The sequence below is a fragment of the Prunus mume genome, linkage group LG5, assembly GCF_029339155.1.
Source record: "Prunus mume cultivar Tortuosa linkage group LG5, ASM2933915v1, whole genome shotgun sequence".
NCBI classification, from domain to species: domain Eukaryota; kingdom Viridiplantae; phylum Streptophyta; class Magnoliopsida; order Rosales; family Rosaceae; genus Prunus; species Prunus mume.
Genome location: NC_142702.1, coordinates 20,159,534 through 20,261,324, shown reverse-complemented (window position 1 = coordinate 20,261,324; position 101,791 = coordinate 20,159,534). Strand labels below are relative to the sequence as shown.

Below are 101,791 nucleotides of genomic sequence, written 5' to 3'. Positions count from 1 at the left end.
ATTTGCTGCAGGCTTATGATTATATATCACCAGTTTTGTACTTCTCTGTTTGGTAGAGATGAATATTATGCTCAGCTAGCTTGATAACTCTGAGACCACCTTTTGCCATTTGCCTAGGTTATTTTCTAAAGTGCAAGTTTTTAACCTGAATTCACCAAATCTTGATGATCCCTGTTCTTTTTCTTTGTTTTTAAATTGTTAGTGTAACATGATGTGCTTCAATTTATCTTCTTTTTTTGGCTCTAATTTTTTATTTTTTATTTTTGATTTTTTCACGAGGGATTCAAAGATGGGATGTCTCGAATTTGAAACGTTGAGGCATTCTTCAGGTATTTCTGTATTCTCGAGAGGTTTGAAGCTGGGTTTGCAGACTCGGTGTTCTTGAAAAGTTCGTCTTTGTCTCAATGAAAAATAGGTGTTTTGTTTTTCCTTCGTTACTTTTTTTTCTTGTGGTCTAAAGTAAGAGGACAACATGGTCGCTCTCTCTCCTCTAACCACTTTCCTCAAGTCTTGTATAAAAACTTTCAGGAACATGTCACCTAATCTGGTCACTCTTATGCCCACAAGGTGCTTCCCTTCAATTTATCTTCTTTTTTGGGTCAAATTTTTTATTTTTGAACCAGGGATTCAAAGATGGGATGTCTTGAATTTCACTTCCAATCTACTAGTCCTAAATTCTCTGATTTCTTACTTTCTCCATTACTGATACGTGAACATACCCTAATAGGGCTAATAGGGATTACATATTGAGAAAACCCTATTGGAGGCAAGGGTCCATGCCTGTTTCATGTCATGGTTTCTGCATTGTGTTTATATATTATATATATGAACAATCTCTACTAATTCAGTTTACTTGCGATATACCTAACAAGTTAACATAAGCAAATAGCTAACCACATATGAGCGCTGCTTCTTCGATTTTGTTTTTAACATTTATGCAGCCATGATTAAGACTTTAAGCCAAACAATTATATATAATGCTTGTTGTTGATGATGATGACCATTTTTTCTATAATTTTCCCAAAATTACATGTAATGGTGGTGCATGAATTGAAGTCATTGTAACATGATTCTGGCAATGCAGGGGAAAAACTAAATGACCCTCAGGTGCTAACTGATGTCAGTGATGTTCCTGTTCAAATGGAGTCGGAGATGAGAGACTGATGAATGTCATAAATGAGTCTGTCAAGCTTGTGATGGAACAGGTAGGTTATAATTTCTACAAGTTTCCAATTGAAAAAACTGCTGCAACTATTGATCTTAGGGAAAAAGAAAAAAGCAATTTTAGAAGATTTCTGTGGAAAAACTACTACAATTCTACTCTTCTGTTTCCAAACCTCTCCTTGTTCTGTTGGTAGATTAAGTTGGGGGCACTGTTAAATAATTTGGTACACTTAGGGGAAATTTCTCCTTTTTAATCACTTATTTGCTGCAGGCTTATGGTTATATATCACCAGTTTTGTACTTCTCTGTTTTTGTAGAGATGAATATTATGCTCGGCTAGCTTGATAACTCTGAACTCTGAGACCACCTTTTGCCATTTGCCTAGGTTATTTTCTAAAGTGTTTTTTTTAAAAACCTGAATTCACGAAATTTCGATACAACCCTATTCTTTTTCCTTGTTTCTAAATTGTTAGTGCAACTTGATGTGCTTCAAATGCTTACCCTGGACTGAGTTTGAATGTGCTTCAAATTCTTACCCAGGACTGAGTTTGAGCATCAATTAGTTTAACTACAATATGTTCATTGCGCATGACATGTAGTCGTATCCCCTTTATAACCTTGAAAACTTTACCAATGTGTCACAATTGCTTGCAATTTTTACATACTTTGAAACTGATCTTTTTTAGAAGTGTACTTTGAAGCTGAGCTTGTACAATTCATAATGCTTGGATGTATAGTACCCTGCCTGCAGTATGATGCCATTTTCAGGCCTCAGATTTGAACACTTCCAAAAACTTTTCAGAAAACTTCTTTGTGCATTACTGGACTCCGAACTGAGACTCCGTTGTACTGATTACAAGTTATAACTACACTTTTCAGAAATATAAAATTCTTCTCAACAAGATTCTAAATTTGAAATGTTTCCTGAAATAACCATTAGTTCATTGGAATACTGTTGAGTTTGTGTCATTATTCACTGAGAATTGTCATTTTTGTGAAATGTTAAATTCAGTGCAGATGGCGTTTAGCCAATATCTCATAAAGGATTACTTTTGCAAAAGAGAGAGAAATACTTCATCTGTTAAATTGCCGAAGTTGTTAAACTAAAACCTCATGATTTCCTTTCTTTATTTAAGTTTTCAACTGCTATGAAAGTGGAAACTGGTTAGGAGTTACCACTTTGTTGGAGATCCTACTACCAATTTGTTTTGTGCTTTCCTCCTGTTGCATGGATTTTTGAAACTGGGCAAAACATTCCATCAGAGAAACACGGGCACACTTAATATCATATTGAAATTCGAACTCAGAGTGGTATACTATACTGTGATGCATTACTTTGAAGATGTCAAAGAATAATGAAACGTCGGCTGCCATCAGAGGGCAGCACGAATGTCCTGATGTCTCGAGTTATTTTGAATTTTCCATGACCCTAGCAGATATTTTGTTGAACTTCATTCTGGAAAATGATCCGGGATATGTTCTTGTTTGCACAATTTGTTTCCTGGAAAGCGTCACAGATATATTGATGATAAATGTTGTCCTTGTTTGGTCTAGACCTTTCGTTCCAATGAGTATATGCATACACCGGCTACCTTTAGGAATTTTTATTTTATTTTTTATTTTTAGTTACAAGGCAGGCCAAAGCCAGAAAAGAAAAACAATCTAACAAGGCACAGCCCTACTTTGGGCTCTTCCTGGATCATCATCCAGCAACAAGTTTGAGAGGGAGACAGGAGCAAACTCGTATTATGAAGCCCCAAGGAGAACTCATACCCCAAGTTAGCAAGGTGATCAGCTGCTCTGTTTCTCCCCGTACATATGAGAGACAAAAAGGGTGTTTTGTTTTTCCTTTGTTACTTTTTTTTCTTGTGGTCGAATGGTTAATCTCAAGAAACATACAATTTTACAAAGTGAAAGTTTCCTGGAGGCACAATTTCTTGGGGTCTTTATTTGGGGCTCAACCACCATGGGGCCTGTTATATATGCAGCCCAAGACCGAAAAGGCATCCCGAATGGGGCTCTTATTTGAGACAAATAAAAAACAATTTTTTTAAAACAGAAACGGTAAGCACTCAGCCCAACCCAACTTGTGAACACTACCAAAATAAAAAACACACAAAAAACGAAAAACCCGACTTGTGGAGGAGATCTTTAGCCGAAAGGCTTTGCTCTTGAATCCTGTTTTGGTCAAACCAATTTGAAGGTCTTGTAGTTTGTACGAAGGCTCGGAAGTTGGACACGACTTTGGTTTCACAGTCAGATTTTGAACGCCAAAATGGCCTACAAAACAAACAGGCGCTGCTGAGTTACAGGTGCTATTTCCATAGTCCTCGTGCGGTTTCACACAATCAGATTTTGAACGACAATATTTTTAATTGAAAAATATTTAATGTTTAGTTAAAAACAATTAACTTAAATTTGATTTTTTTTAAATTAAAAAATGGTATATATCTAATAGTAGGAATGGGTATATATCTAAAAAAACTATATTTCATAGTCCTCATGCCTTAGCAAAAAAGAAATAGTCCTTGTGGTCAATCTCTTTATCATTTTACTTTAATTTATTTTCGTATTACTCAATTTACTTAAGTTTACAATGTAAATAAGGAAGTACTCTCAATTTGGATTCAAATAAAAATACTAGAAAATCAAATTCCCACCAAATCAAAATATGAAAAATCAGGTTTTAGTACAAAATACAATTTAGGCTAAAAATGATGGCTCATTAAGTCAATATATACTTCATAATAAAATCTCATAAAATCAAGTTTTCTTATTTGATGTGTAAGGAATAAAAGCCGCTAAAAATTATCTTGAGAAAATGATTATTCCGAAAAACAATTTTTCATACTTAGTCAAAAAATTTACATGAAACAATTTTTCATTTATGATATGAATGCATGAAGGGACTTAATGTCAATTTAGATAAAAAAACCTTAGATATTCAATTCACCAAAAGTTTTTAGCCTTTCAAAATTGCACATTTGTTAAATATTCCTAGACCTGTCAATAGTTACAAGTCTTCACGAGTCACAACAAGCGAGATATGTGTGACAATAGTATAGTCAATATTAAAATATATTTGAGTCGTGTCTTTTAAGGTAGTTAGGTCTTTTAGTTATATAGGACAGGCATATAAAGTATATAAATTTATAAATAAACTCAATCCTAGACATGTATTTATAAAAAAACCCAAGCACTATTTAAACATAGAAACACACCCAAAATCAACCCCAAAGTCAACTTTTTGGGTGTGTTTATAAATGGATTTTGAGTGTGTGTAATGATGGGTTTTGGGTGTGTTTATATGTTTAAATAATGCTTGAGTTTTTTTATAATTTCAACCCCCATTTTGGGTGTTTTAGTGAAACTCCCTTTAAAGTAAGCATAACGCATCTTTGTTTTATTGATTTGATTGTGAATATTTTTTCAAATAAATAAATAAAATTAAAAGTATCTTTCCTGGAAGGGCAATCATGCTTTTACAATCGCCTACAATCGTACACTCTACATACGAAAATCTACACCATTTATCTGTTGGAGTGAGTGGGATCCATAATATCCAACGGTCTTGATCTACAGTGAGGTAAACACCGAACTGAAGAGCTTCACATTTTCCAACGAAGACTTGTCTCACGAGTTTTCGACGTGCTTTCTGTTTCCTTCTCCTTTATAAGGAGCGTATCATCGTCGTCCAAGTCACCCCAAGCCAAACATGGCAATGAATCATTTTCAGAGTAATACTAATAATATTTTTGTGAATCAGCATCATCATCAGATGCAGTTTATCACCTACTTTCCTGCACAACAAACCATGCCCTTAGCAAATACTGCTTCCACATTTATGATCTACCATTGCATTTTTGGCTTCACCATTCCCACAGCCATGACGCTGGTCCAGGTGCGATTTCCAGACCAAAATCTCTTCCACACAAACCCTATACTCATGCTGCTTATGCTGTGTAGCGTTGTTACCTATTCCTTGGCCTTCAGCCTCGAGCTGCTTCTCCTCAGTCTTAGGGTCAATGCCAGAGCCACTGCTCATGTTCGCAATTGGTCCATTGCGTCCGGCTCAGTCTCACTTGCTTCAGTCTTGGGCCTTCTCTTGTCTCCACCCTCTTCCTGGCCCTGGCTGCCTCTGCTTCTCTGCTTCTTGCTGCTCACTCTGCTCGCTTTCGCCCTCAAACTGGTTCCTCTTGTGCATCAACTCCTTTCTCGGTTCAGCCGCGCCACCGCAGCAGCCGCCGCTTGAGGAAACCAGCGACAGAATTGCCACTCTAGGCAGCAATTTTTGTAATTGGAAAAAAAAAAAATCCGGAAATTCCCACTGTGCTAGCTGCATGCATGTTTTTGATATTTTCGATTTCTTTTGATATTTATATATATCTAACATTGTACGTAAGTTAATATAATATTAATTTTTGCAAAAGCATACAAAATAGAAAGATTAAAATTTGAAACCCTTTCTCTGAAACTCCAACCGCAAGGAGTGAGAAGCATTCATTGGTCTTTCTTCCTTATACTGTAAGATTTTATTTATCTCAATTTTGTAGAATTATTTATATTATGTGAACAGAACATTGAACTTTCTGCTGTGAAAAGAACAAGACGATTGATACTTTGGTTTCTCGGGCATAAGGAAAACAAAGAAGAAAAAGGAAGAAGAGGAAGAAGAAAGAAGAATCCAACCCAACCTAACCTTCTTCGCGAAGGAACACCGCGGACAGCACCAACCACCAGGTCCAGCGACTCCAGCTTTCTTCTTTTTCTCTGCTGCTCGACGAAATACTCTTTTGTTTTTAATTAACGGGTGAAATGAAACGGTTCGTGTCGTGTAATTCGCGAATTTTAATTGATGATACTTAGGGTTTGATATTTTCACTCATTAACTAAACGGATCTTATCATGTCAACCCACTTTTTTTAACGCGTTAACAAGAACACGACCCCTTTGCCAGGTTATTATAGTTTATTTTAAGAAAAAATAAAGATGAAAGTAAAGAAGAGAGAAGAAAAGGGATGTTTTGTTTTTGCCTTTTTACCATTTGGAAAAAATTATAGCTGCACAACCAGCATTAGACAATTTTACAAAAGATCTCGAGTACGGGTAAATCGAAATAGACTGTTCCAATTCCAAAATCACAATCCATAACAGCAAATCACTCATTAATTTCTCAATTCCAATTCCAATATGTAATTTGCTCATACTAAAAAGGAACATAATAAAAGAGGCCGGCGACAGAATTGCCACTCTAAGCAGCAATCATGGGTCCCCTATGCCCACAAGGTGCTTCCCCTTCCTCAGGATCCCTTCCTCATTCCCTTATATTACTTCTTAACTTTCATGTTAGTTTAATGGATTGTTTTGTATCCGATACAACAACAACAAAAACAAGTGGACCGACCTCAATTATTCTTCTCTCTTTTTTTCTTTTTTTTTTCAAAATTTTGATTTTGATCTTGATTCTTTTTTCCTTTTTTCACTAGGGATTCAAAGATGGGATGTTGCGAAATTGAATCTAGGATTTGAAACAGTGAGGCATATTTCTTCAGGTATTTCTGTATTCTGGAGGGGTTTGAAGCTGGGTTAACAGACTTGGTGTTCTTGCAATGTTCTGCAATTCAGGGTTCTTTAGTTTTATTTTTATTGTTTGCTAATTGCTGGGGTTCTAGTTTACTTTAGTTAATTTGAATTGTGTTAATTTTATTTGGTGGCTGTCTGGAGACGAGAAGAGTACGGGTTTCATAAAGTAACGAACCTAATGTAAGAATATTGGGATTCAAACTAGTTTCTTTACTTTCTGAGGCATTTCAATTCCAATCTAATAGGGATTACATAATGAGAAAACCCTATTGGAGGCAACGCCTGTAAGTATATCAAGGATCCATGCCTGTTTCATGTCATGGTTTGTGTTTATACCTAACAAGTTAACATAAGCAAATAGCTAACCACATATGAGCGCGGAATCTTCAATTTGTTTTTAACATTTATGCAGCCATGATTAAGACTTTAAGCCAAACAATTATATATAATGCTTGTTGTTGTTGATGATGACCATTTTTTCTATAATTTTCCCAAAATTACATGTAATGGTGGTGCATGAATTGAAGTCATTGTAACATGATTCTGGCAATGCAGGGGGAAAACTAAATGACCCTCGGGTGCTAACTGATGTCAGTGATGTTCCTGTTCAAATGGAGTCGAAGATGAGAGACTGATGAATGTCTATAAATGCAGTCTGTCATTAGCTTGTGATGGAACAGGTAGGTTATAATTTCTAAAACAAAACAATGTTTCCAATTTGAAAATAATAATATGTGACTTATTTTCGCTGCATTTTTCGAAGACAAAAATTTATAAACAATAAAAAAAATGTATAATTTAACAAATAAAAAATTCTAATGTTTTTTTTAAGACAAACTATCTTATCTCATTTCTTTTTTCTCTTTCTCTTTGTTTCTTCCTTTCCCAGGCCCGTGCCCTTCTTTTTCCTTTTTTTCTTTCTCTTTTCCTTTTTTCCTCTTCCATTCCTTCCCAACTTTCTTTTTTCTTTCTTCCTTTTTCTCTGTTTTCTCTTCTCTTCTTCTTCCTCTAATGAAAAAGAAATGGTTTAGAACTGATTTTTGTGCTTTGGTGGTGAAAAACTATGGGTCTGGATCGGGAGATGGGTCTGCTGTTTTTTTTTTTTTTTGGGTCTGGTTTGATAAGTAAATCACATCTCAACCTCAATCCGTTGTAATCGTGTTCATGAATGGATAAAATATTTTTAGAATTCCACCGAACAGTTTTTGCCAAAAAACAGGAAATGGAAAACGGGCCGTGAAAACGATACCGTTACAATAATCTCCTTGGGTACACTGTACACTTACAGCCAAGCCCAGTTGACTGAAAACTGGGGGAGTTTTGTACTTGTTTGTTTGGTAGAGATGAATATTATGCTCAGCTAGCTTGATAACTCTGAGACCACCTTTTGCCATTTGCCTAGGTTATTTTCTAAAGTTGAAGTTTTTAACCTGAATTCACCAAATCTTGATAGAATCCCTGTTCTTTTTCATTGTTTCTAAATTGTTAGTGTACATGATGTGCTTCAAAAGCTTACCCTAGACTGAGTTTGAGCAGCAATTAGTTCAACTACAATATGTTCATTGCGCATGACATGTAGTCATATTCCCCTTTATAACCTTGAAAACTTTATCAGTGTGACACAATTACTTGCAATTTTTACATATTTTGAAACTCATTGTTTTTTAGAAAAGTGTAGTTTGAAGCTGAGCTGGTACAATTCATAATGCTTAGATGTATAGTACCCTGCCTGCAGTATGGTGCCATTTTCAGGCCTCAGATTTGAACACTTCAGGGATCCTTTGCCATATATGAGGATTCCTCATAGTACCTCTTTTATCATCAAATATACATATGTGAGCCTTTATAGCTGCAATCTCAACTTTTTGTGCTTTCTTCCTGGTGCATAGATGTTTGAAACGCAAACTCAGAGTGATATTACTTTAAAGATGTCAAAGAAAAATGAGAACTCCGTTGCCATCAGCGGTGTGCTTAAGTTATGGTCAAATGTAATGGCAGCATTATCTACAGACTACAGTCACTCTACATAAGAAGTCAATAGTGGGTCCCGATACATGTAATTCGGACATCCGTAAATTTTTTAATATAACGAATTTGGGTTCAGGTCACTTTCCTTACATCTAATTATTTATTATAGATTCAATGCATGCATTTGTATAAAACAAAACAATGAAAGTCCAAATAAAAAAGTTGTCTAAAATAGAGGCACCCTATAGTGGAAGATGAAAAATAAGGCTCCTGCCAATTCATCGGTTGGAGAAAGTAATAAAAGTTGGGGAAAAATAGTGGTAGTGCGAGCTAGATTCTAAATATTATAGCTGAAAAAGATATGAAATTACATACTGATTTCTAAATTTTATATAAAATCTTTAAAGGAATTCATGAGAATTGGGGCCACGGCCACCTCTGATCTATATATGACTCCGACCCTGAATAGTGGAATATATGCCTAAACGACCCATGAATATTTAGAGGCCCATTTCTCCTTTTCACATGTCTGGAGTCATTTCGAATTTTCCATCAACCTAGCAGATCTTTGGTTGCACTTTATTATACCACAGCTGAAAATAGTTCAAAAGTTTATTAAAGAAAGGAAATACACTATAACATACAATAGAAATGCCACTATGAAGTTTGCCCTTAAATTCTCTTAAAACTTATTAAATTTTAGATCATCTCTAGTAAAATTCCCCAAAAGTTAAATGGTTGGATATGAGAGTATGGATCGCACTCACTCCCACAGATAAATGGTGTAGATCTTCGTATGTATGTAGAGTGATTGGGGAGGATGAAAAGCAGTGATGATTAATCCCATATATTTTCAAAAAAAATAAATAAAATTTGTAAAAGCATGGTTGCTCTTCCAGGACAGTATACGATTGTAGAAGCAATCATGTTAATCCGACGAAGACCTTCACATTTTAATCCAACGAAGACTTGTCTCACATTTGTTCCCAAATCCAAAACCATGAACATGCTTGTTTCCTTTTTCCTTTATAAAACACCTACTCCTCGTCATCCAAGTCTCCCCAAGCCAAACATGGCAATGAATCATTTTCAGAGTAATACTAATAATATTTTCGTGAATCATCAGCAGAACAAACCATGCCCGCAGCTTTCCACATTTATGATCCACCATTGCATTTTTAGCTTCGCCATTCCCACAGCCATGATGCTGGTCCAGGTGCGATTTCCAGACCAACATCTCTTCCACACCAACCCTATACTCATGCTTCTTATGCTGTCTAGTGTCATTACCTATTCCTTGGCCTTCAGCCTCGAGTTGCTTCTCCTCAGTCTCACTGTCAGGGCCAATCCTCATGCTCGCAATTGGTCCATTGCGTCTGGCTCAGTCTCACTTGCTTCAGTCTTGGGCCTTCTCTTGTCTCCACCCTCCTCCTGGCCCTGGCTACCTCTGCTTCTCTGCCTCTTGCTCCTCACTCTGCTGGCTTTCGCCGTCAAACTGGTTCCTCTTGTGCATCAACTCCTTTCTCGGTTCAGATGCCACCACCGCCGCCACCGTGTGTGGAGGGCAGCGACAGAATTGTCACTCTAGGGAGCAATTTTTGTAATTTTAGAGGAATAAATCTGGAAAAAAGTGAGAGGAAAAAAATTCCTGAAATTCCCACTGCGCTGCATGCATGTTTTTGATATTGTTGATTTCTTTTAATATTTATATATCTAACATTAAGTTAATATAATATAAAGGTTTTTTTTAGGGAGTTTCACTAAAACACCCAAAATAGGAGTTGAAATTATAAAAAAACACTCAAGCACTATTTAAACATATAAACACACCCAAAACCCATCATTACACACACTCAAAACCCACACCCCAAAAAGTTGACTTTAGGGTTTATTTTGGGTGTGTTTCTATGTTTAAACAGTGCTTGGGTTTTTTTATAAATACATGTCTAGGATTAGGTTTATTTATAAATTTGTATTTTTTTTTATCACAAATGGTCCCTTAGTAGGTTATAATTTCTAGAAGCTTCCAATTGAAAAAGTAATTTTAGAAGATTTCAGTGGACAAACTATTACAAATCCGCTGTTACTGTTTCCAAAACTCTCCATGTTCTGTTGGTAGAATAAGTTGGGGGCACTGTTAAATAATTTCGTACACTTATAGTCATGACCAGTTGACAGAAAACTGGAGGAATTTCTCCTTTTTAATCGCTTATTTGCTGCAGGCTTATGATTATATATCACCAGTTTTGTACTTGTCTGTTTCGGTAGAGATGAATATTATGCTCAGCTAGCTTGATAACTCTGAGACCACCTTTTGCTATTTGCCTAGGTTATTTTCTAAAGTTTAAGTTTTTAACCTGAATTCACCAAATCTTGATAGATCCCTGTTCTTTTTCATTGTTTCTAAATTGTTAGTGTAACATGATGTGCTTCAAAAGCTTACCCTGGACCGAGTTTGAGCAGCAATTAGTTCAACTACAATATATTCATTGCGCATGACATGTAGTCGTATCCCCTTTATAACCTTGAAAACTTTACCAGTGTGACACAATTGCTTGCAATTTTTGCTTACTTTGAAACTGATCTTTTTAAGAAGTGTACTTTGAAGCTGAGCTGGTACAATTCATAATGCTTAGATGTATAGTACCCTGCCTGCCTGCAGTATGATGTCATTTTCAGACCTCAGATTTGAACACTTCTGAAAACTTTTCAGAAAACTTCATTGTGCATTACTGGACTCCGAACTAAGACTCCATTATACTGATTAAAAGTTAGAACTACACTTTTCATAAATATAAAATTCTTCTCAACAAGATTCTAAATTTTAAATGTTCCTGAAATAATCATTAGTTCATTGGAATACTGTTGAGTTTGCGTCATTATTCACTGAGAATTGTCATTTTTGTGAAATGTTAAATTCAGTGCAGATGGCGTTTAGCCAATATCTCATAAAGGATTACTTTGCGAAAGAGAGAGAAAAATACTTCATCTGTTAAATTGCCGAAGTTGTCAAACTAAAACCTCATGATTTCCTTTCTTTATTGAAGTTTTCAACTGCTATGAAAGTGGAAACTGGTTAGGAGTTACCACTTTGTTGGAGATCCTACCGCCAATTTGTTTTGTGCTTTCCTCCTGGTACATGGATATTTGAAACTGGGCGAAACATTCCATCAGAGAAACATGGGCACACTTACTATCATATTGAAATTCAAACTCAGAGTGTTATACTATACTGTGATGCATTACTTTGAAGATGTCAAAGAAAAATGAAACGTCATCTGCCATCAGCTGGCAGCACAAATGTCCTGATGTCTCAGAGTTATTTTGAATCTTCCATGACCCTAGCAGATATTTCGTTGAACTTCATTCTGGAAAATGATCCGGGATATGTTCTTGTTTGCACAATTTGTTTCCTGGAAAGCTTCACAGATATATTGATAATAAATGTTGTCCTTATTTGGTCGAGACTTTTCATTCCAATGAGTATATGCATACACCGGCTACCTTTAGGATTATTTGGAAGAACCTTTATAGGCCCTTCCAGGATCCACTGCACCCATTCGTGTTAGGTGGCGACCACTCAATTTCTTATTGTAAGAGCTGTCTCCATGAAGCTTGGGCGACCTGCGGATATTCTTCATCTTGATGCCCATCCTGATATCTATAACGCCTTTGAAGGTAATGAATATTTACATGCTGGTAAATTCTTATCCGTAAATCCACTTTCCCACTTAATTAGGAAATGAGAATTTCTCCAAATTGATGAAATGAGATTATTCACAACCTTGTGTATCTTTTTTAGTTTCACATAACCTGGCTCTACCATTGCTCATTTTCTGTAAAGCATCTCATAGGATTTTGACATCACTTGCGGGAAAATTTGTAAATATTCTCAGCTGATAATATTCGCAGTTTCGTCCCAGCATTCGAAGATTAGAATCTTTGTGCACGAGGCAGAGTGGCTCATGAACACTATTCAAACGTACACAGACAATCCTATGCTTTGTGGATAAGATTTTACAAGCATTTTCGGCTTTGGTATTTCTAATCTTGGCATCAAGTATGGCTTAATCACCTTAATGTGACTTTCCAAACATGAGCTTTGCCGTTAGCAAAAGTAGCATTTTTTTATGTTGGCTTCTGTCTAAAGTATAGATGAAATCTTAGTTGGTACGTGTGTGCTGTCACTTACTATAACAAGTTCCATTCGACATGTATTTGTCATTCTATGACCTTTGCTAATTTTTGGTCCTCTCCTTTATATCTATTCAGCATTTAACCGAATGTGTGTCGTTCTGTTTACATGTATGTCTATATGTACATATGAGAGTACGTACTGAGAGTAACTGTTTAAAACAATTTGTTTGACAGAAATTAGGGGAAGGTGTGAAGGGCGTGTACATCTCGATATAATTCAACCCGGAGCATGACACTGTTGATGGGATGACTGCAAATGGTAGCTGCTAAGCTGGTGAGAGAGTTGACTGCAATGTGCCTTCCTTTGGTACACCTGGAGACTAAATCCTTCCAGCATAACACCGGATTTTTGCAGTTTCATTATCTGAAGTGTTAAACATATATATAGCTGCAGTATTTAGCTGAGAATTCAGTTGCAGCATGATACTTCAGTTGGGGCACCGCGTTGTGCGCAATCTGATACCAAATATGATGTACTTGTTAAGCTTAGTCTTGTCACTCCATGTTTAATCAGAATAATATACAGCTTTGCAGAATTTGATTACATTCAACAAGCAGTTAGAAGTTGATGGTGGATCCCATTCCCATGTGTTATTTGCTAATTTTGGTTTTCAGTATTTTTGGTTTATTTGCTGCTTATTTTCAGTAGTACCAATTGTAAATTAATATAAATTACAGTTTATGTAAAAATATGATGCAAAACATGTAATCTTTAATGAATATCTATTCTAGAAGTTTTAAAAAAAATTATTAGAACTCCTACACATTTAGAAAAGAAGCCTACCATGTGAGCTATGTCTATATTTTCTTTATGCAGTGGACTTTCTAGTTAGATAGTGTTTTTCCCATATAATGTCAACATGCTGGGTTTAGCAGTACAGATGCAAAGTAAAAGAAACCGCCATCCATTGGTAAAGGGAAGGATCTGGAGACCGTCCGCTTGAAGCTAAGTGCACCACCTGCATTTTCCTGGAGACTTGTCTTGTTTATTCAATTCATTCGTTAATTGTGACCAGATTAACATGAGAATTATAATCTGTTTAAGGCACAAATGCCCAAATATACCCAAATCAATTCAGCTAGTTTTTGCCTGAACCATCATCATGACCTCCCAACTAGTTTTATATTCATTAAAGCCCTACAATTCAGTGGCGCATGATATGTAGTCATATTCCTTTCATAACCTTGAAATTTTATGAGTTTGACACAATTTCTTATAATATTCTTGTACTTTGAAACTCGCCGTGACCATTGAATAAGTTTCTTCAGCTTGAATTGGGTTAAAAGTACGGAATGTATTTGCACCATCACCATCTTCAAATAAAGTATTTTCTATAGTAACATCACCCCAACAACACCCATCATATGTTTTTAGAAGTACACTTTGAAGCTGAGCTGGTACAATTCATCTTTAAATGCTTAGATGTCAAGAATCGTGCCACCAGTAGGTTTTTTATGTGTCATTGTGTTAGTAAAACAATACTATCTTCATTACATGTTTTTTTCGCATTTCAGTTTCAGGCCTCAGATCCTATACTTCCTTTTAGAGACTTTACTAGCTTAGTGCGAACTATTATCCAGCCAATTTGCCTTTACCGTCAAGCAATTTAAGATTTATCCTTGATCTTTGGAGTGATTATCAATAAATGGATAATTTTCCCAATTGGAGGCATTTAAACTGGCCCGGGACCTTAATATTTGCCAAGAGCCACGAGCCCAAGCCATATATTGGCCCAATATCTACATTACTTGCGACGGGTTGAAAACAAGCCCAAACAAATGTTGACATCGTTGCGTTGGGGTGCCTTCCACTGATGCTTCGAAGACGAAATCAACAATTGCTATAGATAGTGTAGAAGGAAGTATGAAGAAGCACTAGGGTCGTATTGTGCATACCATACCATGTGAAAAACATTACATAACATAGGTCGCATTCGGGAGAAGTTCCTAAATGATAAAGAGTCATTTGAGAGATAGATAAATAGTCTTTTAATTGTATAAAAGGACTACTTGCCACGAATGACCTAGTCATCACTTATGTCATCAATGGCTGAGAACACTTGATGAGGTGATGATACCTCATGTAGAACAACTTGCATCACGTGTAATTTCGGTCTATACTATTTTCTTTCTTTCTTGCCATAATAAGAAAACGAAACACATGAGAAGAGAAATAGAGAAAAGAAGTATACACCCCGTTACATGTAAGTTTCTCTGCTTATATAGACATTGCATTCTAAAGGATGTAGATATAAATATGTTATGAACTCAAAATTCGGTGAAATTAGATTGCAAATAGATTAGATAATGGTCTCTTTTTATAAAATAAAATGAAAAATTTGGTTGACTGGTTGTGGTTTTCATTCTTAAATGCGATTACGCAATCAAGCTGACGACACAAAAGCTCAAGGAAATTGTATGTGATGTAACCCAAAAAGCTCAAGGAAATTATCCGAAGTTGACATGGTCATCTCATCAAGAGCTTGTCCACCCAACGACTACAACTACACAAGAAACGACAACATTCACAGGTGCCAAACCCACAAAGAAAAGACGTTGCCAAAGACTTATTTTTAACATTTTTTCCAACCTTTTCCTGCCTGCCTGCATTAATATTACTAGTAAAAAGTAGCTTTGTGCTTCAAACCCTTTTCTAAAGAGAGCAAAGGGGAGATGCATGAATCTGATGAACATACCATGCAAAAGAGCTCTGAATGACAAACTTTTTGGAACATTATAATGGGAAATGGGAAAAACCAAGAGGGAAATTGGACCGGGGCACCAAGAGTTTTTGGACTTTATTGACAACAAAAAAAACAAAAAAAACCAAACATCTCAAAGAACACCTACAAAAGGAAGAACAAACGCTACTAATCTTCCTCACATACATGACGTAGAGAGCGTCATCTAGTCACTTCATGGCCCAAATGCGCGAATCAACAAGAGATCTACCGTGACCAAGCAACAACACCTCAAAAAGTAGCCTTACAAAATAAGGCACATCCAAAGTCAGTCTAAATTCGTGACAGGGATAGTAGATCTATGCCGATATGATCTTCTTTTTTTCTTTTTTTAATGGGTGTTATTGTTGCAAAGTACATAATTGCGTAATTTTACGAAACTTGTAAAGTCTCTTGTTTAATTAACATAGTAAAACAACAAAATTTAAATACGGAATCTTATTTGGGTGAGAGGGGTGGTAGTGATGGTGGAAGATTGTTGGAAACAGTCGTATTGGTGGCTATATAGTGATAGTGGTATATTAGATTCTGAGCATACAACTTAAAGTTAATTGGCAATGCGTTGAGAGACTCAAAACTTTTTGAACACTAAGGAAGAATTTTCATCCTTCAATGTGGATACTCTCAACATGACTGTGGTGACAATGGGGCAATAACGATAGTGGTTGTGAGTCGTTACTCGTGACTCTGGTGGTGGCAAGGGGGTGATGCATTGTCAACATGGTTTGTGGTGCCATTCATTCCAATCTTGGAAATTTTTACAATGACCCTAACGTTTAGATAGATTTAGACCCCTTAACAACTAATAATGTTAGTAATAAACACTTCAGAAATCAAAATATAGAAAAGAAAAACATCTTCACATATAGTTCGATCATAGCTGCTGGGTGTAATGATAGTGGGGTGCATTAAATATTATGAAGGAAACTGTTATTGTACTAAAAAAAGGTGACATTGTGTCTCAAACTTAATCATATTCAGTGCCGGTCCTGAATTTTTTAGGGCCCAAGGCAAAAGTAAAAATTAGGCCCCTATATATATTTTGAACTTAGTAATGAAGTAAAAAAGGGTTAATCGTTTTATTAGTCATACAACTTGGACCGGATTTGCATTTGAGTACCTCAATTTCCAAAATGATACCTATGGTCCTTTTAACTTTAGTTTCATTTGGACAACTAGTCCCACCGTTACCTCTGTCAATTTTTTCGTTAAATTTAAGGGTAGATGCGTCTTTTCAAGTTGGTTTTAAGGGACAAAAAAGACTTTTACTCTTTTAGATTTGGGTTAATCGTTTTATTAGTCCCCCAACTTGGACCAAATTTGCATTTGAATACCTCAATTTTCAAAATGGTACATGTGGTCCTTTAACTTTAGTTTCGTTTAGACAACTAGTCCCACCGTTGCTTCTGTTAATTTTTTCGTTAAATTTAAGGGTAGATGAGTCTTTTCAGGTTGGTTTTAAGAGATAAAAAAGACTTTTACTCTTTTAGATTTTCTGAGAAAAGCAGGAAAACCCTTGGGCGAAGACGCCTACTTCATCCGCCATGATGCCTGCACCATCGGAGTGGCGACGGCGTCGGTAGCGGGCCAGGAAAGGCGTCAACGCCGGTGAGTACGCGAAGGGACTCATGAACCACACCAAGAAACACAGCCACGGATATAACCCGATCATTCGCCGTCGTCGTGGATCCAAGAAAGGTGTTGAACGAAGTCTTGGGGTGGTTCTGGTGGAGCCAGAGTACGGCCGTGTCGAAATTTGTGTCACAAAAACGGATAGAGTCGACGCTGAAGATGAGCTTGAGGGCGGTAAGGGGATTGTGGGACCAAGCCAAGGGAAGAAGTTGCTTCAGATATTTAAGGCAGGGTGGATTAGTATACCTCCAAGGTCTATTTCAGAGGGAAGGCAAGTTGCAAAATGAGGATAATAAAACCAACTGAAAAGACCCATCTACCCTTAAATTTAAGGAAAAAATTGACAGAAGCAACAGTGAGACTAGTTGTCCAAATTAAACTAAAGTTAAAGGACCACAGATACCATTTTGAAAATTGAGGTACTCAAATGCAAATTCGGTCCAAGTTGGGGGACTAATAAAATGATTAAGCCAAGGAGGATAATAAAACCAACTGAAAAGACCCATCTACCCTTAAATTTAATGAAAAAATTGACAGAAGTAACGGTGGGACTAGTTGTCCAAACGAAACTAAAGTTAAAGGACCACAAGTACCATTTTGGAAATTGAGGTACTCAAATGCAAATTCGGTCCAAGATGGGGGACTAATAAAACAATTAACCCAATAAAAAATGTATAGATTCGAACTTCAATATATAAAAATTTAGAATAAAAGGCTATAATATATAAACAAGACAAATACTTATAACAATTCAATAAGTTCTTTTTCCTAGCAACAAGCAACCAGCGAAAAAAAAAATTCTCTACATGCTGAATAGCCGGACATCTTTTCCACCGAATTCGCGTATATGGATGCTAGCATAACGGGCTTTATTGGAATTTAACATCATCAAACCAGAGAATTTTAATTTCTCTCTCGTCTGCAAATGGGAATATAATCTATATATATAAAGCAAAAGGCAGAGAATGGTGAAACATTCAAAATACCAGAAAATGCCCTTGGTTAAAGCAAACATTAAGAATTGAAATTCTTAATTAAATAAGGATAATATAGTAAATTCACACTTAAAAAAATTAAAATTAAAAGAAAAATCAGATAATGTATCATATTTTTACGGAACACAACTACCCATTATTTTTTTAATTCTAAAAAAAAATTAAATTCTTTTAAAAAGGTCTCTTACAGGCGTGGAAGCGCATGCAAAGAGGCTAGTATCTTTAATGTGACTACTCAGTCCTTGAAAAGTAGAGTAAAACTGTAAAATAATCTAACTATCTGAATGATATAATATTTTTTAACTCTTTTTTTTTTTGGGTCTTTAGGCTGCAGGTACAGTACGCCCAATAATCTGACTTCTTCCCATATCTCATGTCTCCCAACGCCTTCATTTTTTTATTTTTTTCCATCTTCTTCTTCTTTCCATCTACCCCTCTCTCTTTTATTTCTTTTATTTCTTTTTTCCTCCTTCTTCTCTCCCTCTCTTTCTTTTTTTCCTCCTTCCTCTGTCAGTCTCTGCAATTTTTTTTCTCTTCTCCCTCTTTTGCGTCATCTTCCATATCTCTCTCTTTTTTCTAATGTTTTCCATCGCTCTCTCCTCTTCCTCCTTCTCCTTCTTCCCGCTCTCCCTTGAAGACCAGTTGTTGTCTGGCCTTGTCCTCTTCGTGGGCTGAGAAAAAGAAAAGGCGTTGTGTGCGTTAAACGGTGGGCTAATATTTAATTAGGATACTTTTTTTTTTATATATACACATTTAAGGAGCGGAACAGAATGTTAGTTTTTTTGTTTTTTGTTTTTTGTTTTAAATATTAAATCAATTAATAGTTATAATAATCTAATATAATACATACTAAAAAAATTTGGGCCCCCTAATAACGGACACGTAAGAAAAGAGACAAAAAATATAGAGACATTTTGGAAAAAGCAAAAGGAGAGAGAAAAATTTTAAAAGAAGCAAAAATGGACAAAAATGCTCTTATTTATTTTTAGATTTCCTAAGAAATCCAATACATTTGCATGTCTTTGATTTGGAAGTTGAGTGGTTTTTTTGTCTTTTTGAAAAAACTCTGGCTTTTTCCAAAAGTGAAATTTTTTTTATGTCTAAAACCTAAAAAACCTAAAAATATATGCATCACGTTGCAAATAAGTTTTCTCTTCATGAACTCAAAATTAGGTAAATTAGGATATAAATAGACCGGAGGAGTATCGTCTTCTTCTCTTTTTTGTTTTGGTTGACTGGTTATGGTTTAATTCTTAAATATGATTACGCAATCAAGCTGACGACACAATGCAATTGTAATTTGTAAGCTATGGGCAAAAGCTCAATGAAATTGTATGTGATGTAACCCAAAAGCTCAAGGAAATTATCCAAAGTTGACATGGTCATAGAGAGTTTGTTCACCCAACGACTACAACTACACTTGCTTGGTGTGTAAAAGCACACAAGAAACGACAATGGACATTAACAGGTGCCAACCCCACAAAGAGAAGACGTTGCCACATGCTTACTATTAACTCTATTTTCAACCCTTTCCGGCCTGCCTACATCAATATTACCAGTAAAAAGTAGCTTTGTGCTTCAAACCTTTTTCTAAAGAGAGCAAGGGAGATGAATGATGAACAGCATGCAAGGTCTCTGACTCTGAACGACAAACTATTTGGAACATATGATAAAATGAGAAAAGCTAAGAGGGAAATTGAAAGAAAAAAAACCTCTTCACTTCACCTATAGTTTCGATCATAGCTGAATGTAATAATATCGGGGTGCATGAAATATTTTAAATTATGCAAGGAAGATGCTATTGACACTTCAAAAAAATCATAATACATCTTATGTTTTTCCAAAAGACAAGTAGTATATGATGACTTTTTTGAAGTGCAAATAATAGCTTGAGTCTTGAAAACGTTATTTGAAAGAGGCCCCTTAATGAATTTTTGCACCCCCCCATTTTCTCAACATAGACATTGTAGTTGTCCAACGAGATACTGCACATACCCTCATATTTTGATATGAGGGATTGACTAATTGATGTCCTGAATTGGACTAATTGGCAATTCCTTAAGGGTTAGCGCCACCAATTGTGGATGATTAGTTAGTAACTTCGGCTATTAGCTGGAAATCCTGAGCTTATGAGCTGTACCATTATATTGTAGGGGTTGTGTTGTAAGAATCCCAAACCTCTGCATTTAGAATTTACACATTTTCTTTCATTTTATTTTCTTTCATTTTATTTAATCTTAGTCGTTGTAATAATTTAATAACCTATAACATAACACGTCAACTACCATCAATTTAGGTTAAGTTTTGACACTCTAAAAGTCCAGTTTTACCCTTCCAATAAAATCAAAAAATAATAATAATCACTTTTAAGCAATAGCCTAATTTTCACCTCCACCGTCTCCAGCACAAACCCATTTTCCAGTGTCATGTCTGCCATATCTCCAATGGTCCAACCCCAACCCCTCCTCTCTCCTCCCTCCTCCCTCCTCAGTTGGTTCAGTGCATTATTTGCATCCTATCTCTAGCCCACTCTTTGACCTTCTTTGCCTATCTGGTCCTCAAGCATCCATATTCCCGGACGTTTGATAAATTGTTAAACAACGTAAGGGATAATGATTCTATACGGACGTGACAACCTGATTTGGAATTTTTGATTTCTTATATATATCTTTCATATTGTCATAGGAAAACGTTGGGGCTCCTTCCATTGATGCTTCGACCTTCGAAGACGAAATCAACAATTGCTATAGTTAGAGAGTGTAGAAGAAAGTATGAAGAAGCACTAGGGTCGTATTGTGCATGCCATACCATGTGAAAAACATTACATAGGTCGCATTTCGGGAGTTGTTCCTAAATGATAAAGAGTCATTGGAGAGATAAATAATTGTAGAAAAGGACTACTTGCCACGAATGACCTAGTCATCACTTATGTCATCAATGGCTGAGAACACTTAAATCATTCACAATTCTACACTGTGCCAAGAGTAGGTCTAAGGCAATTCTATCTTGTCACACATTGCATCTTAACTGATTAGGGAAGAATTTAACAACCAATTCCCTTCATGAGGTCATGATACCTTATGTAGGAAAACAACTTGCATGAAATGTAATCTCGGTGTATACTATTCTCTCTCTCTCTCTCTCTCTCTCTCTCTCTCTCTTTGGCATAATAAGAAAACAAGGCGCGTGAGAAGAGAAATAGAGAGAAGAAGTATACACCCCGTTACATGTAAGTTTCTTTACTTACATAAACATTGCATTTTAAGAGATGTAGATATAAGATGTTAAGAACTCAAAATTGCAAAAGTTTTGGTTGACTGGACATAAGGTTTTCATTCTTAAATGCGATTAGGCAATCAAGCTGCAATTGTTATTTGTAAACTATGGCCAAAAGCTCAAGGAAATTGTATGTGATGTAACCCAAAAAGCTCAAGGAAATGATCAAAGTTGACATGGTCATCAAGAATTTGTCCACCCAACGAGTCAACGACTACAAGTATACTTGCTTGGTGTGTAAAAGCACACAAGAAACGACATTGGACATTCACGGGTGCCAAACCCACAAAGAAAAGACGTTGCTACAGACTTATTATTAATTATTAACTCTTTTTCCAACCTTTTCCTGCCTGCCTACATTAATATTACTAGTAAAAAGTAGCTTTGTGCTTCAAATTGGATCCAAGAGGGAAATTGGATCGGGACTCCCTTTCCTTTGACCCTTTTGAAGGGATATTTGTTGAAATGTCACCTAAACTTATACTTTAGTTTTAATTTGTCACCTGAAAAAATAATTTAAGTGAAATGTCACCTGAATTTTTCAAAATCCATGATTTGTCACCTGAGTTTAACATCATCTGATTTTCCATCTATTTTCAAGGGTATTTTAGTCTTTTCATTTTCAAGGATATTTTAAAAATGGAAAAAATTATTATTAAAAAAATAAAGCTTAAATGTAAAAATGGCTGGGGATTAAATGTGAAAAGATATATAATTTTTATAATTTTCAAGGGTCTTTTCATAATTTTTTTATAATGATTTTTCCATTTTTAAAATACTCTTGAAAATAAAAAGACTAAAATACCCTTGAAAATAGTTGGAAAATTGGATGAAGTGAGGTGACAAATCATGGATTTTGAAAAATTCAGGTGACATTTCACTTAAATTATTTTTTCAAGTGACAAATTAAAACTAAGGTATAAGTTCAGGTGACATTTCAATGAATATCCCTTTTTTAAATAGAAAATCCAGTGTGTATTCACATAAAATTACGAAACTTGTAAAGTTTCTTATTTGGTTAACTGAATAAAATAACAAAATTTAAATATAAATTTTATACCTTCTTATTTGGATACATCAATTTATAAAATAGTGATAGCCGAGTTTGCATAACAAAAAAGGTGATTGTGGTAGTGTATGTGAGTGATTGTTGATGGTGGAAGATTGTTGGAAAAACGTATTATGGGCGATTTTGGTGGTGATAGTGCTGATGGTATATTAGATTTTGAGCATCCAACTTAAAGCCAATTGCCAATGCGTGATGAGATTCAAAATCTTTCTAAATATTATAATGCAAAACTTTCATCATTCAATGTGGAATACTCTAAATATGGTGACGATGGGGCAATAATGGTAGTGGTTGTGACTAGGGTTGTGGCAAGGTGGTGATGCATTGGCAACATGGTTGGTGGTGCCATTCCAATAAACTTTTAGATATAATTTAGTTTAGTTCCCTTAACAACTGATAATGTATGTTAGTGAGGAGCACTTCAAAAATCAAAACATAGAAATAAAAAAAAACATCTTCACCTATAGTTTCGATCATAGATGAATGTAATGATAGGGTGCATGAAATATTTTTTTATTATGCAAGGAAGCTTCTCTTGACTAGTTGATATGCTGAGTGGGACAAATTGGCAATTCTTAAGGGTTAGCGCCACCAATTGTGGATGATTAGTTAGCAAGTTAGGCTATTAGCTGGAAATTAACACAGCACATAGGCTGTACCATTGTATTGTAGGCGTTGTGCTGTAATTGATCAGTTTCTCAATAAAGAATTGTTCAACTACCGTATGAGTAAAGGTTGAAGGGGATTCTGTCAAACTTGAAGTTTTCCCTGCATTTACATACTTCTATCTTTTTTTCCTGCATCCAGCCAGACACACCATAAATGAATGGCATGATACTTGCATAAATTTCATTAATGATATACAATAAACTCGGCTAGAAAATGATCCCTTAAATTTGACATTCTTACCATTTAAATTGCATGAATTTGATATTTAAATTTCTCCTAGAGTGTTGAGGTTTAATTTTAGAATGATAAAAGAAATTAAAATCTTCATAAAACTAAGCTATTTAAGAGGCCGATGGTGTCTAGTCCAGTGGAAAATGGCCTTAAGTTGCAAACCAGTGATCTCATATTTGAACCCCAATAACATCTTTGTAGTTTGTGTGAGAAACCCCTCGTCCTTATATTTTTTGGGTCCTTAAGGGATTCGATTAAAAAGAATAAAAAGAATGTTATAACTTTTATATTTTCCGAGCCAATAACCACGTGTCTAAATCAATGTATAGTAAGAATTCGTATATATTTTAATGTCTTTGATAAGAGAAGGCATACTATATTGTTAGAATAATAGTGCAAGTAAACAAATTAATAAAATATGTTTAGAAAAGCTAACACGATTATCATTTCACTTTAAAATACACAATTAGGAGACTGCAGATTAATTTACTCATAGAAGCTTCAATGCCATTAGGTGCCAATTTCCATTCAATGTCCAGAAATGAGGCAAACAATTTATTACTCTTCAAAATCTGGGATTCCAGTTCCAAAGCATGACTTGAGAAAATTCTACAACCACGCCACACGCCAGAATTGAATTTACTCTGCAGTTGCAAGTTTGTAATTTCTCCTCTTCCAGCACATCACCTAATAAATCATACAAGTCACGTTATGGCGGAGAAACAGAGAGTAGACATATATAGCCGTTGCAAATAAGTTTGGGCATGTGGACGGAATCGTCCCTGTAGATATATATATATATATATATATATATCCCCACCACTCTTTGTTTTCTTTCGTCCAAAAAAATGACAAAAAACTCTTTGTTTTCTAATTTTCTGTGATTTACGTGATTTATCTCACTTATTTAATTTTAAATATTTGAAGGTCGAGAAGAGTTAGAGAGTGGATAAGTCATGCAAATAAATACGGATGTATTTTTGTTGCAAGGAAGTTTTCTTGCAAATATCTCACGTAATGATAGGATTTGAGAGCAATAAGTCACGCAAATATGGATATATTTCTAGGGAGTTTCACTAAAACACCCAAAATGGGGGCTAAAATTATAAAAAAAACCCAACACCCAAAACACTTTATAAACACACCCAAAACTTATCATTACATACACTTAAATCAAAACTCATTTATAAACACACCCAAAAAATATATAATTATTGATTTTGGGGTTGATTTTAGGTGTGTTTTTATGTTTAAATAGTATTTGAATTTTTTTATAAATATATGTTTAGAATTAAGTTTATTTATAAATTTGTAATATTTCTATTTGAGAAAGAGAAAAAATTATATCGGTTGCATGGAAGTTTCCCAAACACTAAAATCGTAACAGCCCAGCAAAAGCCCAAGGTCAACTCACCTAGAAGTTGGTAACCTATTAATTGGGCGCGTCTTTGTTTGAGTCCAAATTTGGAATGAAAAGAAAATCAGAAACCACGTCCCTGTTTCACACCCCTTTCCTCACAACCTTCCTCCAGATACCGTTATAAAAGCATGTTCCCCCACCACCCTAATTCTCATCACAATAACATTAACACAAGCAATTCACCAAACACCTAACGTCCACTTTTCATAACCATGGCAACAACGTCCCGGAAGCTAGAAATCAGAGTCATATCCGCCGAGAACTTGCAATTAGATCGAAAACCCATCAAGAAAAACGCCTTTGCGACCGTCCGCGCCGAAAAGGACAGCCAGTTTCGCACCACGGACATGGACACCGAAGGCGGCGCCTACCCCAAATGGAACGAGAAGCTTGTGCTCGACTTGCCATTCCATGCGAGGTCCTTCACGGTGGAGATTCAATGCAAGACTTCTTACGGAGTCAGGAAGATCGGAACGGCAAAGATTCCGGTGTCGGATTTCATGGGCGGGTTTGTGCCTGAGGGCTACCTGCATTTTTTGAGTTACAGACTGAGAGATAACAGGGGAGAGAGAAACGGGATTGTTAATATTTCGGTGAGGATGCAGGTGCCAGAGTTGAAAGCATGTGCTGCGACGTCGTCTCATTCGAGCATGGGATTTCCCGTGGGAGATAGCAGCTTTGGCGGCGGTAGCGTGGCGACTGGAGTTCCCGTTTGGTACGGGGCGTATCAGAAAAATTATTGAAGAAAAAGGGTTTGACTAGTTGGTTTATTTGTCACAAATCACCAAAAAATTTGTGCGTAAATATTGGAGTAAACTTTGTCGAACTACAAACTTCCAATGTTCATGAAAATTTATGCAACAATTTAATTCATTGTTACAACTTACATTCCCTGATTTTTTATGTTATCCATGCGCTTAAACAATCTTTGCATCGTCTTCTGAATGACATCCACACTAATTTTTGCATTGTCAATCAATTGGCGTTCATATTTTCAGATGACGGGTAGGTCAAAAATTTAATTGCTCGATGAGGAATTGTTTACCGCATTTATTATCCACATGTATCATAATAATTTTTTTTTTTCTAACTTACAATCTCCTTTCAATTATGCGAAAGAGATGTTTTGCCTACCTTATGAGAAACACTTGCGTGAAAAAAATAACGTTGTTTCGCTATTCCTGGTCAATCATGTTATACAACGCGTGATAACTTTACACGTGATAGTCTATAATTGACGGAGATAGCCTCGGTTACACACAAGTTTTCCTGCTATCGTATGTAAACCCAGAGCTACATGGAACAATATCATCTTCTCCTGCGGCCTTAAACTAGCCTACAGAGCTTGCTCACCATGGGCACGTCATTAATCAAGCAAGACCATGTTATATGACCTATCAATCATTAGAGTATTATGATAATAATCAAGAATAATATGAGTTATCTCCGTATAGTATATGCGTCAAATTTGAATTATGCATCCCTTCCAAATAAAAAAAGAAAAGAACTATTGCAAATGAATTAGAGTAATAGTCCAACATTATATTGTATTATACACGACGAAACACTCTGGTAAACTAGTCAATAAAATATCTCCTGCCGTCTAATCTTGAAAATTGGCATGGAAATGTCCACCCTTTTTTCTTTCTCTAACGCTTAAAAAACACTTTTTTTGTTGGAAAGGACAACACATTTACAATGTGGCATAACGTCATAGTCAATGTGTGAGCAAATATTTTTGTTGAAAAAGAATATTATCCGTTAAATTAATTAATTGAATTAATTTATTTGGTCAATTAATTAATAGGGATAATATCTTAATTATAAGATATTATCTTTATTTAATAAGATAATATCATTAATTCAAATATTATCCTAATAAGGAAATATAATCAAGTCCGACTCAATCTTCTATGAATTTGGGTAGAGAATAAATTCATCTTAATAAGAGTTTATTCTCTACGAAACCCTAACCCGAGACTCCTATAAATAGATGACTTCATTCATCATTCAAAGTACTTCAAAAAATCTACATCTAAACCTACATCTAAAACCCAAGAAAAATACCCGTGCGATTATTTGCCCAAACTGTCAAGATGAGATTCATCAAAACAAAAAGTACGCAAAAAATACTAGTAAACAATGAGGTTTGAGAGAACCAACATGCATTCCAACTGCGACAGAATATTTTAACCAAGAAAGTTGTGGTCGCACTTCTTCACTTTACCCCTAATGCTATAAAAACCAATTACGTGAAACTTAGGGAAACTGTGGGGTTAACGTCGTTCAAACCGCAGCCACACGGTCGAATATGGCAGACCACATTTGACTTAATTATCCAATGACTTTGAGAACGTCATGCTTTGTGTCACTGTTAACTATAGAAGAGAGGGAGAGCTTTCGTAGAAGCACAAGTGGTTCAGCATCAACACGTGACAATGACATTCACCCATATGTATAGCAGCGACTGCAACTAATACAATTCTTTATCGAGATCTGAAAATATTATCCAACTCAGCTAAATCAATTGATTTTATGCCTACTACCAGATGATACTTGAAATTGGTCGCCAAGAATCTCAATCCTTCACATGATGATACTATATTTTGTTTTTCAGCGTTACAACAATTTTCCAAACACACGACCAAATCCTTACGGTTACCCAATTCTTCTTTATGTTTTCTGTTTCGTGTGGCCAATGTTGCGGCCCATCGTTTAGCTCGATTCACTTTATTCATAACTGAGAGCCTGAGACTACCATTTGGTGTGGGACCCTCCTTTATAAAAGAAAAAATTAAAAAAATTAAAAGAAGAAGAGGGAGACGAGGATAGGGAGTGAAGTCAAATATAAGAAGAATGAGAAGAAAAAAAATAGAAAGAGAGGGACTCATGAAGACAAGACAAACAGAGAGATTGAGAGAGAAGAAAAAGAAAAGATTGAAACTATGTATTATATATCTATATATACATATATTTCTTATAATAATTTTTTAATATCTTCTATTTGGTTTGGTTAAACCGTAGTTTTGAATTGCAAACCGTACACCGAACTATATATTTCAGTTTGGTTTGGGTTTAAACCGATGACAAAAAAAAAACTGAAAAAAAATCAAACCAACCCAACCCATCGATTTGGTTTGAGCGGTTTGGCCAAGTTTCGGGTCCAAATGCCCAAACCTAGTTAAAAGTAACAACTAAACCTCAAATATTCATTCCACATCAACTTTGAAAATTCAGTTGAGTTATGTAAGATGTTATTTTTAACGCTAAATGTCTATTTGGTACTTTTGACATATAGTTGGAAATGCTTTAACGACACAGGTAGGGGTAGGTATGGGGTGGGGATCTGGGCCGAGGATCTAAGGGATGGGAGGCTGGTTTTGTCTGGGTCAAGGAGGTGGGGTGGGGATCTGGGGTCGAGGAGGGGGATCTGAGTTGAAGAGTACATTCACCAGATTTCAAACACAGCGACAGCGACAAAACTCGACCCACGTTTGTTCGAAGAGAGAGAAAGGGAATAGAGACAGAGGAATGGATGGGTTGTGGACATGAGAGTGTTTGTTTCGTTGCTGGGTGGATTGGGTTCTGCAAATTATTCACCTTTTTTCGTTAGTGGTGGTGATCAATTAATAAATGCTTCTGAACATATATTTTGCCATGAGCATTACTGTTTTAATTTTTTCTTGATGTTGTAGTGATCTTGTTGATGAAGTAATAGCTTACCAAATGAGTTGAAAGAGAGGGGGTGGGTGTTCGTGGTTGGTATATGGTGGTGGTGGAGTGGAAGGGGTGGTGGCTGGTTGGGGATGGGGTAGGAGGGGGTTGGTTAGGTTTTTTTTCAATTGCTTTTTAATTGATGTTTTGGTAATTGAGAGAGAGGGGATGATAGAGAAAGAGTTGGAGAGAGTTTTTTTTAATAAATATTTATCATGTTTTATAAATGTATTTATTATTTTTAAATAATTTGTGGGTCTCTTTATTACCATGTCATGAGTTAACAAAGTTCTTGACGGCTGATTGACGGTTGATATGAAAATAGAAGGAAATTGAACTTTATGTACGAAGTTAATAAGAAAAAAGTTTAGGTAGCAAAGTCAAAATTTTAGAAAACTTCCACGTAATAAAGTGAAATTTACTCAAAAACTTAAAAATAAAAGAATCAGGCGCGTCTTTGTTTGAGTCCAAATTTGGAATTTTAAGAAACTCAGAAACCACGTCCCTGTTTCACATCCCTTTCCTCACAACCTTCCTCCAAACCCCCTTATAAAAGCATTGCCCCACCACACTATTTCTCATCACAACAACCATTAACACAAGCAATTCACCAAACACCTAAGGTCCACTTTTCATAACCATGGCAGCAACGTCCCGGAAGCTAGAAATCACGGTCATATCCGCCGAGAACTTGCAATTAGATCGAAAACCCATCAAGAAAAACGCCTCTGCGACCGTCCGCGCCCAAAATGACAGCCAGTTTCGCACCACGGACATGGACACCGAAGGCGGCGCCTACCCCAAGTGGAACGAGAAGCTTGTGCTCGACTTGCCAATGCAGGCGAGGTCCTTGACGGTGGAGGTTCAATGCAAGACTTCTTACGGAGTCAGGACGATCGGAACGGCGAAGATTCCGGTGTCGGATTTCATGGGCGACTATGTGCCTGAGGGCTACCTGCATTTTTTGAGTTACAGACTGAGAGACCGCAGGGGAGAGAGGAACGGGATTGTGAATATTTCGGTGAGGATGAAGGTGCCGGAGTTGAAAGCATGTGCTACGACGTCGTCTCATTCGAGCATGGGATTTCCGGTGGGAGATAGCAGCTTTGGCGGCAGTGGCGTGGCGACTGGAATTCCGGTTCGGTGCGGGGCTTATCCGAGAAATTATTGAAGAAAAAGATTGGTTTACTTGTCACAAATCACAAATTTTTGTTTGTAAATACTGGAGTAAACTTTGTCCAACTACGAACTCACAATGTTCATGAAATTTTATGCAACAATTTTATTCATTTTTACATTACCTGATTGGATTATACTCATGCTTAACCAATCTTTATATTATCGGTCAAATGACATTCATATAATATACTATTCCCTAAGGAAACTGTAGTCATTTGAAATATGACCATCTGACCTCTCCTTCCAATTCCCCCAACTCTTCTTTATATTATTGGTGATGTGATAGCATATTTTAACCATGAAAGTTGTGGGAGAACCTTCACTTTTTCCCTAAGGAAACTGTAGTCATTGAAATATGACCATCTGACCTCTCCTACCAATTCCCCCAACTCTCATAATCCATATGAATAACTCTTTCTCACAAATGTATCTTATATATTTTCTCATTTAAATCTCAAATTTTCTCTTGTTGATTCATAAGTAAAAAAGAAATTATAAATGAACTTGCATGCTAATTAGTAACTATCTTACATCTATAGTTACAATTCTTACATCAACCCTCTCACTAACATAGCATGCTTATTAGTAACTATCTCAACCAACCTAATTGACTAGTTTGTAATCTATACATGCAGTTTCTCTTGCTGCCCTACTTTTGGTTTAACCAGCATACGTAGCTGCTCTTGGTACTCCTTAGCTTTGATGTTGCATTATTTTGCTCTTGATGTCGAAAAAAACATTGAGAATGGCGTGTCTGCAGGGGAATATGTGAAGTGTACTCATTAGTGAGCTGTATGAGAGAGATCAGTAAGTTTCATTGTGTAGTTATGCTCCAGAAATGACTCCAAAGAGCAGTATGAGAGTTATACTGACCAGTTGTTTTCAGATAAGTTTTTGAACCATGTAGGCACATTATATACATATATGAATCTCACTGGTCGAGTTCAACTTGAAGATTGAATCTCTATATCCGACAGTATTTATCAAGTATGATACTACCTTTAGGTATTCATATTGTATATTAGGACAAGCCAAAAAATATCTAAATAAATAGCAAATGAAATTTGTGAAATTCTAACCTCCTGCCCATCATTAACATCTTCCAAGTCATCTTCAATGAGAATAGCTTGCAAAAAATTAACCACATGCATTTGTATTCTAGCCAAAGCTTGTTGTCGCAGTAGGCAATGACAACACATTAATCCTTCCATTTAACTTCTCAAAGAAGTATATATGTATGGCATTACTGGTCTCAATGTGGCATTACAGCCCAGAGCAACTGATTGTTAACTTTCTACTTGTGGAACATGACCAGGTATCCCACATTGAGACCAATAATACCACACGGACATACTTCTTTGAGCAATTCAATGGAAGGACTAATGTCTTAAGAGTTGTCATTGACTACGGTCGGCAGCCGGCTCTGGCTAGAATACAAATTCATGGGGTTAATTTTTTTCAAGTTATTCTCATTTTAAATGACTTGAAAGATGTTAATCATGAACAGGAGGTTAGAATTTCACAAATTTCATTTGCTATTTATTTAGATATTTTTTGGCTTGTCATAATATACAATATGAATACCTATATGTAGTAGTATCATACTTGAGAAATATTCTCGGTTATAGAGGTTCAATCTTCAAGTTGGCCTGGACCAGTGAGATTTTCCCATTGACAAGCTTCCTCGCAGCAGGGGCAGATGGTTATATCCTGAAGGGCATCACCAATCAAAGCCTTCAATCTAAACTGCATGTATAGATTAGAAACTAGTCAATTAGGTTGGTTGAGACAGTTACTAATGAGCATGCTCTGTTAGTGAGAGGTTGATGTAAGAATTGTAACTATTGATAGCAAGGAACTGCAAGTACAGATAAGAAATTGTAACCCATGAAACAAAATTTACAGAAGTTTCCTTGATGCCTGTTACTTTATGTGAGATGGTGAAGGGGTTTGAAAGAAGTATTGGTGGCAATACTTCATATATTATGTCACAATTAATGATAAAACCTGAAGAACTTCATATATTAGGGGGCAATAAAGAGAACATATTTAAAAAAAATTTGCTACACATCTTAAAACTTAAAAGATACTTTGCCCAGGTACAAACCAACACAGATTATGTCACAAATAATGATAATCATGTTCACTATGCAGTCATAACATCCAGAAATCTAACTTTCAGTCCGATAAGCAACGATTGATCATTTCCAATCATTAAGGATTTGTTCTTATCAAAAGCAAAAAAATTTACATTTACTTGAGCAGAAAGCCTACGATAGTTTTGCTTTTCTAACACAGAAGTTACACATCCAAATTATGATGGACCTCGCAAATTTTCATCTGAAGTAAGTTTGTTTGAGCCACCATGTCCATTTTGATCAATTTCCAGCCATGCTCTGTTAACCTTACACTAGCATTATACACAGAGTGTAAATAAGAACAAACTTTCGGAACTTGTATTTTATTTTTTCTGCAAAACAAGCTTGCTCACATGCCCCATTCCATACAACAAAATTTAAAAGAGAGATAGACAGAAAGGAAAGTATTTTCTGGCAAGACAAACAGAACCAACTTTAAAAGGAGCAATTTTTTTTATGGTTTCATAAGAAATGGAGTTAGAATCAATTAATCAGCTTTTTCCTGAGAAAATACTCAGAAAGTGATAGAAAAATAAGAGCGAGAAGATGATTAAGTTACCTGCTGGTGGGATGAGAAGAGGGTTTCGGGTTCCATGGGAAATGGAGGGCTTTGCGAGGCGGAGGCCAGAGTATGCTTTGGCTGTGATGACGGTGGCGGAGAGATTAAGATAAGGAGCGTGATTCGGGTCCATTGTCTCCCTCCTTGTCTGCGATCAATTTTATGTTTATACCTCGTAACATCTGTGCCCAATTGAGATGTCCCCTGTCTTTTGATTGGTGGTCTGTATTTGGATGCTATTTCAATGATCATTTCACCTTTTCGACCAAAAAAAAAAAGATGTCCCCCGTCGGTCCCTCGGCTATTCTCTTGCGATCTGTACTTTTATAAAATTACTTAACTCTTAATATTCAGAGTTGGTAATATTTAAAGCGTATAGCCGGGCGGCTGTACTGTTAAAATATTTTAAAATATTTAAGGCTAAACTATTAAAATATTCGAAAATATTTAAACAGTATAGCCGTGCGGCGATACGCTTTAAATATATTAGAATATTTTAATAGTATAGCCGCGCGGCTATACGATCTAAATACCAGAAATGACCATTTTAGGGCTGTGATTGAGGCAACTGGTTATTGTTGTCGACAGAAGAGCAATCGATTTCAGGCCAGGTTTCGAGGATGGAAATTTTGAATCATCGAAGTTAGGAACGCCCTGCAGCCTCATTTTATATTGCCGATGAGGATTGCCTATATTTTTTTGATTCAGAGGTATGCATTGACTTGTAACTTGTGTTATGTGATTATGATGCTGGGGCTATTTTGCATAGTTTTGTAACTTGCCAGTTTACGTGTGTGGGTCTCTGTATCTACTTAGAATCATGCCATCAGGAAAGCTGATATGGGGAGGCGGGTTTTAGAAACCCTCTATCCAGTGGGCGATACTAATAAGAAGGGTAATCGATTTTGGACTTGGATCATGCTCGGTCTAGGTTTGAGAAGTAATGCTGATACAAGGTCTGAAGAATTTGATTTACAGTCACTAATGTTTCCTTGGCATCTGATCAAATCCATTGACGATCGTCTCTTCATTATAAACCGAAGGTAGAACAAACCCTTCAAGTGCTATTGTTTCCTCACCAATAATCCGTGGTCACTTGTCTTTAACTTTTAAGTTGTAGTCCATTTGAGTGAACTTCTAAGTTATTAGGAATGAACTTTTAGTGCTTATGAGAAGTGCCTTGGAGATGGATTGTTTTGAAATTAATTTACCATGTGAAACCCTAAGGTATGAGTGGTGAATGAAGCCATGCCTTATTTCAACTTTATATAGGCATGGTAAATTCCTGTGGATACAGTTAAATGTAGATGTCCCTGTGGATACTGAGGTTGTAGAACAATTACAAGAAGGTTGTATATGGCGCCAGGCAGGAGGATCCGGTACTGAAGTTTCAGGCATAGAGGATGTACGAGGGTCTTCAGAGAAGGTTCCTACCTGGCAGAGCTTATTTTCTTTGATTCATTTTTTTGCCCAGATTAAGTTCCATTATCCTACAGTAGAAAATATTCTACTCCATGCTTTTAGTAGCTTAGGATTTCAGTTCTTAGGAGTTGGCAGCTTGGTGCTGCTCAACAATGGTATGATGAATTGGATAATCTTGCCTCTTCGATATCACCACCTGAATCAGAGTTTTTTTTAATTTATGAAACCACCTGAATCAGAGTTGAATATTGAAGATGATAGTACAACTTCGGAAGTAGGATTTCAGTATGGGAAAGTTTGCATCAATTGTGCTGTCAATAGGGTGGGCACGGTCGGCCCCATTTTGACTCAATACTAGTCCCGGGACATGTGAGGTTTGAAAGCAACAGAATCTCTGGCCATGGTTCAAATTTGCCCTTACATCTTCATTCTTGGCATTGTGCAGGTTATTGTTTATGCGGCACTATATTTAAAACTTAGAAGAAAGAAAGAATTATGAGGGGTAATCAGGAGATATATGGAGCAAGGATACCAAATATTTTACACTCAAAGATAAGAGATTCATGCATCCACTTCGTATTAAAATCAAACAGAGATTTGAGAGATCTCATCTTTATCAAACCTCTATATATGAGGATAAAATTGGATTGCCTTGACTGAAAAAGCAAAATATATTATCCTAAGAGACTCCAAGGTTGAGGTCAATGTATCGTTTTATAAAAGAGTTGCGAGTATATTTTAAAATATTTAAAGTAACGCGGCTATATTTTTTACATATATTTGAATATATATATTAAAGGATCGGAAATCACGATTTCAGTGTATTTATATGTAAATCCCAATTCCAATCCGAGAGGACAAAATACTAGGAGTCGCAGTTAGTGTTAAAGTCTAAAACTTCTAAGACATCTCAAACAACCCTCATCCGAACCCCTTTATGATGGTGCGGGTTGACTCATAATATATGCCTGTATTGTTATTAAACCCAATATTTACCGACATTTTGCCACCACATGGAGGGATGGCTGTCCCACATTGGCGACTGCCGCTAGTACAATTCTTTGTCAAAATTTATGTCTCCTAAAAATTTACCCGTTCTGCAAAACTATTTGATTTTATGCCTTGTACCAGATGAAACTTGAAATTGTTCACCAAGAATCTCAATCCTTCACATGATGACCATTGTAACCAGCTACTATACTTTTGTTTTTCAGCATTACAAGAAGTTGGTTGACATTAGCATATACATATACATATACATATGTATAAGTTAACGGATATATTAACACTGAATAAAAAGAAAAATATTAAAATAAAGATACACTTGCAGCACCACTGAAGATATTCATTTGCTGATGAACAGCATGCCACGATCAGAGAGAAATTTGATCCCGTCTACACTACACCGGTACCAATTTGGTTACTAGGCTTTAAAATGTTGAACTTGCACAGAGGGCAGGTAGCATTGATGTATAACCATTTGTCTATGCAGCTGCAGTGAAAATGATGATGGCAAGGAAGTCCGCGTAACTCCGCTCCATTGTCGTAGACAGAAAGACAGATACAACATTCCTGCAATTTATAAAATTCATGTGATATGGGCAGTCTGTTAGAAGGCTTCTTTGCAGTAATGTACTGCGAAACCAGTACTTGCACACATACTAGATATACAGACAAAAGATTGTATGGTTTCATCCTAAGACTTTCAAAAAGTATGAATATTGGGAAATCTAAGAACTCCAAACCACCTAATCTTAGATTCATATCAGACCTTGGTTTTCATAAAAGAACTTGGAAAACGAAAGGGGGTTGTAAGGAAAGGAATGCTGACAAAAATCAAAAGATTAAAAGCTATGGTACTTGAGCTGCCAAAAATACATAACATCATACAAGTATAAAGCAGCTAGGAAAGGGATAGGACCATATTGAAAGGCACATGGAAACTTACAGCATCATCCTGGGAAATAACATGCTCAGTTGGTGCATGAGTGTTACATTCGGTCATTAATCCTTCAGAAGCTTGGGCCTCACCATTAAGTTTCTCAAAATTACCTGTCCTGCGAAATTTGAACTTTGGTAATCTATCAATTTCTTCCTCTGTTGCCCCCTCCTGTTTTCATGCAGAAGTGATATGAAGTCAGGTAAGTCATATATTGACATATATGATTGAGTAGAAAGGGATTATTTCATAAGTGCAAGATAACCAAATTAAATCAAGAAGCCAAACAATTCTTTCATTCTTTTCCCCTTTCATAACCTACTACATCATGCAAAGTAAAGAATCCTCTCAATTCATATGGATCCTCTCCATTCATATAGTGAATGGAAAGGATCGATTCTTCAATCGCAACTGTCACATGGAATGGGCCACCCTGAATTACGGTGGCACATATAAATCTAGAACTTTAGCATAATCTTCAAGCCAACATTGTCAGCAACATGTAACTCAGTCATGGTGTTTTCGTGTTTCTTTTCAATCAAAGAAGATTTAACTATATAATAATCTTCTATCCAAAATCCAACAGAAAAATGCACCAGAAAATTCAATATTTTAAAAAACTCTAAAAGGAGTTCTCATATGGTCGCCCATAAAATTCTAAGAAAGAACTCAAATTGCCAACAGCTTAAGAGAGTTCTTCAGCAATATACATTTACTTACAATAAAGATGCACAAATATTGTGAAAGTTAGGCTGTTCCTTCAGAATCAACATGCAAAACAAAAATGCCTATTTGATACAGAATTGAACTCTTTCGATTCGAGGGACTCAAGCTGGTGCCAATTACATAAGGAAAGGGAGGAGAGATGAGAGGGATGAGAAGGTACAAAAGCTTTTTTGAATCCATTATAAATTTCAGCATGCGATAAAATGAGCCAGCAAAAGTTTGCACGTGTATCGCACTTAACAATCTAAGAAATCAGAACATGCAAAACACAACTATGAACAACAAGCTATTAGCCTATTGCCACTTATCACAGTTTCTTATTCATATATTGCCATAATTTGAGCTTCATGTGCACGTATCAAGAGATTATTAACTTGCCTATTATTCCTAAATATGCTATATCAAGTTAACTCTTTCAACAAAATAACACTAAAAATTGCATACATTCCTTATGGTTGTCTACCTGATCTGTTACAGCATATAAGATTGCAATTATGCATGGCAGACAGCAGCAGACTGCAATTCCAACAAGACATGCAACAGCAACACATATAACGACGAAGAGCATATCAAAAGCTAGAAATGTAACACAAAGCCTGCAAAATAGAACCGCACGTGAGTAATTAAAACACACACACACACACACACATATTCAAGTCAATCACTCAGAAGAAACCACTTAAGAATAAACTCTATTCAATCCTAACCAGTATAGATGAGGTGAATCACATAGCAAAGTCTGGCCACCATCAGTCACCCAGTAGAATCCAATGACCCACCAAATAAATGAAAACATGGTATTGGCTGACTCCAGATGCTTTGTGACACTGTTGCAGTAAAAAAAAAAAAGTTATATGTACTTTCATGGCATACAGCCACACAAAGATTAGCCACATGTAAAGATAATCACATTCAAAACAAATGGCAACCATAACTAACATTAACCAACTTATTGCATTTTACATTTTGCATTACAAATATGATGTGAAAAAAGGGTAACATCCCATGTGGGGATTCAATCAATGAGGCCCCATTTCCATTACACATCACCATCTAGATTCATCCCACTTCAATTAACCACAAACGGACGGAACTTAAATAATAGGTCTGTCCTGCTCATTTTTACATATCTGAAAAAGGAAAAGAATTGCACTGAGAAATAAAAATTTCAAAGCTTGACAAATGTGCAACAATGGATGAACAGCATACCGATTCCAGAATACAAAAAACGCTTACTTACTCTGAGCTTTAGAAACCATGTTTTTTATGTCACATTTACTAGAACCACAGACAAAAATATTCATATCCATTCTATATAACATATACGCAAACTAAACATAAATACATACTTACAAACCAATTGAATATATACGCAAGATTTCCTTTTTCCATAAATGCAACATTTAAATCAATATCCACCCATTTATACTATTAACATATATGAATTTATATTCCTAAGTCCTAAAAACAATCGAGAATAATATGCACAATTGCACAAGGAGCCTAAAAACAAAAGCAAAAAACTCTACCTTGTCTCATCATCAGCCATACCCTGCTCACTCCCATAATCTTCAACATCACTTCCAGACCCCAAACTGCCACTCCCACCACTTCCCCAACCTACCTCACCAAAACCCACCTCACGTCTCCTCCTATACTCCACAACCACACACCCAACATGGACAACACACTGCAAAATATACCCAACAACCCAAATCCTCAAAGGCACCACAGGCTTCTCCTCCATGCTCAACCCCATCACAGTGAACCCAACACACACAAAAGCCAAGTTCCACAGCAGGTCCAGAACTATGACGGGCTTCGAGTACGCCCAGTAGCTCTGGCGCTCTTCCAGCTCCTCCGCCGCGTTCTCTCGGACCCGAAACGAGGGCTCACGAAGCCTCATTCGGCGCCCGCTGGCGCGTCGAAGGAGCCGCGCAGCGCCGCGCAATGGTGGCGGGGCGTGGCGCACGAGCCGCCGGCTTCGGAGGAGGTCATCGGCCATTGAATAGCCGAGGAGTGGTGAAGTGTCCATGGCCTACTAGAAAATTCTTTTGAATTGGGTTTGATTTTCTGGGAATCGGGTTGTATTTGGATTTTGGGTTTGTGATTTTCGAATGATCAGAGTGGAATTTATGTGGGTTGCTGTGATTCACTTGAAACAGAGATTTGAAGGTTGAAGATGAAGATGAAGCATTTTGGAGCTAAAATTGGGTTTTTAGAAATCAAATTGGGGGATGAATAGAAAATTTTGAAGGTTTAAATTGAAGCATTTGGGATGAGAGAGAATATTTGAAAGGTGAGTGAGCTGGTGTAGAGTGGGAGCTTTCTGAATTTTGGGTTTGGGATTTTTCAGTGATTTGATGGGGAGTTTGGTTTGGGACTAAACTGCTTTTGTTTTTTTCTTGGTATTTTGAATTTGAAGTCTGTGAACTTCATTTTCACCAGAAGAAAGAGTTTGTGTACTTTGTGGTTTGATTCAAATTTCTCACTTTTCACATGGGAAATTGCAATTGTGCTTCTAATTGTTTGGCTTTGTGTGTTTGAAATTGAATTCAAATTCCCAAAGCAATATTTTTTTCTGGTAAATAAGATTTTATACAATGTTATTTTACCATTGTATTCATTACAAACAATAAGGTAAGGTTTACAATATTAACTCATGGTGCCTTTGGTGTTGTCATTGTTCAAAAAATTAAAAATTAAAAACTAACAGGGAGCGAATTTTAGACTTCTTATAATATTAAAACGAGAAGTATCGTTAGACTAAAAATTAGTTAATAACAATTCAAGCTTAGTATATTCGAATTTTCAACTACCTCCATGTTTCATTATCACTGAGTTTATCTTATATCTAAAGTGTTTAGGGCTTATTCAAATGATAAATGCATATGAAAAAAATATGTCATAATTATGTTACATCTAAAGTTCGATTCTGATTAGTTTCTGTTTTTGCTTGATAAACTCATAGAAACAAGGGGATGTTGGGAACATAGTTTATGTTGGAAAGTGGAAACACTAGTGATTGTGGAGGATGAGTGAAATGAGAGTGGATGATGATGTATTTGTCGGAAGAAATTTTACGAATGCTTTTGAAAGCTGAAAGCTTCGGTTGGGATGTTTTGACCCCAAAAAAAAAGAAAAAAGCTTCAGTTGGGATGGATGTACTACACCCACCCCGCGCCCACTGGCTCCTTCTGCTGGACTCCCGCCACGTATCCGATGCAAAGTTGCCGCCGAATGTTTTCATTTCGCTGGCGTTATATTATCAGTGCTCATCTGTTCTGCACAATGTTTTTATAAAATAAAACGGAAAAAATATCTATATATAATATTTTAAAAAGTCAATTTTCATTTTCTTATAAATTTACTTTGCTGAGTTAAAACATTGTAAAACATTATTTATTTATATATTTATTTTATTATTTAAATAAAATAAAAACTGTTTCCTTATTTTAAGAGCATTTCCATCCATTTGCTATGAAAAGGCAAGGGGTGAAATGATTGTTACTTATTCATATAAATAGTGTCTGCTAGCAATTTTTTTTTTTTAGTTTTCTACTCATTGTCTTGACAATCCAAGAGCAACCACTATTCACATGAGATATGAAGAGATAAATTTATATATAGTTTTGGTGTGAGAAGTGAAGAATATGACTAGGTATTTATAAAAAATAAATATAAAATCTGCAAATTTTGGTCTTTTTTCCCCTTCTTTTTTTTTTTGTTATTTAAATTGGATCTTGACGTCACAATGACGTTAACTTGTCCAGGCAATAGTCCAAACAAGTCTTTTCTTTGGGCATTGTCAGGTTGATGGAGCCCAACTCTTGCCTAGCAAGACTTGGGCGCTGGAAACACATTTGGAGGCCTTGGGGGCCTCTTGCCCGAGTTGGGGCCCTGTTTCTCTTAGAAGAAAAACAAAACCTTTAGCTTTTTTTTTTTTTTCAGAAATACATTTAGCATGAGAATATCATAAAATTGGAAATTTTGTATGGACTATATAGAATCAAATGGGCCCATATTAAGTTTTCTTGGGCCAAATCAGATCAATATTCTTCCATTGTTTTAAATAGGCCTCTTATATAATAAGATAATGAGATGCTTATAGAATCCAAATAACGCTTCTTTCTGCAATTTGTCACTTGGGATGGTCTTGTTTTTTTGTCTGAACACTTGGGATGGTCTTGAGCTCAGCTGTATTTGTGAAATTTGGAAGCTTCATGATCTCTGTAATAGACAAGCACAAGCATTGAGAAGTTAAAACTGGCTATGAACAAATTAAATTCAAGAGTTTTGAATTTTTCCCACAAGGCTAATCAATTCAAGCACAAAGAGTTAGCCCATCTCATCCACAGCATTGTGGATTCAACCCAGTCTAAGTTCCAGGCGAATTTACTCCTGAATGATTTGTCCAAGTCTGGTCGACTCGATGAAGCCCGCCAGCTGTTCGATAAAATGCCGAGTAGGGATGAGTTTTCTTGGAACACCATGATAGCTGCTTATGCCAACTCAGGAAGGCTAAATGAAGCTAAACAACTATTTGATGCGACCCCAAGTAAAACCTCCATCACTTGGTCTTCACTCATATCTGGGTATTGTCGAAATGAGTGTGAAAGTGAAGCTTTTGTTTTGTTTTGGCAAATGCAGCTTGAGGGACACGGGCCGAGCCAGTACACGTTGGGCAGTGTCCTAAGGTTGTGCTCAACTTTGGTTTTGCTCCAAAGTGGTGAACTTGTTCATGGGTATGTGATAAAGACCCAGTTTGACACTAATGCCTTTGTTGTCACGGGTCTGGTTGACATGTATGCAAAGTGCAAGCGCATTTCGGAAGCTGAATATCTCTTTGAGACTCTGCCAGACAGAAAAAATCACGTGCTGTGGACTGTTATGCTTACAGGGTACTCTCAAAATGGTGATGGTTTTAAGGCAATGAAGTGTTTTCGGGACATGCGAGCTGAAGGGGTTGAATCCAATCAGTTTACATTCCCTAGCATATTGACAGCTTCTGCCTCAATTTTGGCAAATAGTTTCGGGGCTCAGGTGCATGGATGCATTGTTCAGAGTGGTTTTGGGGCAAATGTGTTTGTCCAAAGTGCATTGGTTGATATGTATGTGAAATGTGGAGATCATAATAGTGCAAAGAAGGCACTTAAAAGCATGGAGGTTGACGATGTCGTTTCTTGGAACTCCATGATTGTTGGGTGTGTAAGGCAAGGGTTTACAGAAGAAGCTTTGTCCTTGTTTAAAGAAATGCGTTCGAGAGAACTGAAGATTGATCACTTTACTTATCCATCTGTTCTAAACTCCCTTGCTGCACTGAAGGACATGAAAAATGCAATGGCGATTCATTGCCTGATTGTGAAGACTGGATTTGAGGTTTATCAACTTGTGGGCAACGCTCTTGTTGATATGTATGCTAAACAGGGAAATATAGATTGCGCACTTGAGGTGTTTAAGCATATGTCAGACAAGGATGTTATCTCATGGACCTCCCTGGTAACCGGCTATGCACGTAATGGCTCTCATGAAAAAGCACTTAGATTGTTCTGTGAGATGAGAACAGCAGGGATCGATCCAGACCAATTCGTAATTGCCAGCGTTTTGATTGCCTGTGCAGAGCTGACAGTTTTGGAGTTTGGGCAGCAAATTCATGCAAACTTTATTAAGTCCGGCCTTCAAGCATCCATATCAGTTGATAATTCATTTGTGACTATGTATGCAAAATGTGGGTGCATAGAAGACGCCAATAGAGTTTTTGACTCTATGCAAATTCAAAATGTGATTACTTGGACAGCTTTAATAGTTGGTTATGCCCAGAACGGTAGAGGAAAGGAGTCCCTAAAATTTTACGATCAAATGATTGCAACTGGCACACAACCGGACTTCATTACTTTTATTGGCTTATTATTTGCTTGTAGCCATGCTGGTCTTCTGGAAAAAGGTCAATACTACTTCGAATCGATGAATAGGGTTTATGGAATACAACCAGGTCCTGAGCACTATGCATGTATGATTGACCTCTTGGGGCGCTCAGGGAAGCTTAAGGAGGCTGAGGCATTAGTTAATCAAATGGTTGTGGAACCAGATGGGACTGTATGGAAGGCGCTACTTGCTGCATGCAGAGTACATGGGAACATAGAACTGGGAGAGAGGGCAGCAACAAACCTATTTAAAATGGAGCCTTTAAATGCTGTGCCTTATGTTCAGTTATCTAACATGTATTCTGCAGCTGCTAGATGGGAAGATGCTGCAAGAATCAGAAGATTGATGAAATCAAAGGGAATTCTTAAGGAGCCTGGATGCAGCTGGATTGAGATGAACAGCCAAGTGCATACATTTATGTCTGAAGATAGAAGCCATTCAAGGACAGCTGAAATTTATTCCAAAATCGATGAGATCATGATGTTGATCAAGGAAGCTGGATACGTCGCAGATATGAATTTCGCACTTCATGACATGGAAAAAGAGGGTAAGGAGCTTGGCCTAGCGTATCACAGTGAGAAGTTGGCTGTTGCTTTTGGGCTCCTCACCACACCACCAGGAGCACCAATCCGAATTTTTAAGAATATCCGGGTTTGTGGAGATTGCCATAATGCAATGAAATATATATCAAAGGTTTTTCTCCGGCATATTGTACTAAGGGATTCAAACTGTTTTCATCATTTCAAAGAAGGAAACTGTTCTTGTGACGACTATTGGTAGAAGGTTCATTAGTTAACATCAAATGGCTGGTTTGTCGTGCTCTTCATGAAGACCGTCAAGTTGCACTTCAAAGGTTGAGACCATCAACTCCGTCTCTCTTTTTCTTTCCCTTCTTTGATATCTTTGGATTATGTAGATCTAGATGAGAAACCTAAAACTTAGATGTTTGATGCAGATGAAACTTGAAGCTGCTGAAAGCTGGATAAGCAATGGGCCCCAAACCTATGACAGTCAAGTGAACACTGACGTAAATGGTAATATATGAACTTTCCCATCTCATGCTCTTATGTGATGTGTTTTCTGTAAGCGCCTAACTTATGCATCTACAAGTGTGGCTTGCAGACTGTAGGGAATTATGTTCGTCAGTCATGTATGAGAATTCGAACTCTCATGTACTGCATAAAGAGATCTCCTCCTCATCCAATTGTCTTAGATAATGCAAACCATTTTCTACCTCCATCAAATCAGCTCATCAGGATTCTGAATCACTACACCTTGAGTACAGGATTTCTTGAAAATACAGGATCAGAGATTCTAATAAGACTATGAACATGCGGAAATATATTGTTTGTTGTATGTAATATTCCATCCAGAAAGCGGAGCTCTTAACAATTTCGAATTCAAAAACCATTTTGTAGTTCTATGTCTATCTGAGATTTAAGCCTCTTCATAAACCTCTTACATCATAAGCCTCTTCAGAAATTCGCATACCTTGAAAGTGACTGGCAGCTGCTAATATCAAAGCTTAAAGAACCTCAATGTGACCTTCCTAGCAAGATCAGGCTATTTTGGAAGAGCAAGCTGTGAAGGTAAATGCCCAGAAAAATCAGTTGCCCAGCTGCAGAGCTGCAAATAGCCTTTGTTGATCTCTATTTTTGTGGTGCACTCAGGTAGGGAACGAAAAATATTTATTTGTTTCTCTAAATTCAATGACCTATAATATATAGAGGTAATCTGGCACTAAAATATCTGTATTATTTCAGTCCAGTTTTGACCATGAACGCATTCTTGATTGTCATGGTAGATTCGATTCAACCACGGTAATGTTTAACTTTGGTCGAAATTCATCCCAAATTAGACAAAATTATTGCCTGGATGCAATCAGTGGTACGGAAAACTGAACACATCATTCAAATGTACAGGATTGCCTGTTATTTCACTTAAGGCCACTAAAAGGGCAAAAGCAAAAGATAAAAGAAGAAATTGGGGAATCAACTCGAATATTTGAATTTCTCTGTAAATAGTGGGGAACAGTATACAATGAGAACCTAATTTTATCTAAATGATCCCATTTAAGTTAGTCTCCACAATATTCTTAGAACACTATATATGACAACATGATTAACATATACGTAAGAACTCATCTTTCAGTCGAGGCATACAACATTACATTGTAAAAAATTTAATCTTGGAATCTCTGTGCCAAGCAGTCCCACTCCACCCCCACCTGAAAATTCCACCCGCAAGATCCATTTGTACGAACAGCCTGCCAGAAACTTATCTCCGATGCATAGTTCTGCCATGACTGATCTGAAAGGAACAAGAGACAGCAGACCCTTTGGGTGCAAGGCAGCATGGCTCATGTGAGCATCCAAGCAATCAAAACTGCATTTACATCGTGTACATTTATGACCCCCTCAGTTTCAATAATTAATTCCTAGCATGCTCAGGGATTAGACGATGTCGGAGTTCAGTGGAAGCGCCCGCCAACTCTGCACGCGTTAGACATCAAGATTAACACAACAACTAACAAAGAAAAAAGTAAATAAAAACAAGGCCATAGAATAGTGCAAAATCTTACCTTGAGCCGTGAAATCGAACAAAGGAGGTAATGCTCGTCCATTGGGCAAGCTTACATTTGGGTCTCTCAAATCATCAAAGAAGGGGTGAGCACATGCCTCCAACTACAAACCAGGAAAGAATTTAGTATTATACTTTAACCATTCACAAGTTCCAACAAAAAATTTATCAAGAGCAATTTTATTTTCTTACAGCTGTGCAACGTAGATTTGGTGAGTACTGGAGCAGCCTTGACACAAGATCCACTGCTTCAGGGGGCATTCGCTTGTGAAATATCTGAAGATTACAAGCACATTAAGATTTTCTGCTGACACAAATATAGATCCGATAATCCAATTCATGAAGAGCTGATAATAAATACTCAAAAATTAAAATACTGAACAGACCTTGTGCCATGGGTGAGCTTTGATCTGAGGGAACTTAAACTCAGTGTAATTCGGATTCATGCACTTTATTTCTTCTCTGGTTGGTGTCCCAAGAATCTAGTATGATACCCAAAAGAGAAAATCAGAATGCAAAATAGCAAAATTATCACCATAACAAGCAAAAAGTGGATACATCTACCATACCTTTATAATCTCCACCAGCTGATCAACACCACTCTCCCCGGGAAACAGTGGCTGCAATGATACCAAAAATAGCCATGAGTTACTAGAAAATATAAATAAGGAAAGAAATCTGACATGCTATACACATACCTGTCCAAGAAGAAGCTCAGCAAATACGCAACCAACAGACCACATATCAATTGCAGTGGTATATTCTGTAGCCCCAAATATAAGTTCTGGAGCCCTATAATATCGTGAACAAATGTATGATATGTTGGATTCACCTGGCACCTAAAAATGAGAAAATAAAAGAATTCATAAGTTCCAAGACCTTCATGAATTCCAAGATATCATCAAAGCACTGTGACCTCCAGATTCACAAACTACAAAACATACCAACATCTTTGCACTCCCAAAATCACATATCTTTAGCTGATGCGTGTGGGGATTCACCTGCAATATACATCACAACCTCAACCTCAGTATGATGACAGAAGATACAATCTCATATCAATTTGAAATCAAAACATAGTAAACATATCAAAGGGCTGACATGCAGGCTTTAGTCTTTATTTAAATAATTGAAACTATCAAAACTTAGTGCTCATATCTTATGCAAAGTCAACCACCACCCTTATAGTGTGGTGGTATCCATCCCTTCTGTTAAATAAAAGGTCTTGGTTTGGTCGCCAAATGGAGTGGGTAATTAAACCCCAATATAATTGTTGTCAATTTTATCTATATAAGTAAAGTCAGACTGCTGTGATTGAGAAAACTTATTCTGGTTCATTACATGATCAACACTAAAATCAAACTGATAAAAGTTAAAAGAAAATCTTACCAGCAAATTTTGTGGCTTAATGTCACGATGACACACACCAATAACATGGTGTAAATAATTTAATGCGCGACAAATCTACAAAGATAAAACAACAGAATTTATTATCCAGAATAGGCATCGTAAATAACAAACCACTAAAGAAAAGGCAGGAAATAAAAATCAGCAGCAGGATTCCAAAATCACCTGGTATGTATACAACTGCACATAAATAATGGGAATATGTTGGTTCATCCTGATATAATGCTTTGAAACTCGGTAAACAGTTTCAGATATATACTCGAGGACAAGGTTAAGGTACAGCTCATCTTTGTCAGTAGTTGAAAAGAAGCAATGCTTCAACTGGACAACGTTAGGATGGTCAAGTAAACGCATAATTTGAAGTTCTCTATTTTTATATCTTTTATCCTGCAGCACCTTTTTTATTGCAACTGCGTCACTTGTTTCCAGACATTTAGCCTGCAGCATACAGTACAGTGAGCAAGGGGAAAAAATTGACGTCGAAATCTGTATCAGTGGAAAAGGAACCAACAAAACCTAAATAGTGAGCAAATCCAAATAATCTCATGTACCTGAAAGACAACTCCAAATGAACCAGTGCCAACTACACGCTCTGCCATATATGAAATTGTCTGTAACCAAATAAGAAAACTGATTAAAATATTATGAACAATTTATCTCAAATATAATACATCATGTACGTATAGAGTGTAAATCAACCAAAGGCTCCAGCAGAAAAAGAGATCATACACAGAGAAGTTAAAAATCATTGAACATAAAGACTTTCTAGTTTGGTATTACTAAGTATTCAAGACAATGAAATTAAGAGACAACTTGAGAAATGCAGAAGCACAAAGCAGATAAATGAAATCACCTGTTTAGGTTGTCCATTCCGGCCTCCTACTGTTGTTGCAATTATATGACCAGTTTCTGTTCCATTACCATTTATAACAGTTTCTTCCATATCCTGCGCAGGGAAAATTTGCAACCATTTACTCGGTAACTGGTATTTGCTTGTTAAGACTTTGCTTTTTTACATTTAAAAAATAGCAGAGTGATAATATATACACATATCTGAAGGAAAAAATTACACGAAAAGAATTAACAACAAAAGTTACCTTTTCATCATGGTTGTTGGCCTTCTCATCTCTAATTTTCATTTCATTCATTTCTTTGGGAAGCTGATCATAACTTGACTTTTCTTCTTTGGCCTCTGTCTTAGCTATTGAAGATACATCAGATGTGCTTGCAACAGTTTCCAGTGATGTTGGAACAGTATGCTGCTCGAGACTGGTGGCACTTTTCTCAACAGTATTTGACTGTTTATTAGCCTTCTTCTCAGTTTCTTGGTCAACCTTTGCTCTCTTTGTAATAGAATCCACGCCCTGGAAATAAAAAATGAAATTAGCTATAAATGATCAACAAATAAAAAGGCTGTGCAAAATATCTTAAACAATGACAAAAATAACCCACATAGCCTTCATTATCTCCTATTAAAAGAAACCCAAACGTACAGATCTAAAATGGCATTTTAACTCATTGCTGTAAACAACCACACCAGTCATGAGCTAGTAGCACATATTCTTGTAACTTTATGCACACAAACACATATTTAACATTCACACACATAATGGTATTTTAACTCATTGCTGTAAACAACCACGCCAGTCATGAGCTAGTAGCACATATTCTTGTAATTTTATACACACAAACACATATTAAACATTCACACACAAAGTTGGCATTGCATGTAAACCATAAAAGAACCAAAAACAGTCATTTGATGTATCAGCAATCCCAACAAAGGCTGCTCTTGTTACGTAAACTAACATTTTAAAACATCATTATCTGTGGTGACATAAAACTTTCTTTTCTCACAAGTAATTGCAATTGCAATGCATCATGAAAATACTAGACCAATCAAAAGTAGGAACAACTTAGTCTTGGGCAAACATTGATCAGCTACCCACGCATAAAACGTAACAGCACAACAATTAAAATCCCATTTCGGCTCGGAACAGATACGTAAATACGATTGAAAATCCATAATTACCACCCCACCCCCCACCCAATAAAAATGGAATAATACATACATACTAATCTAATAAAACCATATGGTCCTTCAAATCCATACACGAAAAAACCGAACTTTTTCTAATATGCACAGAAAACAGGGGAGAAAAATCATCAAAATGCTCAGATTTGCTAGTGGAAGAAAATCTAACATCTCCGTCTGAAATAGAAACAAAAAATGAATACATACACGTACCCCAAAAGAATATAATTATATATTAAAATATCCACTACATAAATCCAAATCATAAAAGTAAAAAATAAAATAAAAATCATCAACTGTATTTTGAATATCCAGATGCGAGCTTCTGAAATTTCAAATATCAGAAACCCAAAGCGCCATAAATCACGACATATAACTTTTGCTTTATTTTGATCCATTTTTCTGAGCTAGCTAAACAAGCTCTAACGCTCTAAGCCAACAACATATGAACAAATATAAATATAAATCACACTTACAGGCTCCGATGAAACAGAGGTCCGACCCGAGGCAATGCTCTTAAGCCTTCGCATCATATTCATCTTCGTTTCTTCTATTTGATTCAACCAAACCCTAAATTCCTCCCAGAAAATGAGAAAAATCACAGAAGAGAGAGAAAGAATGCCAAGCTTTCTCTCTCCTCCTCCTCCTCGTCTCTCTGTTTCTCTCTCTCCCTTTGATTCAAAACCAGAAACCACAGAGCCCCAAAAGAATCAAAGGAAAAGAAAGAAGAAAACCCACAGCCTCCCTTTCTCTTTCTCTCCCCCGCTCTCTCTCTTTAAGATTTTTCAGGATTTCTCTCACTAAAATTGAATTTGTATTTTTCTCTCTCTAGAATTTATCTCTGTCTGTTAGCTGTTTTTTTTCTTTTTCTCTTTTCTTTTTTTTTTTTTTTTTTTTTTTTTGGGATCCTCCGGTCAAACTTGGACCAAAGAAAATCATTCATTCCAGCCTTACACCATTTCTTTATCGTACCTTGGTCAAACGTGAAACTCCGGCCGTTGATGGGATATGATGGGGGATCCAACGATGAGCATTTGCGGATTTTCCTGGTAAAGAGGACGTGTGGATTTACAAAGATATCCCCGGGACGGAATATTCGGTGGGGGTGTTTTTTGACTGGTCATTGGACGGTTTGTTTCTGCGGTCAAGTTTTTAGGGCTTTGAATTTTATTTGCTTAGGACTTAATTAATTGTGCTGGCCATGAAACCGTACGAATCGGTCTATTTTTTTCTTTTCTTTAATGTTGAAATTTCTGACCTGTTAAATCTAAACATTTCATGTGATAATCATAAGGTGTGGTGCGGTTGGCAAACCTCTTCCATTGGCGAGTTACAGTGCCTTAATGATAGGAGTTCAAAACTTATTCGAAGTACTTTGTGACCAAAAGCAAGTCAAATCCCGAGCGGTAATTAATCTCACCCTAAATGACAAGTAGATAATGAGTGTTGTGAATTGGTTTTTTTTTTTTTCCTCAAATAAAGGCATTGCCTTAAAACCAATGGGCAAAAACTAGAGTCATTGGAATTGTGTAGTTTTTGTTGCAAACCGATTCATGAAAGGGAGTGACGATGCTGTGGACAACAATGATGATCATTTGAAGGGGTGTTTGTTGGTGTAATGATGAGCGAGCACTTGATTAAACTAAATTAGTTTTTATCATCGAATCCTATATTACTCCAAGTTTAGGAAGCTAATTCGAAACTTAATTAGCTTCTCGAAAAGCATGTATGCAAATCCTGCATTGCGGGATCTCATTTAAGAAATTACTTAGTTTAGCTTTGATTAAAACTCGTCATGACCGATTTTAAACGGTTTAAACTTAAATTTAATTTGCATTTGAGTTGTCCAAATGAATCAATCAGCATGTTTCACAAATATAGCATAATTATAGTTTTTCTAAATTTCTATGATGACTCAAAGATATCATTATATTGATTCTAACTTTAGTTTTTTCTAAATTTTTACAATGACTCAATATATCATTCTATTAATTCTAACATCAGGACCCGACTAGGACGTAGTGGACAAATACAATGCTTTTTCTATTTATATAAGTGATATTGAGAGAATGAAAATCGAACTTAAGACCTCAAGTGTATGAGTAAATACTTCTACAAACTCCATGCATATTACTTATTAATATACTACATTTTCATAGGGTTGGGTAATGCATAAATTCAAGTTTTAAATTCGACTTAAAAATTCAAATCTTGTTGAACTTAGGCGTGCCAACCCACTGCCAAAATGTGATCATGTTTGGTAACTTCCCAACCGAAACCCAACTTGTAGTATTTCTAACCCACCATCGACACACTGGGCTTCAAGTCGTAATAAAAAAGTTCCCAAATATGATAATGGAAAACTCTACTTGTAGTGTAGCATCCATTCGACACACCAAGGAGGCAACGATTACATCAACAAGTACATAGAATTCTATAGGGTTTATTTATTAACTATTAGATCAAATTAATTAGTTTGATCCAACGATTGAAAAATCGAACTTCAAATAAGACCTTCGTTATAGAAGGTCTGCACGTTCTGGGTTGGTGTGTGGGTCTAGTACTAGTTAGTTATGCGCTCATCTTTGTTCGGGTCAGGCTATTTTTTGTTGTTTTATGGGTCTATATTTATATTAAGGTTTGCCTTGGGCATTGCCCATTCTTTTATGTGGAAAAGAAAACGCGTCATCGGGCCAGTTTGGTTGCAGTTCATGGCTAGTCCTTCTAGCATTGTTATTAGCAGAATGGTAAGAGTCACTAGGCCCAAATTTATTCAGGTATAAAATCCGATAAATTTGATGGTTAGAGGTAAATTGGTGCGTTTCAAAAGATTAGCAGAGTTTATAAGCAAATTGAAAGAAAGTTGAGGGGCACATCTGAAAAAAAAGGTCATAAGTTTATGGTGCATTGGTAAATTTTTCGCTTATCATTAATTCTTGTAAAAACAAAGGGTGTGATGAAAGAGGGCTTATTATCAAGGTCTTGTGGTGAATTTCCGCCTCCTCATTATCGCTTGTAAAAGAAAAACAGATGGGACGGCCCAGCCTACATCATGATAAAGCTCAGAAGTAGCTACCATTGTTTATTTTCAAGTCTCAAAATTGGAAAGCTCGAAGATTTTTCTTTGCAATAAGTTGTTGGGTTTGGTTATCAAATTTTTGGGTGTGAATGTACTCAGCATCCCTACCAAACCATAAGCCTAGTTCACAAGAGAGGGCTAATGGGCTTCAAAGGATTATTTTGTTGTTTTTCGCTCTTTGCTTTTCCTCTAGTGGAGGAAGACCATGGGCTGGAAAAAGCCTTGTTAGTTACATATCATCAAGCACCACCTTATGAACCTAGGGAAAAATCACATGTTGTGCCAATGAACAAAATAAGCTCCATTTCTTTCAGTTTTTATACAAGAAAGGGAGAGAGGAATCGAACCTAGGACCTCGAGTATAAAAGTAAATACTCTTAATCACTGAGTTCTAGTCCTGAAAGTCTTTGCTTTTCCATTTAAGTAAACGGTAACATAGTGACTCCAAGAAGCATGGCATGCGCATGCCAGTGCTATTTAGAACTCATAAAATAATAATTGGGTTTTCGACCGAAATGATGCCTCAACTATTGTTTTAGTATCATTTTGGTTCATCAACTAAAATTTTCATTTCAATAGTTCTTCAACTTTTTATTTGATATCACAACGGTCCTACTGTCAAATTCTGTCAACTATTTCGTGAAATCAAAGGGTGAAATTGTCTTTTTAGGACAATACCCTCAAAACCAAACAAATTCCAAATTAGTCTTCGTCTTCTTCTTCTCTCTGTTACTTCCATGAAGCCATTTCTAAGAGCTCAGGAACCAAACAAAGCCCTAGAGAAAGAGTGAGAGGTTGGAATGCCCTAAAAGACAAATTTACCCCTTGAGTTCACGAAATAGTTGACAGACTTTGACGATTGGACCATTTTGATACCAAATAAAGAGTTGAATGACTATTCAAATGAAGATTTTAGTTGATGAACTAAAATAATTCTAGAGCAATAATTAGGATACCATTTTAGTTGAAAAACCATAATAATTCAATGTTTGGCACGTGAACCCAAAAACACAACTCAAAGTAACATCAAAACGTCACTCTTGACCTCCTCTTGTTTCCATGCAATTTAATTAAGGGTACATTGATTCTCTAAAGTTCTCTGTTGAAACTTAAGACTTTGAGAGACTGATGATCAGTGGAGGCTTCGATGCTTTTGAAAATATATTCCTAGTCACTATATAGTGTATGCGGCAGCCTACGTTTGCACGCCTAATTAATTGACATATTATAGAGAAAAGTGTGGCCTTTTACTTCTAAGAGAATTAATTAAACTCAAAGACTTTGGCTGGCAAATGGTCCTACACATTCAATGCACCCAAGTTAAGAGTGTGCTTAAAATTGCAGAATCTCCCATCCTCTATGCGCATAATGATGTCTAAGAGCTCCCGCAACACACCAACTTCTCCCTTTTTCATTGAAAGCTGAAGAGGATTAGGAAAAAGGGTTTTCTTGTATTATTATCATCCATATGTCAAACTATGCCTTAAATGTTGTATGCAATTTCAACAAAGACTACATACACGGCACAAAGATCTCACAAATTCTCACTTTATCATATTTTTCCGAGGAGGACCACTTTGCCAATCATCATTTGATTTAGTAACATTTAGTCTTTAATTTGTTGAAAGAGGTTATGACGTCCGAGTTTATATTTCATGGACATCGAAGTGTTATATCATTGAAAAAAAAAAGAGAGGATGTAATTTTGAATATGAATCGTATGGAATACATGCCTATATGATTGGTTGAGTATGGGCAACAGCCAGCCCCATCTGATGCGGCGCCAATGATGGAGTGGAGTGCAATCTCTATATTATAGGCAATCAATATCATCAATGTGAGTTGGCCTGCGTACTCTAATTAGGGTAAATGAGCAGCTAAGCAAAATTGCGTATATCTGAAGACATAACATGTTTTCATGACTAAGAGAAAAGACAGCTACTATTGCAAAATATAAAACTATAAGAGAATATTTGTTTGTGGGAATTTTCTATGTATTCCCCCACCCTAACACTTTTGAGCTGGAAATTTATTAGGGTTGCCTTATACATAAAACCTAGGGTATGTAGGTATATGACTTAAGAATTATGCTTGTTTCGAGATTCACAATCGGATTTGGATGGGTTGGGGAGAAATCCATAGAAAAACATTCCTATTTTGATGTTTAGAAATGATGGAAATGAGGAATGCTTTAAGCAGGATGTTATGCACGTTTATTATATGGAAGCATAAATAAAATAAAATCAGTATCAGATGTGGATTTGGTTGATTGATTAAGGTAGTGTGTTCATCTCCTTGCATTCAAGTTTGATTCCTCTTCACATGTAAACATCACATTGTCGAAAAGAACAAACCAAATTATGACAACAATAAACCTAATTTTTTACTTTGAGAATAACTTCTAACCTTGCGAATTTAGGATAAAATAGTCACGAATAAAGGAAAACTCGAAGAAATTTACATTTACCAAACTTGTTGTGAAGATAATAACTTCATTGGATACGGTAAATGGTAACTTTTTGAGACACAGTAAAAGTCGTTTTCCACTGTTGTTTTTTTATGGGGACGTCTTGTGTGAAGATTTACTATATGGTAAATGGTCCCCCCCTCCCACACAGCGATCCATGGCATATTTCATGGCCCCTCATGGCCACAAATTATGCGTTGGGACTTCACTGTAGAAGATTGACATAGCCCATCATCAACAGGACCCACTCTGCATGTGATGGGTTGGGACAGGGAGGGGATGATGTGTATATATAACACAACAGTAAGTATGTCTATATATATATATATATATATATATATATACATGCATCTGATCATGAATGAACTGCTGTGCAGTGCAGAGGAGAGTTTGTATTGTAAAGGAGGACTTTGGAGAAATAGGACAAGATCAAAAAGGCAATGTCCAAAGCTAAAAAGCCATGAGCAATTGAAATTGACTATGAGGGCCAAATGCCATTTCCCCTTTTGGATAGCCTTTCGTTTTCTTGACTTTATTGCCTTTGTCCACACCTATTTAGCTAGCTCTAGCTACCAAGTAATGCCTGTCTAGGAGTTGCTTGTGAATGCATCCTAACATGTACCAACAATAGCAGTTTTGCATGATCAAATTGCAGAACGAGTTGAAAAAATTTACACAAGGTTCATATCAACATCGATATTTTTTCTCACTTAACTACTCACATCAACATCGATATGTTTTCCTCACTTTGGACATTGAGTAAAATAAGGTTCAATGAACCCATTCAAGCGTGGAGTTTTAACTCAAAATGCGTAATTTGTACTAAACCACCCACTTCTAACTTATAGCCTATTGTGATACTTTTTAGATGTGAGATTATTCATCCCTACATCCATAACTTGTCTCGAGCAACGCAATCCTAATAACATAAACATAATGTTTTTAGGTCAAGTACAACGAATGAACCTATGAAGAAGCTTATTCCAAGTTAAATTCCTTTGTAAAAAAGCTACAAGTTTAGTCATGCCATTAAATTGACTGTCACAAGATGTTAATACGATCACGTAATATATATTCAGTTTACGTGTTGTAATATGAGTGCTAGGTGACAATTGTGTGAATTATAATTCTTTTCACTCTAAATTTGTACAAGTCAACCTTATGTTCCCTTAGCAGTACATATGACATAACTATCAAAGCTTCACCGTCCAACTTCCAACCGACCAAACGGAACAGGCTTAACTATTCCCCCCATCCAATTCCAGTCCAATCACACAACACAGTTAATTCACATTCAGCCTTCCTGTGATGAACGACGCTCTCACACGGTCCGTGTCACCATTTCCCATTTCATTGGCTCCAGCAAATTAACCGACACACCGCCAGAAAAATAGAAAGGAAAAGACAAAAAAAGAAGGGAAGGGTATTTGCATTTGGTAAATACAAGAGAGAATTTTCACTCATTAAACATTGCCAGAGTCTTTCTCAAGTCAACCACAAAATAAATAAATAACACAGAAATTGAAATTCACAATAATTTAAATGAAAATTAATAATTATAAAACGAGACCCTTTCTCTCAATTTTTCATTTTTTTTTTTTTGTCTGCTTCATAGTTTACGCTTGTTGCCTCTTAAGCCAAACACGTTTACTCAAATTTAGGGGTCCTCTGAGTCAATACCCGAACCACCACCAGCCTTTGCCTTGTGCTGCTGCTGCTGCTGACAACACCACTCTTACAAACGTGCGGTTCGTTCTTGACTCAACACCCCTACCGCATTACTCTTCATACCCACCACTCTGAGTCTTCAGCTCACTCACTCACACACAATCACCTAAAATAACTACAAACCACCGCCACCACCACCTTCATGCACATGCACAACACGACGTCAATATTGTCAACAAAAAGGGGAAAAAAAGAAGCTAAGGTGAGGTTGGATCACGTGACCCACACAACAGGAACCCCGATCAGATAATCAGCTTTCACAATGTAGGGCGGCCTTGATCTTCTGGACAGTGCACGAGATGAGGTTGTTGACGGTCTCCACCGACTCCACCGTCAGCTTGGCTGAGGGCAGGCTGTTCACCAGGATCTGAAACGTCATTGTCAGTAGGGACCCACTCACTCTATGCGTGGCGTCCTCGCCTCCTCCCCCATTGTTGCTTCCGTGACCGCCACCTTTGACGGTCATGGGCCCACGCGAGCCCGGCCCATCCGGGACGATCGCAAACCCGGACGGGAGGAGAGCCACGTAGGCGGAATCCCCGCCGTTCATGACAACGTGCATGGCCGGAATGTCAACAGGCGCGTACACCACAAGGCCTCCTGCAGCGTCTATGCACGTCTCTTGCAAGATCAGCATGCTGCTTTGGTTTGCGTTCATTGCCTGCACCACCGCAAACATGACCCTCAGTTTCCCCATATTTACACCGCATGCCATTCCATAATTTTAAGAGTCAAACCCCTGACCTCACCACTAGTTTGTTTTTATTTATTTGTTTTTTTCTCTTTTCTGATTGAATGAATAAATAAATAAATAAATAAATAGAAAAAGTTAAAGGTGAGAAAGTAACAACTCAAGGAAGTTGACAATCGTCCTTGAATTTTGACTTTTTTTGGAGATTACCGAAACAAACAGTCCCTAATGTCTGCACCCACTGCACCCCAAAACCGTCCCTATGCATACTTCCAAATTCCAAACTTGTCCTTTCCACATTCACCTTTTTCACCCCCTCCCACACAACGACACACTGGATTTGAAACTTATCCGCCACCAAGGACACATTCGTCATTATAAAATAAACAATAAAACAATGAAAAAATTATGACGAGAGACAGAGGAAGAAACAGTACTCTGGCGCGAAGGAGGGAGACACAGTTGCCTGGATCCTGGCCCTTGGCGATGTGGGCCATCTCCTGCATGGGCCCACCGTTGGAGAGTATGTCCCACTCGCTCCTGAGTCGTTCGTCACGCAGGAAATCAAAGAGCCTCTGTGGGGAGACCGGCAGCCAGACTGAAGTGGCAGCGCTGAGAACGATCCCAGGCGGCTCGCCCGGGTCGTCGAGGCTCTCCCGGGTCATGACCCGGACGTCCTCATCCACGTTCCTCGCGTTCAGCTTGTTCCATTTGTGCACTGTGGACGCGCACACGCCTGCACAGAAGTTGTCCGTCATCCGCTGCGCCAGCTTCAGCATGCTCCTCCGCCCGCTCGACGTGATCGCTAGTATAAAAAATACAAAACCACATTTTACATACATTTGAAGTAGGTACACTGTTTGTATGGGAATGGATACTCAAGAAATTTCAAACCATCGAGTGATCACGTACCAGTGTGGTCGCGGGTGGGGACGGAAGAGGACATGAGAATGGCGAGGCACTCGCATTGGCGTTGGAGGGTAGCGACCCACCGTTGGGCGCCGAAGCCCATGCCGGAGCTCAACATGGGTCGGTAGAGCTGGTGGACTTGGCTCTCATCGTACTCTGCATGCTCAACCCATGTAACCTGCAAAATGTTAAATCATGTCATCACGATTACTTAGTAACATGTTACATTACTAATTAGGCTTAGATTAACATAATCATTCACATATATACAGTGTGGTATGACAAGGCACAGTTGCACCCACCTAACAAAAGAAGCAAAATTGTGGAGATTTAATTACAAAGCAATAATAGTTCATAGCCAAAGGTAGGCTGAAGCCAGCTAACCAAAATTTAAGTTTGTTTTTTTTCCGTAGTTGTTGAAGTAGCCTTTGTGGGGCCAGTGACACATGTCACATACGGATACATCTCTAAATCTAATGGAAGAAATAGAAAATTAACAATAATAATGAGAGACATGGAAATCACACTGCCATCGAGCAAAAAGAGTAAAATATTTGGGTGTACATAAAGTTGCGCAACATATAAAGGAGAGCATAGGGTGGCATCGAGATTTGGAAATGGTGTCTACATCAATTATTTATATATACACCCTAGACCTAGAGAGAGAGAGAGAGAGAGAGACAAAATTAGGCAGTCTTGGAGTTTGACAACAAGGTCTTCGATAATACAAGGCAGCAAGCATCAAAGATTGGAATAGAAACATAAAAGGCAAGGAATAGTTTATTAAATTTGACCCGAGTTGAAGATTACAAGGCAGTTTGGGGTTGCGGAGGATATGAAATTAATGTGTTCAAGGTACAGAAATCTGGGGTTTAGAGGCTTCTGATAATAAACTATTTTGGGTTTAGGGTTTAGGGTTTGAAGATTAGAATATGATTTGGAGAGACCAGATGATAAGATTTGAGGAAGGTTCCGATTCTTTGAGAGACATAAAATATTGGGTTGGTAAGGCCAATCTAAGCAATAGGACAGCGTGGTGATGTAGTGAGTAATCACTAGACTAGACAAATAAAGTTCTTTGATGCATGAGCTCTTTTAAATAAATAAATAAATATTAATTAACTGATTAATTAATTAATTAATAATTAAGTGGTGGCTTGGGGAATGTAAATAATGCTAAAAACTATATATGCTAAGTAGAAAGAAACTCAATAATATTGACTTGGATTTTTTGGCTCACTTAAATGTTCTCAACTAAGCTCCAATGTTGCAGTTACTTCAACAGACTCATTAAAGGCCAAAGGGGAAGAACACCCACTTGGGAAAGCACAATAAATGTTAAAGCAAACAAATACGAACCATGTAACTGAAGCTGTACTTGCCTTCTGGGACAATGCATTCCAGATAAGCATTTTGAATTCAAACAAATAAATTAAAGCTTTATGCCGACTGTTATCTGAGTTGTGTTACGGTCAGTTGCTCATCCTCAAGTCGGTGATTCCTAAGTTAGATAAATATGTTTTTGATTTTACCAAAAGAGAAAATCATTTAACTCTCAAGGCATATATGTAAAGAACCAAATAAGCTATGATAGACTTGAACGGAAAGTCGTATAACTTACCTTAGAGTACCCATTAGGCATATCTTGCACAACACAACCAGAAGGGAGCCTCCTGCAGTTCATAAATGTAGGTGCACCGGAGGTGTCACGGATGGTGTCAACCGACACATCGACCACAGCCCACACGCCCTCTGCGTGCTGCTTGCAGAAGCGGAGGAAATTTACCTCACGAACAGGAACCAAAGGGGATAGTACTTGTAGCTCAGCATGCATCTGAAATTTGATTATTACCCAAAAAAAAAAAAAGCTTTAAGTGACACAAAATGGGCAAGTACATATATTTTCATTTTATTTCTCTTTAGGACTATCAAGTACTTACCAGTTGAAGTGCACCATTTCTAGTTCCTCCCATTCCACTAGAAATGACATCAGTGGTCGAGGTTCTAGCAACCAAACAAGGAAACATCTCCAACCACCGATTCTGTATCGAGCAAAATGAGATTTGATTTTGAACATAAAATAAGCAAAAAAATATTTGAAGAAGCATTGAAAACCAAAAAATACACAAAAAGGTCAAAATCTCAATTGGCATCAAATTTCAATACAAAGTGTTTGCTCTTACCGATTCCATCAAAGTCTCAACAAGGGCCAAGCTGTTGATAATGACCATGCCAGTCTCCCTAGAAGCCTCGGTAACAAAACCATTTGGCTTCAACCCAATGCAAGGAGTGAAACTTCTCATGTATTCTTCATGGTTCAAAACCTCTCTTCCACCCTCCAAGCTCCTCAGCCAAAGTGGCTCATCTGTCTGAGCCAGCTTCACCAATTCATCCATAGCAGCCAAGGCAAGCTCTAGAAACATCGATCTCTCCATCGACCGGTCCAGGCCGGTCGCACTAGGCCTAGAGTGAGGCACAACTGACATGGCGCTCCCAATCCCACCTCCAAAATCAGGCCCCACTGGCATTGATGTAGCCACAGAGCTCAACCCACCAAAGCCATTGCTCCCAACTCCGAGCTCCAAGGTTGAGCTCGGTAGTGGAGGCCCCATTGATGTGGCCAGTGACGAAATGGGGCGGCCTAGAAACTTCCCAGCGAGTGCACAAACTCGATCCAACTCGTCCTTCAATCGGGCATTTTCGATCCTGAGGTGTTGCTCTTCGAGTGATATCTCTCCTATAATTGCAGGACCACCACAGTTCGAGCAAATTGGGTTCCTCATTGCGTCCCGAATCGACATGTTCTCCGCTCGAAGTTTGTCATTCTCTTGCCTCAGCAGTGAGTTCTCATGGCGTTCCAGTTGAGTCTAATAAGTCCCAAAACGACCAAAACTCCATCAACCCTCAAGAAAAGAAAAGAAATGGAAACTAAAAAATGTCTGTGTAGAGCAATTTACCTTCATCTGGGTTCGGCGATTTTGGAACCAGAATTTGACTTGTCTGGTCTCCAAGCAAAGCCTTCTGCTGAGCTCCAATCTTTGCTTCTCATCAGGATGAGGACACTCCTTGAACAGCCTAAAACCAAACCCAAATGATTAAAAAAAAAACACAAACTAACAACCAAACACTGAAAAAGTCAATAATTTTATGCAAAAACAGTAAAATAAAATATGGGATTTTTATTATATCATACGCTTCAAGTTCTTGGATTTGCTGCGGGGTGTGTCGGTGGTATCGTTTTTTCTTACGAGGATTGGTATTATCAGCAGCATCTTGATCGTCCCCAGAACCACCATCCATATTATCACTCCCAGATCTGCTCTCGTGCTCTTCCTCTCGGCTCCTCCTCCCAACGTGGGTCTCAAAATTCTCAGCCATTCTCGTCACATCGCCTTGCCCATCCGCATTTGTCTGCTGATAGCACAGTAATTTTTTTAAAACAAAACCAAAAAATAACAAAAACCCAGATCAGTTTCAAGACCATACTTTCAGAAACAAAAGAAAAGAGAGAAAGATGAGAGCTTTACAAGGGCGAGTGAGAGTCCTGGAGAGTTGAACATGGACTTAGTGAGAGACTGAGTTACAAGACGTGGCTGAGCAAGTGCACTGGAGGGCATATTGTTGCTGTGGGTGCTGCTTGAAGTGTTGTTGTAAGAGATATCAGCCACAATTCTTGCACCGCCACCACTGCCGGTACTGTTGTCAAGAAAACCCCCAAAACTCATCAAAAAGAAAAAGCCCAACTCTCTTTTCTTTGCTTGCTTCTTCTTAACTCCTCCTCACACACCAGATTCTCCTCCTATTTCTTTACAAATTTACACCCACTTCGCTTAATGACCACCTAATTTGCTCTCTCCACACAAAATGAGAAGAAAAAATATAAATATTTAGACAGAAAAAATGATCTCTTTTTTGTAAGAGAAAGAAAAAGCACAGAGAGGCAGAGGAGACAGACGGTTCAGAGTTAACCCAAATGTCTCCAACTCCCTCTCTAGCGAAGGAAATGTTTTAAGGGGTTCTTTTGGAGAGAAAGAAAGAGAAAGAAGGCAAGCAAACCCTTTTTTGGTACACGCTCCAGCTGCTTAGCTCTTCGTTCTCTATCCCTCTCTCTCTCTCTTCCTTGACTTTCTCTCTCTAACTCGCCTAAACAGCTAAAAGCACCAGAAGAGGCCTAAATGACTGCTGTTTGGTTTGGAGGAAAACCAAATAAGGGCAACCCTAGTTTGTTGGGTGAGTGATATCTCTGGTTCACTGCATGCTTGACTCCACTCTAAAAAGGCTTGAGAGACTTGAGAAAAATAATAAAATGAGATAGAGGAAAAGGCTTTTCCTTTTCCAAGATTTGCACAGAGAAAAGCAAAAAAAAAAAAAGCAGGTGCGAGAAACAGTAAGAGAGAGAGAGAGAGAGAGAGAGAGGGGTGAAGATAAAACGCACTATGTGGACTCTTCGAAGCCTTACAAATACAAAGCTCCAAAAGGGGCCGGTTGACTCTCTCACTCTCTCTGAAAGTCTGTGAAGACAGTGAAAAAATTGTAACCTTTTCACACCTTTTTCTTCTGGAGGTTCGGATCTATGACAGTCTTTCTATTTCTCTCCCCTTTTTTTTTTTTTCAACTTGGTACTGGTAATGGGGCTTTTTTGTACCTAAAGTTTATATCTTTGCTTTGCTAGAGGTCTGAATTTTCCACCAAAGATCTAGATTTGCAGAATTTAACTTTCTTACTGTCCCTTCTTCAGACAATGTAAATATGACAGTTCCTTAAATACATTATAATAGTTTCATTTGATATGGTATGTAATTTTGGTAAAAGTAAACATGGTATGCAATTAAATTGGACAATTAAGAAATCCAATATGGAAAAATATCCTCACAATTCAGTCCATTTCAGATTTAGTCTTATCTAAAATAACAATTCAGTCCACAGTTCCTAAAGGAGGCCTAATTAGCTTTCATGCTCAGAAAAATATACTTTACAGTTGGTCACATCATGAATTTTGAGCGTGCGGTTGAACGTTTAGGTTATTTAGGTCGTTGGGTCGAATCTAATTATTCCTTATTAGCAAGTTAATGTGAGTCATTGAAAATAATTTTCCCACCAAAAATTACTCATTTGTGTTTAAAAACTTATGCGTAGCTAAGAAATACAATTGTCGGGTAATGAGTAATGAATGAAGGAAAATCTTTTCAAATGTTTTATTGGGTGAAAATTGATAACTGAATAAGGAAATCCAATTAACAAACTCTTTTGATTCATTTTTTTTCTTAAATGTTTCGGCTAGGGTACTTAATCAGATAAAGAGCTTTTTCGGGTTTCGGTTAGGGCACTATGTGGTTCTTAAATGTTTTATGCATTCATGTGGGTGAATCCAAACACAACATGATTATACAACAGTCGGATTATGATTAACTAGCTCTACACAAAACTAACCAGATGTTAAATCGTTGGCAGAAAAATAACACAAACCGCCGCCCTTGTTAGTCATGGCAAACCATAGCTAACCATGGTGGTAGGTTTTAATTTTGCTTAATAATGTAAAGAATTTCTGATTAACATTAATCTCAAGTTTTAAAGAAAATTACCATTTCCTCAGTCTTTTTTTTTCCCTGTCTTAAGTTTCTTCGTGTAGAGAGTTACTATCGTTCTTCTTTATCTCTTTCCCTTCAAATGCCAGTTCCACTTTCTTTTTGAAGGGCAAATAAAATTCTAGTTGTCTTCTCTGTGCGTCTCTTTCTCCTTAAATACTTATCTTTATGGGGTTTGGTCACCTTATAATTACACTATTATTTCTCAATCACAGTCGTTGTTATATTTTGAAGCCCTCATTCCCCACAAACCATTTTTACAAATAAGCCCATTTACCTCCACAATCCACAAAAGCACCTCAAATCCACAAACAACTACCAGTCAAGAAAGAAAAATATCCCACAAACACCATTTCAAGGATGCAGTTGTGAACCATTTTTTTCTCCAATTGAAACTTCAATGTCTGAAACATTAATTCATTGACTTGTTCCTCACTTGCCATAATAATTATTTGACAAACAAACTTGGGGTCTCCACCTATTTGTTGCACCTTGCATGTGATGATTTTTTTTCTTTGCATGGTTTTTGTAGAAAAATATATAATCACAATACCCTTTTAACCCCTCTCTATTTCATATCTTACTCAATTTCACAATAAAAACAAATAAAATTTGACTAATTCATTCACAATGAATTTGACCAAGACTTGATTTGTGGGTAGCAAAGGAGACACATGATGTCTAAAAAGACTTGGTCTAAGAGGTTTCATTTATGGGTCTTGTGGAAATCTCCCAGCTTTAACTAATTACATTGAACTCCATTGGTATTTTTGGATGTTGCCCTACAACATATAGTTGGTTTCTTTGATTATGCTCAGATCATGCTTGGTCTTTCTAGATTCTGATTGTTTGATGTTCACTTTTCTTTTCCTGCATTTATGAATACAATTATCGTCTCTCTCAAAAGCATAAGCGAAGTATATGGCATTTGCTTCTTTTCTTTTATTTTCACCCCAAGCAATGAAACTTTAATAACAACCGAAAAAAAGAAGAAAAAAACAATGAGTTTGATAGTAAATGAATATCATCTGTTGTGAGTAAAAGAATTGTGTTAGCCATTAATAATATTGTTTATGTGATGTATTATATGGTTGAATTACTATTTGATATTTAAGCCTCATAATTGATGCGAGTTTAAATATATGCTCCAAACCTTTTGGAGATTAATGGCTAACAATTCTTAAACACACCCAAAAAAAAAAATAAATAAATAAATAAAGAGAGAGAGAAAGAAGAAAAAATAAAAAGCTATTTCTCCTCCCATGCCGTGTCCATGAATTGCTCAAAAGTTCTTCGCATTTCAACGATATATATTTGGGAGTTAGATAATCACATCCGTTAAAATAAAAATCCTATTTATTTAATTGCCATAACTGATAAAAGAAAATAAAAAGTAGGTGTATGACACATCACTTTCTTTATGAAAAAAATGAGCAAAAAGGTTTGAACAAATGTTGCCAACCAAACATCCTCATGATATATTTTCCCAAGTAGTTTTTGAGAAACAATTATAAAAGGTATTTTACAGACAGAAAAAATGAAAAGCAAACCTTTCTGTGATTTTTTGAGGTTGTTTGATTGCAGGAAAATATGTGGCAGAAGTAATGGACACGCAGTTAACTATTTCTTGGTTGGTTTTCAATGATCTTCTTGTTTGAAAACCAAGAGAGATGAATAAGGGTCCTTTTTTGAGGGTGCTCTGAATGGTCTTTGTTGCTTAATAGATATAACAAAAAAAAATGTGTAGATTTACAGCTCAATGGTTGAAAACTAATCACTCTATAATGTTGACATGTACTGTATCTATGGAGTACAATTTTGAGACTCAATTTTAGGCATTCTCCAATCATGTACACAAACGGACTATAATACTAATTCCGGCAAAAACCTAGACGGAATAACGCCCCATATATTGCCTGGATCGAACGTGATTGGAGATGGCCTTAACGTCTAAGGATTAAATTCTATATCTATATGTAAACCCTGCTTCAATTTTATTTTATTTTTAAATTTAAACCTGGTTGAAAAATCACATTCATGTTGAGCCATGTTGCCCTGATCTATATAGTTGTCATGGATTTAGCTCTGTGTAAAAGGGCATGCACAGCACATGCTATGTTTTGCTGACAGACAAAACCTATATATGCACAGCCCATATACACACACACACACACATACATATGTATATATGTATATGCCCAATCCAGGATCAATCATTTCACTTTTCTTTCTAAATTCCCTTTCAGCAATCCAAAAGTGCACGCATTTCATCTTCTGACTTGTTTGGATCAATTAATAATGGATGTTGAACTTGAGATGCCTTCTTAATCATGCATCATTTACTTTGACTGAATGCTTGCTGATTATAAAAATTACCGGGATCTGTCAACTTCTGGTAAGTAATGTGGTCTCTTCTCCTTTGCAGCATGCAATCTCATTGCAAGCTTTGGCATTGTGGTACAGCTTTGACATTCCTTAATTCTTCAAGGTGGGAAAGGAAAGCAACAAGGATGGGATAATAGAGTAGCAAAAACTAGGCTTACAGAAAGTCAATAATAGTATTGACTGCAAAGTTGATGCTGCCAACTACACTACAGACAAGCAACCCTTTACAAATTTCGTGTACCCTTTGATCAATTTTCTTGGTTCCCTCTCCTCATATGAACACAAGGCAAAGCATAACTCTGACTTTGTTGTTCAGCCTCCCAGCCAGATTAACAGTAATCAGACCATAATAGAGTGTTAATTGTGATGTCCATGATCATTTTTACAATACTTAAGTGTTTCATTTTTGTTTCCTTCTGAAAATTGAAAGGGCTATATTTGTATGCGAAAGTGGTGAAAATCTCTGAGAAAACTCATACAAATGCTATCAAAACGGTAATAAGTTTTTTTCTTCCTGAAAACATTAACAAAATTTATTGTTGATCCATTTTGAGTGCAAATCATTGTCTTCACATGTCATGGTTAATAAATAAGAGAAGTGTTACGATGAATAGTCTATGCGAGAGTAGATGATTTTTGATTGTAAATGCATATGAGTTTTATATCAGTAGTCAAAATCAATCACGTGAACACATACGACTAAACTATAGCGTCTAGAAGTCCTTTGCGTTACCACTTTGAAATAAAATAAACCAATTCATTGATTTTATTTTGACCCCAAATTATTCCTTATTATAACAAAAAATAATTGCTTCCTCTTCTACTTATTCCCAAGCATTCATTTTATGCACTTCCTTTCACACCTGGCCTTGAAAAAAAACCCAATTGGAGCAGTTCAAGTACTGATTGGGTGAGAGTTCGAAGATGAATTTTCTTAGTTTTGAACCTGCATCACCACCTTCCTAATTATCAAAAGTCTTTTCTGCAATTTCTTGGTTTTGATGGGGTCCATCTGTGGGGGAAGATGCCCCCAACGTAAAAGCAGAAATAAAATCCTGGGTGTTGTCAGTTGTAGCTATCATCTGAAGGAAACAGCCCAACTCTGAGCTTGCGTTCTACATTTACTTTGCATCTATCTAATCTACTACCGCCTATCTAATCTATCTGGGCCTCCTACCCTTTCCTTTCTCTCTCTTTCTCACCATTCAATGAAAGGACCCAATGGGAATGGAATGAATACTTAGACGCCGGTTGGGAGTTTGGCACCTACTCATCTACTTGCATAGTTACTCTCCCACATGTTAAGGAGAAATGAATTTCCTTTGTTTGGATGGCAAGAAAAGTTATAAGAAAAAGAAGGAAATATTTTTGTTTACCATTTTTAACCCTTTAGCTCATTTCAAGAAAATATCTTATTGATTGTATCCATTATATTCATCAACACTCAAGCTCTGAGAATTTTAAAAATCTTAATTCTGCACTCTTACGGAAAAATCCTTCAGTTTTGCTCACAAGGGTTATAATTCCCGACATACCCTTCGGCATAAAACAATCAGTAGAATGTGATGACATCTTGACTTTGGGAGCAATTGTCATTTTCATTAGCACACTGTGAACAGGGCTTGAACACTGAATCTATCAAACGATCTGCCACCATTATCTCCCCTTGAAACGACAATGTTTTGAGGACAAATGCAATAATGCAAAGCATCATCAAATCGATGGGCAATAAATAATATCAAATTACATTATCCTTGGAAACCGAACATATGATTGCCACTTTTTTTTTTCCTTATGTTTTTTCTTCTTTTTTGGGTGTAATCTAACAAAAAAGCTGCATGTCTTCCCATCTTTCAAGCCCTCCCTATTCTAACCCTATTATCTCCTTACATAATAGGGAGTGGTGGATAAGAAAGAAATTACATCCATGCATGGAGATGAACTTTCACATCAGTTGGATGCTGAAGGCAAAGTCCAAAACGTTTTCGTTGCAACAAGAATTTTCTCTCTCCCGTGTGACTCTGGTTCTTTCTCATGTATGCTAGCAGTCCACCTTACGGCATGAGCTATGCGAGCTACTTTTTCTATTACTTCAGGGGAGTCTCTAACCAGAACCGTTCCTTCAGGACGCAACATTCGATCCATCTCCACCATCAAATCCACAAGGTTACAGCTGCAGAAAAATCAAGAGACGTGAGCATAGGTTGTTTAAGAACAATCATGCACTTCAAGTATCTTGCCAAATATATGTAAATGTCACTTTAGGATTACACTGAACCATGTGCAACGGTTTAATACTGCTGTAAGAATGTAGGAATCGGTAGATTCAAGAAACAGAATGGGAACTAGAACTGTAGAAGTACCTGTTCTTGGTGGAACCTGGATGCTTTATGAGTGATTCAATTCCGGTTACATGGATGAAGTCATAAGAACGAGGGTATGTTGAGAAAGGCTCACACCTGAGACCATCAAGCAAAAATATTAGCTCATCAGTAGAAGTTCCATAAAACTATCCACAATACTATCACAATTCCAGAGCACTGCATAACATGATCAAATGAGGACTCTAATCTAGGAAAAGAATGCATACAAACGAGACTGGGACAAACATCAGTGATAGTTACAGTAATATTGATGAAAAGCTTTTGCACCCTTTTGTACAGAAATTATCACTGCTTTGATCATTAATTTACAGATTAGGGAATTCAAACTGTGTTATGGGGCAGGTTCACTGGTTTCAAAAACGTAACCCAATTGAAAAATAATAATACAAGAAAGATTTGCGGATATAGTACTAAAGCAGGCATAAGAGCACAATAGCGTAAAAAGTGCACTCTTCGCAGCAGCTTGAACTATAAACCTTTCTATTGTGCCATCAACTGGTTCCCAATGGTTACTGGGAGCAATGTTACTTAAGTGTGTGGCATTAAAATATACACAATGGGACCTGTAAGATGCATACTCCCACCCGAGAATTCAACACCACATTTAATCCTTGATTGACACAGCATATTTCAGAAGATAAAAATGTGACTTGACTTGGACTGGGAACAAAGCTTAGGTTGGCTCCATCAAAGGACTTATGTGTGGAACACATTGGAGGAAAAATAATACAACACTCACCAGTCATGGTATACTCCAATAAGACCTCTGTCAAAGATTACGGAAAGAGTTGAGGGCTTGCGGGCAGGAACAACATTCATCACCCACACAGCGTCAGATTTTAGTGCAGCTGCAAAACCTCCAAAAAATGCATTCATGTCCATGACATTGCGTACAGCTGGAGTTCCAAGCTTCAGGTTTAGGGAGTTCTTATAGTAAGCAACTCTTCTCGCCCAACGTCGCGTGTCGGCCTCAAACACATCGATGCCATTTCTCATGAGGTGGCCCTTGCAGGAGCTTTTGTCAGCCTCTCTGGCCACTTTGGAATCATCCCAACAGCATATTCTCCCTTGACAGAAGATGTCCTACTCATACATTTCTTTAAATTGTAATACCTGCATAACAATTGAGTTTATTGGTACCAATTCCATAAATTCTTTGAATATGACGTTTGATAATAAAATTTTGTGTCCAATATGCTGCAATGGTTAGACGGCAAGAGTTTGTACTTTAATTTTTTCCAGACTTATAAAAGGACATAACTATGGAAAACAATCACTTCATACCAACATAAAGGTTCCATTTGGGGGAAGGGGAAGAAAAACTCAGAAACTAAGAATGGATTCTGAGGCGGTTACCATGCATCACTTGGGTCATCTGATTCACCACACAATTCAGGCCAAATTCATTTTGGTTAGGAAGGCATGAATCTCCAGCAGGCTTTTTCCAGACAGCTGTGTTTCCATCCACAGCAATCAGCTCATAACACAATGCTCTTGCGACACCCTGGAGATCCGCCCATTCCTTGTCTTGATTAGTCCACTGCACAGGAGGACCGGAGATTACTAGGTATCCTCCTGGGCGAAGTAAACGATCCACTTCAAGGAAATATGTGGCATCTGCAAAATTCCAGATTCCTTTATGATAAGAGCAAGTAGCAGGGGCAGAGAAACTGTAACAATATGCGAGGTTACAGGTGACAAGAACTCACTATAGGCAGTAAAAGGGATCAAACATCGAGAGCAGTGCACCAAATCAAATGAGAAAGCTGGAAATGGAAGCCTGCGAGTTCCAAGCATAGCAACAAATGCTGGAATTCCTCTTTCCAATGCAAATTGTATCTGTGACTTGTGGGAATCTCTTGGAGCAAATGACATTGCCAAAATGTCTTTGGACAGAAGATACCCCCCAAAACTGGCAACCTGTATAGCATCAAAAATTTGTGAAATTCGAAAAGAAAACTAGAACGGTCTCAAGAAAAAGAAACCTTGCTCTTACCCCACAACCCATATCGAGAGCAGTTCGCAGGACACCATCACTGATAGGGATGTACTGTCCAAGTTTTTCAATATATTGTATAGCTCCATCTGGAAACATGGTACCACCACCAGGGAAAATGAAGTGTGGGCCTTCCAGTTTCATCCACCCCTGATGACCTTTCCTGTCTGCGATTTTGTTGTGTGGCATGTTGCTGTGCCATATCTATACACAGATTACAGTATTTTAAGACACGACAAGTAAAAAAAGAACCATGGGGTGGTGCTTTATGACTTTGATATAGAACATCAAATGAAACTCATTCTATCTCTGATTACAAAACACTGGGCAAATATTCCAAAACAAGAAGAGGACTAGAAAACAATCAAATTTTGAGCCATCAGTAATTATAAAAGAAAAGGCCCCGCATAAGCAGTCTAGATTTCACTTATTTAGTTAGCTGTTTACAGTTATTTCTGGCCCATCAAATCCTATACGGATCTTAAATTCAACATTCAAGAACATAAAACCAAAAATGAGTAACACAAGGCTCTCAAAGGTTCTTGAGCAGCTGTGGTAGCCAGTGAGAGAATGAAGAGTGTGCTAGCAGGAGAAAAGAACAGCACTAACATTTATCAACAAGCTACTACAATCTCTTTTTCTTTTTGGCCTGAACAAGTAGCTAAATGTAGCATGTCGAGATTTGTATATTTCTAACACATTACAAAGTTCCTTAACTACAATGCACAGATCCTCCTATTCAATAATTCTATTACAAATTTATAAATAAACCCAATTCTAGACATGTATTTATAAAAAAACCCAAACACTATTTAAACATAGAAACACACCCAAAATCAACACCCAAAGTCAACAATTGTATATTTTTTGGGTGTGTTTATAAATGGGTTTTGAGTGTGTGTAATGATGGGTTTTGGGTGTGTTTATAAAGTGTTTTGGGTGTTGGGTTTTTTTATAATTTCAACTTATTTTGAGGCTTGCATTCTTGTTCCCAGTATAACAGTCGTGCACAGAAAAATTTAACAAACAAGCTCGATTGCAAACATCAAAAGCTTAAACTTGCTATACCACCAACACCATTAATCTCGGATATACCACCTCTCATTCATAGATCCTCAAACATTCACCGAAAAGCTCAATCATAAAAGAGCCTCAAATGCTAATTCAACGACAAAATATGCAATTAACCCAAAAAAGCAAATTGAAGAATTGAAATGAACCCAAAACCACACACACCTTGTGCAAGCTGTCGGGCCACTGAACCGGAATCTTGTAGCCATTGGGAGGTGGGATCAAGCAGAGAGGGGTCTCCTCAGGCAGAGGGCAATGCCTCTCTCTGTAAAAGTTCATCTCTCGACTTAATTGGCTGTTGCGCCTGGGGTCCTCGCACGGCATGTGGTCGACGGCATCGACCGGGCATGCCTCAATGGGCTGCTGGTGCTGCCCGAGCTCCACCAACGCCACTAAACGGTGTCGTTGCTTCGGATCGGCATTGGTCGATAAGAGAAGAGCCTGGCGACCCGAGGCAGCGAGCGAGTCACCCAAGCGAGTGAAGACTAGGAGGAAGAAGACAATCACTATGCCGAAGAAGGCCGCTGAGACAAGGTCCAAGAGGCGCCAATGCCTCGGGCTCCGCTTGGATGCGGGCAGGTTCAGGTGACCCATTTGGGCTCGGATCAAGTGAGAGTCGGATCGATCAAATCGGCATTCGGGTCGGGAGAAATGGATGGACTTGGCTTCTGGGTTTTTGAAAAATACGGGATTTTGAGCTGTTTTGGGCAGAGATTAGGTTGGTGGGTTGTTAGGGTTTACGTGTTTGGAGGTGTGTGAGAGAGCGAGAGAGAGAGAGAGAGAGAGCGGTGGAGGAGTGTTGGGACTGTAGATGATGAAGATAGAGAGCTCTTCTTCTCTGTTGCTTACTGGTGGCTCTCCATTTTAATTTAATTTTTTAAAACCAATAAATCTAATATATTATAGAGATGAGAAATTATTCCTTTGATAGATTTCCTTTCTCCTTTTTTTATTGTTGAATAAAAATGAGGGGGCTACAATTACAGATGTGGTGAGGAAAATTTGGGTGAAATCCCCAAGGGTTGAAGCCTTGATAGCATTGATCTAGAACTTGAGGCAAGTAGCATGTGACGGACAGCTGTGAGGAAGGTGATGGGAAAATTTCAGGAGGTCACAAAAATTATAATATCCAGGAGTTGTCTGCTTCCCAATATTGAATAGAAAAGGAAAGTTTTTTAGAGTTATTATTAAAACCGTATATATAATTTGAGGGGAACAAGATGGGAATTAAAATTTTCAGGCCAAAAAAGAAAAGAAAGGGATGGGTATTAATTTCAGCCAACATGTGCTTTTTTTAATAACAAGTAGACTAGCAAGTCAAGTAGCAGGTCAGCTTAAGTTGAACTCTGTAATCCTTAATCTCTTTCACAACAAGAAAATAATTTATTATTAATGGCATCCAAGACAGGGTTTTTATTTTTGTTGCTTACAATTATGAGATGATGTTGACCAATAATCTGTAGTAATTAGTAATTAAAACTTAGATTAAATTCTAATCACTAAATGATGTAAAAATAAATAAGGTAAATAAGACATTGATGTTCTTTATATTCAAAAAAAATAAAAATTGGAAGTGTACTGAAAAAATGCGTAGGGGGTTATTTTCCCATGTAAAAAAGACAAACTTTGAAAATGTTAGGGAGGTCTCCATTCTGGACCTGCCTAACATTTTCTTTGAAACGTTTTGAAAATGTTAGACAATTGTTATGGCCAACCTGCTCACAACGTCAAACTTGGGCAAACTTTTGAGTGTTGAAATTTGAGATTCAGACTCTTGAAGGCGCATCTCAATTTCGATTTCGATTTTTTATTTGAGTATTTGACTTTGGCATTTGACATGGTCATTCAGAGGGGATCATATGTATTAAACAACCAAACGGAGAGAAGAAACCCAGAAACTGAAGAAATAGCAGCAAGCAACGGATAAGAGAATATAATCTGAATAAATGCTGCAACTGAATCAAGATGAAAACTAAAAATCTGTGAATATACAAGACAGCAACCATCTAACATTGGTAATTGTTGCATAAATTTGCATCCTGGTCTTCTAGATTTGTCAAATCCTCCGCCATGCTAGTTGACCAAGCAGATGAATGTCAAAAATGAAAGAGCACAAGCAAACGCTGGCCTGACTAACACTGTCTAAAAATAAATTCAGGATTTCCTTGATCCCTTAAGATTGTATTCGTGCTTGATAAGATTCACCCTAAGCAGCATTGACTTAACATCCCGATCAAACTCATCGCCCGTCTGAAGCACCCGTTGGAAAGTTGCATTCCTTTGATCCGCATGTCGTGCATATAGAATTTTGTTGTGTGAGTCAATTCGAGCCTGCAGTGGCATCATGAGTTAGGTCAATAAAGAACAAAAATGTACACATGCAAAACAACTGAATCTGAAGTTTCACATCATCCCCCCACCCCAAACCCTACCACAAAAATTGATTCAGCATTGGGATTCAAGAACAGAATAAACCAATATATAGCATATATGGGGTCCATTCAACAAACGACCATGGAGTGAGTTATCTAGTTCAATACAAACGCAGATGGCATTGCAAAGCCCACCTGAACTTGGTTGTCAGTGATTAAAGCTTCAAGTTCTTTCTCTAGCCCTGAAACATCAGTTTTGAAAGCACTGGCCATCATGTGTAAATCTACAGACACAAAGGGGTGTGTATACTGGATGAGAGCCTTGTGGCGGATTTGACCATAGAGTGTCTCGAGGTGGTCATGCAAATGGATGTCAAGCAACAGATTTGCTTTCAGATTCCCAAGGTAATCCAGACATGAAGCATAATGGCTACAACAGAATAGAAAACACATGTTACTGAAACCGAAATATCTGAACATAAATCAGACAACAGACCATCACCACTGTTAATTGATTAAAACAATTGCACAAGCATGCCAACTAATCCTTCAATTTATCATACTCAATCCCAATAACGAATTGAAAAATGTTAACTCATTGGAAATGAGTTAACAAGGTCTAATATCATTTCAACTTAATACAAATAAAGCTGAAATTCCCTTGTAATTTCTTTCATTACCTACAGGATGCATTATGCCAAGAATAAGCAAGGTCTAATGTAACTTGATAATAATGTTTGAAAAGAAAAACTCGTGTTAAGATCCTTGCATGATTGAGACCTATAAATTTTCACGCTATTTCTTAATAGGACTTGACACTTTTCTACCATATGGCTTTGTACACATTGCAGCAACATTGCCAATATTGACACATAGATACAGCAATTAGACAACTAAAAAGATTACATCACAATAGATTACCTTGAGTAGAAGTCATTGATAAGCTCCCTTACTTCAGGTACTAACTCTAAAAAATTCCGGAAGTTCAGGTTGTCTATAACTTTGTTCTGTCAAATAAAATCGCTTACTGAGAAAGAGTACTCTACTTCTAAACAAGAAATCATTAAAAAACAAAGGAAAAGATAGTCCAAGGAAAGAAAGAATATATGCCTTCAGTTCCATTCGGTCAAAACTTGCAAGTGCACAAAGCCCACCATATGTTGCAACATCTTGAGGTGCAATCACTTCATTGTAATGGTTTCCCAATTCATGCCCGGTTTCCAAGAACTGTAATTTCACAGTGAATAAGACAGATTAAAACCACAGAAGTCTTACAAGAACAATAGATAATGGAACTGATCTTACTAAATAATGGGCCACAAGGGCAAAATTTAGGGAACCAGGACCATCTTAAAACTTAGATACCAGGCAACACTAAATCAGCTATAATTAATTCCCAACTGGTTCTTTTGATTTTAAAGGCATAAATTTAATATCTGAAAATCTCCAAAAACTCTGCCCAACAAGAGCAGAGAGATTACAACTGAAAATAAGTTAACAAAATCAGCTCATCACTAAATGTTTGTAAAGGCTTTAAAAATGTAAATAATATCACCATACCAAGCACAATATGACTAACCAATAGAAAAAAGCAGATATCATAAACTCACAACTTCTTATCTTAAAGCACAAAGATACAAGTATTCATATGTATCAAAAAAAACGACCATAAGATTAAATTAAACAATAATATAACTTCAAACAAACCTTACGAGCAGCAAGCTTGTATTTTTTAGCTTCCAAGTGAGCCAATCCAGCAGCACAACGAAGTTTTGCAACAGTAACTGGGTCAAGGGCTTCTGGTGATTGTTCTGCTTTGCTAACATAGCTTGAGACATGAGCAAATTGACTCATCTCAATGCTGACCAGAATTGAACTCATGCACATATGAACAATATGCTTTGCTGTAGTGCAATAATCACGAGTACGAACATAATTTTTAAAGGCATCCCCAAGTTGACCATGAGCATAATAAAAATCTCCAAAATCATTGTAACCCATTCTTATGCTTTCTTTGATAAGATTTGTCTGCACAAAAGCATTCAAAGACAGAATGAGAGATCAAAGAAAGAGACAATGGGAACCAAAGAGGCTTCAATCACAGAAATTGCACTTATTCCATGATTTAGGAACAAACCAGCAACAAAAACACACATAACAACTCCTCAGACAGAAAGCTCCCAAGTGCATTTTCCCGCAATTAAAAATATAAAATAAGCATCGAGACTCTACAATCCAGCAGAACAGCTTGATGTTGCATATTAGAACTCATTAAATCCTGATAAAATTTATCCAAAAAAAGAAGTTCTAACAGGATCATCAGATGGGAAACATACAACATATAAACCTAACCGAGTCTGTAACACTGATTCATGCCTTAAAACAAGGATAATGTTGCATTTGAAAACCTCCATTTTGGGCCTGAAGCTGATTATTAGCTGACAGCTTGACTCGGTTGACAAGACCAGTGGTCCATTTCAATTTAACAAACATCAAAACTCCATATCTATGATCCATAACTTCGCACAAAACTTTAGGTTCACAGTCTCCTTTTCTCAATACCCACAAATTTTCAGTTATAACATCTTCCTGCTATTCCACCAAAACAACTGCAATCAAGCTAACCTCGAGCAGTGAACAAGTTGTTTGTTTAGTACCCAACATTGCCTAAGAGAGAAACCAACGACTCTCCCGTATCCTGATTAGAACAGCTCATCTACAACCACATTCCTAGACATAACCTAAACCGAAAACAAAATATTATGACAAGACGAAGAAAACACAAAGGCATTGCCATTAACTCCTCTCATATTGACATCTATTTCCTACACACAGGAGAATCATAGTATACAATAACAGGTAAACGATTAAACAATAACTTGTAATAAATCCAACAAAACCCAAATACACAGTGTAGAACCACCCATAGGCAACCTATACACTATTTAATCATAAAAACCCTAGACATTCCAGAGATAACCACAAAGAAAACAGAGTAACAGAACCGCATACCCTATAGGCATTGAGCTCGTTCTCGAGCTTCTCCTTCTTCTGGTCGGCCCTCCTATCCACCATCTCACACCAAGCCAAGTCCATCGCATAGTCGGGTCCCAATCTCCCACCGATCATCTGCACGACGTCTCTGAACAACTGGGTGTTTTCTCCCTTCTTGATTTCGTCGTAGGCCATGCGCAGAGCCTCCAACTCCATGGCCTGGTTGCTCTTGCTCTTGTTGGCGATGAAAATCAGCCGCATGATCTTGGTGCGGCCGCTGTAGAGGCTCGCGTAGGCCTCGACGTCGAGTTGCTCACTGCTGATGATTGGTCTGCTGCGCTTCTCGTCGTCACCGCCAACGCCGTTGGCGTAGATCTCGTCGTCAATCATTGGGCCTGAGGTCTCGTCGTCGCCTTCCATTTTGGGAAAGTGTGAAGCCCTAGAGCAGAAGTTTGGGAGATTTTAGGTTTTAGGGTATTGCTGTGGACCTTCTTCAGGTGGTGCTGAACTGCTTCTTTTCTTCTCTCTCGCTCTCTCTCTCTCTCTCTCTCTCTCTCACTAGGCGCAGCGAGGGAGGGAGATGGGTTCTTGGGCGAACAGAACGACGCCGTGTAACGACAGACTATCTGACTATCATTTATATTTTTATATTTTTATAGGCTTAGATCCTGGACTCTCGGATTTGGGCAAATTATTATGGGCTTTCAGCCTTTCGAAGCTCAGTTTTTGTAGGCCCCGTTTAGTTGGAATGGATTTGAAAAATCAATTCTACGCCATTTCCTAAGGAATGAGAATGAAATATTCATTTCTATGTTTGGTAATGTCGGAAAGAACTAGATTTCACTTTGTTTCCTTTCCCATGTTTGTTTTGAGTAGGAATGGAAAACAAATTTTATATAATTTTCCAATTATACCCATATTAAATCAAATAAAAAAAGAATGTATTTAATGATACATTGTAATTTTAAATTGTTCATGAGGACAAAATAGTTATGAAAATTGTGCATTGAATGTTAGCTCATTTTCCCAAACTTTCCCATGAGGAGGGAAAACAAAACCCAAGTTGAGATGAGGGTTTCACTTTCCCTGCTTTCCCATGTGCTGATAACCATTTCCCATGTTTGGACTTACCAAACGTGGAAAAGCAATTGAATTCCCATTCCCAAGCCTCTTTTCCCATGAACCAAACGGGGCCTTAAAGTATCTCCAAAGGAGATGTCAAATACCAAACATCAAATTTAAATTTGATGATTGATGTGGCAATTTGACATCTTAGAGCATCTCCAATGGATATGTCAAATACCAAACATTAAATTTAAATTTGATGGCTGATGTGGCTATTTGACATCTTACACAGCTTTACACTCCACCCGATATGTCAAATTAAATTATTATTTTATTACATTTTAGTGTTGATTTATTTTAAATTAAAAAGAAAAGAAAATAATAAAATAATAAAATATTCATTTGACATCTTACTTTTGGGATGTCAAAAATAACATCTCAACCTCCAGCCTTCATTCCACATCAGCTTTGACACATTGGTTGGAGTGATGTGAGATGTTATTTCTAGCTGTTAAAGGTCTATGTGGCACTTTTGACACATCGGTTGGAGATGCTCTTACACAGCTTTACACTCCACCCGATATGTCAAATTAAATTATTATTTTATTACATTTTAGTGTTGATTCATTTTTAATTAAAAAGAAAAGAAAAGAAAAAATAATAAAATATTCATTTGACATCTTGCTTTTGAGATGTCAAAAATAACATATCAACCTCCAGCTTTCATTCCACATCAGCTTTGACATATCGGTTGGAGTGATGTGAGATGTTATTTTTAGCTGTTAAATGTCTATGTGGCACGTTTAACACATCGGTTGAAGATGCTCTTATATGCAAAGAAAATTTAGATCCACCCTAAAATCTAATCAATACACCCATCAATTTTACTTTTATGGTTTAGGGCTGAAAAATTAAATTCAAAATCAAAATAAATTAACCATCTTAGTGTATGTTTTACAACTAATTATGGAAAATAGAAAATAAAGAATGTGATTTTGGTGAACAATTGTGTTGGTGGATTCAATTTTAAATAGAAAATAAAATTTTAAATTGAAACTAACTTGAAACCTCTTCAATTAAAATTCTTATTCTTATTTTCTCGTCAAACAAATTCTACATGATTCGCGCGTGACCCTTTTAACATATATTTCGGTGTTCAAAATAGAAAACCTCATTTCAAAAATCAACTAAAGACAAGCTAAGCCCATGTTAAGAAGATGGCCTATCTTGCAGCACTAGACCATGTTAAGAAGATGACACCGTAGAAGAGGGCCCATAAAACACATCATACCCATAGAAATGACCATATTATTACTAGTTTTTAATATTATACTGGTAACAATTAATAAATGAGCAATATAAGAAGATAGGCTCACAAGAGGCTCTCGCAAATAATAAACACAACTATTGCAAGACAATGAGTAAAAATAATTTCACATCTTCAAGACCCATTTCATTAGGAATTTAAAGACATAAGAAGATCCATAACGCCACTGCATCCATTTCTCCAAGAAAGTCATATGAGATATGAGAACTCTCTATCTGTTTAGGAGTTGGGGATAGGAAACACCTACAAGTGAAAAAGCAAATCTCGCTCAGCTTCCACCTGGACAGATGGTCACAACGTCTCCCACACACTCCTAAAACCAAAGCACCAATCAAAATAGATCCACAAAATCAACAATTGCACCCCTCAACATAGAGATCTGGTGAAAATCCACCTCACCAACCCCAAAATTGCAAGGACAACACAGTACATGCCAAAAAAAAAAAAATTAGGTGAACAACTAAGGGAGACAAACCTTGCAATACACAAGGGAGACAAAAGCCTAGCACAAAATTGGCTAAGAAAAAAAGCCCTCCACAAGTATGGTTAGATAACTGGTGTATGCGGCTAGGTTTTTTCTTTGAAGAGGAAGGGTATTTTATGGTTGTATCACAAATGTTTTATCGAGAAACAACCACAATTAAACTATTACTCGACCTCATTCTTTCCAAAATCCTATAAGAACTTAATCATTTTCATATAAGAATAAAACTTAGTTGTGAGGGACTTATAACTCAAGTGGTTAAGAGCATTTATTCATGCATATGAGGTCTTAGGTTCAATTCCTCCCTTCACCATTACTACTTGTATACAAATTAATAAAAATTAAAAAGAACTTCTAATTTCATCTTTTTAAAAGATAGAAAAAACTATATATGTATATATATTTCGGCCCCCCATCTCAAGCCATTACGTAGATTTAAAGAATTTTCGTTATAATGCCTTTTTGGCTTGATATCTCAATTTTTTTTCCAAATTATATTGCAGACTTAATTAGGTTAGTTGAAAATATGCTCTCCTCCTTGTATTCAAGTTCGATCTCCCTCTATGTGTCAAAATCACAAAAACATATGTGGCTAATAATTTGCACTCCTGTTCATTGAATAAATTAAAATAGGTTAGTGATTTTTCCACTCTATTTTTGTCCTCTTAAACTCAATGGCGGATCCATGATCCTCGAGTCATAGGGTCACAATGTAAAAGTGTCGAAACTTTTTTAGTCTAAATTGTTGAGGCATTTTTTTTAAGACAAAGAGTCATTTCCTATCCAATTATTCAGTAAAAATGGATAAATAATAATAATAATAATAATAATAAAATAGACGCACACACTAATACTCTACCATCAACCCTAACCTACCCTAGAGACCCTCTGTCTAATACTCGGAAGGAAGAAGAAGGGTTTTTTGGAGAACTCCTATTATAGATAAATTAATCACTAAAATTATAAATTTTGTTAATGTTCACTGCCTAGGACATGTTCAATTTTTCAAATTTTAGCTTTCAGCCGATTTTTTTTGGTTGGACTTCAATAGGGCAAATAAACATATAAATAATAAAACCCAACAACAAATACATAATTTAAATAAAATGAAAGAGAGCATATCTTCTTGTTTGTCCTACCCTGCGTCAACTACATCTACATTTTCAAGTGAAGTAGAACTTCGTTTTGATGCCAGGTCATTAAAAAAAATTTGAAACGGCCTAGACCAAAATAACTTTCTTTTGGCCAGACAATTTTATAAATAAAAAAAATACCCACTGCGCACAGGCTTTGTTATGGCCTTTTGTCGAGCACCTTGCGTGCATTTTGGGGTCGTTATGCTGCTCTGCATGAGGTCTGCTTAGACCTCCACAGGCTGTCCACAACCATAATTCCGACCATTTTATGGGGCCTTTCGACCCATTTTGTTCCTTAATGCTTACTTATACTTCTTTTTTTTAAAAAAAAAAATTACTATAATATATAAGGGAGTATAAGTGAATAATAGATGGGCGAGAACATACAACTTTCAACAAAAAGACTATAATTAAACAAAATTGAAGTGAGAAAATCAGCTCGATTAACTTCTAATAACTCTTATACAAAATGTCCCATATTTTTCTTTGCTTTGGGTCGGGAACATATACAAACGGTCTCAGAAAAGGATAAGAATTCAACATGAAGCGACTCTGGTCTCAATAATTTCGGCGCACGCTACGTGATGAGGTAATCATTGCAATTGCTTTAGACACGTGTCCTGTGGAGAAAAAAAGGCGCGCAAAAGCTGTTGCTGTGTTCCCTTTGATTCTCGTTCTGCATCGACCCTCCTCACTCTTCACTAATCTTTTTCACCCACTCAAGACAATAGCATTGGATTCCGCACCGCAACTCTCTCTCTCTCTCTCTCTCTGCAATTTTTCGCTGAAAGCAAAACGGCAATGGCGAGCCCCACGCAGGACATGATCGACACGTACATGAGCATCACCGGCGCCTCTCACTCACTCGCGCTGCGAAAGCTTGAAGTTCGATTCTCTCTCTCTCGCTCTTAATTTCTTAAAATTTTCAGTAATTAAGCATACATTCCCGCCGTGTTTCGTTCTCTGAATCTTTGTAGATTATCGTTATTATCTTGTAGTTTTATTTTTCTCAAAATGAGCTAAACGGTGTCGCTGTGCTGCCTAGGGTTTCCTGTTCCATTTTCTTATGGCAAGATTGTGCAATTTCATGAGTTCTTGGTAAAATGTAGCTATCATGCTTCAGTTCTACGCAAAATTGAGGGTGATATGCTTAAAGAAGATCATTAGTAATTTTCTGAAAGGAAAGAACATCAACTTTTCTTTTCTTTCATGTAGAAGTTATACATTTATTTCCAGATAAGATTCAGTTGTTTGTGCGAATTTAATAGGCCGAATGGAACGTAATTTCCTCATTTTGTTTTTTAAGTAGCTTGAATGGGAATGTAGAAGTATTACAAAGAGTAAAGACTCTGTGGATAGGTCTTAACTGAATTGGCTCTGCCATTGCAGTATTTGATGAGCTCATTAAGGCATATATAGTGCGCTAAGATTTTGTATTATTATTGTATTTAAATCCATTCATCGACACTGTATATAGGTGGCATATCTTGATATTTATCATTCACACAGTACCATGGGCCTTGTACGCCATTGGTATCATTAAGGCTTACCATGCGTCCTTGGTTGGTTGTGAGCTTGGGAGCCGAGCCTCTAAGGTGGCTAGTTGATCAGGATTTCTCGAATGATAATTATCTACAGTCACCATACTATCCTGTTGAAAACTGAATTTTAAATGTTTTGCATCGTGTAGCTGAGTTGTATTTTCTCTATGTGTCGTTCTGTCTTGGCTATCTTTTCTGAGTTGTCTGGTATTTCTTGGCTGATAAACAGGAATATGGAGGCAATCTCAATGAAGCCGTGAATGCACATTTTAGTGGTGGAGATAGAGACTTGTATCGCATCTTGACTTCATCTCACTCATTATCTTCTTGCTCACCTTAGCAGTAAATTTACTTAACATTCCATTCTAGTGTCTCATCTCTCTTTGACGCTTGTTTTACTTTTGGTCTTTCTGGTTCAGTACAAATCCGGGGTCAGCTGCTACCCCACAATACAATTTCACTCATATGACTGGTCAGAATCAAGTTGCACCTCATGCTGTCCCCCCCCCATACAATTTCCCTCATATGAGTTCGCAGAATCAAGTTGCACCACAAGGAGTTGTACCACTTCTCTCTGCTGCTAGGAGTTTCAGGCCATCATTACTATTTGATCCTAGTTACAGTAGGGATCTCCTTAACCGGATCGGTTCTGCATTTACTGGTCGTGCACCAGTAAGTTCACATCCAGGAGTTGTGGGGGGGTTTCCTGTAGATTTAAACAGAGGGAATGATTATCCTCATCTCTCAGGACAGAGGCCTACCATTCAGGACATGACAGGAAATCCACATGGCAATGATGTGGAGGAAGAAATGATTCGAGCTGCTATTGAGGCTTCAAAACGAGAGGCTGAAGTGGCTTATCTGAATACGCAAACCAGGGCTCTCAATGTGTGCTGCTGCTAATTTAACTGTTTTGACCAATATCTTGTGGTTCCTGAAGTTATGACTCTTGTGAGATTTTTCCATGCAGGTTTCTCCTGTTAATGGACTTCCAGGAAATCAAACTCACCAAGATGATGATGATGATTTCGATCGTGCACTTTCATTGTCCCTGAAGGTTCCTAGCCTTGAATTACTTTTTCCTTTTTGTTGGGAGTTGGGGGCGGGGGGTGCTTCCTTATCTTTGAGGTTCTTGATTTATTTTTAAATGAATTGAGTTCAGACAGCAGAACAAGAGAAAGCGATACGTGAGGAGAAAGGGAAAGACAGGAATCCTGAACTGGCATGGAAGGTATGACTTCTATTCATGGTATAGTTAGTTAGTTACATGTGCATGAGTGTCTGCATGAACTGACAAAATTTACAGTGAAGAATAAAAAGAGAGTTTTAATAAGAACTGTATAGGAATTCCCGATGAAACAATTTCTCTACAGGTTGTGGGAACGGAAACTGTTGGGCTTTATGCTGCACATGCAGGGAACAAATGTTCTCTATCTATTGGCTGAAACCGTTCCAGATAATTTTTAGGCCTTTTTTGATTGAGCAGGCCAGACAGAAGTTCTGATTACTATAAATACAAAGTCAAAACTGAGAAATTAGACAATTAAAAATCTCATTATCTTTCCATTGAAAAGGAAAAGATTTTGTTTGTTCTAAAAAATATCTTTCTAAATTATAGCGAGGAAGGTCATTGCACCAAAATGGAGCTGAATTTGTAGAACAGAAACAAGTGAGTCAAGAGTTGAAGCGTGATGCTGGTAAAAATCTTCAGCTGGGTAGCCTGGACATTCATTGTGAAGAGGTATCAACTTCTTCTTTTAAAATTTTTAATTTAGCCCATTAAAAGAAAATTGACTGCTATATTATTAATCAAATTGTGCACATATCCTCGTAGTTAGGCAGCATTTCTTCCAAAGAGCTTGACGAAGCAATAATGCTTGAGACTGCACTTTTTGGCAAATCTTCATATGCAAATAATTTGCCAAGTCGTCCAAATATAAATTTGGGTCCTAATACGCAGCCTGTACATGGCCCCTCATCATCTGCTCCAACAACAAGACAATTGCTAAGACAACAACAGGTTTTAACATCCTGCTCCCAATAACTATCGTGAGAGTGTTGTCCAGCACTTGATTACTAGAAATATTACTTGCAGGATGATGAGTATCTTGCATCCATCTTGGCTGATAAAGAAAAGGAAATGCATGGTGTCAATGATCCTGGAACTTGTCACTTAAAGGGAGTCAAATCTGACAACAAAAAGATCGATACATTGGTAAGTGTATCTAGTAGGTTTTTTTGAATTCTTTTTATCCTATCGTTTTCTTAGTAATAATCCATTTACAATTGATTTTCAATTACCTTCCCGCATATTACTTGAAATTGTGACGTTTTCCTCAAATTTGATGCATTGACAGTGATACAAGGAAATTCTTAATTATGTAAATTATTCTTGATCTTGTACATGGTTGAAGAAGTTTTTGGGTTTAACTTTATAAAAGTGATAAAAGATCATGTTTTTTTTAGTGCTTAAGCTCCATGTAGTCAGTACTCATGGTGGAATCCTTGCTAAGCGGAACCAGCGATTTCGAATAAGCCAAATGTATTATAAAAGACCCCAGGCCATTTGGACTTCGCCGTAGAGTACCTTACTGCATATGATAACTCAAAGTTATAGTGCTGTCTGTATCTGCAGATACAAAGCTGTAACTTTTCGTGCATAGGCTTTGATTACCTTGAGTATTCGTATTCCTTTGTTTAACCAAGCAGTGGATCTGTAGTGGGGGTTTGCATGGCTACTGGAATATGTCTGTTAATGTGCGAAGGAATAGAAATAGAGTCCAATAACTTCCATGACTGGTTTGACATCCTCAATTTACACAGCATGCCCCTTTCCCTTGGTTGTTTGGTTTATGGTGGAATGAATCACCATGTCTATATTTCAATGGCTAGTTGTTTTAAATCTTTTCCCTTCAATCTACTGTCTCACTGATGACAGGAAGGTGAGCGAATGCTAGCTGCAAAAAGTGCTTCACTTCCTTGCGAACCAGCATCAGATGATGAGAATGCTGTGACTCTTCTGGTTAAGGTGCCAAATGGCAGCCGCCTTAGCCGCCGCTTTCACAAATTTAACAAGCTTCAGGTAAAATTTCAAAATGTTACAGAAATTTAATAGCATTTCTCTTTGTCCCAACTGACAAAAACTTTTTGTTCCTTTTAAGATTCTTTTTGACTTCATAGATGTTGGTGGAGTGGTGAAGCCTGGAACTTACAGAGTGGTAATTACTCTTCTCTGTACTTTTTATTTCCTTATTATTATTATTATTTTTTAAACTTTGAGAAGATTTCAGTCGGTAGTACTACTCCGGGAACGAGATAGTTTTTGTATGTCCTGATTATGTTGCTTGATTTCTATGAACAGGTGAGGTCATATCCTCGGCGTGCGTTTACTCTTGATGACAGCTTATTAACATTGAGTGAAGTTGGACTGACGAATAAACAAGAAGCCTTGTTTCTGGAATTGATTTAGATTATAGAGCTCTCTTCCTTGTAAGTTTCGTGTCTGATCATACAACTTGACACAAGATGAAAAGGTTGATAGTGTAAGTCTAGTCTACAGTTGATTCTTTTTTGCTAGGGAACTAAGGTACATGACCTGGGCTTGGAACCTAGCTCATGCCTTTGGAAGGTAGTGGATGTTAAATCTGGCTGATCCTAACGTTGCTGGAAACCAATTCTCATGGGAGGTTAAAATTTCAAAATCCCTGCTGTATGACGACAAACCTCGCAAACTAAACGAAACTAACATGTTTTTATCAGGATAGCTGCCCTTTGTATATACTCTAAGTTCTGCTTTTCGCACGTCTTACAGGATTAAACTCGCATAAAACGAGTTATACAACCTGTTCTATTAAAGTCAAGTAGATGAGCAGTTCTATATGTCATTGTTCATCTTGTGGTGTGTTTTGCCGGTGAACTTCGTTTCTGGTACATGAATGAGAACATGTTTTGTGGCATTTGACTTTGGGAGCTGTCTCTTCTCTTTTGTTATAGTTTCCTTTGGCTCTTTGGCTACATTTTTCTTTTTTAATGCAATGTCAATAGATAAGCATGTTCTTGGTTGTAAAATATTGCATTAAAATTTCTTTTTCATTGTTGTGTAGAAATTAATCAAGTGTCACACCACAATTCACGGGTGCTGGCCAAAACAAACAAAAAAATCATTTTCATTATCAAATTATGGACATAAAAATTGAACAATTTGAATCAAGAAAGAAGAGAAGCCCTATGTCTATGAATCTGTTTGGCTTTCTCCTTGATCTTGGCTAGGAGCTGGTGCTGTCCAATACTGCTTGGCCGCCAATAATATCTTTTCTCTATGTCTGGGACCATTTTCATGGTCAACGATTGTGGCATCATATTGCATTGCATCCATGATGCTCTTGACTTTCACCAACACATCCACATCATCCCGGAAAATTATACTACCTTCTGGCCTTAAAATCCTATCCATTTCTAAAAGAATATCTTCAACTTCGCATCTGCAACACAAATAAATGATGTGCAAGTTAGTACATTATCTCCCGTCATTATAATAATTTAACTCATGCTATTATCAGTTGCGCGTTGAGGGCCATTCGTGGGACTCATACTAATGAATAACTTGAAAGCCTTCACATACCCACACGCGACTGATGATAGCATTTATCAATATTATATCCAGCCAAGTCAATGTTCAAGATTGCAAGGGTGATGAATAGTCACCTGTCCTTGTAGAGACTAAAAACTGAATCAGAGTGGATGAAGTCATAGGTTCTTGGGTAAGTAGACATGGCCTCACACCTGCAATGAAACAAGTCATTAGCAACACTAACAGAGTAATTAATATAATGAAATGTTATTTCAATCGTATAAGCTGGTTCCACTTCAATTTGTTATGTGGTTTACTATGTGATTTGTAAATATGGTACAAATAGTTTTATTGTTACGGTATTTTAGGGAGGCATAAAAAAGCATACCAATTCTGATAAGTTCCAATCAATCCTCGTTCGTAAATGACTCCAAGGGTGTTAACCTCAGCCTCAACAGGGACAATGTTCATAACCCACACAGGGTCCTGAACTAGAGCAGCTGCAAAGCCTCCCAAATAAGCGTTCATGTCAAGCAAATTCCGGTACCTCCCGGGCTCTGCCAACTGATAATCCAAGGTCTTGTAGTATGCCACTCTTTTCTTCCACAGCTCTGTATTGTCTCTGAACATCTCAGCTGTAATTCCTGTCACACTCCCACTACTGATTCTTGGAGGGACTGAAGTTAGCCTCTCTGGCCATTTTGCCAATTCCCCTCCTGCAATTTCTTTAATGTTGTTCACTCCAGGCAGTGGGGTCAAACAATCCTCCATTGTAGTATACCTAACCAAAAAAACAAACAACAGTGTTGAGTAAAACTTAAATAATAAATAAAATAAAAGCTCATTTGAGGCCAATAAAGTCGCGTTTTCCTTTTTTTTCAGAACTGTTTCTTCATTCTTGGCAGCTAAACAAACATTGAGTAAAGAACCAAAAAGATAAATAAGTCCATGGGCAGTATGGAAGGTTGGACTTGGACAGTTCAACTAACACCATGTGTGACTGTCAAAAGAACTTCATGTACAGAATTTCATTTCCTATCTATTTAGAGATCCCACAAAGGTAAAACAAAATTCCACAAACCCAATAAAAGAAAATTTGAAATTCAGAAACTGAGACTTGTAGTTTAAGAAAGGAAAAGAAAGTAACATGTTAATATTAGAAAAGCACATTACCATGCTTTGTCTGGATCTTGAGCTTGGCAGAAGGATGGTTTCTTGAAGACCTTTCTATTGACCTTACAATGGACATGGTTGGTGGGTTTTTGCCAAACAGCAAGATCATCCTTCTGCTTCAATTTCTTCCAGCACAAGCTTTTTGCTACATTCTCAATCATATTCTGTTCAGCTTTAAGGTCCTCAGCTGTTCTATCCCAGCCTTTCCAGTGCTTCTCCCAATTAATTGGTGGTCCAGACAGAATCCAGTATCCACCGGGACGCAAAACTCGATCAACTTCGATTAAGTAAAGCCCATCTGCGTAATAAAAACCCCAAATTTTAAACAAGAACTTGAGAAGCAGTGATGATGTGATTATAAATGGCAGTGTCATAGTGGTTTTACCATATTGGCCCCAGGGAATGAGGCAACGAGAGCAATGAGCCATGTCAAAAGCTCTTGAGGGGTAAGGGAGTCTCTGGGAAGCAAGAATGCCAATCAATGCAGGAACTCCTCTCTCAAGAGCAAATTGAACTTGTGCTTCATGGGTGTCTCTTGGTGCAAATGACATTGGTAGGATGTCCCTGGACAAAAGGTAAGCTCCCCAACTTGCAACCTGAGTCAAAATATTAAAAACAATTGTCACCTTACTAAAATTACACATAAAACACATCAAATGTTAACATTGGTGCCACGAGAGTTTGAACCTAAGACCACTAGTTTTCAAGTCAATACCCTTTTGCAATGGGCTAGATTCGGTTGGCCAAACATTTTTGTTCTTTAAATAATTCTCATTACAATTTCATTAAATAAAATTTATTGACAAATTTATTTATTTATTTATTTTTTATAACAATGAGAACAAAGCAATATGAGTAAATTTGAAGATGCTATAATTGAGGAAGGTTAGCAAGTAACTAACATATTCTTTAACATTAGTTTAAAATAATTAAAGCACATTAACTACTAACACTAAAAAGAAGAAGTAGTACATTGCAAGAATTGCTTTCTCCCTTCTGGCAATGCTAATTAATAATGATATAAACGTCCTCTTCATCGATTTCTTTTATGTACCACTTTACTTCAATGCCAAGACTACACATAATAGAAGGTTGTAGGGTTTGTAGCCAACCAGTAATTCAGTGTCAATTACAATTTACAACCCCGTAATAAATAAATAAAACTATTTTGAGGTGATTTTCATTGTCTAATTCCCACTAGAAAATTGTATCAGAAATGTAGATCCTGAAACAAATTATTTAAAAATTGAATTAAAATGGGAAACCTGAATAAGACCTACCAACTATAGGAGAAATTTTAATATGTTTCGGAGCCCGGTTGATATATAAAAACTAAATTTAATTCAGACAAGCTGGAGTACATGGTTTTCAAAAACCATTTCCTGTTTCATTGTTAATTCCCAATATAATGTGGAATCTCACCATCATACCAACCCCGATTTTTTGTCTTGCTAATCTCCTATATCATATTATGCCGAAGAAGAAACATATTTAAAAATTCTCTTAATTTCTACATATTGCCTTTCTGGGTCCACCAAGAGAGAACCATACATGCCTCTATTAAGACAATGATAAAAACAATTGTTAAAATGGTCATTTAAAAAAAAATTATAAGGTGAGTATTGAGCTCTCTCCCATATGTGGATCACAAAGGGAAGTTTCCTTTAGTTACTTTCTTTGGCAAATTGGTGCTTCCTTGAATGACTCAAATTGTTATTTATATGCATGCTAAAACAAAAGGAAACAAATAAAAATAAAATCCAATCAGACCCGATAACCCTTTTCAAGCTTTAATTTCCCATTACTCAAACATTAAAAAAAGAAAGGTAAAAACAAAGAACCGATTGAGAAATAAAATATTCCCATTGGTGTTAACAGACACGTAAATGATAATGTTTTCTTATCAGACAATCGAAAATATTGATTACGCATTCAGACAAGAATTTATCTTATGAATGTGCCAAATTTTCTTTATGACACCGTAACAGAAAAAAATTCATGTCATAAATTTTCGATTTATAACATCTCAGACTGTCTGACAAGAACAAACAAACGTCTTAACAAACAACGAATGATGCATATATACACACACATAAGCATGCACATACATATTGATGCCCATACACACCCAAAAACAAAACATCAACAATAACAAATTGAACATGGCAGCTACAACCGAACCACCAATCACCAAACTTAGAACAACAAATCACAGTTTATTTCTCTTTTTTCTTTTTTTTTTTTTTTTTTTATTATAAAGAAAATAAAGAAAAGACCGTTTACTTACCCCACAACCGGTATCAATGGCGGTTCGTACAGACCCATCTCTGAGATTGATCAATTTCCCGATTTCATCAATATACGCATCCGCACCACGAGGAAACATGGTCCCACCACCAGGGAATCTAAACCGGTCCCCTTCGTATTGAACCCAATTCTGCTTCTTCTTCTCCACGGTCAACTCCTTGTGCGGCACATTCGCGTACCAAACAGAGTCTCTGCTCTCCGGCCACTGAAATGGCACCTTATACCCGTGGGGCGCCGGAATCCGGCACTTGAGAAGCTCCCCCTTCTCCGGACAATGCCTCTCCCTGTAAACCAACCTCTCCCTGTCGAATTTCAGCGACCTCGTGACGTCCTGGCACGGCGTGTACTCGCTGAGCTTTGCGTCGCAGGGCGGCAGGTGAGACACACGCGCCGCCGCCGGAGGTAGGGGGAGGTCCTCGGCGCGGTGGTGGGCCGCGAAGTCGAGGTGGATTGTTGTGTTCCTGGTGATTGGGGGACAGGAGGAGTCGGAGGTGGATATGTCAGCGGTGATGGCGGTGGTGCCGGTGGAGTGCTGCCAAATTCCGACGAGGTAGCAGAGCGTGCAGAGGACGGCGACTAACGTCATGTAGTACAGGTTGGCTCTCTTGGGTTTCAGTGAAAAGTGCTGAAGTGGACTTGGCGAAGCCATTGTTTTAGTGTGTGAGAGAGAGAGAGAGAGAGAATAAAGAGAGAGAGAGAGAAAGAGAAGGTTTTGTTTGGATATATAGGAGGGGGGGAGACTAGAGAGTTCGATGAAAAATGAGGTCTTCAAGGTTGATATTATAATTTTTTAGGGGGATTTTACTTCTTTTGGCTTTTGGGGAATAAGAGAAAACAATTTCACACTGCCAGAAACAAAAATAATATACACTCTGTTACATGTAAGTTTTAATCGATTGCGTGAATACAGCGATTCGGGTTTGACAGCGAAGAGCCTCTGTTTAAATTGAAGACCAGAGTTGGCTCTTGCACACGAGATTGTCTGGATTTATTGAATGCGTGTATTAAGAGAGAAAGTGCGTAGTGTGTAGTTGTATGGGAGTGTAATTACGTCTGCATCTTTTACACCCATTTGTTTTGGAAATTTATTATTTACCATATTGGGATTATTCACTGTAATTTCTATTTTCCTCAATAAATATTAATGTTTTGTGATTCTCAAGATCATTAAATCCCTTGGAAGTAATCAATTCCCTTGACTATGGTAATTAAGCGTGTCAGTTCTTGGAGAATATGGGTTTTACTTTAAGAGTGAAACTACACAAATCACGTATTAACTTCAAGAAGTTTTATTTTTATTTTGTGTAAAATTGTGTAATTAAATTTCTTATATTTTAATAAGAGTAATAATAGAGACACTAATTTATTTATTATATAAACTTTTAGATATTAATTGATACGATGAATTTTATATATTCAAAACAAATAAGAAATTACCACATCATTTATTCTTAGCAGTGGCGGACCTATTAAGGCGCAAGGAGGTGCAGTTACATCACCCTCGCCGGAAAAATCATTGTAGGTGCTTCAAATTGCCCATTTGTTGAACTAGTATACAGATTATCTTATTTCCATTTCAACATTTAGGTAAATATCTTTGTCCTTTTACTTTTATTTATTTTTATATTACTCCATTTACTTAAGCTTGCAATATAAATAAGGAAGTATCCCCCATTTGGATTCAAATAAAAATACTAAAAAATCAAATTCCCACCAAATCAAAATATGAAAAATTAGTTTTAGTGCAAAATACGATTTAGGCTAAAAATAATGGCTCATAAAGTCAATATATATATCATACTAAAATCTCATAAAATCAAGTTTTCTTATTTGATGTGTAAGGAATAAAAGCCGCCAAAACTTATCTTAAGAAAATGATTATTCCGAAAAACTATTTTTTATACTTACAATATTGTACCTCAGTTAAAAAATTTATGGGTCCACCAAGATTCTTAGAAAAGTCGTTGTCTCTAGAATTATTGTTTTAATAAACATGTACCTTCATGGATGACAAACTCATTTGTGTATTTGCTTAATTAATAAGCATTTTATTTATTGTTGCATTTTATTCCTTGTGATATGAAACATCTTATTATACTCTAAAATTTTCAATCTCGAATGAAGTAAAATGATAAATATATATGACCAATTAGGTTTTAGTTTAATGGCACAACTCTTTTTTTTTCGGTATTTTTTTCAATTTTAAAAGAGATCTCAAGTTAGAAATTCCACTGATCAATTCGTTTTTAAGTACATGTACCCAGATGAAGTTGAACGATAGTGGTTGTGAATATTCTGTACAGAAACAATACAATCCAATCGACTTAAGTTTATCTCTCATTGATAATGTTAAATAATAGCAATAAACTTTTGGAATATAGTAGTTTAATATTTCATTAGGCAACAAAAAAATCAATCGATCATTTAGTTAATTAGACATTGAAATGACTTCTTTTGTCACAACCCTTTTAAGAACAAACAAAAAAAAGGTGATTATCTCTCAAGCAAATTACAAAGAAGTTGAATGTTTGCTTGCGTAGAAAGTTTTAGGGGATGTTGTTGATCGTGTTGTGTTTGGTTGATATTGGCGTTTGCCACTCTCAACGCGCGTGACATAAGGACAGGCCCCTCGGAATTTGGAGGTTCTTATAATCTCATCTCATTGGGTGCTTGCACGAACCAACAAGCAATCCAAAAGGGACTTCTGCAAAAAGTCAGAAAAAAGTGCTTCTGATTCCTCCTCCTGACATACAAAATTACAAACAAACAAAAGCTCGTAACAGAAGAACTTTCCCTGCATGCAATGATATTTTAACAGCAACGATGGGAATATTTGAATAAAGGCCAAGAATATTGCGTTTCTTGTGCATTGGTTAAATCAATGGGACCAAAGATATTGAGTTTGAGAACAACAATTTTTATTTTTATTTTTTCAATGTGCTGCAAGGATTTATAATCACTGGCGAATTCAGAAATTTTTTCTATATATATTAAGCCCACACCGTTGAATTACAAATTGCTTTCTTGCCTTGGTGCATTTCACACTTGCTCTCCTCCCCAAAACTTAGTTGTTTAGCCTTCCAACTTAGATGAGTTTTGGGGCAAAAATAAACAAAGTCAACTTGTTGAGTGTGGGGTAGTAGCCCATTTTAGCGCCTCAATAGATATGCGTCCTTGTAGCTCAAATGATTAATAATATTATCACTACATATGAAATTATGTATTATATCAGTAATCATATGTTAATTGAGAAGTAGAATGCTAAACTTAATATAATCAAAATTAGTTTCGAGGTTTAAAAATATATTTAGTTGTTATAGCTCCCTATAATAAACTAGTTATTGATTTAGTTATATTTTTCTTCTCAAGAATTTGAAGGAATCTCAAGTTTGAAATTGTTGTTGTCATTCCCCTTTCGTACGCAATCATGGGTTTTACGATTCGCAACTACCCATAACAAGAGAACGATGGATGGGTAAACTGATAGTGCCAAGCAATGAGTGGACGATTTAGCCCCACCCTCTTTGTAACCACTCACTTTCTTTAATTTCATTGGATGCTAAACTGCTGTATTTTCTGGTATACCTTCTAACTTCTCTAACCTCTGGCCTCTCTGATAATGCCAAAAACCAAGAAGGAGCAACAAGCCTTATATATATATATATATATATATATATATATAGGGATTCTTCAAATAAAACTTATTCGAGGGACACTCTTATAGGACCTATTCCGCATTGTATTTTACTAATCCACACCGTATATTTTTTAGATAATCATTCAAAGATCATTTCTACAAAAAATCACTCGAATCCGATATCATTTGACAACTCAATTGAAATTTTAGTACTTTTTTGAAGTATCTTGTTCATAAATTTTGTATGACACAATTGAATGTCCAAACGGTTTCCAATTTTTCTAATTTTTTGCAAAGATGATCTATGAATGTAGATTTAAAAAATAGATAGCTTGGACCGTTGAAAAAAAAAATTGTAGGGAATCCTAAAAAGTGTCCCTCAAATAAAATTATTCGAATAATCCCTCAGAAAAAGGGACTATATATTAACAACCTTATCTAGCAACATATGCATTTTGGGTTTTGGATTTTGGATTTTGTAATTTTTTTGGCCTCATCCTAGTCACATCTTCCACTTCATTGGCCCATAATTTCTTCAAATTTTGGACAAACCCACATAATTTTATATTTAAAAAAAAACTTGACTGAAAAGCAGAAATTCTATATTTAAAAAAGAAACTTGACTGGAAACTATAAGTGCTTTTTATTGCTTAAGGGGTTAAAATTTCTTGATTCAATTGGTATTTGGAGTGGTCTGACATTTGTAGAGTTGCATGGTAGCAGGTTAGGTAGTAGGTCCTATATATCCTAATTAGATTGCACAAAATCTCAAAAGAGTAGTTACAACTTACTAAATATTGGTGAAATTTGACTTTAAACCTGAGTGTTTTAAAAATGCATCTTTCTCTCCCATTATGACTTTCTCATACATGCCCATGTGCCACACCACTGCCCGTACAATTTTAAATAATATAGATGCATTCACCAAGTTTCCGTCTTCATGGAATGAAACCTTGCTTACCAAAATTAGAGACTACCTTGCCAATTGGCATTGTTTCCTTTTCTATTGTTAGGGAAAACAAAAAAAATACGTAGAAGAAGAAAGGTAACTACCATTCCTCATAAACTAATACGGGTTGAGACTTTCTTGCCAATTGGTATAGCTCTCAAATCCGAGATGATGGAGAATATTTGTCACCGGCAAAAACAAAATTGGATTTTTTTTATTTTTTTAAAAAATAATGTAATTTTGTCAACGCTCAGTCATGTGCATATGGGTATAAAATTACGTGCATAAAGCCACAACTAAGGGAGGGAAGATTGGAAAGCATAAGCAAGGAAACTTCAATTAAAATATGTTTGATAAGTAAAGAATTAAGATGTTGTTTTCTCCGTTCTGCAACCTGGTTTGATGATTGAAATTATACATTAGAAAATGACAAAAAGAATAAATAAGTTTATGGCAAATGGAAGGTAACTAGCATTCCTCATAAACTAATACGATTATATGGGTGCTTAATACTTACCCAGGTAAGCTTTGATCCATTGTCCATATTATTTGATAGTGGAGCTATATATGGGGTGAAACATATAACATGTCCCATTCTCATGAATTGTAATGGTATTTTTAATATATAGTCACAGTAATCAAATGTTCATGTACCAGCTGTACATATAGTTTCTTTCTGGCATAAATAATCATACGATTAGCGGCAGGAGAAGCAGCATCTAGGGGAGGGTTTTAGGCTAGCTTGGGGTGTATTTCCATAAATTAATCTTATGTTTACAGTGATCTACTTACTCTTTAAATTATTAGTTTATTAATCCATGATTAAGACTGCAACCCTTCGACAACTTTCTAGCTTCCATTTTAGATGCAATTTCTGCTTTGGTGTACTACCAACATCACTATATTATATCAGAACAGCTAGATAGAAGAGTTCATAGTAAACTATATATAGACAATTGCTAAGTTTAATCGCTCTTAAATGCGCGCGTGAATGATCCTGTAGATATAAAAGCGGAAGAAATATATCGATCACTCTCAACATTTTAAAAACATGGAGACAGTAGGAGCTGATAACCCCCATATTTGTTGGCAAAAACTCAGAGATTTATGTGTGCGATAGTAGGCTGTACAGTCAGTTTCATTGATGTATCCTTTATTTTCCTCATACCACCTGACCTACTCTCTACCACCTAACCTACTCTCCCTCTATCTATAACATAGATTTGTTTTTGGGCGTTTAGATTTATTTTGGGCTATAGACCATAGTCTATTATCTATTATAGTAGTATGGCCCATTTTAAGGTCCCATTTAGGTTGAGATTGGGCCCTGGACTTACCAACCTCTGAACTTGCTAATATGGGTACCGGCAATTATCTTGTGCTAATCTATAACGTTCTGGAATTTAATTTCTTCTTTTTTTTCCAACAAAGGCACAAGGAACCAACGGGATCTGACCGAATGGAAAATGGTTTATGGTCTCAGGTTAGAACTCTATGGTACCTTAGTAGTGTGTGTACTCTATCTCCTTTATAGTTTAAACTATCACTTGTGCAAGAAAAAGATTAATAAGATCAAAATATTATTGCTCCATAACGTAGTATTTTCTGACTGTAATTTAACTAAAACGAATTTAGTGAGCAACATTTGCTTAGAATAGCATATATAACCTATACATCAGGAAAGAAGTAGTATTCTCAATCCCAAATCTGTGTGGATTTCTGTTTATTTGCATTTTTAGGCCATTAGCCCACCCACTATTGTCTTATAACCCAAGCCACCAACACTATGGAAAGTAGCACAAGCTAGAAAGTCTCACAGAGGATAAGTTCTTGAGTGCGGCTGTCGTATAACAACACTCTTAAAAGGGTGGGTGCCTATACATGTTTTTTCATGGCAACATTAGTGGATTTGCATGTTCAATGTTTTCGAATTCTAGCTTCAAACTTTTTCTATGCAAGTCTCAGCCATCCCATCCATGGTGAGTTGGATTTCATGGTATGGCAGCAGGTGACCCACTCCTAATGGAGCTGGTTACCAAATTTAAATAACAGTAGGAAATTCCATTTCAACTAATATACAGCTTGCAGGCCATGTGACTGCATGCTTGAAAATGAAAATACAATGCATTTGTCCGTTGCAATAATTCTATAGTTAGGGTCTTATTTAAGGTCTTTAGATGAGGCTCTATTTCTTAGCTGTTGAAATAATTTGATTAATCGTTTAATCAAATTGATTAGTTTGATTCAACAATTAAGATATTATAACCTTAAAATGACTCATACCTGTTGTTGCTGTGTTGCACTACATTAGCATATTGAAAGGCAGGCAAGTCCATGACTCCATGTCCCAATCCAAATTCAAACGGGCCAATGAATTCCTAACGTTGATAAATATACCATACAATTTTGACCCAAAATAAAAATAAAAATCATGCCTTACAATTCTCATGCCAAGTAAAGTAAGCTCCTCCTAAGTAAGAAATTCTTTGTGCAAGAAGTTCGTGTTTTCTTAAATGACACATTTTGTATCTGTAACATATCGGTATATTTTGTTATGGACATGTTATTAACAATGATATTGCCTTTAATAGAGAAAGAATGTTTTTATCCATTAAAGAGCTACATCATAAATGGTTAACTTCGTGTGAGTAAATAACTAAACTTTGTGTGCATACACAGACTACAATAGGTGGCCATAGACAGGAGTGAGTAAACAACTCTTATAAATTTGGGGACTTTGACATAAGAGCATCTTCAGTGGGAGTTGTATAATGAGGTGTATGTTAAATATACACCATTTGTTATCGAAATCACCTGCAATAGGGAGGTGTAAACGATTGTAAATTTGCATCACAACCGTGAGATGTAAATTTAGATGCATATGTACATCATTTTTTACATCCCTTGCAGGTGGGACCTACATGAGAAAAAGTGAGAAAAGTGGACAAAAGTAGAGGTGTCAAACGGGACGAGTCAACCTAGCACGACATAAGCCCAGCCCATTTAAATGAGATACGGCACGGCACGACACAAACACGAATATTAATGGGTTATGTTCGCACGACACGAAAATTTGGGCGAGTAGGGATAAAAATGAGGTCCAATGAACCGGGCTAGCCCATAGCCCGACATGCCGAGCTTGGCCCAAGCTCGCTTTGAGCCCTCTTCAAGCATGGCCCACTTAATTTTTTTTTCTTCTCAAAAGTCAAAATGCAATAATTTGACATCTAATGTCATTGTTTATATGTTTTTTTTGAATCATAAACATATATTTGATGTCTTTCATTTTAGGAAAATTACTTGGGTCCTTAATTCATTAAACATATCAACTACAAATTAATTAAATAACATTGGACTTGATATCTTATCAGTATATATGACATATACACTTCTCTTATAATCATAGCAAGACATTTCTTCACATATAAAATAATAAGTTGTTTAAAGATGAAAAGTTGAAGTAGACTTTGAGGAGTTGGACACTTTTTGCCCTCCACTCTTTCATATTATTTGGATGTTTGTTGATTAATGTTTTCAAATAGTTCATCATTTCCTGCCTCTAATTATATTTTTAATGTTTATAATTTGAATTATCTAGTGGAAAAAAAAATGAAGTTAAAAATTTTCAAATTAAATGAGTTAGTTCTTGGGCTCGAGTATGGCACGAGAACGAGCACAGACATGGCACAAGCCCGGCTGGATAAATTAAATGGGCCCAGCTGGCCCGACACAAAAATGTTAAAAATACGAGTTTAAATGGGACGAGTCAGCTCAACACGACCCATTTGACACCTCTAGACAAAAGTGAGCAAAATCAATTATACATCTTTAGATTTACATCTTCCCCATTTGAGCAAAAACCACATTTATAATCCCTGGATGTGTAAAGGGAATGTAAAAGTGGCTTTATCCCCCTCCCCTGCCCCCAAAACCGTGGATGCTCTAAGAGCATCACTAAGAAGGCGTAAAAAGAGATGTAAAGCTCTTTTACATCTTGTGTTGTCGGAATTGGCTGCAATGAAGGGATGTAAAAGTATAACATCGCCACCAAATGTTAAAAAAATGTTGCATTTACATCAATTTTTGCATCTTCATATGTAGGGCCCAATGGTGCGAAAGAAGGAGTGAGGGTTGTTTAGCATGAGTTGAGAGGCGGCAAACCATATCCATGTAAGTAGCACTCTTAAATAGGGGTCATCATTTAGCCCACATGGGGCAGCTTGACCCATTGAAAAAAAGCCCGGCCCGACCATTTGTGGGCCATGGGCTAGCTCGACTCGATATTTAGTGGGCTAGGCTTGGGCTTAGTTGTCTAAAGCCCAACTCGACCCATAGGCCCAGCATGTTGAGCCCATGAAGGCCTAACCCACAAAGCCTCTTAAGGCCCGTAGGCCCATATATTTTATATAAATATAAATTTAGTTTAAAAGTGAAAGGAAATGGAGACACACACAAGGGGTTTCAAACCCCTACCACTTTCATCCCAATCAACAACTTATCCACCATGCCATAGACAACTTAATGATTATATGCTACACCATTTGATATTTATATATGCTTCATCAAACACATTGCCACAACTAAATTTGAGGCATATCAATAATGTTGGAGCTACATCAAACTATGTCAACTTAGAATGCACTTCTTCCATGTTCTCTTTTAGAGCTTTACGGTGAAGAGAATGTCACAAGACTTCATATGAATTTTTTTTTTTTTTGTAGTTTTCTAAATTTTAATTTATGTATTGTAAATTTATGAAATGAACAAAGAAAAAATTGAAGACATAAACATGTAGACAAATATAAATAGAGAACTATGAAAAAAAGAAAAAAAGAAAAGAAAAAAGGAAACGTAGAAACACACCAAAACATAAAAAATAAATAATTGACAAAAAAAAAAATCGATATTAAAAAAATTACAAAATAAAGTAGGCCCATTTCAGCCTAGCCCGGCCAATGGGCTTTTTCAAGCGTAACCCATGGGTCGGCCTTGGACTTGGAATTAAAAAACCCATCCCAACTCGACCCGTTATTTTCTCTCCTCTTTAAAGCCCGACCCGACCCAAGCCTATTAAATTTGACTAGCCCAGCCCATTGACGAGGCCTACTCTTAAATATCAATTTATGATTTTTTATTTAAATAAAAAAAGGCTCTATGTAATTGACGGAGTCACTATAAAGACCTAGGCCAAGTAAAATGGAGTTTTCCAAATCTTTTCAGAATTTTAAAATTTTTAGGTAGATTGTGTGGAAAAAAGTAATAATTAAATTTTATACAATAAAAAGTTAAGATAAAAACAAATTAACACAAGAAAATCAAATTTACATCTTTGGATTTACATTTTTCCTCATTAAAGCAAAAACACGATTTACCTCCACCGGAGGTGTAAATGGGATATAATAGTGGCTTTACACCTCTAAAAATACTTTCCTCACTGACACATGGGAAAGTAGGGGGGCCATACATTTATAGAGTATAGACGCATCATAATTCTATTTATAGAGTATAGCCGTGCGACCATACGTTTAAAATATTATATTTAAAGAGTATAGCCATGCAGCCATACATTTAAACAGGTTTTGATTTGAAGAAAATTTAATTGATTAAAACACTAAGGGATATTGGGGTTCCCCTTTTAACATAAACATGCAACTCTTATTAATTTGATCCACAAAATATTTTCCATTGGAGTTGTTCAAAATAATTAAAGCTCTTTTTATTAAAGAAAAATATTTTAAAAAATTAATTACTATTTATTAAGTAATATAATTTGGGAAGTTAATTAAAATATTTAATACTAATTATTCACTCAAGAAATAATAATTAGAATATAATAACTAATGAAAGTATTAAATAAGACTAAGATATGATTTAATTAATAAAAAGAAAAGTTTTTCATATTTAAAAAAAAAAGTCTGTTGGCATAAGGATACTATTTATATTTATTTTTAAAAATAAACCTCTTTCAACGGTCTGTAAGTAGAATTTTACAACCGTATAGCCGCACGGCAATACTGTGTAAATTGCACATTTAAAAAGTATAGCCGGGCGGCTATACCCTATAAATATCATAATGTGATTTTTTTTTAAAATTTCTTTAATTAGTAGTTATGTTTTAATTATTATTTACCGAGAGAATAATTAGTATGTAAATAATTTTTTAAATAAAAATAAATAAATTACTATTTATTAAGTATTACAATTTGTGAAGTTAATTAAAATATTAAGTACTAATGATTCAGTAAATAAATAATAATTAAAATATAATAAATAATGAAAGTAATTAAATAAGGCAAAGATATGATTTAAATAATAAAAAGAAATTTTTTGAAAAAACATTTATAGGCATAAGGATGCTAAGTTTATATTTATTTGTCTAAATTGCGGAGTAAATGGGCTTCTAGATGCGGTATTTCATTAGTGATTCTTTCAGGGCCGTTGCTTGTCACATGAGATTTACTTGTTACTAATATAGTCTAGCCTTGTTCTTCTTTAGATCCCTTGTTTCACTCCGATAGTATCATAAATCGAGTCAATGCAGAGGAAATGCTTGATGTAGTTGAAATAACTGAATTTTGGGTTGTTCGATCAAGTAAAGGAAATTCAATAATGGAATTCCAATTTGTTGACTATTACTTATCAAATCTTGTTCTATAATCTGGTTTGAATTCCTTGCAATGGGTAGTTGTTGCAACTTCGAAAATGGGAATCCTTAGGTTCGGCCTCAATGGGAAAATAAAACGGAGCACCTAACAACGTATCTTCACAGACCAAGAACAATCCCCCCTAAAATCCTTTGTTCCTCTCATTTATACTTTGGTTTATATTCTCCGCTTATTTATCTTTTGTTTTGATTCTATTCAAATATAAAACTATTGATTCGTTCTATATCATACCGTTTGAATTTGGATTGAAAAAACAAAAGATAAATAAGAGTTAACCTATTCGGGAATCTCCGGATCTACGCTTATTTTCAACTCCCCGAAGCATTTCGTCGCTTACTACGCTCTTCCTCGTCTCTGGGTGCCTAGGTATCCACCGTAAGCCTTTCCTCGTTTGAACCTCGCCCTTAACTTTATTTAAGGCTATGCCATCCCCTAAGGTGCTGCTAAATGGAAGGATCTTATCAACGTCCATGAATGATAAATCATAGCATAGATCGAACTGCCGAATCGGAAAAATTGGGTGCTATCATATAGCTTTGTATCGGCTAAATTCGCGAGTTGGAGATAAGCGGACTCGAACCGCTGACATCCGCCATAGGGTAAACTACCGCCTCGGCCCCCGACTGATTCTATAATTTTAGAGGTTTTCCTTGACTTTGTCCGTGTCAACAAACAATTCGAAATGCCTCGACTTTAGCATGGCGTAC

At 36.7% G+C, this 101,791-nt stretch overlaps 9 protein-coding genes, 2 long non-coding RNA genes and 2 pseudogenes across 18 annotated transcripts in view; 6 read left to right on the top strand and 7 right to left on the bottom strand.

Annotated features, from left to right (window-relative positions):
* LOC103331859 (uncharacterized) overlaps window positions 1–1,630 on the top strand; it is an 11,924-nt gene extending 10,294 nt beyond the window's left edge. The window contains exon 4 of the long non-coding RNA XR_016127132.1: window positions 290–1,630. This is a non-coding gene — a long non-coding RNA (uncharacterized LOC103331859). The remainder of the gene's footprint in view (window positions 1–289) is intronic.
* Window positions 1,631–25,035: 23,405 nt separating this feature from the next.
* On the top strand, window positions 25,036–25,831 carry LOC103331908 (BON1-associated protein 2-like). Its single transcript, XM_008234583.3, has one exon. It carries the CDS (start codon window positions 25,158–25,160, stop codon window positions 25,686–25,688), a length of 531 nt encoding a protein of 176 aa, XP_008232805.1. The 5' UTR covers window positions 25,036–25,157; the 3' UTR covers window positions 25,689–25,831.
* Window positions 25,832–29,227: 3,396 nt separating this feature from the next.
* LOC103331856 (BON1-associated protein 2 pseudogene) lies at window positions 29,228–29,954 on the top strand (annotated as a pseudogene).
* A 365-nt stretch (window positions 29,955–30,319) lies between these two features.
* LOC107881195 (uncharacterized) lies at window positions 30,320–32,831 on the bottom strand. Its single transcript, XR_001677859.2, has 3 exons — window positions 32,536–32,831; window positions 30,712–31,584; window positions 30,320–30,592 (listed from the first exon to the last, which is right to left on the bottom strand). It is a non-coding gene; the product is annotated as an uncharacterized LOC107881195 (long non-coding RNA).
* A 325-nt stretch (window positions 32,832–33,156) lies between these two features.
* Window positions 33,157–34,617, top strand: LOC148917261 (uncharacterized; annotated as a pseudogene).
* Window positions 34,618–35,095: 478 nt separating this feature from the next.
* LOC103331854 (E3 ubiquitin-protein ligase At4g11680) lies at window positions 35,096–39,112 on the bottom strand. Its single transcript, XM_008234523.2, has 5 exons — window positions 38,152–39,112; window positions 37,330–37,449; window positions 37,086–37,218; window positions 35,906–36,067; window positions 35,096–35,529 (listed from the first exon to the last, which is right to left on the bottom strand). Exons 1-5 carry the CDS (start codon window positions 38,655–38,657, stop codon window positions 35,353–35,355), a joined length of 1,098 nt encoding a protein of 365 aa, XP_008232745.2. The 5' UTR covers window positions 38,658–39,112; the 3' UTR covers window positions 35,096–35,352.
* Window positions 39,113–40,671: 1,559 nt separating this feature from the next.
* LOC103331853 (Tetratricopeptide repeat (TPR)-like superfamily protein) lies at window positions 40,672–44,293 on the top strand. 6 transcript variants are annotated; one of them, XM_089051753.1, is made up of 3 exons: window positions 40,672–43,400; window positions 43,516–43,581; window positions 43,670–44,293. In XM_089051753.1, the coding sequence occupies exon 1, from the start codon at window positions 40,895–40,897 to the stop codon at window positions 43,325–43,327; it is 2,433 nt and encodes an 810-aa protein (XP_088907879.1). In that variant the 5' UTR covers window positions 40,672–40,894; the 3' UTR covers window positions 43,328–43,400; window positions 43,516–43,581; window positions 43,670–44,293. The 6 variants fall into 6 exon arrangements, with proteins under 6 accessions (XP_088907879.1, XP_088907880.1, XP_088907876.1 ...); XM_089051754.1 differs by having other exon boundaries at window positions 43,658–44,293; XM_089051750.1 differs by having other exon boundaries at window positions 43,503–43,581.
* Window positions 44,294–44,530: 237 nt separating this feature from the next.
* LOC103331852 (shaggy-related protein kinase theta-like) lies at window positions 44,531–49,381 on the bottom strand. Its single transcript, XM_008234521.3, has 13 exons — window positions 49,046–49,381; window positions 47,632–47,898; window positions 47,388–47,480; window positions 47,086–47,145; window positions 46,700–46,972; window positions 46,517–46,591; window positions 46,072–46,128; window positions 45,826–45,966; window positions 45,697–45,747; window positions 45,514–45,609; window positions 45,320–45,403; window positions 45,129–45,231; window positions 44,531–45,039 (listed from the first exon to the last, which is right to left on the bottom strand). Exons 1-13 carry the CDS (start codon window positions 49,106–49,108, stop codon window positions 44,978–44,980), a joined length of 1,425 nt encoding a protein of 474 aa, XP_008232743.1. The 5' UTR covers window positions 49,109–49,381; the 3' UTR covers window positions 44,531–44,977.
* Window positions 49,382–55,528: 6,147 nt separating this feature from the next.
* On the bottom strand, window positions 55,529–61,881 carry ANL2 (Homeobox-leucine zipper family protein / lipid-binding START domain-containing protein). 3 transcript variants are annotated; one of them, XM_089052789.1, is made up of 10 exons: window positions 60,971–61,876; window positions 60,637–60,857; window positions 60,401–60,518; window positions 59,627–60,310; window positions 59,384–59,485; window positions 59,065–59,277; window positions 57,447–57,621; window positions 56,972–57,339; window positions 56,745–56,880; window positions 56,236–56,504 (listed from the first exon to the last, which is right to left on the bottom strand). In XM_089052789.1, the coding sequence occupies exons 1-10, from the start codon at window positions 61,166–61,168 to the stop codon at window positions 56,416–56,418; spliced, it is 2,304 nt and encodes a 767-aa protein (XP_088908915.1). In that variant the 5' UTR covers window positions 61,169–61,876; the 3' UTR covers window positions 56,236–56,415. The 3 variants fall into 3 exon arrangements, with proteins under 3 accessions (XP_008232741.1, XP_008232742.1, XP_088908915.1); XM_008234519.3 differs by lacking the exon at window positions 56,745–56,880 and having other exon boundaries at window positions 55,529–56,504; window positions 60,971–61,881; XM_008234520.3 differs by lacking the exon at window positions 56,745–56,880 and having other exon boundaries at window positions 55,529–56,504; window positions 60,637–60,854; window positions 60,971–61,704.
* Window positions 61,882–67,111: 5,230 nt separating this feature from the next.
* QUA3 (S-adenosyl-L-methionine-dependent methyltransferases superfamily protein) lies at window positions 67,112–71,888 on the bottom strand. The gene is given in 9 exon segments (XM_008234518.3): window positions 67,112–67,586; window positions 67,777–67,872; window positions 68,537–68,795; window positions 68,798–68,910; window positions 69,154–69,193; window positions 69,196–69,414; window positions 69,507–69,717; window positions 69,794–69,997; window positions 71,030–71,888. Coding segments are annotated over 9 exon segments (1,794 nt in total). The 5' UTR covers window positions 71,459–71,888; the 3' UTR covers window positions 67,112–67,363.
* A 900-nt stretch (window positions 71,889–72,788) lies between these two features.
* FUS6 (COP9 signalosome complex subunit 1) lies at window positions 72,789–76,858 on the bottom strand. Its single transcript, XM_008234517.3, has 6 exons — window positions 76,249–76,858; window positions 74,944–75,264; window positions 74,347–74,463; window positions 74,158–74,243; window positions 73,432–73,666; window positions 72,789–73,195 (listed from the first exon to the last, which is right to left on the bottom strand). Exons 1-6 carry the CDS (start codon window positions 76,648–76,650, stop codon window positions 73,019–73,021), a joined length of 1,338 nt encoding a protein of 445 aa, XP_008232739.1. The 5' UTR covers window positions 76,651–76,858; the 3' UTR covers window positions 72,789–73,018.
* Window positions 76,859–80,910: 4,052 nt separating this feature from the next.
* Window positions 80,911–85,739, top strand: LOC103331848 (UBX domain-containing protein). The gene is made up of 11 exons (XM_008234514.2): window positions 80,911–81,127; window positions 82,013–82,074; window positions 82,203–82,671; window positions 82,754–82,840; window positions 82,946–83,014; window positions 83,402–83,524; window positions 83,618–83,803; window positions 83,879–83,998; window positions 84,722–84,865; window positions 84,945–85,001; window positions 85,145–85,739. Exons 1-11 carry the CDS (start codon window positions 81,044–81,046, stop codon window positions 85,250–85,252), a joined length of 1,509 nt encoding a protein of 502 aa, XP_008232736.1. The 5' UTR covers window positions 80,911–81,043; the 3' UTR covers window positions 85,253–85,739.
* Window positions 85,740–85,932: 193 nt separating this feature from the next.
* On the bottom strand, window positions 85,933–90,539 carry LOC103331847 (S-adenosyl-L-methionine-dependent methyltransferases superfamily protein). The gene is made up of 6 exons (XM_008234513.2): window positions 89,814–90,539; window positions 87,912–88,122; window positions 87,527–87,824; window positions 86,742–87,134; window positions 86,488–86,565; window positions 85,933–86,264 (listed from the first exon to the last, which is right to left on the bottom strand). The coding sequence occupies exons 1-6, from the start codon at window positions 90,480–90,482 to the stop codon at window positions 86,015–86,017; spliced, it is 1,899 nt and encodes a 632-aa protein (XP_008232735.2). The 5' UTR covers window positions 90,483–90,539; the 3' UTR covers window positions 85,933–86,014.
* Window positions 90,540–101,791: the final 11,252 nt, after the last annotated feature.

Bases quoted from the DNA above. Each gene is read 5' to 3' on its own strand.
- LOC103331848 (XM_008234514.2), top strand. From the start codon at position 81,044: ATGGCGAGCCCCACGCAGGACATGATCGACACGTACATGAGCATCACC. The intron at 83,804-83,878 runs GTTTTAACATCC...TATTACTTGCAG, and splicing joins AATTGCTAAGACAACAACAG to GATGATGAGTATCTTGCATC. The intron at 85,002-85,144 runs GTAATTACTCTT...TTCTATGAACAG, and splicing joins AGCCTGGAACTTACAGAGTG to GTGAGGTCATATCCTCGGCG.
- ANL2 (XM_008234519.3), bottom strand. From the start codon at position 61,168: ATGAGTTTTGGGGGTTTTCTTGACAACAGTACCGGCAGTGGTGGCGGT. The intron at 60,519-60,636 runs GTATGATATAAT...GTTTGGTTTTAG, and splicing joins CAAATCCAAGAACTTGAAGC to GCTGTTCAAGGAGTGTCCTC. The intron at 57,622-59,064 runs GTAAGTTATACG...AACATTTTGCAG, and splicing joins TGCCTAATGGGTACTCTAAG to GTTACATGGGTTGAGCATGC.
- FUS6 (XM_008234517.3), bottom strand. From the start codon at position 76,650: ATGGAAGGCGACGACGAGACCTCAGGCCCAATGATTGACGACGAGATC. The intron at 75,265-76,248 runs GTATGCGGTTCT...GCTTTTGTGCAG, and splicing joins ACGAGCTCAATGCCTATAGG to ACAAATCTTATCAAAGAAAG. The intron at 73,196-73,431 runs GTGGGCTTTGCA...ATGCCACTGCAG, and splicing joins TCACTGACAACCAAGTTCAG to GCTCGAATTGACTCACACAA.
- LOC103331847 (XM_008234513.2), bottom strand. From the start codon at position 90,482: ATGGCTTCGCCAAGTCCACTTCAGCACTTTTCACTGAAACCCAAGAGA. The intron at 88,123-89,813 runs GTAAGTAAACGG...ATTTTGACTCAG, and splicing joins CCATTGATACCGGTTGTGGG to GTTGCAAGTTGGGGAGCTTA. The intron at 87,825-87,911 runs GTAAAACCACTA...TTTATTACGCAG, and splicing joins CATTCCCTGGGGCCAATATG to ATGGGCTTTACTTAATCGAA.
- LOC103331852 (XM_008234521.3), bottom strand. From the start codon at position 49,108: ATGAATATGATGCGAAGGCTTAAGAGCATTGCCTCGGGTCGGACCTCT. The intron at 47,481-47,631 runs GTAACTTTTGTT...TTCCCTGCGCAG, and splicing joins CCAACAACCATGATGAAAAG to GATATGGAAGAAACTGTTAT. The intron at 46,973-47,085 runs GTACATGAGATT...TGTATGCTGCAG, and splicing joins CATTTGGAGTTGTCTTTCAG to GCTAAATGTCTGGAAACAAG.
- LOC103331854 (XM_008234523.2), bottom strand. From the start codon at position 38,657: ATGGACACTTCACCACTCCTCGGCTATTCAATGGCCGATGACCTCCTC. The intron at 37,219-37,329 runs GTTAGGATTGAA...TCTATTTTGCAG, and splicing joins GATTCACCTCATCTATACTG to GCTTTGTGTTACATTTCTAG. The intron at 36,068-37,085 runs GTAGACAACCAT...GCATGAAAACAG, and splicing joins TATATGCTGTAACAGATCAG to GAGGGGGCAACAGAGGAAGA.
- LOC103331853 (XM_089051753.1), top strand. From the start codon at position 40,895: ATGAACAAATTAAATTCAAGAGTTTTGAATTTTTCCCACAAGGCTAAT.
- LOC103331908 (XM_008234583.3), top strand. From the start codon at position 25,158: ATGGCAACAACGTCCCGGAAGCTAGAAATCAGAGTCATATCCGCCGAG.